Here is a 144,179-nt window from a genome sequence, read left to right on the forward strand (position 1 = left end):
CTACTGCAGAATATTATATATACAGCTCATCTACTGCAGAATATTATAATATACAGCTCATCTACTGCAGAATATTATAATATACAGCTCAATGCTACAGAATAATATAATATACAGCTCATCTACTGCAGAATATTATATATATAGCTCATCTTCTGCAGAATATTATATATACAGCTCATCTACTGCAGAACATTATAATATACAGCTCATCTACTGCAGAATATTATATATACAGCTCATCTACTGCAGAATATTATAATATACAGCTCATCTACTACAGAATATTATATATACAGCTCATCTACTGCAGAATATTATATATACAGCTCATCTACTGCAGAATATTATAATATACAGCTCATCTACTGCAGAATATTATAATATACAGCTCATCTACTGCAGAATATTATAATATACAGCTCATCTACTGCAGAATATTATATATACAGCTCATCTTCTGCAGAATATTATATATACAGCTCATCTTCTGCAGAATATTATATATACAGCTCATCTACTGCAGAATATTATAATATACAGCTCAATGCTACAGAATAATATAATATACAGCTCATCTACTGCAGAATATTATAATATACAGCTCATCTACTGCAGAATATTAAAATATACAGCTCATCTACCGCAGAATATTATAATATACAGCTCATCTGCAGAATATTATATATACAGCTCATCTACTGCAGAATATTATAATATACAGCTCATCTACTGCAGAATATTATAATATACAGCTCAATGCTACAGAATAATATAATATACAGCTCATCTACTGCAGAATATTATATATACAGCTCATCTACTGCAGAATAATATAATATACAGCTCATCTACTGCAAAATATTATAATATACAGCTCATCTACTGCAGAATATTATAATATACAGCTCATCTGCTGCAGAATATTATAATATACAGCTCATCAACTGCAGAATATTATATATACAGCTCATCTACTGCAGAATATTATAATATACAGCTCATCTACTGCAGAATATTATATATACAGCTCATCTACTGCAGAATATTATAATATACAGCTCATCTACTGCAGAATATTATAATATACAGCTCAATGCTACAGAATAATATAATATACAGCTCATCTACTGCAGAATATTATATATACAGCTCATCTACTGCAGAATATTATAATATACAGCTCATCTACTGCAGAATATTATAATATACAGCTCATCTACTGCAGAATATTATAATATACAGTTCATCAACTGCAGAATATTATATATACAGCTCATCTACTGCAGAATATTATAATATACAGCTCATCTACTGCAGAATATTATATATACAGCTCATCTACTGCAGAATATTATAATATACAGCTCATCTACTGCAGAATATTATAATATACAGCTCAATGCTACAGAATAATATAATATACAGCTCATCTACTGCAGAATATTATATATACAGCTCATCTACTGCAGAATATTATAATATACAGCTCATCTACTACAGAATATTATAATATACAGCTCATCTTCTGCAGAATATTATAATATACAGCTCATCTACTACAGAATATTATAATATACAGCTCATTTACTGCAGAATATTATATATACAGCTCATCTACTGCAGAATATTATAATATACAGCTCATCTACTGCAGAATATTATATATACAGCTTATCTACTGCAGAATATTATAATATACAGCTCATCTTCTGCAGAATATTATAATATACAGCTCATCTACTACAGAATATTATAATATACAGCTCATTTACTGCAGAATATTATATATACAGCTCATCTACTGCAGAATATTATAATATACAGCTCATCTACTACAGAATATTATAATATACAGCTCATCTACTGCAGAATATTATATATACAGCTCATCTACTGCAGAATATTATAATATACAGCTCATCTACTGCAGAATATTATATATACAGCTCATCTACTACAGAATAATATAATATACAGCTCATCTACTGCAGAATATTATAATATACAGCTCATCTACTACAGAATATTATAATATACAGCTCATCTACTGCAGAATATTATATATACAGCTCATCTACTGCAGAATATTATAATATACAGCTCATCTTCTGCAGAATATTATAATATACAGCTCATCTACTACAGAATATTATATATACAGCTCATCTACTGCAGAATATTATAATATACAGCTCATCTACTGCAGAATATTATATATACAGCTCATCTACTGCAGAATATTATAATATACAGCTCATCTACTGCAGAATATTATAATATACAGCTCATCTTCTGCAGAATATTATATATACAGCTCATCTTCTGCAGAATATTATATATACAGCTCATCTTCTGCACAATATTATAATATACAGCTCATCAACTGCAGAATATTATATATACAGCTCATCTACTGCAGAATATTATAATATACAGCTCATCTACTGCAGAATATTATATATACAGCTCATCTACTGCAGAATATTATAATATACAGCTCATCTACTGCAGAATATTATAATATACAGCTCAATGCTACAGAATAATATAATATACAGCTCATCTACTGCAGAATATTATATATACAGCTCATCTACTGCAGAATATTATAATATACAGCTCATCTACTGCAGAATATTATATATACAGCTCATCTACTGCAGAATATTATAATATACAGCTCATCAACTGCAGAATATTATATATACAGCTCATCTACTGCAGAATATTATAATATACAGCTCATCTACTGCAGAATATTATATATACAGCTCATCTACTGCAGAATATTATAATATACAGCTCATCTACTGCAGAATATTATAATATACAGCTCAATGCTACAGAATAATATAATATACAGCTCATCTACTGCAGAATATTATATATACAGCTCATCTACTGCAGAATATTATAATATACAGCTCATCTACTGCAGAATATTATAATATACAGCTCATCTACTGCAGAATATTATAATATACAGCTCATCAACTGCAGAATATTATATATACAGCTCATCTACTGCAGAATATTATAATATACAGCTCATCTACTGCAGAATATTATATATACAGCTCATCTACTGCAGAATATTATAATATACAGCTCATCTACTGCAGAATATTATATATACAGCTCATCTACTGCAGAATATTATAATATACAGCTCATCTACTGCAGAATATTATATATACAGCTCATCTACTGCAGAATATTATATATACAGCTCATCTACTGCAGAATATTATAATATACAGCTCATCTACTGCAGAATATTATATATACAGCTCATCTACTGCAGAATATTATAATATACAGCTCATCTACTGCAGAATATTATAATATACAGCTCATCTACTGCAGAATATTATAATATACAGCTCATCTACTGCAGAATATTATATATACAGCTCATCTTCTGCAGAATATTATATATACAGCTCATCTTCTGCAGAATATTATATATACAGCTCATCTACTGCAGAATATTATAATATACAGCTCAATGCTACAGAATAATGTAATATACAGCTCATCTACTGCAGAATATTATAATATACAGCTCATCTACTGCAGAATATTAAAATATATAGCTCATCTACCGCAGAATATTATAATATACAGCTCATCTGCAGAATATTATATATACAGCTCATCTACTGCAGAATATTATAATATACAGCTCATCTTCTGCAGAATATTATATATACAGCTCATCTACTGCAGAATATTATAATATACAGCTCATCTACTGCAGAATATTATAATATACAGCTCATCTGCTGCAGAATATTATAATATACAGCTCATCAACTGCAGAATATTATATATACAGCTCATCTACTGCAGAATATTATAATATACAGCTCATCTACTGCAGAATATTATATATACAGCTCATCTACTGCAGAATATTATAATATACAGCTCATCTACTGCAGAATATTATAATATACAGCTCAATGCTACAGAATAATATAATATACAGCTCATCTACTGCAGAATATTATATATACAGCTCATCTACTGCAGAATATTATAATATACAGCTCATCTACTGCAGAATATTATAATATACAGCTCATCTACTGCAGAATATTATAATATACAGCTCATCAACTGCAGAATATTATATATACAGCTCATCTACTGCAGAATATTATAATATACAGCTCATCTACTGCAGAATATTATATATACAGCTCATCTACTGCAGAATATTATAATATACAGCTCATCTACTGCAGAATATTATAATATACAGCTCAATGCTACAGAATAATATAATATACAGCTCATCTACTGCAGAATATTATATATATAGCTCATCTTCTGCAGAATATTATATATACAGCTCATCTACTGCAGAACATTATAATATACAGCTCATCTACTGCAGAATATTATATATACAGCTCATCTACTGCAGAATATTATAATATACAGCTCATCTACTGCAGAATATTATATATACAGCTCATCTACTGCAGAATATTATAATATACAGCTCATCTACTGCAGAATATTATAATATACAGCTCATCTACTGCAGAATATTATATATACAGCTCATCTTCTGCAGAATATTATATATACAGCTCATCTTCTGCAGAATATTATATATACAGCTCATCTACTGCAGAATATTATAATATACAGCTCAATGCTACAGAATAATATAATATACAGCTCATCTACTACAGAATATTATAATATACAGCTCATCTACTACAGAATAATATAATATACAGCTCATCTACTGCAGAATATTATAATATACAGCTCATCTACTGCAGAATATTATATATACAGCTCATCTACTGCAGAATATTATAATATACAGCTCAATGCTACAGAATAATATAATATACAGCTCATCTTCTGCAGAATATTATAATATACAGCTCATCTACTACAGAATAATATAATATACAGCTCATCTACTGCAGAATATTATAATATACAGCTCATCTACTGCAGAATATTATATATACAGCTCATCTACTGCAGAATATTATAATATACAGCTCAATGCTACAGAATAATATAATATACAGCTCATCTACTGCAGAATATTATAATATACAGCTCATCTACTGCAGAATATTATAATATACAGCTCATCTACTACAGAATAATATAATATACAGCTCATCTACTGCAGAATATTATAATATACAGCTCATCTACTACAGAATATTATATATACAGCTCATCTACTGCAGAATATTATAATATACAGCTCATCTACTACAGAATATTATAATATACAGCTCATCTACTGCAGAATATTATAATATACAGCTCATCTACTACAGAATATTATAATATACAGCTCATTTACTGCAGAATATTATAATATACAGCTCATCTACTACAGAATATTATAATATACAGCTCATCTGCTGCAGAATATTATATATACAGCTCATCTTCTGCAGAATATTATATATACAGCTCATCTTCTGCAGAATATTATAATATACAGCTCATCTACTACAGAATATTATAATATACAGCTCATCTACTGCAGAATATTATAATAAACATCTCATCTACTACAGAATAATATAATATACAGCTCATCTACTGCAGAATATTATAATATACAGCTCATCTACTACAGAATATTATATATACAGCTCATCTACTGCAGAATATTATAATATACAGCTCATCTACTACAGAATATTATAATATACAGCTCATCTTCTGCAGAATATTATAATATACAGCTCATCTACTACAGAATATTATAATATACAGCTCATTTACTGCAGAATATTATATATACAGCTCATCTACTGCAGAATATTATAATATACAGCTCATCTACTGCAGAATATTATATATACAGCTTATCTACTGCAGAATATTATAATATACAGCTCATCTTCTGCAGAATATTATAATATACAGCTCATCTACTACAGAATATTATAATATACAGCTCATTTACTGGAGAATATTATATATACAGCTCATCTACTGCAGAATATTATAATATACAGCTCATCTACTACAGAATATTATAATATACAGCTCATCTACTGCAGAATATTATATATACAGCTCATCTACTGCAGAATATTATAATATACAGCTCATCTACTGCAGAATATTATATATACAGCTCATCTACTACAGAATAATATAATATACAGCTCATCTACTGCAGAATATTATAATATACAGCTCATCTACTACAGAATATTATAATATACAGCTCATCTACTGCAGAATATTATATATACAGCTCATCTACTGCAGAATATTATAATATACAGCTCATCTTCTGCAGAATATTATAATATACAGCTCATCTACTACAGAATATTATATATACAGCTCATCTACTGCAGAATATTATAATATACAGCTCATCTACTGCAGAATATTATATATACAGCTCGTCTACTGCAGAATATTATAATATACAGCTCATCTACTGCAGAATATTATAATATACAGCTCATCTTCTGCAGAATATTATATATACAGCTCATCTTCTGCAGAATATTATATATACAGCTCATCTTCTGCAGAATATTATAATATACAGCTCATCTTCTGCAGATTATATATACAGCTCATCTACTGCAGAATATTATAATATACAGCTCATCTACTGCAGAATATTATAATATACAGCTCATCTACTGCAGAATATTATATATACAGCTCATCTGCTGCAGAATATTATATATACAGCTCATCTACTGCAGAATATTATAATATACAGCTCATCTACTGCAGAATATTATATATACAGCTCATCTACTGCAGAATATTATAATATACAGCTCATCTACTGCAGAATATTATAATATACAGCTCAATGCTACAGAATAATATAATATACAGCTCATCTACTGCAGAATATTATATATATAGCTCATCTTCTGCAGAATATTATATATACAGCTCATCTACTGCAGAACATTATAATATACAGCTCATCTACTGCAGAATATTATATATACAGCTCATCTACTGCAGAATATTATAATATACAGCTCATCTACTGCAGAATATTATATATACAGCTCATCTACTGCAGAATATTATAATATACAGCTCATCTACTGCAGAATATTATAATATACAGCTCATCTACTGCAGAATATTATATATACAGCTCATCTTCTGCAGAATATTATATATACAGCTCATCTTCTGCAGAATATTATATATACAGCTCATCTACTGCAGAATATTATAATATACAGCTCAATGCTACAGAATAATATAATATACAGCTCATCTACTGCAGAATATTATAATATACAGCTCATCTACTACAGAATAATATAATATACAGCTCATCTACTGCAGAATATTATAATATACAGCTCATATACTGCAGAATATTATATATACAGCTCATCTACTGCAGAATATTATAATATACAGCTCAATGCTACAGAATAATATAATATACAGCTCATCTTCTGCAGAATATTATAATATACAGCTCATCTACTACAGAATAATATAATATACAGCTCATCTACTGCAGAATATTATAATATACAGCTCATCTACTGCAGAATATTATATATACAGCTCATCTACTGCAGAATATTATAATATACAGCTCAATGCTACAGAATAATATAATATACAGCTCATCTACTGCAGAATATTATAATATACAGCTCATCTACTGCAGAATATTATAATATACAGCTCATCTACTACAGAATAATATAATATACAGCTCATCTACTGCAGAATATTATAATATACAGCTCACCTACTACAGAATATTATATATACAGCTCATCTACTGCAGAATATTATAATATACAGCTCATCTACTACAGAATATTATAATATACAGCTCATCTACTGCAGAATATTATAATATACAGCTCATCTACTACAGAATATTATAATATACAGCTCATTTACTGCAGAATATTATAATATATAGCTCATCTGCTGCAGAATATTATATATACAGCTCATCTTCTGCAGAATATTATATATACAGCTCATCTTCTGCAGAATATTATAATATACAGCTCATCTACTACAGAATATTATAATATACAGCTCATCTTCTGCAGAATATTATAATATACAGCTCATCTACTACAGAATAATATAATATACAGCTCATCTACTGCAGAATATTATAATATACAGCTCATCTACTGCAGAATATTATATATACAGCTCATCTACTGCAGAATATTATAATATACAGCTCAATGCTACAGAATAATATAATATACAGCTCATTTACTGCAGAATATTATAATATACAGCTCATCTACTGCAGAATATTATAATATACAGCTCATCTACTACAGAATAATATAATATACAGCTCATCTACTGCAGAATATTATAATATACAGCTCATCTACTACAGAATATTATATATACAGCTCATCTACTGCAGAATATTATAATATACAGCTCATCTACTACAGAATATTATAATATACAGCTCATCTACTGCAGAATATTATAATATACAGCTCATCTACTACAGAATATTATAATATACAGCTCATTTACTGCAGAATATTATAATATATAGCTCATCTGCTGCAGAATATTATATATACAGCTCATCTTCTGCAGAATATTATATATACAGCTCATCTTCTGCAGAATATTATAATATACAGCTCATCTACTACAGAATATTATAATATACAGCTCATCTACTGCAGAATATTATAATAAACATCTCATCTACTACAGAATAATATAATATACAGCTCATCTACTGCAAAATATTATAATATACAGCTCATCTACTACAGAATATTATATATACAGCTCATCTACTGCAGAATATTATAATATACAGCTCATCTACTACAGAATATTATAATATACAGCTCATCTTCTGCAGAATATTATAATATACAGCTCATCTACTACAGAATATTATAATATACAGCTCATTTACTGCAGAATATTATATATACAGCTCATCTACTGCAGAATATTATAATATACAGCTCATCTACTGCAGAATATTATATATACAGCTTATCTACTGCAGAATATTATAATATACAGCTCATCTTCTGCAGAATATTATAATATACAGCTCATCTACTACAGAATATTATAATATACAGCTCATTTACTGCAGAATATTATATATACAGCTCATCTACTGCAGAATATTATAATATACAGCTCATCTACTACAGAATATTATAATATACAGCTCATCTACTGCAGAATATTATATATACAGCTCATCTACTGCAGAATATTATAATATACAGCTCATCTACTGCAGAATATTATATATACAGCTCATCTACTACAGAATAATATAATATACAGCTCATCTACTGCAGAATATTATAATATACAGCTCATCTACTACAGAATATTATAATATACAGCTCATCTACTGCAGAATATTATATATACAGCTCATCTACTGCAGAATATTATAATATACAGCTCATCTTCTGCAGAATATTATAATATACAGCTCATCTACTACAGAATATTATATATACAGCTCATCTACTGCAGAATATTATAATATACAGCTCATCTACTGCAGAATATTATATATACAGCTCATCTACTGCAGAATATTATAATATACAGCTCATCTTCTGCAGAATATTATATATACAGCTCATCTTTTGCAGAATATTATATATACAGCTCATCTTCTGCAGAATATTATAATATACAGCTCATCTTCTGCAGATTATATATACAGCTCATCTACTGCAGAATATTATAATATACAGCTCATCTACTGCAGAATATTATATATACAGCTCATCTGCTGCAGAATATTATATATACAGCTCATCTACTGCAGAATATTATAATATACAGCTCATCTTCTGCAGAATATTATAATATACAGCTCATCTACTGCAGAATATTATAATATACAGCTCATCTACTACAGAATATTATAATATACAGCTCATCTACTGCAGAATATTATATATACAGCTCATCTGCTGCAGAATATTATAATATACAGCTCATCTACTACAGAATATTATATATACAGCTCATCTACTACAGAATATTATAATATACAGCTCATCTACTGCAGAATATTATATATACAGCTCATCTGCTGCAGAATATTATATATACAGCTCATCTACTGCAGAATATTATAATATACAGCTCATCTTCTGCAGAATATTATAATATACAGCTCATCTACTGCAGAATATTATAATATACAGCTCATCTACTGCAGAATATTATAATATACAGCTCATCTTCTGCAGAATATTATATATATAGCTCATCTACTGCAGAATATTATAATATACAGCTCACCTGCTGCAGAATATTATAATATACAGCTCATCTACTACAGAATATTATAATATACAGCTCACCTGCTGCAGAATATTATAATATACAGCTCATCTACTGCAGAATATTATATATACAGCTCATCTTCTGCAGAATATTATAATATACAGCTCATCTACTGCAGAATATTATATATACAGCTCATCTACTGCAGAATATTATAATATATAGCTCATCTACTGCAGAATATTATAATATACAGGTCACCTGCTGCAGAATATTATAATATACAGCTCATCTACTGAAGAATATTATAATATACAGGTCATCTACTGCAGAATATTATAATATACAGCTCATCTACTGCAGAATATTATAGATACAGCTCATCTACTGCAGAATATTATAATATACAGCTCATCTACTGCAGAATATTATATATACAGCTCACCTGCTGCAGAATATTATATATACAGCTCATCTACTGCAGAATATTATAATATACAGCTCATCTACTGCAGAATATTATAATATACAGCTCACCTGCTGCAGAGTATTATAATATACAGCTCATCTACTGCAGAATATTATATATACAGCTCATCTGCTGCAGAATATTATATATACAGCTCATCTACTGCAGAATATTATAATATAAAGCTCATCTTCTGCAGAATATTATAATATACAGCTCATCTACTGCAGAATATTATATATACAGCTCATCTACTGCAGAATATTATAATATACAGCTCACCTGCTGCAGAATATTATATATACAGCTCATCTACTGCAGAATATTATAATATACAGCTCATCTACTGCAGAATATTATAATATACAGCTCACCTGCTGCAGAATATTATAATATACAGCTCATCTACTGCAGAATATTATAATATACAGCTCATCTTCTGCAGAATATTATAATATACAGCTCATCTGCAGAATATTATAATATACAGCTCATCTTCTGCAGAATATTATAATATACAACTCATCTACTGCAGAATATTATAATATACAGCTCATCTTCTGCAGAATATTATATATACAGCTCATCTTCTGCAGAATATTATAATATACAGCTCATCTACTACAGAATATTATAATATACAGCTCATCTTCTGCAGAATATTATAATATACAGCTCATCTACTGCAGAATATTATAATATACAGCTCACCTGCTGCAGAATATTATAATATACAGCTCATCTACTGCAGAATATTATATATACAGCTCATCTACTGCAGAATATTATAATATACAACTCATCTGCAGAATATTATAATATACAGCTCATCTTCTGCAGAATATTATAATATACAACTCATCTACTGTAGAATATTATAATATACAGCTCATCTCCTGCAGAATATTATATATACAGCTCATCTTCTGCAGAATATTATAATATACAGCTCATCTACTACAGAATATTATAATATACAGCTCATCTTCTGCAGAATATTATAATATACAGCTCATCTACTGCAGAATATTATATATACAGCTCATCTTCTGCAGAATATTATATATACAGCTCATCTACTGCAGAATATTATAATATACAGCTCATCTACTGCAGAATATTATAATATACAGCTCATCTACTGCAGAATATTATAATATACAGCTCACCTGCTGCAGAATATTATATATACAGCTCATCTACTGCAGAATATTATAATATACAGCTCATCTTCTGCAGAATATTATATATACAGCTCATCTACTGCAGAATATTATAATATACAGCTCACCTGCTGCAGAATATTATAATATACAGCTCATCTACTACAGAATATTATAATATACAGCTCACCTGCTGCAGAATATTATAATATACAGCTCATCTACTGCAGAATATTATATATACAGCTCATCTTCTGCAGAATATTATATATACAGCTCATCTTCTGCAGAATATTATAATATACAGCTCATCTACTGCAGAATATTATATATACAGCTCATCTACTGCAGAATATTATAATATATAGCTCATCTACTGCAGAATATTATAATATACAGGTCACCTGCTGCAGAATATTATAATATACAGCTCATCTACTGCAGAATATTATAATATACAGGTCATCTACTGCAGAATATTATAATATACAGCTCATCTACTGCAGAATATTATAGATACAGCTCATCTACTGCAGAATATTATAATATACAGCTCATCTACTGCAGAATATTATATATACAGCTCACCTGCTGCAGAATATTATATATACAGCTCATCTACTGCAGAATATTATAATATACAGCTCATCTACTGCAGAATATTATAATATACAGCTCATCTACTGCAGAATATTATATATACAGCTCACCTGCTGCAGAATATTATAATATACAGCTCATCTACTGCAGAATATTATATATACAGCTCATCTGCTGCAGAATATTATATATACAGCTCATCTACTGCAGAATATTATAATATACAGCTCATCTTCTGCAGAATATTATAATATACAGCTCATCTACTGCAGAATATTATATATACAGCTCATCTACTGCAGAATATTATAATATACAGCTCATCTACTGCAGAATATTATATATACAGCTCATCTACTGCAGAATATTATATATACAGCTCATCTGCTGCAGAATATTATATATACAGCTCATCTACTGCAGAATATTATAATATACAGCTCATCTTCTGCAGAATATTATAATATACAGCTCATCTACTGCAGAATATTATATATACAGCTCATCTACTGCAGAATATTATAATATACAGCTCACCTGCTGCAGAATATTATATATACAGCTCATCTACTGCAGAATATTATAATATACAACTCATCTACTGCAGAATATTATAATATACAGCTCATCTTCTGCAGAATATTATAATATACAGCTCATCTACTGCAGAATATTATAATATACAGCTCATCTACTGCAGAATATTATAATATACAGCTCACCTGCTGCAGAATATTATAATATACAGCTCATCTACTGCAGAATATTATATATACAGCTCATCTGCTGCAGAATATTATAATATACAGCTCATCTACTGCAGAATATTATATATACAGCTCATCTACTGCAGAATATTATAATAAACAGCTCATCTACTGCAGAATATTATATATACAGCTCATCTGCTGCAGAATATTATATATACAGCTCACCTTCTGCAGAATATTATAATATACAGCTCATCTACTGCAGAATATTATAATATACAGGTCATCTACTGCAGAATATTATAATATACAGCTCATCTACTGCAGAATATTATATATACAGCTCATCTACTGCAGAATATTATAATATACAACTCATCTACTGCAGAATATTATATATACAGCTCATCTTCTGCAGAATATTATAATATATAGCTCAATACTACAGAATAATATAATATACAGCTCATCTTCTGCAGAATATTATATATACAGCTCATCTACTGCAGAATATTATATATACAGCTCATCTACCGCAAAATATTATAATATCCATCTCATCTACTGCAGAATATTATAATATACAGATCATCTTCTGCAGAATATTATATATACAACTCATCTACTGCAGAATATTATAATATACAACTCATCTACTGCAGAATATTATAATATACAGCTCATCTGCAGAATATTATAATATACAGCTCATCTGCTGCAGAATATTATAATATACAGCTCATCTACTGCAGAATATTATAATATACAGCTCATCTGCTGCAGAATATTATAATATACAGCTCATCTACTGCAGAATATTATAATATACAGCTCATCTGCAGAATATTATAATATACAGCTCATCTGCTGCAGAATATTATAATATACAGCTCATCTACTGCAGAATATTATAATATACAGCTCATCTGCAGAATATTATAATATACAGTTCATCTGCTGCAGAATATTATAATATACAGCTCATCTACTGCAGAATATTATAATATACAGCTCATCTGCTGCAGAATATTATAATATACAACTCATCTACTGCAGAATATTATAATATACAGCTCATCTGCAGAATATTATAATATACAGCTCATCTGCTGCAGAATATTATAATATACAGCTCATCTACTGCAGAATATTATAATATACAGCTCATCTGCTGCAGAATATTATAATATACAGCTCATCTACTGCAGAATATTATAATATACAACTCATCTACTGCAGAATATTATATATACAGCTCATCTTCTGCAGAATATTATAATATATAGCTCAATACTACAGAATAATATAATATACAGCTCATCTACTGCAGAATATTATAATATACAGCTCACCTGCTGCAGAATATTATAATATACAGCTTATCTACTGCAGAATATTATATATACAGCTCATCTACTGCAGAATATTATAATATACAGCTCACCTGCTGCAGAATATTATAATATACAGCTCATCTACTGCAGAATATTATATATACAGCTCATCTACTGCAGAATATTATAATATACAACTCATCTACTGCAGAATATTATATATACAGCTCATCTGCTGTAGAATATTATAATATACAACTCATCTACTGCAGAATATTATAATATACAGCTCATCTACTGCAGAATATTATAATATACAGCTCATCTACTGCAGAATATTATAATATACAGCTCATCTTCTGCAGAATATTATAATATATAGCTCAATACTACAGAATAATATAATATACAGCTCATCTACTGCAGAATATTATAATATACAGCTCATCTTCTGCAGAATATTATAATATACAGCTCATCTACTGCAGAATATTATATATACAGCTCATCTACTGCAAAATATTATATATACAGCTCATCTACTGCAGAATATTATAATATACAACTCATCTACTGCAGAATATTATAATATACATCTCATCTACTGCAGAATATTATAATATACAGCTCATCTACTGCAGAATATTATAATATCCATCTCATCTACTGCAGAATATTATATATACAGCTCATCTACTGCAGAATATTATAATATCCATCTCATCTACTGCAAAATATTATAATATACAGATCATCTTCTGCAGAATATTATATATACAGCTCATCTACTGCAGAATATTATAATATACAACTCATCTACTGCAGAATATTATAATATACAGCTCATCTACTGCAGAATATTATAATATACAGCTCATCTGCTGCAGAATATTATAATATACAGCTCATCTACTGCAGAATATTATATATACAGCTCATCTTCTGCAGAATATTATATATACAGCTCATCTACTGCAGAATATTATAATATACAGCTCATCTACTGCAGAATATTATAATATACAGCTCATCTACTGCAGAATATTATAATATACAGGTCATCTACTGCAGAATATTATAATATACAGCTCATCTACTGCAGAATATTATAATATACAACTCATCTACTGCAGAATATTATAATATCCATCTCATCTACTACACAATATTATAATATACAGCTCACCTGCTGCAGAATATTATATATACAGCTCACCTGCTGCAGAATATTATATATACAGCTCATCTACTGCAGAATATTATAATATACAGCTCACCTGCTGCAGAATATTATATATACAGCTCATCTGCTGCAGAATATTATATATACAGCTCATCTACTGCAGAATATTATAATATACAGCTCATCTACTGCAGAATATTATAATATACAGCTCATCTACTGAAGAATATTATATATACAGCTCATCTACTGCAGAATATTATTATATACAGCTCACCTGCTGCAGAATATTATAATATACAGCTCATCCACTGCAGAATATTATATATACAGCTCATCTACTGCAGAATATTATAAAATGCAGCTCATCTTCTGCAGAATATTATAATATACAACTCATCTTCTGCAGAATATTATAATATACAACTCATCTTCTGCAGAATATTATATATACAGCTCATCTACTACAGAATATTATAATATACAACTCATCTTCTGCAGAATATTATATATACAGCTCATCTACTGCAGAATATTATAATATACAGCTCATCTACTGAAGAATATTATATATACAGCTCATCTGCTGCAGAATATTATTATATACAGCTCACCTGCTGCAGAATATTATAATATACAGCTCATCTTCTGCAGAATATTATAAAATGCAGCTCATCTTCTGCAGAATATTATATATACAGCTCATCTACTGCAGAATATTATAATATACAACTCATCTACTGCAGAATATTATAATATACAGCTCATCTACTGCAGAATATTATATATACAGCTCATCTACTGCAGAATATTATAATATACAGTTCACCTGCTGCAGAATATTATATATACAGCTCACCTGCTGCAGAATATTATATATACAGCTCATCTACTGCAGAATATTATAATATACAGCTCATCTACTGCAGAATATTATAATATACAGCTCATCTTCTGCAGAATATTATATATACAGCTCATCTACTGCAGAATATTATAATATACAACTCATCTACTGCAGAATATTATAATATACAGCTCATCTACTGCAGAATATTATATTATACAGCTCATCTACTGCAGAATATTATATATACAGCTCATCTACAGCAGAATATTATAATATACAGCTCATCTACTGCAGAATATTATATATACAGTTCATCTACTGCAGAATATTATATATACAGCTCATCAGCTGCAGAATATTATAATATACAGCTCATCTACTGCAGGATATTATATATACAGCTCATCTGCTGCAGAATATTATAATATACAGCTCACCTGCTGCAGAATATTATATATACAGCTCATCTACTGCAGAATATTATAATATACAGCTCATCTGCTGCAGAATATTATAATATACAGCTCACCTGCTGCAGAATATTATAATATACAGCTTATCTGCTGCAGAATATTATAATATATAGCTCAATACTACAGAATATTATAATATACAGCTCATCTTCTGCAGAATATTATAATATACAGCTCATCTACTGCAGAATATTATAATATACAGCTCATCTACTGCAGAATATTATATATACAGCTCATCTGCTGCAGAATATTATAATGTACAGCTCATCTACTGCAGAATATTATAATATACAGCTCATCTACTGCAGAATATTATAATATACAGCTCATCTACTGCAGAATATTATATATACAGCTCATCTGCTGCAGAACATTATAATATACAGCTTATCTACTGCAGAATATTATATATACAGCTTATCTGCTGCAGAATATTATAATGTACAGCTCATCTACTGCAGAATATTATAATATACAGCTCATATTCTGCAGAATATTATAATATACAGCTCATCTACTGCAGAATATTATATATACAGCTCATCTGCTGCAGAACATTATAATATACAGCTCATCTACTGCAGAATATTATAATATACAGCTCATATTCTGCAGAATATTATAATATACAGCTCATCTACTGCAGAATATTATATATACAGCTCATCTGCTGCAGAACATTATAATATACAGCTCATCTACTGCAGAATATTATAATATACAGCTTATCTGCTGCAGAATATTATAATATACAGCTCATCTACTACAGAATATTATAATATACAGCTCATCTACTGCAGAATATTATAATATATAGCTCAATACTACAGAATATTATAATATACAGCTCATCTACTGCAGAATATTATAATATACAGCTCATCTACTACAGAATATTATAATATACAGCTCATCTACTGCAGAATATTATAATATACAGCTCATCTACTGCAGAATATTATATATACAGCTCATCTACTGCAGAATATTATATATACAGCTCATCTACTACAGAATATTATAATATACAGCTCATCTACTGCAGAATATTATAATATACAGCTCATCTACTGCAGAATATTATAATATACAACTCATCTACTGCAGAATATTATAATATACAGCTCATCTACTGCAAAATATTATAATATACAGCTCATCTACTGCAGAATATTATAATATACAGTTCAATACTACAGAATATTATAATATACAGCTCATCTTCTGCAGCTGTATATTATAATATTCTGTAGTAGATGAGCTGTATATTATAATATTCTGCAGTAGATGAGCTGTATATATAATATTCTGCAGTAGATGAGCTGTATATTATAATATTCTGCAGTAGATAAGCTGTATATATAATATTCTGTAGTAGATGAGCTGTATATTATAATATTCTGCAGCAGATGGGCTGTATATTATAATATTCTGCAGCAGGTGAGCTGTATATTATAATATTCTGCAGCAGGTGAGCTGTATATTATAATATTCTGTAGTAGATGAGCTGTATATTATAATATGCTGCAGTAGATAAGCTGTATATTATAATATTCTGCAGTAGATGAGCAGTATATTATAATATTCTGCAGAAGATGCGCTGTATATTATAATATTCTGCAGAAGATGAGCTGTACATTATAATATTCTGCAGCAGGTGAGCTGTATATTATAATATTCTGCAGTAATTGAGCTGTATATTATAATATTCTGCAGAAGATGAGCTGTATATTATAATATTCTGCAGAAGATGAGCTGTATATTATAATATTCTGCAGTAGATGAGCTGTATATTATAATATTCTGCAGAAGATGAGCTGTATATTATAATATTTTGCAGTAGATGAGCTGTACATTATAATATTCTGCAGCAGATGAGCTGTATATATAATATTCTGCAGTAGATGAGCTGTATATTATAATATTCTGCAGCAGGTGAGCTGTATATATAATATTCTGTAGTAGATGAGCTGTATATTATAATATTCTGCAGTAGATGAGCTGTATATTATAATATTCTGCAGTAGATGAGCTGTATATTATAATATTCTGCAGCAGGTGAGCTGTATATTACAATATTCTGCAGAAGATGAGCTGTATATATAATATTCTGCAGTAGATGAGCTGTATATTATAATATTCTGCAGAATATGAGCTGTATATTATAATATTCTGCAGTAGATGAGTTGTATATTATAATATTCTGTAGTAGATGAGCTGTATATATAATATTCTGCACGAGATGAGCTGTATATTATAATATTCTGCAGAAGATGAGCTGTATATTATAATATTCTGCAGTAGATGAGCTGTATATATAATATTCTGCAGTAGATGAGCTGTATATTATAATATTCTGCAGTAGATGAGTTGTATATTATAATATTCTGCAGTAGATGAGCTGTATATTATAATATTCTGCAGTAGATGAGTTGTATATATAATATTCTGCAGCAGGTGAGCTGTATATTATAATATTCTGCAGCAGGTGAGCTGTATATATAATATTCTGCAGTAGATGAGCTGTATATTATAATATTCTGCAGTAGATGAGCTGTATATATAATATTCTGCAGCAGGTGAGCTGTATATTATAATATTCTGCAGCAGGTGAGCTGTATATTATAATATTCTGTAGTAGATGAGCTGTATATTATAATATTCTGCAGCAGGTGAGCTGTTTATTATAATATTCTGCAGTAGATGAGATGGATATTATAATATTCTGCAGCAGGTGAGCTGTATATTATATTATTCTGCAGTAGATGAGATGTATATTATAATATTCTGCAGTAGATGAGCTGTATATATAATATTCTGCAGTAGATGAGCAGTATATTATAATATTCTGCGGTAGATGAGATGTATATTATAATATTCTTCAGTAGATGAGCTGTATTTTATAATATTCTGTAGTATTGAGCTATATATTATAATATTCAGCAGTAGATGAGCTGTATATTATAATATTCTGCAGTAGATGAGCTGTATATTATAATATTCTGCAGTAGATGAGCTGTATATATAATATTCTGCAGCAGGTGAGCTGTATATTATAACATTCTGCAGCAGGTGAGCTGTATATTATAATATTCTGTAGTAGATGAGCTGTATATTATAATATTCTGCAGCAGGTGAGCTGTTTATTATAATATTCTGCAGTAGATGAGATGGATATTATAATATTCTGCAGCAGGTGAGCTGTATATTATATTATTCTGCAGTAGATGAGCTGTATATTATAATATTCTGCAGTAGATGAGCTGTATATATAATATTCTGCAGTAGATGAGCAGTATATTATAATATTCTGCGGTAGATGAGATGTATATTATAATATTCTTCAGTAGATGAGCTGTATTTTATAATATTCTGTAGTATTGAGCTATATATTATAATATTCAGCAGTAGATGAGCTGTATATTATAATATTCTGCAGTAGATGAGCTGTATATTATAATATTCTGCAGTAGATGAGCTGTATATTATATTATTCTGCAGTAGATGAGCTGTATATTATAATATTCTGCAGTAGATGAGCTGTATATTATATTATTCTGCAGTAGATGAGCTGTATATTATAATATTCTGCAGTAGATGAGCAGTATATTATAATATTCTGCAGCAGGTGAGCTGTATATTATATTATTCTGCAGCAGATGAGCTGTATATATAATATTCTGCAGTAGATGAGCTGTATATTATAATATTCTGCAGTAGATGAGCTGTATATTATAATATTCTGCAGTAGATGAGCTGTATATTATAATATTCTGCAGTAGATGAGCTGTATATTATAATATTCTGCAGCAGATGAGCTGTATATTATAATATTCTGCAGCAGGTGAGCTGTATATTATAATATTCGCAGTAGATAAGCTGTATATATAATATTCTGCAGATGAGCTGTATATTATAATATTCTGCAGCAGATAAGCTTTATATTATAATCTGCAGTAGATGAGCTGTATATATAATATTCTGCAGTAGATGAGCTGTATATTATAATATTCTGCAGCAGGTGAGCTGTATATTATATTATTCTGCAGTAGATGAGCTGTATATTATAATATTCTGCAGCAGGTGAGCTGTATATAATAATATTCTGCAGTAGATGAGCTGTATATTATAATATTCTGCAGTAGATGAGCTGTATATTATAATATTCTGCAGTAGATGAGCTGTATATTATAATATTTTGCAGTAGATGAGCTGTATATTATAATATTCTGCAGAAGATGAGCTGTATATTATAATATTCTGCAGTAGATGAGCTGTATATTATAATATTCTGCAGTAGATGAGCTGTATATTATAATATTCTGCAGCAGGTGAGCTGTATATAATAATATTCTGCAGTAGATGAGCTGTATATTATAATATTCTGCAGTAAATGAGCTGTATATTATAATATTCTGCAGTAGATGAGCTGTATATATAATGTTCTGCAGTAGATGAGATGTATATTATAATATTCTGCAGTAGATGAGCTGTATATTATAATATTCTGTAGTAGATGAGCTGTATATTATAATATTCTGCAGTAGATGAGCTGTATATTATAATAATCTGCAGCAGGTGAGCTGTATATTATAATATTCTGCAGTAGATGAGCTGTATATTATAATAGTCTGCAGTAGATGAGCTGTATATTATAATATTCTGCAGTAGATGAGATGTATATTATAATATTCTGCAGAAGATGAGCTGTATATATAATATTCTGCAGCAGGTGAGCTGTATATTATATTATTCTGCAGTAGATGAGTTGTCTATTATAATATTCTGCAGTAGATGAGCTGTATATATAATATTCTGCAGAAGATGAGCTGTATATTATAATATTTTGCAGTAGATGAGCTGTATATTATAATATTCTGCAGAAGATGAGCTGTATATTATAATATTCTGCAGTAGATGAGCTGTATATTATAATATTCTGCAGTAGATGAGCTGTATATTATAATATTCTGCAGTAGATGAGCTGTATATTATAATATTCTGCAGCAGGTGAGCTGTATATTATATTATTCTGCAGTAGATGAGCTGTATATTATAATATTCTGCAGCAGGTGAGCTGTATATTATTATATTCTGTAGTAGATGAGCTGTATATTATAATATTCTGCAGCAGGTGAGCTGTATATTATAATATTCTGTAGAAGATGAGCTGTATATTATAATATTCTGCAGTAGATGAGCTGTATATTATAATATTCTGCAGAAGATGAGCTGTATATTATAATATTCTGCAGCAGATGAGCTGTATATTATAATATTCTGCAGCAGGTGAGCTGTATATTATAATATTCTGCAGTAGATGAGCTGTATATTATAATATTCTGCAGAAGATGAGCTGTATATTATAATATTCTGCAGTAGATGAGCTGTATATTATAATATTCTGCAGCAGATGAGCTGTATATTATAATATTCTGCAGCAGGTGAGCTGTATATTATAATATTCTGCAGTAGATGAGTTGTATATTATATTATTCTGCAGCAGGTGAGCTGTATATTATAATATTCTGCAGTAGATGAGCTGTATATTATAATATTCTGCAGAAGATGAGCTGTATATTATAATATTCTGTAGAAGATGAGCTGTATATTATAATATTCTGCAGTAGATGAGCTGTATATTATAATATTCTGCAGTAGATGAGCTGTATATTATAATATTCTGCAGCAGGTGAGCTGTATATTATATTATTCTGCAGTAGATGAGCTGTATATTATAATATTCTGCAGTAGATGAGCTGTATATTATATTATTCTGCAGTAGATGAGCTGTATATTATATTATTCTGCAGTAGATGAGCTGTATATATAATATTCTGCAGTAGATGAGCTGTATATTATAATATTCTGCAGCAGGTGAGCTGTATATTATAATATTCTGTAGTAGATGAGCTGTATATTATAATATTCTGCAGCAGGTGAGCTGTATATTATAATATTCTGCAGAAGATGAGCTGTATATTATAATATTCTGCAGTAGATGAGCTGTATATTATAATATTCTGCAGAAGATGAGCTGTATATTATAATATTCTGCAGCAGGTGAGCTGTATATTATAATATTCTGCAGTAGATGAGCTGTATATTATAATATTCTGCAGAAGATGAGCTGTATATTATAATATTCTGCAGTAGATGAGCTGTATATTATAATATTCTGCAGCAGATGAGCTGTATATTATAATATTCTGCAGCAGGTGAGCTGTATATTATAATATTCTGCAGTAGATGAGTTGTATATTATATTATTCTGCAGCAGGTGAGCTGTATATTATAATATTCTGCAGCAGATGAGCTGTATATTATAATATTCTGCAGTAGATGAGCTGTATATTATATTATTCTGTAGTAGATGAGCTGTATATATAATATTCTGCAGTAGATGAGCTGTATATTATAATATTCTGCAGCAGGTGAGCTGTATATTATAATATTCTGCAGTAGATGAGCTGTATATTATAATATTCTGCAGTAGATGAGCTGTATATATAATATTCTGCAGTAGATGAGCTGTATATTATAATATTTTGCAGTAGATGAGTTGTATATTATATTATTCTGCAGTAGATGAGATGTATATTATAATATTCTGCAGCAGGTGAGCTGTATATTATATTATTCTGCAGTAGATGAGCTGTACATATAATATTCTGCAGCAGGTGAGCTGTATATATAATATTCTGCAGAAGATGAGCTGTATATTATAATATTCTGCAGTAGATGAGCTGTATATTATAATATTCTACAGTAGATGAGCTGTATATATAATATTCTGTAGTAGATGAGCTGTATATTATAATATTCTGCAGTAGATGAGCTGTATCTATAATATTCTGCAGTAGATGAGCTGTATATTCTAATATTCTGCAGCAGGTGAGCTGTATATTATATTATTCTGCAGTAGATGAGCTGTATATTATAATATTCTGCAGTAGATGAGCTGTATATTATAATATTCTGCAGTAGATGAGCTGTATATATAATATTCTGCAGTAGATGAGCTGTATATTATAATATTCTGCAGTAGATGAGTTGTATATTATAATATTCTGCAGTAGATGAGCTGTATATATAATATTCTGCAGTAGATGAGCTGTATATATAATATTCTGCAGTAGATGAGCTGTATATTATAATATTCTGCAGTAGATGAGCTGTATATTATAATATTCTACAGTAGATGAGCTGTATATATAATATTCTGTAGTAGATGAGCTGTATATTATAATATTCTGCAGTAGATGAGCTGTATATATAATATTCTGCAGTAGATGAGCTGTATATTATAATATTCTGCAGTAGATGAGTTGTATATTATATTATTCTGCAGTAGATGAGCTGTATATATAATATTCTGCAGTAGATGAGTTGTATATTATAATATTCTGCAGTAGATGAGCTGTATATATAATATTCTGCAGTAGATGAGCTGTATATATAATATTCTGCAGTAGATGAGCTGTATATTATAATATTCTGCAGTAGATGAGCTGTATATTATAATATTCTACAGTAGATGAGCTGTATATATAATATTCTGTAGTAGATGAGCTGTATATTATAATATTCTGCAGTAGATGAGCTGTATATATAATATTCTGCAGTAGATGAGCTGTATATTATAATATTCTGCAGTAGATGAGTTGTATATTATATTATTCTGCAGTAGATGAGCTGTATATTACAATATTCTGCAGCAGGTGAGCTGTATATTATATTATTCTGCAGTAGATAAGCTGTATATTATAATATTCTGCAGAAGATGAGCTGTATATTATAATATTCTGCAGTAGATGAGCTGTATATATAATATTCTGCAGTAGATGAGCTGTATATTATAATATTCTGCAGCAGGTGAGCTGTATATTATATTATTCTGTAGTAGATGAGCTGTATATTATAATATTCTGCAGCAGATGAGCTGTATATTATAATATTCTGCAGTAGATGAGCTGTATATTATAATATTCTGCAGTAGATGAGCTGTATATTATAATATTCTGCAGTAGATGAGCTGTATATTATAATATTCTTCAGCAGGTGAGCTGTATATTATATTATTCTGCAGTAGATGAGCTGTATATTATAATATTCTTCAGCAGGTGAGCTGTATATTATATTATTCTGCAGAAGATGAGCTGTATATTATAATATTCTGCAGTAGATGAGCTGTATATTATAATATTTTGCAGCAGATGAGCTGTATATTATAATATTCTGCAGCAGGTGAGCTGTATATTATAATATTCTGCAGTAGATGAGTTGTATATTATATTATTCTGCAGCAGGTGAGCTGTATATTATAATATTCTGCAGCAGATGAGCTGTATATTATAATATTCTGCAGTAGATGAGCTGTATATTATATTATTCTGTAGTAGATGAGCTGTATATATAATATTCTGCAGTAGATGAGCTGTATATTATAATATTCTGCAGCAGGTGAGCTGTATATTATAATATTCTGCAGTAGATGAGCTGTATATTATAATATTCTGTAGTAGATGAGCTGTATATTATAATATTCTGCAGTAGATGAGCTGTATATATAATATTCTGCAGTAGATGAGCTGTATATTATAATATTCTGCAGTAGATGAGTTGTATATTATATTATTCTGCAGTAGATGAGCTGTATATATAATATTCTGCAGTAGATGAGTTGTATATTATAATATTCTGCAGTAGATGAGCTGTATATATAATATTCTGCAGTAGATGAGCTGTATATATAATATTCTGCAGTAGATGAGCTGTATATTATAATATTCTGCAGTAGATGAGCTGTATATTATAATATTCTACAGTAGATGAGCTGTATATATAATATTCTGTAGTAGATGAGCTGTATATTATAATATTCTGCAGTAGATGAGCTGTATATATAATATTCTGCAGTAGATGAGCTGTATATTATAATATTCTGCAGTAGATGAGTTGTATATTATATTATTCTGCAGTAGATGAGCTGTATATTACAATATTCTGCAGCAGGTGAGCTGTATATTATATTATTCTGCAGTAGATAAGCTGTATATTATAATATTCTGCAGAAGATGAGCTGTATATTATAATATTCTGCAGTAGATGAGCTGTATATATAATATTCTGCAGTAGATGAGCTGTATATTATAATATTCTGCAGCAGGTGAGCTGTATATTATATTATTCTGTAGTAGATGAGCTGTATATTATAACATTCTGCAGCAGATGAGCTGTATATTATAATATTCTGCAGTAGATGAGCTGTATATTATAATATTCTGCAGTAGATGAGCTGTATATTATAATATTCTGCAGTAGATGAGCTGTATATTATAATATTCTTCAGCAGGTGAGCTGTATATTATATTATTCTGCAGTAGATGAGCTGTATATTATAATATTCTTCAGCAGGTGAGCTGTATATTATATTATTCTGCAGAAGATGAGCTGTATATTATAATATTCTGCAGTAGATGAGCTGTATATTATAATATTCTGCAGCAGATGAGCTGTATATTATAATATTCTGCAGCAGGTGAGCTGTATATTATAATATTCTGCAGTAGATGAGTTGTATATTATATTATTCTGCAGCAGGTGAGCTGTATATTATAATATTCTGCAGCAGATGAGCTGTATATTATAATATTCTGCAGTAGATGAGCTGTATATTATATTATTCTGTAGTAGATGAGCTGTATATATAATATTCTGCAGTAGATGAGCTGTATATTATAATATTCTGCAGCAGGTGAGCTGTATATTATAATATTCTGCAGTAGATGAGCTGTATATTATAATATTCTGCAGTAGATGAGCTGTATATATAATATTCTGCAGTAGATGAGCTGTATATTATAATATTTTGCAGTAGATGAGTTGTATATTATATTATTCTGCAGTAGATGAGATGTATATTATAATATTCTGCAGCAGGTGAGCTGTATATTATATTATTCTGCAGTAGATGAGCTGTATATATAATATTCTGCAGCAGGTGAGCTGTATATATAATATTCTGCAGAAGATGAGCTGTATATTATAATATTCTGCAGTAGATGAGCTGTATATTATAATATTCTACAGTAGATGAGCTGTATATATAATATTCTGTAGTAGATGAGCTGTATATTATAATATTCTGCAGTAGATGAGCTGTATCTATAATATTCTGCAGTAGATGAGCTGTATATTCTAATATTCTGCAGCAGGTGAGCTGTATATTATATTATTCTGCAGTAGATGAGCTGTATATTATAATATTCTGCAGTAGATGAGCTGTATATTATAATATTCTGCAGTAGATGAGCTGTATATATAATATTCTGCAGTAGATGAGCTGTATATTATAATATTCTGCAGTAGATGAGTTGTATATTATAATATTCTGCAGTAGATGAGCTGTATATATAATATTCTGCAGTAGATGAGCTGTATATATAATATTCTGCAGTAGATGAGCTGTATATTATAATATTCTGCAGTAGATGAGCTGTATATTATAATATTCTACAGTAGATGAGCTGTATATATAATATTCTGTAGTAGATGAGCTGTATATTATAATATTCTGCAGTAGATGAGCTGTATATATAATATTCTGCAGTAGATGAGCTGTATATTATAATATTCTGCAGTAGATGAGTTGTATATTATATTATTCTGCAGTAGATGAGCTGTATATATAATATTCTGCAGTAGATGAGCTGTATATTATAATATTCTGCAGTAGATGAGCTGTATATTATAATATTCTACAGTAGATGAGCTGTATATATAATATTCTGTAGTAGATGAGCTGTATATTATAATATTCTGCAGTAGATGAGCTGTATATATAATATTCTGCAGTAGATGAGCTGTATATTATAATATTCTGCAGTAGATGAGTTGTATATTATATTATTCTGCAGTAGATGAGCTGTATATTACAATATTCTGCAGCAGGTGAGCTGTATATTATATTATTCTGCAGTAGATAAGCTGTATATTATAATATTCTGCAGAAGATGAGCTGTATATTATAATATTCTGCAGTAGATGAGCTGTATATATAATATTCTGCAGTAGATGAGCTGTATATTATAATATTCTGCAGCAGGTGAGCTGTATATTATATTATTCTGTAGTAGATGAGCTGTATATTATAATATTCTGCAGCAGATGAGCTGTATATTATAATATTCTGCAGTAGATGAGCTGTATATTATAATATTCTGCAGTAGATGAGCTGTATATTATAATATTCTGCAGTAGATGAGCTGTATATTATAATATTCTTCAGCAGGTGAGCTGTATATTATATTATTCTGCAGTAGATAAGCACGGGGTCAGTGGTTGCTCTTGTCTGCTGGCCCAGCTATCTTTAGACCAGGGCTCATATCATTGAATGCCCGATCTCCTTTACCGTGGGCAGAACACTAAGACAACACAGAGTGATGGTAAACAGTGTGGCAATTATTTATTGAACCACCAGCAATCAATAACATATAGAACAGTCCCAGCAAATCCATCAGATGGTACAAATTACAGAGTCTCACCCTTCCGCTGGCCCGCTTGGATTAGAGCCGTGAGATATGTGGCCAGGTGACCTGATTGTCCCAACCTGGATTTTTCAAATCGTCTCTGAATTTCATCAATGGTCAATGGAGCAGATCTGTATTTTTCCAGCCAGACTGTGGTCCCTTAGGCTAACATCATATAGAGTCTCCCCGAAAAGACGCAGATACTCCTTTTTTATAGTTCACATTTGTCCTTTCAAGCCATTATTCAGAATTTAAGGGTCAGGGATCATGATTAGTGTTGAGCGAGCATGCTCAACACTGCTCGGTACTTGCACGAGCATCTCACTACTCGGGATGTTCGGCGAGCACCGAGCATTTCCGGGTTACTCGGGCGGGAGCTCGGGTCTCCGCCCTGCATGTTTGGCGCTCTTTACAGAGCCAATGAACATGCAGGGATTGCCAGCCAGTCACTGTAATGCCGCAGCCTTGTTGGTTGTGGGCATTACAGTGATTGGCTGACCGCACAGCGTCACCTCGAGTATTTAAAACCGGGTGCCGCCATCTTGGACACAGTCACTCCGGATCAGACAGTGTAGGGAGAGTGCTGCTGAGCTAGGGAGAGATTTATACTGCGAAATAGGTAGTGTAGAGTCTCTAAAGCTTGCAAAATCAAACAGTCCTTCTGAGGACTAATATTCATCCCAGATATCAGGCAGGCAGGCAGGCTGTAAAGGAGACGTAGTGGTTATACCAACAAACACTGCATTACAGTCCTGTGTGCTGCTGTTGCTCAAATTGCTAGACTTAGCCCCAGGTCTCAGGGGCCAGGAAAAATTCTTTTTTTTTTATCTAAATCCTCTTTTTTTTTTTTTTTCCTCACTCAGACTGTACAAATACCCATCTTATTAACCTTTTGGTATTTTTTCCCCACAAAAAAAAAATTGAGTGTGTCTGTGAGTGTTCAGACACAAATATATCTGTTTAAAAGAGTCTGGTTTCGGCCAGATAGCTAGAACTGTGGTTTTGCAGTTCCACGGTTCAAATCTATGAATTATCTACTTTTTTGCCTTTTTTCCATAATAAAAAACAGTTTGAGTGTCTCGCTGACTGTTCAGGCACAAATATATCTGTTTAAAATATTCTGGTGAAGGCCAGATAACTAGAACTGTGGTTTTCCTCTTCCACGGTTCAAATCTGGGTGTAATCCACCTTTTTGCCTTTTTTACATAAAAAAAACAGTTTGAGTGTCTCGCTGACTGTTCAGACACAAATATATCTGTTTAAAAGATTCTGGTGTAGGCCAGAGAAATAGAACTGTGGTTTTCCTCTTCCATGGTTCAAATCTGGGTTTAATCCACCTTTTTGCCTTTTTTACATAAAAAAAAACAGTTTGTGTGTCTCGCTGACTGTTCAGACACAAATATATCTGTTTAAAAGATTCTGGTGTAGGCCAGAGAAATAGAACTGCGGTTTTCCTCTTCCACTGTTCTAATCTCCTTTTTATTACCCTTTTGCCATTGATAGTGCGAGCGTAAGCTAGTATACTTCATTTACAATGGGCAAGGCGCGTGGCAAAGGACGTCGAACTGGACGTTCTGGTGATGGTGCGTGCAGAGGACGGGGCCGTGGCCGCTTCCAGTTCTTGACCGAATTACTAGGGAAGCACACAACAAAAACACTTTTGCCAACTGATCAGTGTGAACAGATTATTAATTGGATAGCAGATAATACTTCCAGTCACCCTGGCACCACCATCTCCAGTCTGTCTTCCACACGATCAAGTCTTAGTAGCCGTGAGTCTCGACCGCATACTCCTCCTCACCCTGATGCTCCTTCCTCCCACCATGCCGAGTGTCCTCAGACAGCAACTAAATCCCACACTTGGACACTCTGAAGAGCTGTTCACTGGTCCATTTCCATATTTGGGCCCCTCGCCTGCTCCGCTTGAAGTGGTGAAAGAGGAGATCCCATGTAGCGATGGCCAAATATTTGAACAGCCACGGCCACAGGAAGGCGACGCTGGCAATTTGTCACAAGAGGTGGACGATGACGAAACACAATTGCCAGGAAGTGAGGAGGAGGACCGTGGTGCGGAAGTGGAAGAGGAGGAGGTGGTGGATGATCTAGTAACTGACCCAACGTGGCAGGAGGACACGCAGAGCGAGGCAAGCAGCACACAGGGGGAGGGAGACAGAGTACCCCAACAGGAAGGAAGAAGCAGTGTGGTGGCCGCAGACAGAAGGCGGGCAACCATTCCCTGTAACACCAACACGAGGGACGTTGCCAGTACAACCGGTAGGTCTTCCAGAGTCTGAAATTTTTTTAAGACTCTGTTAATAACCCCAAAAAGGCCATTTGTACCACCTGCCAGGCCAGCATCAGCAGGGGTGACAAAACTACCAGCCTGACCACCACCAGCATGATCAGGCACATGTCAGCAAAGCACCCGACTTTGTGGGGTGAATCCCAGGGTCCACGACCAGTGTCAGTGGGTATCGCCACTGCTTCTTCCTCTGTTGTGCGTGTAAGAGAACCCCCTGTTGTGCGTGCAAGGCAATCCCCTGTCCATACTGCATGCAAAGATGCCCCCTCTTCTTAGTCTTCACTTGTTATGGCAGTTTCTCAAGAAACAGCATCAACGTCCACGTCCCACCGCAGCGTTCAATTGTCCATATCCCAGACATTTGAACGAAAGCGCAAATTCGCAGCCAAACGCCCCACAGGCCACAGTCCTAAATTTGCACATTTCACGACTGCTTGCGTTGGAAATGCTGCCTTTTAGGCTGGTGGAGACGGAATCCTTCCGCAACCTTATGGCGGTGGCCGTCCCTCGGTACTCGGTCCCCAGCCGACACTATTTTGCCCGGTGTGCCATCCCCGCACTACACAAGCACGTAACCCAAAACATCTGCCGTGCCCTCAACAACACAGTTACTGGGAGAGTCCACCCGAGAACGGACACTTGGACAAGTGCTTGTGGCCAGGGACGGTACATCTCCCTGACGGAACAATGGGTAAACATAGTGGAAGCCATGACCCAGTCGAACCTTGGGACGGAACACATCCTCCCCACACCGAGGATTGCGGGCCCTATGTCTGTCAGAGTTGCCCTCACAGTGTACAGCTCCTGCGCATCATCCTCCTCCTCCTCCTCATGTTCAGCCTCCATCTCAGATATCACCACATCAGTTACAAGCTGGAAGCACTGCAGTACTGCCTCAGCCAAGCGGCAACAGGCTGTGCTGAAACTCATAAGCTTAGGTGATAAACCTCACACTGCTTGTGAGTTGTGGACAGCTGTGAAAGAGCAGGCAGATCTGTGGCTGAGATCGCTGAACCTACATCCAGGCATGGTCGTGTGTGACAATGGCTGTAACCTGGTGGCGGCTCTGAGGCGAGGCGAGATCACACACGTACCATGCCTGGCTCATGTGCTTAACCTCGTGGTTCAGCGATTTCTTAAATCATACCCCGAGTTGCCAGATCTGCTCGTCAAAGTACGCCACCTGTCAGCTCATTTTCGGAACTCGGCTACAGCTTCCGCCGCCCTTGCTGTGTTGCTGCAGCGTTTGCAGCTTCCGGCACACCGACTGGTGTGTGATGGAACATTGGAACTCTACCCTCCACATGTTGCAAAGGATTTGTGAGCAGAAGAGAGCAGTTGTGGAGTACCAGCTGCAACAAGGCCGTCGATATTCAGGTCAGACTCCACACATAAGACCTCAGGAGTGGACCTGGATGTCTGACATATGTACCATCCTGACAAACTTTGAGGAGTCCACCAAGATGGTGAGTGGCGATGACGCCATCATTAGCGTCAGCATCCCACTTGTCTGTATTTTGCAATTCTCTCTGCAGAGAATTAAAGAGGAGGCATTGCAGCCAGAGTATGATGAGATGGATCAAGAAGCCATAGCGGGCAATTACACACAGCCAAGCCTCATCTCATCCTAACGTGCATTGGGGACAATGAGAGAGAGGAGGAGGAAGAACAGGAGCTGGTATCATGCGCTGTAGACGGTAGTACCTGTACAACGGACATACCATCGGTTCAGCGTGGATAGCCTGAGGACAGGGGGGTGGGGGAGGAGGAGGAGGAGAGCATGGTCAGTCGTCATCTTGGTGAGGACACGGAAATCTTGCCCGTTACCAGTCTGGCACGCATGGCTGACTTTATGTTACGCTGCCTTAACCGTGACCCTCGCGTTGTCAAAATGTTGGGTGACTGTAATTACTGGTTGGTGACACTTTTAGACTCCCGCTACAAGGAGAACTTTCACTCTCTTATTCCTGAGGTGGAGAGGTCTACAAAAATGGGGCAGTACCAAAAGGTCCTTGCTGCAGAACTGTTAAAAAAATTCCAATCTGAACACGGTAGCGGCAGAGGTCACAATTTGTTGCCCAACCAAGGCGTACATGCGAAAGAGACGCAACTCCAATCCAGCAGAGGCAGGGGAACACTGTCAACGTTCTGGAACAGTTTTCTGAGACCTGCCCAGCTTACAGGCCCTGAGGCGCGGGGTACTCTCACAAGGAGTGGAAAGTTTCAAAAGATGGTGATGGAGTACCTTGCTGACCGTGCCAGCGTCCTCCGTGATTCCTCTGTGCCTTTTAATTATTGGGTATCCAAGCTGGACACTTGGAATGAACTCGCTCTGTATGCTTTGGAGGTCCTGGCCTGCCCTGCCGCTAGCGTGTTATCGGAGCGTGTTTTTAGTGCCGCTGGAGGAATTATAACTGATAAGCGCACTCGCCTGTCAACTGACAGTGCTGACAAGCTGACCCTTATCAAAATGAACAAGGGCTGGATTGGGCCAGACTTCTCATCACCACCAAATGACAGCAGAGTAACATAAAGTCAAAACCACTGTGTTATTTAGGGAGGTGTAATCCCATGCACGGCTTCACACCCACACATGGGTATACGCTTCCTCATTTCGGCTGTTTTTTGCTCTTCTCCTTATCCTCAGCCTCCACCACCACTATACCACCAGGGTGACCGTTGTCCGTGTTTCCAGCATTGCAAGTTCCTCCGTCCTAATTTTTGGCAGCTTTTGCTTGGAAGGCATAGGCAAAGACTATGGGAGACCCACTCCCCAATAATGGGAATAATGTTTTTAATATGCTGTACTGCATGGCTCTTGTAAGGGGCATTAAAATCGTCTTGTTAAGCTACTGTGACCTCCACGTCTCTTCCAAGGGTCATTGATATTGTCTTTTTATTCCACTGGGACCTCCACCACTCTTCCAAAGGGCATTGATAGTCTTTTTCTTCCACTGCGACCTCCACCACTCTTCCAAGGGGCATTGATATTGTCTTTTTATTCCACTGCGACCTCCACCACTCTTCCAAGGGGCATTTATATTGTCTTTTGATTCCACTGTAACCTCCACCACGCTTCCAAGGGGCATTGATATTGTCTTTTTATTCCACTGGGACCTCCACCACTCTTCCAAGGGGCATTGATATTGTCTTTTTATTCCACTGGGACCTCCACGTCTCTTCCAAGGGGCATTAAAACCGTCTTGTTAAACCACTCTGAACTCCACGTCTCTTCCAAGGGGCATTAAAACCGTCTTGTTAAGCTACTGTGACCTCCACGTCTCTTCCAAGGGGCATTAAAACCTTCTTGTTAAACCACTCTGAACTCCACAGCTCTTCCAAGGGGCATTGAAATATTGTTTTTAATTACCTCTAACCTCCACGACTCTTCCAACGGGCATTGCATTTCCTCCTAATTTTAGTCAGTTTTTGCTTTTCAATGCATAGGCGAACACTAAGGGAGACCCACTCCCCAATAATGGGTAGAAGGTTTTTAGTATGCTGTAATCCACGTCTGTTTCAAGGGGCATTGCAGTTCCTCATAATTTTTGGAAAGCCTTCCATTCACTGCTTAGGCTAACAGTGTACAGGAGACCCAGTTGCAATAAATGGAAAAAAAGGTTTAGTTAAGGCCCTCTGACCTCCATGTCACTTCCAAGGGGCATTGGAGTGCCTCAAAATTTTTGGTAGGCATTGCACTCACTGTATGCCCTACAACTGTGTAGCCAAACTGCTCCTTTTGGTACAGAAACATATCCTACAAGACATGTATGGTTGACTGGCCTGATATTGATGTGAATGGTCCCTGTTCCTCCTGCTCTTTCTCCTTTGCCACCACCTCATCCATCATTCATCACCTGAAGCTTTGTTTTAATGGGAGTCATAGAACTGGGATAGTAGCAGGAAAAAATCCAGCAATCCTCAGAGGAGGTAGGATATGCTTCCTGACGAAGCCATTTCCATGCGAAACGCGCGTCGAGGCTACTGCACATCCCCAGCATCTCGCTCTAAGCTGCCCCAGACTCTGCCAACATGACCCAAGGTAATGTTAATCTTTTGATGCCACTCTCCCTGCTCCGTTGATGTGGGTGTTGTTATAACATAACAATAGAAAGCAGTACTTAGTGTCCTGCAATTAACCCCTTCAACACCTGACATCCTATACAGGGGGAATCGTTATTTGCCATATCTTTCTTTACCATAGGGTCCCACTAATGCGGATTTCTCTGACTCTAAATCACCTGACCGAATCTGGACTAGGATTTTTACTTGACTATAATCTTGTACTACCTAGCTGGCAGCACAGACTTACATCTATTACATTTAATATTTTTGGTAGGCATTGCACTCACTGTATGCCCTACAACTGTGTAGCCAAACTGCTCCTTTTGGTACAGAAACATATCCTACAAGACATGTATGGTTGACTGGCCTGATATTGATGTGAATGGTCCCTGTTCCTCCTGCTCTTTCTCCTTTGCCACCACCTCATCCATCATTCATCACCTGAAGCTTTGTTTTAATGGGAGTCATAGAACTGGAATAGTAGCAGGAAAACATCCAGCAATCCTCGGAGGAGGTAGGATATGCGCCAAAACACTGACCACCTCAGGCCTATCCGCTACTACATACATGCGCTTCCATTCCAAGGAACAGAAAGCTAAGGAGATAGATGGCCTCATGATCATGAATAATTTACTCGTTGTGTAGGAGGCCGACCACTGCTGCTGTCTACCTTCTGAACTTTGTGTTGAAGCCTGATTTACCCAGGACCCGCAATCCTCTATGTCTAGAGGACATGTTGCATCCCAGTGTTCAACTGTGTCCCGGCTTCCACAATATTAACCCAGTGTGAAGGCATCAGTGAGATGGACCATCCCTGGCCACATTCACTTGTCCACGTGTTTGTGGTTAGGCTGTCCTTCCCACTAAATGCACTGGGGAGGGCTCAGGTAATGTTTTGGTATGCGTGCTTATGTATAAGGTGCACCGGGACAAATAGGGGCGGCTGGGGACCGAGTGTGGACACTCGGCCGCCGGGCGGCTGGGGACTGAGTATGGATACCAGGCCGCCGATGCAGCCATAACATGGTGGCCGGCGTCTGCCTCCACAAGCCTAAAAGGCCTCATTTCAAGTGCAAGCAAGCTAGCAGTATGGTATTGCAGCCTGGGGGTGGGTGGGTGGCAGGCTGCACACTTACGCTCACATTCCAAGAAAACAAAGCAGATGCTAACTTCTATCATCATCATGCTCCTCACCTTGGCACTCTCAACTCCCTTGATTGAGAAGCCAGGGCCCACCGGAGGAGTCTGGTTGTCTGGTGGGCTCGTCCAATGCTGCCCTAAAGCAGGCCAAGCTAAGAAAAGTGTGGGGAAGGTTCCCAGGACAAATAGTGGCGGCTGGGGACTGAGTATGGAGACCTCGCCACCGACGCAGCCATGAGGTAGTGGCCAGCTTCGGCCTTCTCCAAACTAAAAAGCCCCATTTCAAGTCCAAGCTAGCAGTATAGTATTGCAGCCTACAGGTGGGTGGGTGGTTGGCTGCATATTTGCGCTTGCATTGCAAGGAATGGGGGAGGTACAATTGAACACTGCCCTGGGACAAGGACTTGCACAGGGATAGTTGCAAGTCTGCATCTTCTGAAGCAGCAAGGATCACTTCCAATGGGCACACTTTTAGGAATTGACCTGGGTGTCAGAGATGCTTCCAGGGGTCTTCCCCATGCTGTTCCCATGTCTTTTCAGCACTGTATGCATGTGTCACACAGCACATGACCAGATAAGGTTGTAAAATGTTAAAATGACATTTCCTGGTGAATGCATTTGTCACGGTTGAAAGCAATACAAAAGTGCAAAAAGGCATAAAAAATGCTACTTGTGAACATAGCCCAAGGTGTGGAGGAGTGTTTTTGTTTTTGGTTATTTATTTTACCTTATATACAAGACTTTACCCTGGAAAGGATGTTCCTTAACATATTTCACAGGAAAACAGTTTCACTTTCGTTTTTGAACGTTTTATTGTGAGTCCAATGTGGTTGCTGTAGGAGAACTCTGCCCATAGAAGACGTTGTATCCAGTCATCCTGGTGAGCAGAAATAAAGGGGCAAGCATACTGTAGTTTTCAAGAGTTTTGTTAACTGGTTTCACTTGTCCATTGCTCTGTGGATGGCACGCGGTGGAGAAATCCAGCTGGACATTCAGCAGCTTGCAAAGATCTCTCCAAAATTTAGATGTAAACTGGACTCTGCGGTCAGAGACAATGTGGAGAGGGAAAGCATGAGGATGAAACTCATGCTGGAAGAACTATGTGGCAAGCTTGGGAGTCCAAGGTAGGCCGACCAAGGGGATAAAGTGACCCATCTTAGAGAACTGTTCCACCATGACCCAGATGGTGTTGTAACTAGAGATGAGCGTTGTTCTACTCGAACTGTTCGCCAATCTCAAATTCGAGCTGTTTTGGGCGGTGTTCGAGCCGTTCGGCGAACACGAACAATTTGAGAAAAATTCGGCTGCTCGAGGTTATGTTCGATAACTGTTCGTGCACCAAAATCATAACTGGATTTTTTCTCAGTAATGATGAAAATTAATGTTAATACGCAGTTTGAGTGTACAGCGGGGTGGGGGGAGGGGCAGGGGATGGATCTCTGCAGGAACAATGAAGATCTCCATTTTTTTTTCTCTTTCCCGCATTTGCAGTGGGGAGGTGCAATCTGTCAGCCTATCAGCAGCGCACACACGGAGCGAAGTGCTTTTTTTCACACAAGCAAGGGCATGTGTCATTGGCAGTGTATGTCACATGTCCTTGCCCTATAAGACCAAGCCATTTTCCCCGTCGCCACCATTTTCTCACTGCTGCAGCTGCGTGTTAGACGGCACCGCTGTTGCTGTGTGCGCTATACCTTGTTAATTTCAAGCCAATTTTCGCACAAATATACAGATAGCTTGGGAGTAGGGAATAGTTGTGATTGCAGTCCTTTTAAGGACTAGGTTACAGCATTTCCTACGACTTTTATCAGGGAGGTCTGTGCTCTTAAATAGATAGGTTGTGGGAGTAAAGACTAATTGTAATTGGGGTCCTTTTCAGGACTAGGTTACATGAGTTCCTATCAGTTTTTGCCAGGCAGGTCTGTGCCAGTGCTGTGCAAGTTTTTTTCACAGCATTTGGCTGAATCTAGCAAAGCTAATCCTTTTTGGCCTATTGCAGAGTGTGTTAGTCAGTGGAGTAGCCTATCTGTGTTGCAAGATATAACACCTGTGTATAGAATACCAATTTTTTTACTGCACCTAGTGAAGTAAAATCTTTTGGGCATAGCATCATTCCATTAGTCCATCTATACTGACCTCCATCAGGTTGCAAACTGAATATAATTTTTTTCTGCATCTAGCTCTGAAAAAATATTTGGGCTTCTAGCAGTGTGTGGGACTTGGTCTATTAGTCCATCTATACTGACCTCCATCAGGTTGCAAATTAAAAATATTTTTTTTCTTCATTTAGCTCTGAAAAAATATTTGGGCTTCTAGCAGTGTGTGGGACTTGTTCTATTAGTCCTTCTATACTGACCTCCAGCAGGTTGCAAATTGAATATAATTTTTTTCTGCATCTAGCTCTGAAAAAATAGTTGGGCTTCTAGCGGTGTGTGGGACTTGGTCTATTAGTCCATCTATACTGACCTCCATCAGGTTGCAAATTAAAAATAATTTTTTTCTGCATCTAGCTCTGAAAAAATATTTGGGCTTCTAGCAGTGTGTGGGACTTGGTCTATTAGTCCATCTATACTGACCTCCATCAGGTTGCAAATTAAAAATAATTTTTATCTGCATCTACAGTACCTCTGAAAAAATATTTGGGCTTCTAGCAGTGTGTGGGACTATTTGTATTAGTCCATCTATACTGACCTCCATCAGGTTGCAAATTCAAAATAATTTTTTTCTGCATCTAACCCAGCCAATAGTTTTGGCCTAATACCACAGTTTGGCCACTCAGCTCTGCTCGGTTACCATCCATTGTTTTTTTGTGCAAACAACTCCAGAGTTGTGAATTAGTTAACCACCAAAATGAGTGGAAAAAGGCCTGCTGCTGGTGGAAAGGGGAATAGGCGTGTTGGGAAGGGGAAAAAAGGTTGTGTCCGTGGGGTAGGTGTTAAAGCAACAGTAACATCTGCAGAAGAAAGACCATCTTCCAGCCAAACTAAAATGTCTACTTCTTTTAGCGGACAATGTGATAAGATCCCTTTCTTACGGCCACGCCAATCGCTACAAATTCCAGATGAGGCACAAAAACAGCAGGTGCTTCAACGGATATCAAGTGCTCCTTTAAGTGGGCTCTCCTCCACATCAACTTCAACATCACAAATACTCCAGTCCTCAAAGGTGTCACCCAAATCGCACTTGCTTCCTCACAGCTCCCAAATCTCCAGCTGCCCGTCTGAGTGTGAGGTAGAACAGATGGTTGAGTCTGCAGAGCTGTTTACTCATACTATAGCCTGGGAATCAGAGGTCGACTCCAGCGCTTCTGTGAATCCAGACGAGGAAATGATCTGCACTGATGCCCAGAATCTTTATGAGTCGGATCCAGGACCAGACGCAGAAGGTTCTGACCATAATGTAGACCCTCATTCCCAAACTGTAACTCCTGTTGGTGGAGACAATGAGGAAGATGATGATAAGACTCAAATACCTGATTGGAGCGACAACTTTAGTTTTTTGTCAGGGCAGGTTGGCTCTGAGGACGACGGGTGTGATAACGCACAGGGTGATGATGATGAGGTCGGAGATCCCACTTACTGTCAACCCACAGTCAGCCAAGAGATGAGGTCAGCAGAGGAGGTGGAGGAAGATGCTAGTGACGACGAGGTCAGGTTGCGCCTTCCTGGACAGAGACGTAGTACTGGAAGCACGTCAACAACTGCATCCTCAAACACAACTCTGCCTCTCACCACAAGTCGTGGTGGCTCTTCAGGTCGCATGGGTGCTAAGCCTTGCATAGCCTGGGCATTTTTTCAGATCGATAAAGATGACCCAACTCGTGTTATCTGTAACATTTGTCAGCAAAAGCTAAGTAGAGGCCAAAAAATACATAGTTTGAGTACTTCATGCATGAACCGGCACATGGACATGAAGCATAAGTTGCAGTGGGAAGCTCAGTGTGCTACAATGCGGCCTAGCCGGCCGGGCCAATCACCGTCTGCCATATCTTGTGCATCCGCGGCCTCTTCATCCTCTGTGACTGGGGGGACAGCAGTCACACCTGTTTTGGGGCGCAGACCTGCCACCTCTTTACCCGCAACAGCCAGCGTGATTGGCAGGTCATCATTTTCTTTGGAGGTGGTAACACCAGCTGGTGTTGAGCGCTGTCCGACATCGATAGCACCACCTTTGGATCAAGGCAACCTAACATGTCCGCCTGCATCTTCCTCACAGACCGGCAGTTTGCCGGGGACACCCTTATCAACCCCGTCTAAGCACAATAGCCAGCCCTCGGTCCCTCAGATGTGAACAAGTAAAAGACCATTTCCTCCTAGCCATGAGAAAGCTAAGAGGTTGAATTTCACCATCTGCAAGCTCTTGGCTACAGAAATGCTGCCTTTCCGCCTGGTGGACACAGAGGATTTTCGAGACCTTATGTCCGTCGCAGTGCCCCAGTACCAGATGCCCAGTCGGCACTACTTCTCAAAGAAAGGTGTGCCTGCGCTCCACCAGCATGTCGCACACAACATCACCGCTTCTTTGAGAAACTCTGTGTGTGACAGGGTGCATTTCACCACAGACACTTGGACGAGTAGGCATGGACAGGGGCGTTACATGTCGCTGACTGGGCACTGGGTAACTATGGTGACAGCAGGACAAGGGGCTGCTGTCCAAGTCTTGCCGTCCCCACGAGTTGTGCGTCAATCCTCTTTATGTCAAAGTTCCTCCACTGCTTCTGCCTCCTCAACCTCCTCTCGGTCTTCCACCTGCACCCAAAGCCTGTCTGGTCATGCCACAAGCTTTCTAACTGCGCAGAAGGGATCCTGCACACCTCCTTACTATGCTGGCAGTAGGGCTCAACGTCATCAGGCGGTTTTTACATTGAAATGTCTGGGAAATGTGAGTCACACAGCTGAGGAGTTGTGGTCAGCTCTGGAGAACCAATTTCATGAATGGTTGTCTCCACTGGACCTGAAACCAGGGAAGGCCGTGTGCGACAATGCTGCAAACCTGGGTGCGGCCCTTCGCCGGGGCAATGTCACACACGTGCCTTGTATGGCTCACGTGTTGAACCTGGTTGTCCAGCAATTTTTAGCCCACTATCCCAGACTAGATGGCCTTCTGCAGAGGGCACGGTCGCTGTGTGCTCACTTCCGCCGTTCGCATCCCGCAGCTCAGCGACTTACATCTCTACAGAAGTCGTTGGGCCTGCCACTTCACCGGCTAAAATGCGATGTGCCTACCCGGTGGAATTCAACTCTGCACATGTTGCAGCGACTGTGGCAGCACCGACAAGCCCTGGTGCAATACGTTCTGACGTATAGCCTGGGCCAACGAGATTCAGAGGTGGGGCAAATCACGCTGGAGGAGTGGTCTCAGATCAGGGACCTATGCACCCTTCTGCACAGTTTTGAAATGGCGACGAAGATGTTTAGTGCTGACGATGCCATTATCAGCATGACTATTCCGGTGATTTACATGCTGGAGCACATGTTAAACAGAATTCGGAGTCAGGTGGTGGCACAAGAGGAGGTGGAGGAAGTAGAGGAGGAGGAGTTGTATGCGGAAGGGCTAACATCTGCAAGGTCCAGACGGTCGGCAGCACCAAGGCGGCAGGCATGTGAGGGTGGGGGAGATGGTTTTACCAGGGCGCATGGTAGCAGCCAAACTAGTGAGGAAGGTGCAGGGGCCCAGGAAGAAGTGGAGGACGAACTGATGGAAGACTCATCAGATGAGGGAGACCTTGATCACATTTCTGTTGTGCGAGGTTGGGGGGAGAGGACAGAGGAAGGAAGCATGATTGTTACCTCGCCACCAACACAACAGGGACTTGGTGCTCCTGGATGCGCAACACACATGAGTGCCTTCTTGCTGCACTACCTGCAACATGACCCTCGAATTGTGAGAATTAGAAATAATCCTGACTACTGGGTTGCCACACTGTTAGATCCCCGGTACAAAAGTAAATTTGCAGAAATTATTCCTGCCATAGAAAGGGATGCACGCATGCAGGAGTATCAGCAGAGACTGTTGCAGAATCTTACATGTGCTTTTCCACAAAATACCAGTGGTGCACGTAGTGAATCTCACAGTTCCAACTTGCCAACCGTGGGACCGTCAAGTGTTCAGCACTCAAACCGTAACAGAACCACAGTATCTGCTGGTAACATCAATTTTGCGGAATCATTTCACCACTTTTTAGCCCATCCTTTGCAAGGCCACAGGAGACAAGAAGTCTGACACATAGTCAACGCCTAGAGACGATGGTACAGGAGTATCTCCAAGTAAACATTGAAGCCACGACTGTGTCACTGGACCCTTGCTCTTTTTGGGCTTCCAATCTGGATAAATGGACGGAGCTAGCCACTTACGCCTTGGAGATCTTGTCATGCCCCGCAGCCAGCGTTCTGTCTGAACGTGTGTTCAGCGCTGCTGGTGGTGTGCTGACAGATAAGCGCACGCGGCTCTCCACTGATAATGTAGACAGACTCACGTTCATAAAGATGAACAAATCATGGATCCGAAACGACTTTTCTACCCCTGTGTCATCCTGGGGAGAGTAAAAGCTTGATGATTGGTTAAAATCACCCTACCAAACGTTTTAAGCTTTCAAATTACTAATCATGTTTATCTGTATCTTGACTGGAAAATAATTTGGGCTTTGTAGCAGTGTGCAGCACTGATCCTATTAGGCCATCTATACTAAAGCTTCACCAGATTTAAAATTAAAAATAATTTTTAGCTGCATCTAGCCCGGAAAATAATTTTGGGGCTCCGAGATGCGCAAGGCACATAAGTGCCTTCTTGCTGCACTACCTGCAGCATGACCCTCATATTGTCAGAATTCGAAGTAATCATGACTACTGGGTTGCCACACTCTTAGATCCCCCAAACTTTTCGATCAACCTTTTCATTTTAATAAAGACCAAAAAAATGGTCATTTTTGAAATTATAAGCATTAGCAGGTTGTTAGAAACTGAAATCAAACAGTTTTCAACTCAAAACTTTATTCTAGGTGATGTTACATTTTCACATAGGACCCCTTGTTCGAAAGGAGCTTCTGAACTCTCTCGTCCATTGAATTTGTCAGGTTTTGGATGGTTTCTGCTTCAATTGTTTTGCATGAGGACAGAATACCCTCCCAGAGCTGTTGCTTAGATGTGAACTGCCTCCCGCCATCATAGACACTCCTTTTAATGATGCTCCAAAGGTTCTGAATGGGGTAGAGGTCAGGGGAGCATGGGGGTCACACCATAAGTTTGTCCCCTTTTATGCCCATATCAGCCAGAGATGCAGATGTTTTATGTGCAGCATGAGATGGTGCATTATCATGCAGAAAAATGATCTTGCTGTGAAATACACGGTTCTTCTTCTTGAACTATGGCAGGAAGTGCTGTTTGAGAAAATCCACATACATTATGGAGTTCATCTTTAGCGCCTTCAGGGATCCTAAAGGGGCCGACAATCTCTCTCCCCATGATTCCAGCCCAAAACATTACTCCACCTCCTCCTTGTTGGCGCTGTAGCCGTGTTTGCGTGGGGTGTCCATCAACCAGCCATCCTCCACTCCATCCATCTGGACCATCGAGCGCTGCACGGCACTCATCCGTGAACAAAACAGTTTTGAAATCAGTCTTCATGTAATGTTTGGCCCACTGGAGCCGTTTCTGCTTGTGTGAAGTGGATAGAGGAGGTCGACAGGATGGCGCATGCACAGCTGCAAACCTCTGAAGGACCCTGCATCTTGTTGTTCGGGGGACGTTGGAGGCACAAGCAGCTTCAAAAACTTGTCTGCTGCTATGACAAGGCTTTTTTGCCGCTGCTCTTTCAACCTGACGTAATTGCCTGTAAGAAAGAGTCCTCAATTTGCCCTTATCAGCACGCACACGTGTGTACTGTGAATCAGCTACATACTTCTTGATTGCCAAGACACTTCATCCTGATCATCGCACAATGTTGATTGTAGTCATGCCTTGACCTAAACACTCCACAATTTGTTGCTTCTCAGCAGCCGACACATCCTTTTTCTTTCCCATTTTGGCAGAAAATGTAGGCTGCTTAATAATGTGAGAGAGCCTTCTTAAGTAGTCTTGCCTTTCATTGGACACACCTGCCAAACTAATTAGCACAGGTGTCTGCAATTGCTTACAGTGATATAAAGAGCCCTGACACACATCACCATCAATGAGTTTAACTGACAAACAAACAAATTCTTCCCTTATCACTCCTAAACACTTTTTGCATAATAATTTGGAACGCGGTGTACATGTGCTTTTCCACAAAACACCAGTGGTTCACGTAGTGAATCTTACAGTTCTAACTTGCCAACCGTGGTCTGTATGGAGTTGTTCAATAAAGGGCCCAAAATTAAGATAACATAGATGGGAGAGGTCTCTATGAATAGGAATTCCTAAGTATTTGATACCCTGTGAGGGCCAGGCAAAGGGAAAGTTGGACTGGATGGAATCCTATATGGATTTAGGGAGGGAGACATCGAGGGCCTCAGACTTCGCTGCATTGATTTTAAAATTTTACCATGTAACAAAGTGATCTATTTCAGCCATAACAGCATGGATGGATATATGTGATTGAGTGATATATACTAGGACATCATCAGCAAATAGAGAGCACTTGTACTCGGTGCCTCCCACCTCAATCCACCTAATATTGGGGTTATGGCGAATTGATGAGAGCAGGTGCTCCGTCACTAGGATGTATAAGAGAGGGGACAGAGGACATCACTGCCTTGTCCCATTGGTGATTGTGAAAGGTGATGAAAATGTTCTGACGCACCCCCTGGGCCTTGGGACACCCGGAGCCGGACCCTTTTTGGTGGATGCTGGTGGTTGTAGTCTTCGTGGCGGCGACCCAGTTCCGTGGCTCAGGGCGGTCAAACCAGTGGCGGAACTATTTATGTGGTTTTCATGTTTAAATGTCCGACTACGCCACCCGTGGATTGCGGTCAGAGTGAACCGCCGCTACAGGGCAGACCACTGAGGCTGGTGTTGTGGGTGCAGCAGAGCGTAGCATAACTCCCCACGGGAGGAGTATAGCCTCAGGGCAGTGTATGCGGAGGATGGGGGTGATGGTGCAGGGCAGCAGCAGTAACGACACGGAGTCAGTGATGCAGTTCAGGGCCTTTACTCACAGTTCTTATTATCCAGACCACGTCTGCAGGTAACGGCTGCCCACGTCGTACTGTGCTCACCAGGTGAGGGGCTCAGACAACTCCCAGATAACTTTGGAGCACTTCACAGGACCCCCTTTGTGTGTCCTTTGTCTGGCCTTTCTTACCAACACTTCTGTCCGGCTGCCTCGGGCCTCGTCTTGGTAAACTTGGCGCCAGTTTCCCTGACCCTATGTGGTGCCTTCCTAGCGGGTGTAGCGAGGGGCTGCGCCACATAAAATGTCAGAGCCTCCGGTTTCTAGCTGAGGGTCGTTTCCTGCCTCCACTAGTTCGGGGACCGGTCTCCCCCTTTGGCCTGACCCCTCCACGCAGGTGGATTCGGGCGTGCGGTGGCGACTCGCCCGTCCGCACCCCTGGGATCCCTTCATTCCTCGTTCCTGGAGCCTTCTCCGCTCCTCTTCCTTCCTTCTCCCTCTTCCAGGCCTGGGCCTCTGTTACTAGGCCCGCCTCCGGAGCAGAGCTCATGCAGAGCCCCTGCTCCCTGCCACTTCTGCTCAGACTTCTCTGCACTGAACTAAGATGGTGCCCACCTTTTATACTCCCTTCTCAATGCACCCAGGAACTGCTTCCTCCCTGCTCCTGCACTACAGGGTTCCCCTTCCTCAGTGTTCCCTCCCCCCACTCCAGCCAGGGACAGGGACTGTCGTGCCCATCTCAGGGGCATATTGGTCGCCCTGCCCCACGGCAATGTGGTGTAATGCATGCAGGTGTCGGGTCCTGATCCACACTCCATCCTTACCTGAGAGTGAGATATCACACCTCTGGGTGAGGTGCAATACGTCTGTAGCAACCGAGCCCTCAGGGTGCTACAGTTCCATTTATCTTCAGCCTAGGTGACGTATTGCGATACAGGGCCGTGATTTTGGCTATAAAAGGGTCCCCTAGACCCCTACCCCAAGCTTTTTAAGAGAATCATATATGGCGTGCCAGGAGACTCTATGGAATGCTTTCTCAGCATCCAACGAGAGTATCTAATTACAAATTTTTAACTGCATCTAGCCCAGGAAATACTTTGTGCCTAGTAGCAGTGTCTGCTAGTGAGCGGATTATCCCGGCTGTTAAGCAAGCTGCACCACCTGTAGTTTAGACACTTAATTTTTTCAAAGGAAATGCTTCGGGACCATGGGATACTTAGTGAAGAGCATCAGGAGGCACCCCAAGGCATAGGGGCTGGGACTGGCAGTAGGATGCCTTGCGGTGGACAGCCGAGCTCGATCTTTATAAAAGCTTTTTAACTGCAGCAGCTTTAGTGGACGCTACTGGAGCTGGAATTACCGCGGCTGCTGGCATGAGATTTGCCCTCCAATAGATCCTTGTAAATGGATTTAAAGTGTATTCATTCAAATTAGAGAGACAATTTAAATTAAAAAGCTTAGAGCTGCCTCCACCACAGGGGGGCTCGCTCGACCCACCAGCGGACAGGCACCAGTATTGGGAGAGGGGGGCTGGCCGTCAGGGTTCACCGCGGCTCTGGCACAAACCCGGCGACACAGAGGTGGCACGGGCAGGAGCGGACTGGCCGTGTCGGCTTCTCACTTTTTGGATTTTAGAAGGGCATGACATGCCTATATCTGTGTCTCCCCCTCCTTTTACTCCTCCACCTCTTTTATTTTCGCATGACTATATGTACTTGTCACTTTTCCATGTGTTAGTTGTGTCTTCTGAGCAGTTTGTCAGCTTTTGGACACCTGGCTTGACGAGGAGTGCCCACCTGGCTTGACGAGGATTTAGCCGTTGGGTTGACTGCAGAAAGGTTAAGTTCTTATGATCAGTGTATATAATAACTGGAGAGCTGGTGCCTTCCAGTAGATGACGCCATCCTTCTAGCACCATCTTAATGGCCAGTAGTTCGCAATCCCTAATAGAGTAATTACGCTCAGTCGGTGAGAACAGTTTAGAAAAGAATCCACAGGAGACAGATTCCCAGAAGAAGTTTTTTGCAGAGGAACTTCCCCAGCATCGATAAAGGAGGCATACACTTCTAGTAGAAACTGTTTGTTAGGGTCAGGGTGATGCAGCACCGGAGTTCTCATAAAGGCCTCTTCTAAGTGCTGGATAGAAGACACGACAGACTCATTAATTGTTCTCCCATAGACGCTGCAGAACCTGACGTACGTGTCTTCTATGGGTGGATACAGTAGATAATGAGAGAATATCAGGATGTCGTCCAAATATACAACCATTTTAATATAAAGAAGGTCCCTGAAGATGTCATCTACTCGTTGCCTTTGCATATCTGGATCAAGTTATAATACACTATTAGATCCAATTTGATGAAAATCTTAGCCCCACGGATTCTGTCAAAAAGTTCTGAAATCAAGGGCAGAGGATAATTGTTTTTGATGGTGATTTTGTTAAGGCCCTGATAGTCAATGTAGGTAACCATCCTTCTTTGTCACGAAGAAGAAGCTGGCAGCAGCAGGAGAAGAGGACTTACGAAGAAATCCCTTGGCAAGGTTCTCTTGGATATATTCTGATATGGTCTGAGTCTCTGGTAGTGATAGAGGGTATACCCAGCCTCGGGGAGGAGAGGTGCCAGACTGAAGGTCTATGGGGCAATCGTAAGGTCTATGAGGTGGCAAGACCTCTGCCTTCAATGTCAAGCCTGCAAAGGCTTGACAATAGGTGGGCAGAGAAGAACAGTTCGTAGGCATGGAAGGCAGAGACTAGGTCAAGACCTTGGCGAGGCAAGCGGTAGCGCACGACAGTCCCCACTGAAGCACTTAACCGGAGGACAAATCGACAGCTGGCACGTGTGAACGCAACCATGGCAGACCCAGCAGGACAGAGTTCACAGATTTTGACAGCACGCAGAACAAAATCTTTTCAGAATGCAGAGCTCCAATCTGGAACCTGACGAGCTATCTCATGAATTGGATAGGCTCAGCCAAGAGTTGTTCATGTATGGAAGCACTAGCCATGGGTTGATCAAGTCGTTGTGTCGGAAGTTGAAGCTCAAAAGCCATGTCCTGACAGGATGAAGTTGGCAGCCGAACTGGAATCAATATGGGCGGTAGTGTAGAGAGACTTCTCACCACAGGCCACTGTGACTTCGGTCACTAGTTTATGAGAGCAATCTTTTTCACCTAGGGTCATCTCTTTCCGACCTACCCTAGGTGTTGCAGTTTCCCGGCTTCACTGGGCACAGGTGAACTTAATGCCCTTTGCCTCCAGAATACATGCATTGGTTCTTACTTATACCTTCGCTAACTCTCCTTTACAGAAAATATGACCTGCTTCACTAGCATTGGCTCAACAGCAGGAGGTGTAACTTGCGGCAGCAAGAGATACTGGAAGGCTGTTCCCAGCAAAATGAGATTGCCTTGTTGTTGGCTTCTGGGCATGCATGAATTGGCAAAATTATGCGCAAAGCATCTCCATTTTTTCTTATTATCTAGAGTAATTCAATTTAAATTTCTAATGTTTCATGTGTACATGCTATAGCACTACAGAATTCAACTTTATTTTTTTATTTGACGTGCCCCCCAGGGCAATGGGGTGCTCGGCAGCCGGGCCTTTAGATACTGGGGAATGAGATATATGTATGCCACAGTGGCTGCGGCCCGGTCCGTGGCCCAGGGCGGTCAACAAAAAGGGGATTATTTACAAGGGAGTTGTAGTTTGATCGTGACGCCACCTGTGGTTTCCGGTAATCGGTACCGGCGCTGCTGCAGACCTCTGGGGCAGTTGATAGGGCAGCTTGGTTGGAACGGCTCCCCACAGGTGGAGCCGGCTCCAGGGCAGTGTAGGATGGATGGGGATGCAGGTGAGCGGTGGCCAGGTTGGATCAGGGGGAATGACGGACACGCACACAGGGGTTCCCTTCAGTACCTTTACTGGTGTGGATAACTGGTACGGTCCAGGGAACTCGGTGGTAAGGGTGCACTTCTGGACTCTTCCCAGTGAGCGGGTATAAGGCCTCCTGGTCCGTTGCTTCCTCTTTCTAAGCTTCTGACCTGCCTGGAGCTAGGCCTGGCTTCTATGCTGTTTCTCTCTCTCTCTCTCTCTCACCTGCTGGCTTTGTAGAAGGACTTTCCTCTTGGCAACCACTCTCCCTGGATGCTGGGGCCTTCGTGGTTCCTAGTCCTGTCGATGGGTTTAGCTTCAGGTCGACCGGGGACTTGTAGTCCTCCTGGTATGCCGGTGATCCCTACTGGGTGTAGATGCCCCCGTTCTGGGGTGAGCCTATGATGCTCCTCTGCCCCCTTATCACTTCTCTCCTTCTCTCCTTGCCTCCGGCCACACTCGGGGCCCTCAACTCAGGCTTCAGCATGTGCTGCAGGCCTCAACTTGCCTCAGCACAGCAGCCAGCGTGCTGCTACTTCACTGAGCACACTCTTAACTGATCTAGCAGACTGATCTGACTACCTAACTCCACCCTCCAATATATATGTCACTGACAGACTCCGTCTGGTGGTATGAGGTGGAAGGGTGGAGGTGTTTGTGTGTAGCGAGGGTCTCTTGTGGAGAAGCCCATCCATGCACCCTTTTGAGTCCTGTGGTACCTGTGAACAGCAGGGCGCCACATTCCCCCCTAGTACAATTCAGTACTCCTGGACTCAAGCATTTTGTAAAAGGTTACAACAACAACAATTATAATAACAATAATAACATTTCCTTAAAACATATAATACACCCTTCTAAAGTCTCAGTGAGATCCATTACAGGTGTCCATCTCATTGGTGAAGGTGCAAATGGAGCAGTATGAGGGACCCGTCCGAAAACCCTCAACGTAGGCCCTCGTCTTGGCTGCAGGGCATAGGTGATCCAGGTGTTGGACCACGTCTTCGGCCACTCCAAACGGGTTTTTGTTCTGAGGTCATGTGTTGCATAAATAAAATCAATAAAGGGGGCACTTTAAGGAGTACAACTATTTACAAATAAAGTTTTTGGCTGCTCACAGTCCTCAGCCTACAAGTCTTTAAACCCTTACGGGTAACTAAACACACATATATATTTTCAGTTCACATAAATAATAACAGCAGGCAATACCCAACTGGATAACTATTTACACTGCAGCCATTTTTAACTTATTCCCTATACCTGGCAGGGATTTGGCCTTGTGTGCTGCGTGTAGACCTACGTAGCACTGGGGTGTTATTAGTGTCTGTGCGTGCACTATCCGCTAACCTATCAGATCTACGTGTGGGTAAATTATAGAACTGCCTCAATCTCTCTATGGGACTGGCAAGTACAGTGTTTACTGGGCCTTCTGGCTCTGCTTCAACTGGTGATCCTTCTTCTGGGGATTCTTCTTGTTCCTGAGCAGGCTCTTCCTGGGCGCTTACAGGTTCTACTTGCTGTGGAGGTTCTTCTGGTTGCTGATAGAAGTGCATCACTGGTATGATAACTGCTCCATCAAGTTGAGGCCAGTCTGCAGGGAAATCTCCTAGAACTGTATGAAGTACATCTTCTTTGGGTTCTTCCAGTACTATAAGAGGTACTTCCTTCTCCTGTGGCTTCAATAGACCTGGGCATAATTTCAAGTGGTCTCTTGAGACTGTTGCAGTTGTCTTACCTCCGTCTTTACTGATCAGGCAGGTTCTGCTGTTATCAAATCTAGAATTTAACACAGTGTAGGGTTCTCTTTCCCACTGGTCATCGAGCTTGTGACCTCTTCTTTTCCGCTTGAGCACGATTTCTCCAGGTGCCAAGGGTTCTGCTGCTGCATGCTTATTATACTAGCCTTCTTGCTTTTCCCTTACTCTGTTTAGACTGTCTTTGACACAGGCCTGTACTCTCCTGTACTGCTCTTGTCGAGTTGTGTCCCAGTCTTCAGTGGACACATCTGCATCAGGTTCTACCACTCCGAGGTCCAGGTCCAGGTCCATGGGCAACTTTCCGGGTCTTGCGCTCATGAGGTACGCTGGGGTACAATTAGTAGAACTCACAGGTATGTGATTGTACAGATCTACCAGGTCAGGTAGTTTGTCTGGCAACTGGTTCCTTTCTTCCAAGGATAAGGTTTTCAGCAGGTCTATGACGATGTTGTTCATTTTCTAGCACAAACCTTTGGTTTGAGGGTGATACGGTGTAGTCCGGATCTTCTTGCACCCATACAGATGACAGAATTCTTTAAACAGCTCGGCTTCAAAGGCAGGGCCTTGATCTGTCAGCACCTTGTCCGGGTATCCATGGGGCCTGCAGAAGTATGCTTGGAACGTTCTTGCTGCAGTTTCTGCTATCAGATCTTTGACAGGGGCTACCACCAGGAACCAGGAATAGTGATCCACCATGGTCAGGGCATAGGAATAGCCTGACCTGCTGGGTGACAACTTGACGTGATCCAGAGCGACAATCTCCAAGGGTCGAGTTGTTTTGATGGGCTGCAGGGGTGCTTTCTGGCTGCCGTAGTCCTTCCTTCTGAGGCTACAGGGCCCACAATTCCGGCACCACCTTTCTATGGAGCTCCGCATTCCAACCAAATAAAACCGGTCTTTCAGCAGGGTTTCCAGTTTCTTCCAGCCAAAGTGACCTGCTTGATTGTGGTAGGCCTCTAACACCATCTGGATGTCTGTCCTGGGTACTACAATCTGCCACACCATTTCATGGGTTCTGGGGTTGACATACCTTCTGCACAGCTTCTCTCTGTAGATGAACAGCCGGCTTCTCTCATTCCACAGTTGCTTAGCTTGTGGAGGAGCATCCTTCTCCAGGTGAGAACCTTCTTGGGTTATCAGTAGTGTTGAGCGAGCACTAAAATGCTCGGGTGCTCGAAGCTCGGGCCGAGCTCGCCGTGATACTCGGGTGCTCGACCCGAGCAACAAGCCCAATGTTAGTCTATGGGAGACTCGAGCATTTTTGCGGTGGCACCCCGGGCAGTCTTTTAAAAGCCTAACAAGTGCCCAAAACGATAGTGACAGTGCTCAAATGACATGGAGACAGCATGGGGATCGCCCCAGGAAGCATTTCTGACCCCTAGGTCACTGCTGTCAACAACGTGGTCAGAGGTATTAAGCCACTTTTACGGGCTCACAATAAAACGTTCAAAAACGAAAGTGAAACTTTTTTCCTGTGAAATATGTTAAGGAACATCCTTTCCAGGGAAAAGACTTGTGTATAAGTTAAAATAAATGACCAAAAACAAAAATACTCCTCCACACCTTCGGCTATGTTCACAAGTAGCATTTTTTATGCGTTTTTGCACTTTTGTATTGCTTTCAACTATGACAAATGCATTCACCGTGAAATGTCATTTTAACATTTTACAACCTTATCTGGCCATGTGCTGTGTGACACATGCATAAAGTGCTGAAAAGACAAGGGAACAGCATGGGGAAGACCCCTGGAAGCATCTCTGACTCCCAGGTCACTGTCTAAAAGTGTGCCCATCATAAGTGATCCTTACCGCATCAGAAGATGCAGACTTGCAACTATCCCCATGCAAGTTCTAGTCCCAGGGCAGTGTTCAATTGTACCTCCCCCATTTCTTGCAATAAAAGCTCAAGTATGCAGCCTGCCACCCACCCACCCCCAGGCTGCAATACCATACTGCTTGCTTGCTTGAACTTGAAATTGGGCCTTTTAGGCATGTGGAGGTGGAATCTGGCCACCACGTCATGGCTGTGTTGGCGGCCTGGAATCCATACTCAGTCCCGAGCCACCCGGCGGCCGGGTGTCCATACTCGGTCCCCAGCCGCCCCGCGGCCGGGTGTCCATAAACGGTCCCCAGCCGCCCCTATTTCTCCTTGGAACATCCCCCCACACACTTTTCTTAGCCCGGCCTGCTTTAGGCAGCATTGGACGAGCCCACCAGAGAACCAAACTACTCCCGTGGGCCCTGACTTCTCCATCGGTGGAGTTGAGAGTGCCAAGGTGAGGAGCATGATGATGATGACAGAAGTTAGCATCTGCTATGTTTTCTTTTAATGCAAGTTTAAGTGTGCAGCCTGCCACCCACCCACCCCCAGACTGCAATTCCATACTGCTAGCTTGCACTTGAAATGGGGCCTTTTAGTTTGGAGGAGGCCGAAGCTGGCCACTACCACATGGCTGCTTCGGCAGCGAGGTATCCATACTCAGTCCCCAGCCGCCCATATTTGTCCTGGTGTGCCTTTTACATAAGATTAAGCGCGTATACCAAAACATTACCTGTGCCCTCCCCAGTGCATTTAGTGGGAAGGAGAGCCTATTCCGCTGTAGTGTGTGCATGCCAAAACCCTGTTCATGGTACATGCGAAGATGCCTCCCACCTTGCACCTGTCATTGCAGACTTGCAACTATCCCCATTCAAGTCCTTGTCCCAGGGCAGTGTTCAATTGTACCTCTCCCATTCCTTGCAATGCAAGCGCAAGTATGCAGCCTGCCACCCACCCACCCCCAGGCTGCAATACCATACTGCTTGCTTGATTGCACTTTAAATTGGGCCTTTTAGGCATGTGGAGGCGGAATCTGGCCACCACGCCATGGCTGTGTCGACGGCCTGGTATCCATACTCAGTCCCCAGCCGCCTGGTGGCCGGGTGTCCCCGCTTGCTCCCCAGCCTCCAGGGGGTGGCCGGGTGTCCATACTCGGTCCCCAGCCACCCCTATTTGTCCCGGTAACCTTTCCCACACTTTTCTTAGCCTGGCCTGCTTTAGGGCAGCATTGGCCGAGCCCACCGGACTATCAGACTCCTCCGGTGGGCCCTGGCTTCTCCATCAGGGGAGTTGAGAGTGCCAAGGTGAGGAGCATGATGAGGATGATAGAAGTTAGCATCTGCTTTGTTTTGTTGTAATGCAAGCGCATGTATGTAGTAGCAGCTAGGCCTGAGGTGGTCAGCGTTTTGGCGCATATCCTACCTCCTCCGAGGATTGCTGGATGTTTTCCTGCTACTATCCAAGTTCTATGACTCCTGTTAAAACAAAGCTTCAGGTGATAAATGATGGATGAGGTAGTGGCAAAGGAGAAAGAGCAGGAGGAACAGGGACCATTCACATCAATATCAGGCCAGTCAACCAGATATGTCTTGTAGGATATGTTTCTGTAACAAAAGGAGCGGTTCGGCTACACAGTTATAGGGCATACAGTGAGTGCAATGCCTACCAAAAATTTCGAGCCACTCCAATGCCCCTTGGAAATGACATGGAGGTCAGAGGGCATTAACTAAACCTTTTTTTCCATTTATAGCAACTGGGTCTCCCGTGCACTGTTGGCCTAAGCAGTGAATGGAAGGCTTTCCAAAAATTATGAGGAACTGCAATGCCCCTTACAAGAGCCATGTTTGGCACCCCAGGGGTCTGGTCACCACAGTAATAGAGATATTACGTCGGAGAGCAAGTGGGAGGTTTCCTGGTCAGGATCCCTTAAACATGCAACATCCTGCTGCCCCAGTCCTGGGAGGGGAGAATTCTGCCCTTATAAACTGGATCTGGGGCGGGGTTGAGTGAGTCAGAGAACAGTCAGAGTCAGAGTGAGAGCAAGGGAAAGTAACAGCAAGGAGCTCTGTAGGAGCTAGGAGCTAAAGACCAGAGGCTGGAAGCTGAGCAGAGCTCGCCCTGGCAGAAGACAATAGGAACCGGACACAGGAGTCCGAAGCTGTGAGGACTTATATATCCAGCAGCAGAAACCAGCCGGCAGGGGATTTCAGGTCCTCTGGCCATAGAAGCCCGGTGGCTCAGTCACAAGCAAGGGACCAGCACCGCCGTCGTGGAGCAGAGGCTAACAGAAGGCCCCAAGTCACCAGCCATATGGGTGAGCACTACACGGTACACTCAGGGACGTGGGCTACTTCTACCCGCTTACAGCAAGGTAGCCAGGAAGAGTGCAGACAGACGGGGAGGCCTACAACTCCACCTGGCCAGGGGAACTCCTGCTTGCTCACAGACTGACCAGGCCTCTTATGTTAGCCAGTACTCCCGGGAGGGTCTACCTTATAATCATCAGTAAAGACCCTGAACTGCACTGCAAAGACTCTGAGTCGTTCCTGCTGCACTCGTGCACCAACACCCCCATCATCCACACTCACTGCCCTGAGGCTATACTCCTCCCGAGGGGAGTTATCCCATTCTATGCTGCGCACACAACACCAGCCTCAGCGGTCTGCCTCGCAGCGGTGGTACTCCCTGACCGCAATCCACGGGTGGCGCAGTCGGACAATTAACCTCAAAACTTAAGAAAGACTGCCACTGGTTTGACCAGCCTGAGCCACGGGACCGGGTCACTGCCACGGAGTCTACAGACCCCAGAGATCCGGCACCGGGTATCCCACACACGTGTACACACGGCCCAGGGGGCGCGTCACATGCAGTACAGCATATTACAAACATAAGTCCCATTATTGGGGAGTGGGTGTCCCATGGTATTTGCTTATGCTTTCCTAGCAAAAGCTGCCAAAAATTAGGACGGAGCAACTAGCAATGCCCCTTACAAGAGCCATGCAGTACAGCATATTACAAGCATAAGTCCCATTATTGGGGAGTGGGTGTCCCATAGTATTTGCTTATGCCTTGCAAGCAAAAGCTGCCAAAAATTAGGATGGAGCAACTTGCAATGCCCCTTACAAGAGCCATGCAGTACAGCATATTACAAACATAAGTCCCATTATTGGGGAGTGGGTATCCCATTGTATTTGCTTATGCTTTCCAAGCAAAAGCTGCCAAAAATTAGGACGGAGCAACTTGCAATGCCCCTTACAAGAGCCATGCAGTACAGCATATTACAAACATAAGTCCCATTATTGGGGAGTGGGTCTCCCATAGTATTTGCTTATGCCTTGCAAGCAAAAGCTGCGAAAAATTAGGATGGAGCAACTTGCAATGCCCCTAACAAGAGCCATGCAGTACAGCATATTACAAACATAAGTCCCATTATTGGGGAGTGGGTGTCCCATGGTATTTGCTTATGCTTTCCAAGCAAAAGCTGCCAAAAATTAGGACGGAGCAACTTGCAATGCCCCTTACAAGAGCCATGCAGTACAGCATATTACAAACATAAGTCACATTATTGGGGAGTGGGTGTCCCATAGTATTTGCTTATGCTTTCCCAGCAAAAGCTGCCAAAAATTAGGACGGAGCAACTTGCAATGCCCCTTACAAGAGCCATGCAGTACAGCATATTACAAACATAAGTCCCATTATTGGGAAGTGGGTGTCCCATGGTATTTGCTTATGCTTTCCAAGCAAAAGCTGCCAAAAATTAGGACGGAGCAACTTGCAATGCCCCTTACAAGAGCCATGTAGTACAGCATATTACAAACATAAGTCCCATTATTGGGGAGTGGGTGTCCCATAGTATTTGCTTATGCCTTGCAAGCAAAAGCTGCCAAAAATTAGGATGGAGCAACTTGCAATGCCCCTTACAAGAGCCATGCAGTACAGCATATTACAAACATAAGTCCCATTATTGGGGAGTGGGTATCCCATTGTATTTGCTTATGCTTTCCAAGCAAAAGCTGCCAAAAATTAGGACGGAGCAATTTGCAATGCCCCTTACAAGAGCCATGCAGTACAGCATATTACAAACATAAGTCCCATTATTGGGGAGTGGGTGTCCCATAGTATTTGCTTATGCCTTGCAAGCAAAAGCTGCGAAAAATTAGGACGGAGCAACTTGCAATGCCCCTAACAAGAGCCATGCAGTACAGCATATTACAAACATAAGCCCCATTATTGGGGAGTGGGTGTCCCATAGTATTTGCTTATGCTTTCCAAGCAAAAGCTGCCAAAAATTAAGACGGAGCAACTTGCAATGCCCCTTACAAGAGCCATGCAGTACAGCATATTACAAACATAAGTCCCATTATTGGGAAGTGGGTGTCCCATGGTATTTGCTTATGCTTTCCAAGCAAAAGCTGCCAAAAATTAGGACGGAGCAACTTGCAATGCCCCTTACAAGAGCCATGCAGTACAGCATATTACAAACATAAGTCTCATTATTGGGGAGTGGGTGTCCCATAGTATTTGCTTATGCCTTGCAAGCAAAAGCTGCCAAAAATTAGGACGGAGCAACTTGCAATGCCCCTTACAAGAGCCATGCAGTACAGCATATTACAAGCATAAGTCCCATTATTGGGGAGTGGGTGTCCCATAGTATTTGCTTATGCCTTGCAAGCAAAAGCTGCCAAAAATTAGGATGGAGCAACTTGCAATGCCCCTTACAAGAGCCATGCAGTACAGCATATTACAAACATAAGTCCCATTATTGGGGAGTGGGTATCCCATTGTATTTGCTTATGCTTTCCAAGCAAAAGCTGCCAAAAATTAGGACGGAGCAACTTGCAATGCCCCTTACAAGAGCCATGCAGTACAGCATATTACAAACATAAGTCCCATTATTGGGGAGTGGGTCTCCCATAGTATTTGCTTATGCCTTGCAAGCAAAAGCTGCGAAAAATTAGGATGGAGCAACTTGCAATGCCCCTAACAAGAGCCATGCAGTACAGCATATTACAAACATAAGTCCCATTATTGGGGAGTGGGTGTCCCATGGTATTTGCTTATGCTTTCCAAGCAAAAGCTGCCAAAAATTAGGACGGAGCAACTTGCAATGCCCCTTACAAGAGCCATGCAGTACAGCATATTACAAACATAAGTCACATTATTGGGGAGTGGGTGTCCCATAGTATTTGCTTATGCTTTCCCAGCAAAAGCTGCCAAAAATTAGGACGGAGCAACTTGCAATGCCCCTTACAAGAGCCATGCAGTACAGCATATTACAAACATAAGTCCCATTATTGGGAAGTGGGTGTCCCATGGTATTTGCTTATGCTTTCCAAGCAAAAGCTGCCAAAAATTAGGACGGAGCAACTTGCAATGCCCCTTACAAGAGCCATGTAGTACAGCATATTACAAACATAAGTCCCATTATTGGGGAGTGGGTGTCCCATAGTATTTGCTTATGCCTTGCAAGCAAAAGCTGCCAAAAATTAGGATGGAGCAACTTGCAATGCCCCTTACAAGAGCCATGCAGTACAGCATATTACAAACATAAGTCCCATTATTGGGGAGTGGGTATCCCATTGTATTTGCTTATGCTTTCCAAGCAAAAGCTGCCAAAAATTAGGACGGAGCAATTTGCAATGCCCCTTACAAGAGCCATGCAGTACAGCATATTACAAACATAAGTCCCATTATTGGGGAGTGGGTGTCCCATAGTATTTGCTTATGCCTTGCAAGCAAAAGCTGCGAAAAATTAGGACGGAGCAACTTGCAATGCCCCTAACAAGAGCCATGCAGTACAGCATATTACAAACATAAGCCCCATTATTGGGGAGTGGGTGTCCCATAGTATTTGCTTATGCTTTCCAAGCAAAAGCTGCCAAAAATTAAGACGGAGCAACTTGCAATGCCCCTTACAAGAGCCATGCAGTACAGCATATTACAAACATAAGTCCCATTATTGGGAAGTGGGTGTCCCATGGTATTTGCTTATGCTTTCCAAGCAAAAGCTGCCAAAAATTAGGACGGAGCAACTTGCAATGCCCCTTACAAGAGCCATGCAGTACAGCATATTACAAACATAAGTCTCATTATTGGGGAGTGGGTGTCCCATAGTATTTGCTTATGCCTTGCAAGCAAAAGCTGCCAAAAATTAGGACGGAGCAACTTGCAATGCCCCTTACAAGAGCCATGCAGTACAGCATATTACAAACATAAGTCCCATTATTGGGGAGTGGGTATCCCATTGTATTTGCTTATGCTTTCCAAGCAAAAGCTGCCAAAAATTAGGACGGAGCAACTTGCAATGCCCCTTACAAGAGCCATGCAGTACAGCATATTACAAACATAAGTCCCATTATTGGGGAGTGGGTGTCCCATAGTATTTGCTTATGCCTTGCAAGCAAAAGCTGCGAAAAATTAGGACGGAGCAACTTGCAATGCCCCTAACAAGAGCCATGCAGTACAGCATATTACAAACATAAGCCCCATTATTGGGGAGTGGGTGTCCCATGGTATTTGCTTATGCTTTCCAAGCAAAAGCTGCCAAAAATTAGGACGGAGCAACTTGCAATGCCCCTTACAAGAGCCATGCAGTACAGCATATTACAAACATAAGTCCCATTATTGGGGAGTGGGTGTCCCATAGTATTTGCTTATGCTTTCCCAGCAAAAGCTGCCAAAAATTAGGACGGAGCAACTTGCAATGCCCCTTACAAGAGCCATGCAGTACAGCATATTACAAACATAAGTCCCATTATTGGGGAGTGGGTGTCCCATGGTATTTGCTTATGCTTTCCAAGCAAAAGCTGCCAAAAATTAGGACGGAGCAACTTGCAATGCCCCTTACAAGAGCCATGCAGTACAGTATATTACAAACATAAGTCCCATTATTGGGGAGTGGGTGTCCCATAGTATTTGCTTATGCTTTCCAAGCAAAAGCTGCCAAAAATTAAGACGGAGCAACTTGCAATGCCCCTTACAAGAGCCATGCAGTACAGCATATTACAAACATAAGTCCCATTATTGGGGAGTGGGTGTCCCATGGTATTTGCTTATGCTTTCCAAGCAAAAGCTGCCAAAAATTAGGACGGAGAAACTTGCAATGCCCCTTACAAGAGCCATGCAGTACAGCATATTACAAACATAAGTCCCATTATTGGGGAGTGGGTGTCCCATAGTATTTGCTTATGCTTTCCCAGCAAAAGCTGCCAAAAATTAGGACGGAGCAACTTGCAATGCCCCTTACAAGAGCCATGCAGTACAGCATATTACAAACATAAGTCCCATTATTGGGGAGTGGGTGTCCCATGATATTTGCTTATGCTTTCCAAGCAAAAGCTGCGAAAAATTAGGACGGAGCAACTTGCAATGCCCCTTACAAGAGCCATGCAGTACAGCATATTACAAACATAAGTCCCATTATTGGGGAGTGGGTGTCCCATAGTATTTGCTTATGCCTTGCAAGCAAAAGCTGCCAAAAATTAGGACGGAGCAACTTGCAATGCCCCTTACAAGAGCCATGCAGTACAGCATATTACAAACATAAGTCTCATTATTGGGGAGTGGGTGTCCCATGGTATTTGCTTATGCTTTCCAAGCAAAAGCTGCCAAAAATTAGGACGGAGCAACTTGCAATGCCCCTTACAAGAGCCATGCAGTACAGCATATTACAAACATAAGTCCCATTATTGGGGAGTGGGTGTCCCATAGTATTTGCTTATGCCTTGCAAGCAAAATCTGCCAAAAATTAGGACGGAGCAACTTGCAATGCCCCTTACAAGAGCCATGCAGTACAGCATATTACAAACATAAGTCCCATTATTGGGGAGTGGGTGTCCCATAGTATTTGCTTATGCTTTCCAAGCAAAAGCTGCCAAAAATTAGGATGGAGCAACTTGCAATGCCCCTTACAAGAGCCATGCAGTACAGCATATTACAAACATAAGTCCCATTATTGGGGAGTGGGTGTCCCATAGTATTTGCTTATGCTTTCCAAGCAAAAGCTGCCAAAAATTAGGACGAAGCAACTTGCAATGCCCCTTACAAGAGCCATGCAGTACAGCATATTACAAACATAAGTCCCATTATTGGGGAGTGGGTGTCCCATAGTATTTGCTTATGCCTTGCAAGCAAAATCTGCCAAAAATTAGGACGGAGCAACTTGCAATGCCCCTTACAAGAGCCATGCAGTACAGCATATTACAAACATAAGTCCCATTATTGGGGAGTGGGTGTCCCATAGTATTTGCTTATGCTTTCCAAGCAAAAGCTGCCAAAAATTAGGATGGAGCAACTTGCAATGCCCCTTACAAGAGCCATGCAGTACAGCATATTACAAACATAAGTCCCATTATTGGGGAGTGGGTGTCCCATAGTATTTGCTTATGCTTTCCAAGCAAAAGCTGCCAAAAATTAGGACGAAGCAACTTGCAATGCCCCTTACAAGAGCCATGCAGTACAGCATATTACAAACATAAGTCCCATTATTGGGGAGTGGGTGTCCCATAGTATTTGCTTATGCTTTCCAAGCAAAAGCTGCCAAAAATTATGACGGAGCAACTTGCAATGCCCCTTACAAGAGCCATGCAGTACAGCATATTACAAACATAAGTCCCATTATTGGGGAGTGGGTGTCCCATAGTATTTGCTTATGCCTTGCAAGCAAAAGCTGCCAAAAATAAGGACGGAGGAACTTGCAATGCTGGCACCCTGGTGGTATAGTGGTGGTGGAGGCTGAGGATAAGGAGAAGAAGATAAAACAGCCGAAACGAGGAAGCGTATACCCATGTGTGGGTGTGAAGCGGTGCATGTGAATACACCTCCCGAAATAACACAGTGGATTTGACTTTATGTTACTCTGCTGTCATTTGGTGGTGATGAGAAGTCTGGCCCAATCCAGCCCTTGTTCATTTTGATAAGGGTCAGCTTGTCAGCATTGTCAGTTGACAGGCGAGTGCGCTTATCAGTTATAATTCCCCCAGCGGCACTAAAAACATGCTCCGATAACACGCTAGCGGCAGGGCAGGCCAGGACCTCCAAGGCGTACAGAGCGAGTTCATTCCAAGAGTCCAGCTTGGATACCCAATAATTAAAAGGCACAGAGGAATCACGGAGGACGCTGGTACGATCGGCAAGGTACTCCCTCACCATCTTTTGAAACTTTCCACTCCTTGTGAGAGTACCCCGCGCCTCAGGGCCTGTAAGCTGGGCGGGTGTCAGAAAACTGTCCCAGAACGTTGACAGTGTTCCCCTGCCTCTGCTGGATTGGAGTTGCATCTCTCTCGCCTGTACGCCTTGGTTGGGCAACGAACTGTGACCTCTGCCGCTAGCGTGTTCAGATGGGAATTTTTTTAAGAGTTCTGCAGCAAGGGCCTTCTGGTACTGCCCCATTTTTGTAGACCTCTCCACCTCAGGAATAAGAGAGTGAAAGTTCTCCTTGTAGCGGGGGTCTACAAGTGTCACCAACCAGTAATGACTGTCACCCAACATTTTGACAACGCGAGGGTCACGGTTAAGGCAGCGTAACATAAAGTCAGCCATGCGTGCCAGACTGGTAACGGGCAAGGTTTCCGTGTCCTCACCAAGATGACGACTGACCATGCTCTCCTCCTCCTCCTCCTCTTCCCCCCCCCCCGTCCTCAGGCCACCCACGCTGAACCGACGGTATGACACTTGTACAGGTACTACCGTCTACAACGCATGATAGCAGCTCCTGTTCTTCCTCCTCCTCCTCCTCCTCTCCCTCATTGTCCCCCAATGCACATTGGAATGAGATGAGGCTGGGCTGTGTGTAATCGCCCGCTACGGCTTCTTGATCCATCTCATCATACTCTGGCTGCAATGCCTCCTCTTTAATTCTCTGCAGAGAGCGTTGCAAAAGACAGACAAGTGGGATGCTGACACTAATGATGGCGTCATCGCCACTCACCATCTTGGTGGCCTCCTCAAAGTTTGTCAGGATGGTACAAATGTCAGACATCCAGGTCCACTCCTGAGGTCTTATGTGTGGAGTCTGACCTGAATATCGACGGCCTTGTTGCAGCTGGTACTCCACAACTACTCTCTTCTGCTCACAAATCCTTTGCAACATGTGGAGGGTAGAGTTCCAGCATGTGGGGACATCACACACCAGTCGGTGTGCCGGAAGCTGCAAACGCTGCTGCAACACAGCAAGGGCGGCGGAAGATGTAGCCGACTTGCGAAAATGAGCTGACAGGCGGCGTACTTTCACGAGCAGATCTGGCAACTCGGGGTACGATTTAAGAAACCGCTGAACCACGAGGTTAAGCACATGAGCCAGGCATGGTACGTGTGTGATCTCACCTCGCCTCAGAGCCGCCACCAGGTTAAGGCCATTGTCACACACGACCATGCCGGGATGTAGGTTCAGCGGTCTCAGCCACAGATCTGCCTGCTCTTTCACAGCTGTCCACAACTCACAAGCAGTGTGAGGTTTATCACCTAAGCTTATGAGTTTCAGCACAGCCTGTTGCCGCTTGGCGGAGGCAGTACTGCAATGCTTCCAGCTTGTAACTGATGTGGTGATATCTGAGATGGAGGCTGAACATGAGGAGGAGGAGGAGGATGCGCAGGAGCTGTACACTGTGGGGGCAACTCTGACTGACATAGGGCCCGCAATCCTCGGTGTGGGGAGGATGTGTTCCATCCCAAGGTCCGACTGGGTCCCGGCTTCCACTATGTTTACCCAGTGTGCTGTCAGAGAGATGTACCGTCCCTGGCCACAAGCACTTGTCCACGTGTCCGTTGTCAGGTGGACTCTCCCAGTAACTGCGTTGTTGAGGGCACGGCAGGTGCTTTGGGACACGTGCTTGTGTAGTGCGGGGATGGCACACCGGGCAAAATAGTGTCGGCTGGGGACCGAGTACCGAGGGACGGCCACCGCCATAAGGATTCCGTCTCCACCAGCCTAAAAGGCAGCATTTCCAATGCAAGCAGTCGTGAAATGTGCGAATTTAGGACTGTGGCCTGTGGGGCGTTAGCTGTGAATTTCCGCTTTCGTTCAAAGGTCTGGGATATGGACAATTGAACGCTGCGGTGGGACGTGGACGTGGACGTTGATGCTGTTTCTTGAGAAACTGCCATAACAAGTGAAGACTGAGAGGAGGGGGCATTTTTACATGCAGTATGGACAGGGGATTGCCTTGCACACACAACAGGGGGTTCTATTGCATGCACAACAGTGGAAGAAGCAGTGGTGACACCCGCTGACACTTGTCGTGGACCCTGGGTTTCGCCCCACAAAGTCGGGTGCTTTGCTGCCATGTGCCTGATCATGCTGGTGGTGGTCAGGCTGGTAGTTTTGTCACCCCTGCTGATGCTGGCATGGCAGGTGGAACATATGGCCTTTTTGGGGTTATCAGCAGAGTCTTTAAAAAAATTCCAGACTCTGGAAGACCTACCGCTTGTACTGGCAACGTCCCTCGTGTTGGTGTTACGGGGAACGGTTGCCTGCCTTCTGTCTGCGGCCACCACACTGCTTCTTCCTGCCTGTTGGGGTACTCTGCCTCCCTCCCCCTGTGTGCTGCTGGCCTCACTCTGCATGTCCTCCTTCCACGTTGGGTCAGTTACTAGATCATCCACCACCTCCTCCTCTTCCACTTGCGCACCACGATCCTCCTCCTCACTTCCTGGCAATTGTGTCTCGTCATCGTCCACCTCTTGTGACAGATTGCCAACGTCGACTTCCTGTGGCCGTGGCTGTTCAAATATTTGGGCATCGCAACATGGGATCTCCTCTGCCACCACTTCAAGCATATCAGGCGAGGGGCCCAAATATGGAAATGGACCAGTGAACAGCTCTTCAGAGTGTCCAAGTGTGGGATCACTTGCTGTCTGACGACACTCGGCATGGTGGGAGAAAGGAGCATCAGGGTGAGGAGGAGTATGCGGTCGAGACTCACGGCTACTAAGAGTTGACCGTGTGGAAGACAGACCGGAGGTGGTGGTGCCCAGGTAACTGGAAGTATTGTCTGCTATCCAATTAATAACCTGTTCACACTGATCAGTTCTCAATACTGGTGTTGTTCTGTGCTTCCCTAGTAATTCGGTCAAGAAGTGGGAGCAGCGAGAAGATGTGGCTGTTGGTTGTGGCACATTTTCACCTTGGCCACGGCGCCGTCCTCTGCACGAACCATCACAGAACGTCCACTTCCACGTCCCTTGCCACGCGCCTTGCCCATTATAAATGAAGTAAAATAGCCTACACTTGCACTATCAATGGAAAAAGGGTAATAAAGAGTAGATTAGAACCGTGGCAGAGGAAAACCACAGTTATTGTTTACTGGTGTATACCACACTTTTTTAAATAGAGATATTTGCGGCTGATCAGTGAGCGACACACTCAAACTGCTTTTTTTTTAGATACCAAAGGCCCAAAACTGGATAGTACAGCGATTTGACCCGTGGAACTGCGAAACCACACTGGGATGTCGGGCCTACACAAGACTATTTTCAACAGATATATTTTTGTGTCACAACAGTTAGGAGACACTACTGTTTTTCTTTACGGAAAAAACTACCAAAATATGAATAATAGAGATTTTTTTACCGTGGAACAGCAAAACCACAGTTATAATTTACTGGTGTATACCAGGCTTTTTAAAATATATATATATTTGCGGCTGAACAGTGAGCGACACACTCAAACTGTTTTATTTAGATACAAATGGCCCAAAAGTGGATAATACAGAGGTTTGTACCGTGGAACTGCAAAACCACACTTGTATTTCTTGGGCCTACACCAGACTATTTTCAACAGATATATTTGTGTCTGAAAAATCAGGGAGACACTATTATTATTTTTATACAGCAAAAAATGCCAAAAACAGGATAATAGAGATGTTTTACCGTGGAACATCAAAACCACAGTAATAATTTACTGGTGTATACCAGGCTTTTTAAAATATACATATATTTGCGGCTGAACAGTGAGCGACACACTCAAACAGTTTTTTTTAGATACAAATGGCCCAAAAGTGGATAATACAGAGGTTTGTACCGTGGAACTGCAAAACCACACTTGTATTTCTCGGGCCTACACCAGACTATTTTCAACAGATATATTTGTGTCTGAAAAATCAGGGAGACACTATTTATTTTTTTTTTACAACAAAAAATGCAAAAAGCAGGATAATAGAGATTTTTTACCATGGAACAGCAAAAGCACACTTCTGGCCTACACCAGACTATTTTCAACAGATATATTTGTGTCTGAAAAATCAGGGAGACACTATTATTATTTTTATACAGCAAAAAATGCCAAAAACAGGATAATAGAGATGTTTTACCGTGGAACATCAAAACCACAGTAATAATTTACTGGTGTATACCAGGCTTTTTAAAATATATATATATTTGCGGCTGAGCGACACACTCAAACTGTTTTTTTTAGATACAAATGACCCATAGAACTGCAAAACCACACTTCTGTTTCTCTGGCCTACACCAGACTATTTTCAACAGATATATTTGTGTCTGAAAAATCAGAGGCACACTTTTTTTTGGGGGGGGACGGGACACCAAAAGGTTAATAAGATGGGTATTTGTACATTGTGAAGGAGGAAAAAAAAAAAGAGGATTTTGATAAAAAAAAAAGGATTTTTCCTGGCCCCCGGGACCTGGAGCTAAGTCCAGCAATTTCAGCAACAGGAGCAGCACACAGGACTGTAATGCAGCGTTTGCTGGTATAACCACTGCGTCTCCTATACAGCCTGCCTGCCTGCCTGCCTGATATACCTGGGATGGATATTAGTCCTGAGAAGGACTGTTTGTTTGATCTGGCAGCCTTTACAGACCCTACACTATCTATTTTGCAGGATATATCTCTCCCTAAATCAGCAGCGCTGTCCCTACACTGTCTGATCCGGAGCGACTGTGTCCAAGATGGCGGCACCCGGTTTTAAATACTCGAGGTGACGCTGTGCGGCCAGCCAATCACTGTAATGCCCACAAACAACATGGCTGCGGCATTACAGTGACTGGCTGGCAATCCCTGCATGTTCATTGGCTCTGTAAAGAGCGCCAAACATGCAGGGCGGAGACCCGAGCTCCCGCCCGAGTAACCCGGAAATGCTCGGTGCTCGCCGAACATCCCGAATAGCGTGATGCTCGGGCGAGTACCGAGCAGTGTCGAGCATGTTCGCTCAACACTAGTCCTTACATTTCCAGGAGGGATTACAGAGGAAGTGCGTATAGTAAAGTTCTTACATTTCCATGAGGAATTAAAAAGGAAGCGCACAAAGTACAGTCGTTACATTTCCAGGAGTATTTACAGAGGAAGTGCAAAAAGTAAAGTTCTTACATTTCCAGGAGGGATTACAGAGGAAGGGCATAAAGTAAAGTTCTTACATTTCCAGGAGGGATTACAGAGGAAGTGCATAAACTAAAGCTCTTACATTTCCAGGAGGAATTACAGAGGAAATGCACAACGTTCTTACATTTCCAGGAGGGATTACAGAGGAAGTGCACAAAGTAGATTTCTTACATTTCCAGGAGGGATTACAGAGGAAGTGCATAAAGTAAAGTTCTTACATTTCCAGGAGGGATTACAGAGGAAGGGCATAAAGTAAAGTTCTTACATTTCCAGGAGGGATTACAGAGGAAGGGCATAAAGTAAAGTTCTTACATTTCCAGGAGGGATTACAGAGGAAGTGCACAAAGTAGATTTCTTACATTTCCAGGAGGGATTACAGTGTAAGTGCATAAAGTAAAGTTCTTACAATTCCAGGAGGGATTACAGAGGAAGTGCATAAAGTAAAGTTCTTACATTTCCAGGGGGGATTACAGAGGAAGTGCATAAAGTAAAGTTCTTACATTTCCAGGAGTAATTAAAGAGGAAGTGCACAAAGTAGAGTCCTTACATTTCCAGGAGGATTTACAGAGGAAGTGCACAAAGTAAAGTTCTTACATTTCCAGGAGGGATTACAGAGGAAGTGCATATAGTAAAGTTCTTACATTTCCATGAGGAATTAAAGAGGAAGTGCAGAAAGTAGAGTCCTTACATTTCCAGGAGGGATTACAGAGGAAGTGCACAAAGTAGAGTCCTTACATTTCCAGGAGGGATTACAGGGGAAGTGCACAAAGTAGAGATCTTACATTTCCAGGAGTATTTACAGAGGAAGTGCAAAAAGTAAAGTTCTTACATTTCCAGGAGGGATTACAGAGGAAATGCATAAAGTAAAGTTCTCACATTTCCATGAGGAATTAAAGAGGAAATGCACAAAGTAGAGTTCTTACATTTCCAGGAGGGATTACAGAGGAAGTGCATAAAGTAGAGTTCTTACATTTCCAGGAGGGATTACAGAGGAAGTGCAAAAAGTAAAGTTCTTACATTTCCAGGAGGGATTACAGAGGAAGTGCATAAAGTAAAGTTCTTACATTTCCAGGGGGAATTAAAGAGGAAGTGCAGAAAGTGGAGTCCTTACATTTCCAGGAGGGATTACAGGGGATGTGCACAAAGTAGAGTTCTTACATTTCCAGGAGGATTTACAGAGGAAGTGCAAAAAGTAAAATTCTTACATTTCCAGGAGGGATTACAGAGGAAGTGCATAAAGTAAAATTCTTACATTTCCAGGAGGGATTACAGAGGAAGTGCATAAAGTAAAGTTCTTACATTTCCAGGAGGGATTACAGGGGATATGCACAAAGTAGAGTTCTTACTTTTCCAGGAGGATTTACAGAGGAAGTGCATAAAGTAAAATTCTTACATTTCCAGGAGGGATTACAGGGGATGTGCACAAAGTAGACTTCTTACATTTCCAGGAGGGATTACAGAGGAAGTGCATAAAGTAAAGTTCTTACATTTCCAGGAGGGATTACAGAGGAAGTGCATAAAGTAAAGTTCTTACATTTCCAGGACAGATTACAGAGGAAGTGCATAAAGTAAAGTTCTTACATTTCCAGGAGGGATTACAGAGGAAATGCATAAAGTAAAGTTCTTACATTTCCAGGAGGGATTACAGGGGATGTGCACAAAGTAGAGTTCTTAAATTTCAGGAGGGATTACAGAGGAAGTGCATAAAGTAAAGTTCTTACATTTCCAGGAGGGATTACAGAGGAAGTGCATAAAGTAAAATTCTTACATTTCCAGGAGGGATTACAGAGGAAGTGCATAAAGTAAAGTTCTTACATTTCCAGGAGGGATTACAGAGGAAGTGCATAAATTAAAGTTCTTACATTTCCAGGAGTAATTAAAGAGGAAGTGCACAAAGTAGAGTCCTTACATTTCCAGGAGGATTTACAGAGGAAGTGCACAAAGTAGAGTCCTTACATTTCCAGGAGGGATTACAGGGGAAGTGCAGAAAGTAAAGTTCTTACATTTCCAGGAGGAATTACAGAGGAAATGCACAATGTTCTTACATTTCCAGGAGGGATTACAGAGGAAGAGCACAAGGTAGATTTCTTACATTTCCAGGAGAGATTACAGAGGAAGTGCATAAAGTAAAATTCTTACATTTCCAGGAGAGATTACAGAGGAAGTGCATAAAGTAAAGTTCTTACATTTCCAGGAGGGATTACAGGGGATATGCACAAAGTAGAGTTCTTACTTTTCCAGGAGGACTTACAGAGGAAGTGCATAAAGTAAAATTCTTACATTTCCAGGAGGGATTACAGGGGATGTGCACAAAGTAGAGTTCTTACATTTCCAGGAGGGATTACAGAGGAAGTGCATAAAGTAAAGTTCTTACATTTCCAGGAGGGATTACAGAGGAAGTGCATAAAGTAAAGTTCTTACATTTCCAGGACGGATTACAGAGGAAGTGCATAAAGTAAAGTTCTTACATTTCCAGGAGGGATTACAGAGGAAATGCATAAAGTAAAGTTCTTACATTTCCAGGAGGGATTACAGGGGATGTGCACAAAGTAGAGTTCTTAAATTTCAGGAGGGATTACAGAGGAAGTGCATAAAGTAAATTTCTTACATTTCCAGGAGGGATTACAGAGGAAGTGCACAAAGTAGAGTCCTTACATTTCCAGGAGGGATTACAGGGGAAGTGCAGAAAGTAAAGTTCTTACATTTCCAGGAGGAATTACAGAGGAAATGCACAATGTTCTTACATTTCCAGGAGGGATTACAGAGGAAGAGCACAAAGTAGATTTCTTACATTTCCAGGAGAGATTACAGAGGAAGTGCATAAAGTAAAGGTCTTACATTTCCAGGAGGGATTACAGAGGAAGTGCATAAAGTAAAGTTCTTACATTTCCAGGAGAGATTACAGAGGAAGTGCATAAAGTAGAGTTCTTACATTTCCAGGAGGGATTACAGAGGAAGTGCAAAAAGTAAAGTTCTTACATTTCCAGGAGGGATTACAGAGGAAGTGCATAAAGTAAAGTTCTTACATTTCCAGGGGGAATTAACGAGGAAGTGCAGAAAGTGGAGTCCTTACATTTCCAGGAGGGATTACAGGGGATGTGCACAAAGTAGAGTTCTTACATTTCCAGGAGGATTTACAGAGGAAGTGCAAAAAGTAAAATTCTTACATTTCCAGGAGGGATTAAAGAGGAAGTGCACAAAGTAGATTTCTTACATTTCCAGGAGGGATTACAGTGGAAGTGCATAAAGTAAAGTTCTTACATTTCCAGGAGGGATTACAGAGGAAGTGCATAAAGTAAAGTTCTTACATTTCCAGGAGGGATTATAGAAGAAGTGCATAAAGTAAAGTTCTTACATTTCCAGGAGTAATTAAAGAGGAAGTGCACAAAGTAGAGTCCTTACATTTCCAGGAGGATTTACAGAGGAATTGCACAAAGTAAAGTTCTTACATTTCCAGGAGGGACTACAGAGGAAGTGCACAAAGTAGAGTCCTTACATTTCCAGGAGGGATTACAGGGGAAGTGCAGAAAGTAAAGTTCTTACATTTCCAGGAGGAATTACAGATGAAATGCACAACGTTCTTACATTTCCAGGAGGGATTACAGAGGAAGTGCACGAAGTAGATTTCTTACATTTCCAGGAGGGATTACAGAGGAAGTGTATAATGTAAAGTTCTTACATTTCCAGGAGGGATTACAGAGGAAGTGCATAAAGTAAAGTTCTTACATTTCCAGGAGGGATTACAGAGGAAGTGCATAAAGCAAAGTTCTTACTTTTCCAGGAGGGATTACAGAGGAAGTGCATAAAGTAAAGTTCTTACATTTCCAGGAGGAATTACAGAGGAAGTCCATAAAGTAAAGTTCTCACATTTCCAGGAGGGATTACAGGGGAAGTGCAGAAAGTAAAGTTCTTACATTTCCAGGAGGAATTACAGAGGAAATGCACAACGTTCTTACATTTCCAGGAGGGATTACAGAGGAAGTGCACAAAGTAGATTTCTTACGTTTCCAGGAGGGATTACAGAGGAAGTGCATAAAGTAAAGTTCTTACATTTCCAGGAGGGATTACAGAGGAAGTGCATAAAGTAAAGTTCATACATTTCCAGGAGGGATTACAGAGGAAGTGCATAAAGCAAAGTTCTTACATTTCCAGGAGGGATTACAGAGGAAGTGCATAAAGTAAAGTTCTTACATTTCCAGGAGGAATTACAGAGGAAGTCCATAAAGTAAAGTTCTTACATTTCCAGGAGGAATTACAGAGGAAATGCACAACGTTCTTACATTTCCAGGAGGGATTACAGAGGAAGTGCACAAAGTAGATTTCTTACATTTCCAGGAGGGATTACAGAGGAAGTGCATAAAGTAAAGTTCTTACATTTCCAGGAGGGATTACAGAGGAAGGGCATAAAGTAAAGTTCTTACATTTCCAGGAGGGATTACAGAGGAAGGGCATAAAGTAAAGTTCTTACATTTCCAGGAGGGATTACAGAGGAAGTGCACAAAGTAGATTTCTTACATTTCCAGGAGGGATTACAGTGTAAGTGCATAAAGTAAAGTTCTTACAATTCCAGGAGGGATTACAGAGGAAGTGCATAAAGTAAAGTTCTTACATTTCCAGGGGGGATTACAGAGGAAGTGCATAAAGTAAAGTTCTTACATTTCCAGGAGTAATTAAAGAGGAAGTGCACAAAGTAGAGTCCTTACATTTCCAGGAGGATTTACAGAGGAAGTGCACAAAGTAAAGTTCTTACATTTCCAGGAGGGATTACAGAGGAAGTGCATATAGTAAAGTTCTTACATTTCCATGAGGAATTAAAGAGGAAGTGCAGAAAGTAGAGTCCTTACATTTCCAGGAGGGATTACAGAGGAAGTGCACAAAGTAGAGTCCTTACATTTCCAGGAGGGATTACAGGGGATGTGCACAAAGTAGAGATCTTACATTTCCAGGAGTATTTACAGAGGAAGTGCAAAAAGTAAAGTTCTTACATTTCCAGGAGGGATTACAGAGGAAATGCATAAAGTAAAGTTCTCACATTTCCATGAGGAATTAAAGAGGAAATGCACAAAGTAGAGTTCTTACATTTCCAGGAGGGATTACAGAGGAAGTGCATAAAGTAGAGTTCTTACATTTCCAGGAGGGATTACAGAGGAAGTGCAAAAAGTAAAGCTCTTACATTTCCAGGAGGGATTACAGAGGAAGTGCATAAAGTAAAGTTCTTACATTTCCAGGGGGAATTAAAGAGGAAGTGCAGAAAGTGGAGTCCTTACATTTCCAGGAGGGATTACAGGGGATGTGCACAAAGTAGAGTTCTTACATTTCCAGGAGGATTTACAGAGGAAGTGCAAAAAGTAAAATTCTTACATTTCCAGGAGGGATTACAGAGGAAGTGCATAAAGTAAAATTCTTACATTTCCAGGAGGGATTACAGAGGAAGTGCATAAAGTAAAGTTCTTACATTTCCAGGAGGGATTACAGGGGATATGCACAAAGTAGAGTTCTTACTTTTCCAGGAGGATTTACAGAGGAAGTGCATAAAGTAAAATTCTTACATTTCCAGGAGGGATTACAGGGGATGTGCACAAAGTAGACTTCTTACATTTCCAGGAGGGATTACAGAGGAAGTGCATAAAGTAAAGTTCTTACATTTCCAGGAGGGATTACAGAGGAAGTGCATAAAGTAAAGTTCTTACATTTCCAGGACAGATTACAGAGGAAGTGCATAAAGTAAAGTTCTTACATTTCCAGGAGGGATTACAGAGGAAATGCATAAAGTAAAGTTCTTACATTTCCAGGAGGGATTACAGGGGATGTGCACAAAGTAGAGTTCTTAAATTTCAGGAGGGATTACAGAGGAAGTGCATAAAGTAAAGTTCTTACATTTCCAGGAGGGATTACAGAGGAAGTGCATAAAGTAAAATTCTTACATTTCCAGGAGGGATTACAGAGGAAGTGCATAAAGTAAAGTTCTTACATTTCCAGGAGGGATTACAGAGGAAGTGCATAAATTAAAGTTCTTACATTTCCAGGAGTAATTAAAGAGGAAGTGCACAAAGTAGAGTCCTTACATTTCCAGGAGGATTTACAGAGGAAGTGCACAAAGTAGAGTCCTTACATTTCCAGGAGGGATTACAGGGGAAGTGCAGAAAGTAAAGTTCTTACATTTCCAGGAGGAATTACAGATGAAATGCACAACGTTCTTACATTTCCAGGAGGGATTACAGAGGAAGTGCACGAAGTAGATTTCTTACATTTCCAGGAGGGATTACAGAGGAAGTGCATAATGTAAAGTTCTTACATTTACAGGAGGGATTAAAGAGGAAGTGCATAAAGTAAAGTTCTTACATTTCCAGGAGGGATTACAGAGGAAGTGCATAAAGCAAAGTTCTTACTTTTCCAGGAGGGATTACAGAGGAAGTGCATAAAGTAAAGTTCTTACATTTCCAGGAGGAATTACAGAGGAAGTCCATAAAGTAAAGTTCTCACATTTCCAGGAGGGATTACAGGGGAAGTGCAGAAAGTAAAGTTCTTACATTTCCAGGAGGAATTACAGAGGAAATGCACAACGTTCTTACATTTCCAGGAGGGATTACAGAGGAAGTGCACAAAGTAGATTTCTTACGTTTCCAGGAGGGATTACAGAGGAAGTGCATAAAGTAAAGTTCTTACATTTCCAGGAGGGATTACAGAGGAAGTGCATAAAGTAAAGTTCTTACATTTCCAGGAGGAATTACAGAGGAAGTCCATAAAGTAAAGTTCTTACATTTCCAGGAGGAATTACAGAGGAAGTGCAAAAAGTAAAGTTCTTACATTTCCAGGAGGGATTACAGAGGAAGTCCATAAAGTAAAGTTCTTACATTTCCAGGAGGAATTACAGAGGAAATGCACAACGTTCTTACATTTCCAGGAGGGATTACAGAGGAAGTGCACAAAGTAGATTTCTTACATTTCCAAGAGGGATTACGGAGGAAGTGAAGTAAAGTTCTTGCATTTCCAGGAGGGATTACAGAGGAAGTGCATAAAGTTCTTACATTTCCAGGAGGGATTACAGAGGAAGTGCATAAAGTAAAGTTCTTACATTTCCAGGAGGGATTACAGAGGAAGTGCATAAAGTAAAGTTCTTACATTTCCAGGAGGGATTACAGAGGAAGTGCATAAAGTAAAGTTCTTACATTTCCAGGAGTAATAAAAGAGGAAGTGCACAAAGTAGAGTCCTTACATTTCCAGGAGGATTTACAGAGGAAGTGCACAAAGTAAAGTTCTTACATTACCAGGAGGGACTACAGAGGAAGTGCACAAAGTAGAGTCCTTACATTTCCAGGAGGGATTACAGGGGAAGTGCAGAAAGTAAAGTTCTTACATTTCCAGGAGGAATTACAGAGGAAATGCACAATGTTCTTACATTTCCAGGAGGGATTACAGAGGAAGAGCACAAAGTAGATTTCTTACATTTCCAGGAGAGATTACAGAGGAAGTGCATAATGTAAAATTCTTACATTTCCAGGAGAGATTACAGAGGAAGTGCATAAAGTAAAGTTCTTACATTTCCAGGAGGGATTACAGGGGATATGCACAAAGTAGAGTTCTTACTTTTCCAGGAGGACTTACAGAGGAAGTGCATAAAGTAAAATTCTTACATTTCCAGGAGGGATTACAGGGGATGTGCACAAAGTAGAGTTCTTACATTTCCAGGAGGGATTACAGAGGAAGTGCATAAAGTAAAGTTCTTACATTTCCAGGAGGGATTACAGAGGAAGTGCATAAAGTAAAGTTCTTACATTTCCAGGACGGATTACAGAGGAAGTGCATAAAGTAAAGTTCTTACATTTCCAGGAGGGATTACAGAGGAAATGCATAAAGTAAAGTTCTTACATTTCCAGGAGGGATTACAGGGGATGTGCACAAAGTAGAGTTCTTAAATTTCAGGAGGGATTACAGAGGAAGTGCATAAAGTAAAGTTCTTACATTTCCAGGAGGGATTACAGAGGAAGTGCACAAAGTAGAGTCCTTACATTTCCAGGAGGGATTACAGGGGAAGTGCAGAAAGTAAAGTTCTTACATTTCCAGGAGGAATTACAGAGGAAATGCACAATGTTCTTACATTTCCAGGAGGGATTACAGAGGAAGAGCACAAAGTAGATTTCTTACATTTCCAGGAGAGATTACAGAGGAAGTGCATGAAGTAAAGGTCTTACATTTCCAGGAGGGATTACAGAGGAAGTGCATAAAGTAAAGTTCTCACATTTCCATGAGGAATTAAAGAGGAAATGCACAAAGTAGAGTTCTTACATTTCCAGGAGGGATTACAGAGGAAGTGCATAAAGTAGAGTTCTTACATTTCCAGGAGGGATTACAGAGGAAGTGCAAAAAGTAAAGTTCTTACATTTCCAGGAGGGATTACAGAGGAAGTGCATAAAGTAAAGTTCTTACATTTCCAGGGGGAATTAAAGAGGAAGTGCAGAAAGTGGAGTCCTTACATTTCCAGGAGGGATTACAGGGGATGTGCACAAAGTAGAGTTCTTACATTTCCAGGAGGATTTACAGAGGAAGTGCAAAAAGTAAAATTCTTACATTTCCAGGAGGGATTACAGAGGAAGTGCATAAAGTAAAATTCTTACATTTCCAGGAGGGATTACAGAGGAAGTGCATAAAGTAAAGTTCTTACATTTCCAGGAGGGATTACAGGGGATATGCACAAAGTAGAGTTCTTACTTTTCCAGGAGGATTTACAGAGGAAGTGCATAAAGTAAAATTCTTACATTTCCAGGAGGGATTACAGGGGATGTGCACAAAGTAGACTTCTTACATTTCCAGGAGGGATTACAGAGGAAGTGCATAAAGTAAAGTTCTTACATTTCCAGGAGGGATTACAGAGGAAGTGCATAAAGTAAAGTTCTTACATTTCCAGGACAGATTACAGAGGAAGTGCATAAAGTAAAGTTCTTACATTTCCAGGAGGGATTACAGAGGAAATGCATAAAGTAAAGTTCTTACATTTCCAGGAGGGATTACAGGGGATGTGCACAAAGTAGAGTTCTTAAATTTCAGGAGGGATTACAGAGGAAGCGCATAAAGTAAAGTTCTTACATTTCCAGGAGGGATTACAGAGGAAGTGCATAAAGTAAAATTCTTACATTTCCAGGAGGGATTACAGAGGAAGTGCATAAAGTAAAGTTCTTACATTTCCAGGAGGGATTACAGAGGAAGTGCATAAATTAAAGTTCTTACATTTCCAGGAGTAATTAAAGAGGAAGTGCACAAAGTAGAGTCCTTACATTTCCAGGAGGATTTACAGAGGAAGTGCACAAAGTAGAGTCCTTACATTTCCAGGAGGGATTACAGGGGAAGTGCAGAAAGTAAAGTTCTTACATTTCCAGGAGGAATTACAGATGAAATGCACAACGTTCTTACATTTCCAGGAGGGATTACAGAGGAAGTGCACGAAGTAGATTTCTTACATTTCCAGGAGGGATTACAGAGGAAGTGCATAATGTAAAGTTCTTACATTTACAGGAGGGATTACAGAGGAAGTGCATAAAGTAAAGTTCTTACATTTCCAGGAGGGATTACAGAGGAAGTGCATAAAGCAAAGTTCTTACTTTTCCAGGAGGGATTACAGAGGAAGTGCATAAAGTAAAGTTCTTACATTTCCAGGAGGAATTACAGAGGAAGTCCATAAAGTAAAGTTCTCACATTTCCAGGAGGGATTACAGGGGAAGTGCAGAAAGTAAAGTTCTTACATTTCCAGGAGGAATTACAGAGGAAATGCACAACGTTCTTACATTTCCAGGAGGGATTACAGAGGAAGTGCACAAAGTAGAATTCTTACGTTTCCAGGAGGGATTACAGAGGAAGTGCATAAAGTAAAGTTCTTACATTTCCAGGAGGGATTACAGAGGAAGTGCATAAAGTAAAGTTTATACATTTCCAGGAGGGATTACAGAGGAAGTGCATAAAGCAAAGTTCTTACATTTCCAGGAGGGATTACAGAGGAAGTGCATAAAGTAAAGTTCTTACATTTCCAGGAGGAATTACAGAGGAAGTCCATAAAGTAAAGTTCTTACATTTCCAGGAGGAATTACAGAGGAAGTGCAAAAAGTAAAGTTCTTACATTTCAAGGAGGGATTACAGAGGAAGTCCATAAAGTAAAGTTCTTACATTTCCAGGAGGAATTACAGAGGAAATGCACAACGTTCTTACATTTCCAGGAGGGATTACAGAGGAAGTGCACAAAGTAGATTTCTTACATTTCCAGGAGGGATTACGGAGGAAGTGAAGTAAAGTTCTTGCATTTCCAGGAGGGATTACAGAGGAAGTGCATAAAGTTCTTACATTTCCAGGAGGGATTACAGAGGAAGTGCATAAAGTAAAGTTCTTACATTTCCAGGAGGGATTACAGAGGAAGTGCATAAAGTAAAGTTCTTACATTTCCAGGAGGGATTACAGAGGAAATGCATAAAGTAAAGTTCTTACATTTCCAGGAGTAATAAAAGAGGAAGTGCACAAAGTAGAGTCCTTACATTTCCAGGAGGATTTACAGAGGAAGTGCACAAAGTAAAGTTCTTACATTACCAGGAGGGACTACAGAGGAAGTGCACAAAGTAGAGTCCTTACATTTCCAGGAGGGATTACAGGGGAAGTGCAGAAAGTAAAGTTCTTACATTTCCAGGAGGAATTACAGAGGAAATGCACAATGTTCTTACATTTCCAGGAGGGATTACAGAGGAAGAGCACAAAGTAGATTTCTTACATTTCCAGGAGAGATTACAGAGGAAGTGCATAATGTAAAATTCTTACATTTCCAGGAGAGATTACAGAGGAAGTGCATAAAGTAAAGTTCTTACATTTCCAGGAGGGATTACAGGGGATATGCACAAAGTAGAGTTCTTACTTTTCCAGGAGGACTTACAGAGGAAGTGCATAAAGTAAAATTCTTACATTTCCAGGAGGGATTACAGGGGATGTGCACAAAGTAGAGTTCTTACATTTCCAGGAGGGATTACAGAGGAAGTGCATAAAGTAAAGTTCTTACATTTCCAGGAGGGATTACAGAGGAAGTGCATAAAGTAAAGTTCTTACATTTCCAGGACGGATTACAGAGGAAGTGCATAAAGTAAAGTTCTTACATTTCCAGGAGGGATTACAGAGGAAATGCATAAAGTAAAGTTCTTACATTTCCAGGAGGGATTACAGGGGATGTGCACAAAGTAGAGTTCTTAAATTTCAGGAGGGATTACAGAGGAAGTGCATAAAGTAAAGTTCTTACATTTCCAGGAGGGATTACAGAGGAAGTGCACAAAGTAGAGTCCTTACATTTCCAGGAGGGATTACAGGGGAAGTGCAGAAAGTAAAGTTCTTACATTTCCAGGAGGAATTACAGAGGAAATGCACAATGTTCTTACATTTCCAGGAGGGATTACAGAGGAAGAGCACAAAGTAGATTTCTTACATTTCCAGGAGAGATTACAGAGGAAGTGCATAAAGTAAAGGTCTTACATTTCCAGGAGGGATTACAGAGGAAGTGCATAAAGTAAAGTTCTTACATTTCCAGGAGAGATTACAGAGGAAGTGCATAAAGTAGAGTTCTTACATTTCCAGGAGGGATTACAGAGGAAGTGCAAAAAGTAAAGTTCTTACATTTCCAGGAGGGATTACAGAGGAAGTGCATAAAGTAAAGTTCTTACATTTCCAGGGGGAATTAACGAGGAAGTGCAGAAAGTGGAGTCCTTACATTTCCAGGAGGGATTACAGGGGATGTGCACAAAGTAGAGTTCTTACATTTCCAGGAGGATTTACAGAGGAAGTGCAAAAAGTAAAATTCTTACATTTCCAGGAGGGATTAAAGAGGAAGTGCACAAAGTAGATTTCTTACATTTCCAGGAGGGATTACAGTGGAAGTGCATAAAGTAAAGTTCTTACATTTCCAGGAGGGATTACAGAGGAAGTGCATAAAGTAAAGTTCTTACATTTCCAGGAGGGATTATAGAGGAAGTGCATAAAGTAAAGTTCTTACATTTCCAGGAGTAATTAAAGAGGAAGTGCACAAAGTAGAGTCCTTACATTTCCAGGAGGATTTACAGAGGAAGTGCACAAAGTAAAGTTCTTACATTTCCAGGAGGGACTACAGAGGAAGTGCACAAAGTAGAGTCCTTACATTTCCAGGAGGGATTACAGGGGAAGTGCAGAAAGTAAAGTTCTTACATTTCCAGGAGGAATTACAGATGAAATGCACAACGTTCTTACATTTCCAGGAGGGATTACAGAGGAAGTGCACGAAGTAGATTTCTTACATTTCCAGGAGGGATTACAGAGGAAGTGCATAATGTAAAGTTCTTACATTTACAGGAGGGATTACAGAGGAAGTGCATAAAGTAAAGTTCTTACATTTCCAGGAGGGATTACAGAGGAAGTGCATAAAGCAAAGTTCTTACTTTTCCAGGAGGGATTACAGAGGAAGTGCATAAAGTAAAGTTCTTACATTTCCAGGAGGAATTACAGAGGAAGTCCATAAAGTAAAGTTCTCACATTTCCAGGAGGGATTACAGGGGAAGTGCAGAAAGTAAAGTTCTTACATTTCCAGGAGGAATTACAGAGGAAATGTACAACGTTCTTACATTTCCAGGAGGGATTACAGAGGAAGTGCACAAAGTAGATTTCTTACGTTTCCAGGAGGGATTACAGAGGAAGTGCATAAAGTAAAGTTCTTACATTTCCAGGAGGGATTACAGAGGAAGTGCATAAAGTAAAGTTCATACATTTCCAGGAGGGATTACAGAGGAAGTGCATAAAGCAAAGTTCTTACATTTCCAGGAGGGATTACAGAGGAAGTGCATAAAGTAAAGTTCTTACATTTCCAGGAGGAATTACAGAGGAAGTCCATAAAGTAAAGTTCTTACATTTCCAGGAGGAATTACAGAGGAAGTGCAAAAAGTAAAGTTCTTACATTTCCAGGAGGGATTACAGAGGAAGTCCATAAAGTAAAGTTCTTACATTTCCAGGAGGAATTACAGAGGAAATGCACAACGTTCTTACATTTCCAGGAGGGATTACAGAGGAAGTGCACAAAGTAGATTTCTTACATTTCCAGGAGGGATTACGGAGGAAGTGAAGTAAAGTTCTTGCATTTCCAGGAGGGATTACAGAGGAAGTGCATAAAGTTCTTACATTTCCAGGAGGGATTACAGAGGAAGTGCATAAAGTAAAGTTCTTACATTTCCAGGAGGGATTACAGAGGAAGTGCATAAAGTAAAGTTCTTACATTTCCAGGAGGGATTACAGAGGAAGTGCATAAAGTAAAGTTCTTACATTTCCAGGAGTAATAAAAGAGGAAGTGCACAAAGTAGAGTCCTTACATTTCCAGGAGGATTTACAGAGGAAGTGCACAAAGTAAAGTTCTTACATTACCAGGAGGGACTACAGAGGAAGTGCACAAAGTAGAGTCCTTACATTTCCAGGAGGGATTACAGGGGAAGTGCAGAAAGTAAAGTTCTTACATTTCCAGGAGGGACTACAGAGGAAGTGCACAAAGTAGAGTCCTTACATTTCCAGGAGGGATTACAGGGGAAGTGCAGAAAGTAAAGTTCTTACATTTCCAGGAGGAATTACAGAGGAAATGCACAACGTTCTTACATTTCCAGGAGGGATTACAGAGGAAGTGCACAAAGTAGATTTCTTACATTTCCAGGAGGGATTACAGAGGAAGTGCATAAAGTAAAGTTCTTACATTTCCAGGAGGGATTACAGAGGAAGTGCATAAAGTAAAGTTCTTACATTTCCAGGAGGGATTACAGAGGAAGTGCATAAAGCAAAGTTCTTACTTTTCCAGGAGGGATTACAGAGGAAGTGCATAAAGTAAAGTTCTTACATTTCCAGGAGGAATTACAGAGGAAGTCCATAAAGTAAAGTTCTTACATTTCCAGGAGGGATTACAGGGGAAGTGCAGAAAGTAAAGTTCTTACATTTCCAGGAGGAATTACAGAGGAAATGCACAACGTTCTTACATTTCCAGGAGGGATTACAGAGGAAGTGCACAAAGTAGATTTCTTACATTTCCAGGAGGGATTACAGAGGAAGTGCATAAAGTAAAGTTCTTACATTTCCAGGAGGGATTACAGAGGAAGGGCATAAAGTAAAGTTCTTACATTTCCAGGAGGGATTACAGAGGAAGTGCACAAAGTAGATTTCTTACATTTCCAGGAGGGATTACAGTGTAAGTGCATAAAGTAAAGTTCTTACAATTCCAGGAGGGATTACAGAGGAAGTGCATAAAGTAAAGTTCTTACATTTCCAGGGGGGATTACAGAGGAAGTGCATAAAGTAAAGTTCTTACATTTCCAGGAGTAATTAAAGAGGAAGTGCACAAAGTAGAGTCCTTACATTTCCAGGAGGATTTACAGAGGAAGTGCACAAAGTAAAGTTCTTACATTTCCAGGAGGGATTACAGAGGAAGTGCATATAGTAAAGTTCTTACATTTCCATGAGGAATTAAAGAGGAAGTGCAGAAAGTAGAGTCCTTACATTTCCAGGAGGGATTACAGAGGAAGTGCACAAAGTAGAGTCCTTACATTTCCAGGAGGGATTACAGGGGATGTGCACAAAGTAGAGATCTTACATTTCCAGGAGTATTTACAGAGGTAGTGCAAAAAGTAAAGTTCTTACATTTCCAGGAGGGATTACAGAGGAAATGCATAAAGTAAAGTTCTCACATTTCCATGAGGAATTAAAGAGGAAATGCACAAAGTAGAGTTCTTACATTTCCAGGAGGGATTACAGAGGAAGTGCATAAAGTAGAGTTCTTACATTTCCAGGAGGGATTACAGAGGAAGTGCAAAAAGTAAAGTTCTTACATTTCCAGGAGGGATTACAGAGGAAGTGCATGAAGTAAAGTTCTTACATTTCCAGGGGGAATTAAAGAGGAAGTGCAGAAAGTGGAGTCCTTACATTTCCAGGAGGGATTACAGGGGATGTGCACAAAGTAGAGTTCTTACATTTCCAGGAGGATTTACAGAGGAAGTGCAAAAAGTAAAATTCTTACATTTCCAGGAGGGATTACAGAGGAAGTGCATAAAGTAAAATTCTTACATTTCCAGGAGGGATTACAGAGGAAGTGCATAAAGTAAAGTTCTTACATTTCCAGGAGGGATTACAGGGGATATGCACAAAGTAGAGTTCTTACTTTTCCAGGAGGATTTACAGAGGAAGTGCATAAAGTAAAATTCTTACATTTCCAGGAGGGATTACAGGGGAAGTGCATATAGTAAAGTTCTTACATTTCCATGAGGAATTAAAGAGGAAGTGCAGAAAGTAGAGTCCTTACATTTCCAGGAGGGATTACAGAGGAAGTGCACAAAGTAGAGTCCTTACATTTCCAGGAGGGATTACAGGGGATGTGCACAAAGTAGAGATCTTACATTTCCAGGAGTATTTACAGAGGTAGTGCAAAAAGTAAAGTTCTTACATTTCCAGGAGGGATTACGGAGGAAATGCATAAAGTAAAGTTCTCACATTTCCATGAGGAATTAAACAGGAAATGCACAAAGTAGAGTTCTTACATTTCCAGGAGGGATTACAGAGGAAGTGCATAAAGTAAAGTTCTTACATTTCCAGGAGGGATTACAGAGGAAGTGCATAAAGTAAAGTTCTTACATTTCCAGGAGGGATTACAGAGGAAGTGCATAAAGTAAAGTTGTTACATTTCCAGGAGTAATAAAAGAGGAAGTGCACAAAGTAGAGTCCTTACATTTCCAGGAGGATTTACAGAGGAAGTGCACAAAGTAAAGTTCTTACATTACCAGGAGGGACTACAGAGGAAGTGCACAAAGTAGAGTCCTTACATTTCCAGGAGGGATTACAGGGGAAGTGCAGAAAGTAAAGTTCTTACATTTCCAGGAGGGACTACAGAGGAAGTGCACAAAGTAGAGTCCTTACATTTCCAGGAGGGATTACAGGAGAAGTGCAGAAAGTAAAGTTCTTACATTTCCAGGAGGAATTACAGAGGAAATGCACAACGTTCTTACATTTCCAGGAGGGATTACAGAGGAAGTGCACAAAGTAGATTTCTTACATTTCCAGGAGGGATTACAGAGGAAGTGCATAAAGTAAAGTTCTTACATTTCCAGGAGGGATTACAGAGGAAGTGCATAAAGTAAAGTTCTTACATTTCCAGGAGGGATTACAGAGGAAGTGCATAAAGCAAAGTTCTTACTTTTCCAGGAGGGATTACAGAGGAAGTGCATAAAGTAAAGTTCTTACATTTCCAGGAGGAATTACAGAGGAAGTCCATAAAGTAAAGTTCTTACATTTCCAGGAGGGATTACAGGGGAAGTGCAGAAAGTAAAGTTCTTACATTTCCAGGAGGAATTACAGAGGAAATGCACAACGTTCTTACATTTCCAGGAGGGATTACAGAGGAAGTGCACAAAGTAGATTTCTTACATTTCCAGGAGGGATTACAGAGGAAGTGCATAAAGTAAAGTTCTTACATTTCCAGGAGGGATTACAGAGGAAGGGCATAAAGTAAAGTTCTTACATTTCCAGGAGGGATTACAGAGGAAGTGCACAAAGTAGATTTCTTACATTTCCAGGAGGGATTACAGTGTAAGTGCATAAAGTAAAGTTCTTACAATTCCAGGAGGGATTACAGAGGAAGTGCATAAAGTAAAGTTCTTACATTTCCAGGGGGGATTACAGAGGAAGTGCATAAAGTAAAGTTCTTACATTTCCAGGAGTAATTAAAGAGGAAGTGCACAAAGTAGAGTCCTTACATTTCCAGGAGGATTTACAGAGGAAGTGCACAAAGTAAAGTTCTTACATTTCCAGGAGGGATTACAGAGGAAGTGCATATAGTAAAGTTCTTACATTTCCATGAGGAATTAAAGAGGAAGTGCAGAAAGTAGAGTCCTTACATTTCCAGGAGGGATTACAGAGGAAGTGCACAAAGTAGAGTCCTTACATTTCCAGGAGGGATTACAGGGGATGTACACAAAGTAGAGATCTTACATTTCCAGGAGTATTTACAGAGGTAGTGCAAAAAGTAAAGTTCTTACATTTCCAGGAGGGATTACAGAGGAAATGCATAAAGTAAAGTTCTCACATTTCCATGAGGAATTAAAGAGGAAATGCACAAAGTAGAGTTCTTACATTTCCAGGAGGGATTACAGAGGAAGTGCATAAAGTAGAGTTCTTACATTTCCAGGAGGGATTACAGAGGAAGTGCAAAAAGTAAAGTTCTTACATTTCCAGGAGGGATTACAGAGGAAGTGCATAAAGTAAAGTTCTTACATTTCCAGGGGGAATTAAAGAGGAAGTGCAGAAAGTGGAGTCCTTACATTTCCAGGAGGGATTACAGGGGATGTGCACAAAGTAGAGTTCTTACATTTCCAGGAGGATTTACAGAGGAAGTGCAAAAAGTAAAATTCTTACATTTCCAGGAGGGATTACAGAGGAAGTGCATAAAGTAAAATTCTTACATTTCCAGGAGGGATTACAGAGGAAGTGCATAAAGTAAAGTTCTTACATTTCCAGGAGGGATTACAGGGGATATGCACAAAGTAGAGTTCTTACTTTTCCAGGAGGATTTACAGAGGAAGTGCATAAAGTAAAATTCTTACATTTCCAGGAGGGATTACAGGGGAAGTGCATATAGTAAAGTTCTTACATTTCCATGAGGAATTAAAGAGGAAGTGCAGAAAGTAGAGTCCTTACATTTCCAGGAGGGATTACAGAGGAAGTGCACAAAGTAGAGTCCTTACATTTCCAGGAGGGATTACAGGGGATGTGCACAAAGTAGAGATCTTACATTTCCAGGAGTATTTACAGAGGTAGTGCAAAAAGTAAAGTTCTTACATTTCCAGGAGGGATTACAGAGGAAATACATAAAGTAAAGTTCTCACATTTCCATGAGGAATTAAAGAGGAAATGCACAAAGTAGAGTTCTTACATTTCCAGGAGGGATTACAGAGGAAGTGCATAAAGTAGAGTTCTTACATTTCCAGGAGGGATTACAGAGGAAGTGCAAAAAGTAAAGTTCTTACATTTCCAGGAGGGATTACAGGGGATGTGCACAAAGTAGACTTCTTACATTTCCAGGAGGGATTACAGAGGAAGTGCATAAAGTAAAGTTCTTACATTTCCAGGAGGGATTACAGAGGAAGTGCATAAAGTAAAGTTCTTACATTTCCAGGACAGATTACAGAGGAAGTGCATAAAGTAAAGTTCTTACATTTCCAGGAGGGATTACAGAGGAAATGCATAAAGTAAAGTTCTTACATTTCCAGGAGGGATTACAGGGGATGTGCACAAAGTAGAGTTCTTAAATTTCAGGAGGGATTACAGAGGAAGTGCATAAAGTAAAGTTCTTACATTTCCAGGAGGGATTACAGAGGAAGTGCATAAAGTAAAATTCTTACATTTCCAGGAGGGATTACAGAGGAAGTGCATAAAGTAAAGTTCTTACATTTCCAGGAGGGATTACAGAGGAAGTGCATAAATTAAAGTTCTTACATTTCCAGGAGTAATTAAAGAGGAAGTGCACAAAGTAGAGTCCTTACATTTCCAGGAGGATTTACAGAGGAAGTGCACAACGTAGAGTCCTTACATTTCCAGGAGGGATTACAGGGGAAGTGCAGAAAGTAAAGTTCTTACATTTCCAGGAGGAATTACAGAGGAAATGCACAATGTTCTTACATTTCCAGGAGGGATTACAGAGGAAGAGCACAAAGTAGATTTCTTACATTTCCAGGAGAGATTACAGAGGAAGTGCATAATGTAAAATTCTTACATTTCCAGGAGAGATTACAGAGGAAGTGCATAAAGTAAAGTTCTTACATTTCCAGGAGGGATTACAGGGGATGTGCACAAAGTAGAGTTCTTACATTTCCAGGAGGGATTACAGAGGAAGTGCATAAAGTAAAGTTCTTACATTTCCAGGAGGGATTACAGAGGAAGTGCATAAAGTAAAGTTCTTACATTTCCAGGACGGATTACAGAGGAAGTGCATAAAGTAAAGTTCTTCCATTTCCAGGAGGGATTACAGGGGATGTGCACAAAGTAGAGTTCTTAAATTTCAGGAGGGATTACAGAGGAAGTGCATAAAGTAAAGTTCTTACATTTCCAGGAGGGATTACAGAGGAAGTGCACAAAGTAGAGTCCTTACATTTCCAGGAGGGATTACAGGGGAAGTGCAGAAAGTAAAGTTCTTACATTTCCAGGAGGAATTACAGAGGAAATGCACAATGTTCTTACATTTCCAGGAGGGATTACAGAGGAAGAGCACAAAGTAGATTTCTTACATTTCCAGGAGAGATTACAGAGGAAGTGCATAAAGCAAAGGTCTTACATTTCCAGGAGGGATTACAGAGGAAGTGCATAAAGTAAAGTTCTTACATTTCCAGGAGAGATTACAGAGGAAGTGCATAAAGTAGAGTTCTTACATTTCCAGGAGGGATTACAGAGGAAGTGCAAAAAGTAAAGTTCTTACATTTCCAGGAGGGATTACAGAGGAAGTGCATAAAGTAAAGTTCTTACATTTCCAGGGGGAATTAACGAGGAAGTGCAGAAAGTGGAGTCCTTACATTTCCAGGAGGGATTACAGGAGATGTGCACAAAGTAGAGTTCTTACATTTCCAGGAGGATTTACAGAGGAAGTGCAAAAAGTAAAATTCTTACATTTCCAGGAGGGATTAAAGAGGAAGTGCACAAAGTAGATTTCTTACATTTCCAGGAGGGATTACAGTGGAAGTGCATAAAGTAAAGTTCTTACATTTCCAGGAGGGATTACAGAGGAAGTGCATAAAGTAAAGTTCTTACATTTCCAGGAGGGATTATAGAGGAAGTGCATAAAGTAAAGTTCTTACATTTCCAGGAGTAATTAAAGAGGAAGTGCACAAAGTAGAGTCCTTACATTTCCAGGAGGATTTACAGAGGAAGTGCACAAAGTAAAGTTCTTACATTTCCAGGAGGGACTACAGAGGAAGTGCACAAAGTAGAGTCCTTACATTTCCAGGAGGGATTACAGGGGAAGTGCAGAAAGTAAAGTTCTTACATTTCCAGGAGGAATTACAGATGAAATGCACAACGTTCTTACATTTCCAGGAGGGATTACAGAGGAAGTGCACGAAGTAGATTTCTTACATTTCCAGGAGGGATTACAGAGGAAGTGCATAATGTAAAGTTCTTACATTTACAGGAGGGATTACAGAGGAAGTGCATAAAGTAAAGTTCTTACATTTCCAGGAGGGATTACAGAGGAAGTGCATAAAGCAAAGTTCTTACTTTTCCAGGAGGGATTACAGAGGAAGTGCATAAAGTAAAGTTCTTACATTTCCAGGAGGAATTACAGAGGAAGTCCATAAAGTAAAATTCTCACATTTCCAGGAGGGATTACAGGGGAAGTGCAGAAAGTAAAGTTCTTACATTTCCAGGAGGAATTACAGAGGAAATGCACAACGTTCTTACATTTCCAGGAGGGATTACAGAGGAAGTGCACAAAGTAGATTTCTTACGTTTCCAGGAGGGATTACAGAGGAAGTGCATAAAGTAAAGTTCTTACATTTCCAGGAGGGATTACAGAGGAAGTGCATAAAGTAAAGTTCATACATTTCCAGGAGGGATTACAGAGGAAGTGCATAAAGCAAAGTTCTTACATTTCCAGGAGGGATTACAGAGGAAGTGCATAAAGTAAAGTTCTTACATTTCCAGGAGGAATTACAGAGGAAGTCCATAAAGTAAAGTTCTTACATTTCCAGGAGGAATTACAGAGGAAGTGCAAAAAGTAAAGTTCTTACATTTCCAGGAGGGATTACAGAGGAAGTCCATAAAGTAAAGTTCTTACATTTCCAGGAGGAATTACAGAGGAAATGCACAACGTTCTTACATTTCCAGGAGGGATTACAGAGGAAGTGCACAAAGTAGATTTCTTACATTTCCAGGAGGGATTACGGAGGAAGTGAAGTAAAGTTCTTGCATTTCCAGGAGGGATTACAGAGGAAGTGCATAAATTTCTTACATTTCCAGGAGGGATTACAGAGGAAGTGCATAAAGTAAAGTTCTTACATTTCCAGGAGGGATTACAGAGGAAGTGCATAAAGTAAAGTTCTTACATTTCCAGGAGGGATTACAGAGGAAGTGCATAAAGTAAAGTTCTTACATTTCCAGGAGTAATAAAAGAGGAAGTGCACAAAGTAGAGTCCTTACATTTCCAGGAGGATTTACAGAGGAAGTGCACAAAGTAAAGTTCTTATATTACCAGGAGGGACTACAGAGGAAGTGCACAAAGTAGAGTCCTTACATTTCCAGGAGGGATTACAGGGGAAGTGCAGAAAGTAAAGTTCTTACATTTCCAGGAGGGACTACAGAGGAAGTGCACAAAGTAGAGTCCTTACATTTCCAGGAGGGATTACAGGGGAAGTGCAGAAAGTAAAGTTCTTACATTTCCAGGAGGAATTACAGAGGAAATGCACAACGTTCTTACATTTCCAGGAGGGATTACAGAGGAAGTGCACAAAGTAGATTTCTTACATTTCCAGGAGGGATTACAGAGGAAGTGCATAAAGTAAAGTTCTTACATTTCCAGGAGGGATTACAGAGGAAGTGCATAAAGTAAAGTTCTTACATTTCCAGGAGGGATTACAGAGGAAGTGCATAAAGCAAAGTTCTTACTTTTCCAGGAGGGATTACAGAGGAAGTGCATAAAGTAAAGTTCTTACATTTCCAGGAGGAATTACAGAGGAAGTCCATAAAGTAAAGTTCTTACATTTCCAGGAGGGATTACAGGGGAAGTGCAGAAAGTAAAGTTCTTACATTTCCAGGAGGAATTACAGAGGAAATGCACAACGTTCTTACATTTCCAGGAGGGATTACAGAGGAAGTGCACAAAGTAGATTTCTTACATTTCCAGGAGGGATTACAGAGGAAGTGCATAAAGTAAAGTTCTTACATTTCCAGGAGGGATTACAGAGGAAGGGCATAAAGTAAAGTTCTTACATTTCCAGGAGGGATTACAGAGGAAGTGCACAAAGTAGATTTCTTACATTTCCAGGAGGGATTACAGTGTAAGTGCATAAAGTAAAGTTCTTACAATTCCAGGAGGGATTACAGAGGAAGTGCATAAAGTAAAGTTCTTACATTTCCAGGGGGGATTACAGAGGAAGTGCATAAAGTAAAGTTCTTACATTTCCAGGAGTAATTAAAGAGGAAGTGCACAAAGTAGAGTCCTTACATTTCCAGGAGGATTTACAGAGGAAGTGCACAAAGTAAAGTTCTTACATTTCCAGGAGGGATTACAGAGGAAGTGCATATAGTAAAGTTCTTACATTTCCATGAGGAATTAAAGAGGAAGTGCAGAAAGTAGAGTCCTTACATTTCCAGGAGGGATTACAGAGGAAGTGCACAAAGTAGAGTCCTTACATTTCCAGGAGGGATTACAGGGGATGTGCACAAAGTAGAGATCTTACATTTCCAGGAGTATTTACAGAGGTAGTGCAAAAAGTAAAGTTCTTACATTTCCAGGAGGGATTACAGAGGAAATGCATAAAGTAAAGTTCTCACATTTCCATGAGGAATTAAAGAGGAAATGCACAAAGTAGAGTTCTTACATTTCCAGGAGGGATTACAGAGGAAGTGCATAAAGTAGAGTTCTTACATTTCCAGGAGGGATTACAGAGGAAGTGCAAAAAGTAAAGTTCTTACATTTCCAGGAGGGATTACAGAGGAAGTGCATAAAGTAAAGTTCTTACATTTCCAGGGGGAATTAAAGAGGAAGTGCAGAAAGTGGAGTCCTTACATTTCCAGGAGGGATTACAGGGGATGTGCACAAAGTAGAGTTCTTACATTTCCAGGAGGATTTACAGAGGAAGTGCAAAAAGTAAAATTCTTACATTTCCAGGAGGGATTACAGAGGAAGTGCATAAAGTAAAATTCTTACATTTCCAGGAGGGATTACAGAGGAAGTGCATAAAGTAAAGTTCTTACATTTCCAGGAGGGATTACAGGGGATATGCACAAAGTAGAGTTCTTACTTTTCCAGGAGGATTTACAGAGGAAGTGCATAAAGTAAAATTCTTACATTTCCAGGAGGGATTACAGGGGAAGTGCATATAGTAAAGTTCTTACATTTCCATGAGGAATTAAAGAGGAAGTGCAGAAAGTAGAGTCCTTACATTTCCAGGAGGGATTACAGAGGAAGTGCACAAAGTAGAGTCCTTACATTTCCAGGAGGGATTACAGGGGATGTGCACAAAGTAGAGATCTTACATTTCCAGGAGTATTTACAGAGGTAGTGGAAAAAGTAAAGTTCTTACATTTCCAGGAGGGATTACAGAGGAAATGCATAAAGTAAAGTTCTCACATTTCCATGAGGAATTAAACAGGAAATGCACAAAGTAGAGTTCTTACATTTCCAGGAGGGATTACAGAGGAAGTGCATAAAGTAAAGTTCTTACATTTCCAGGAGGGATTACAGAGGAAGTGCATAAAGTAAAGTTCTTACATTTCCAGGAGGGATTACAGAGGAAGTGCATAAAGTAAAGTTGTTACATTTCCAGGAGTAATAAAAGAGGAAGTGCACAAAGTAGAGTCCTTACATTTCCAGGAGGATTTACAGAGGAAGTGCACAAAGTAAAGTTCTTACATTACCAGGAGGGACTACAGAGGAAGTGCACAAAGTAGAGTCCTTACATTTCCAGGAGGGATTACATGGGAAGTGCAGAAAGTAAAGTTCTTACATTTCCAGGAGGGATTACAGAGGAAGTGCATAAAGTAAAGTTCTTACATTTCCAGGAGGGATTACAGAGGAAGTGCATAAAGCAAAGTTCTTACTTTTCCAGGAGGGATTACAGAGGAAGTGCATAAAGTAAAGTTCTTACATTTCCAGGAGGAATTACAGAGGAAGTCCATAAAGTAAAGTTCTTACATTTCCAGGAGGGATTACAGGGGAAGTGCAGAAAGTAAAGTTCTTACATTTCCAGGAGGAATTACAGAGGAAATGCACAACGTTCTTACATTTCCAGGAGGGATTACAGAGGAAGTGCACAAAGTAGATTTCTTACATTTCCAGGAGGGATTACAGAGGAAGTGCATAAAGTAAAGTTCTTACATTTCCAGGAGGGATTACAGAGGAAGGGCATAAAGTAAAGTTCTTACATTTCCAGGAGGGATTACAGAGGAAGTGCACAAAGTAGATTTCTTACATTTCCAGGAGGGATTACAGTGTAAGTGCATAAAGTAAAGTTCTTATAATTCCAGGAGGGATTACAGAGGAAGTGCATAAAGTAAAGTTCTTACATTTCCAGGGGGGATTACAGAGGAAGTGCATAAAGTAAAGTTCTTACATTTCCAGGAGTAATTAAAGAGGAAGTGCACAAAGTAGAGTCCTTACATTTCCAGGAGGATTTACAGAGGAAGTGCACAAAGTAAAGTTCTTACATTTCCAGGAGGGATTACAGAGGAAGTGCATATAGTAAAGTTCTTACATTTCCATGAGGAATTAAAGAGGAAGTGCAGAAAGTAGAGTCCTTACATTTCCAGGAGGGATTACAGAGGAAGTGCACAAAGTAGAGTCCTTACATTTCCAGGAGGGATTACAGGGGATGTGCACAAAGTAGAGATCTTACATTTCCAGGAGTATTTACAGAGGTAGTGCAAAAAGTAAAGTTCTTACATTTCCAGGAGGGATTACAGAGGAAATGCATAAAGTAAAGTTCTCACATTTCCATGAGGAATTAAAGAGGAAATGCACAAAGTAGAGTTCTTACATTTCCAGGAGGGATTACAGAGGAAGTGCATAAAGTAGAGTTCTTACATTTCCAGGAGGGATTACAGAGGAAGTGCAAAAAGTAAAGTTCTTACATTTCCAGGAGGGATTACAGAGGAAGTGCATAAAGTAAAGTTCTTACATTTCCAGGGGGAATTAAAGAGGAAGTGCAGAAAGTGGAGTCCTTACATTTCCAGGAGGGATTACAGGGGATGTGCACAAAGTAGAGTTCTTACATTTCCAGGAGGATTTACAGAGGAAGTGCAAAAAGTAAAATTCTTACATTTCCAGGAGGGATTACAGAGGAAGTGCATAAAGTAAAATTCTTACATTTCCAGGAGGGATTACAGAGGAAGTGCATAAAGTAAAGTTCTTACATTTCCAGGAGGGATTACAGGGGATATGCACAAAGTAGAGTTCTTACTTTTCCAGGAGGATTTACAGAGGAAGTGCATAAAGTAAAATTCTTACATTTCCAGGAGGGATTACAGGGGAAGTGCATATAGTAAAGTTCTTACATTTCCATGAGGAATTAAAGAGGAAGTGCAGAAAGTAGAGTCCTTACATTTCCAGGAGGGATTACAGAGGAAGTGCACAAAGTAGAGTCCTTACATTTCCAGGAGGGATTACAGGGGATGTGCACAAAGTAGAGATCTTACATTTCCAGGAGTATTTACAGAGGTAGTGCAAAAAGTAAAGTTCTTACATTTCCAGGAGGGATTACAGAGGAAATGCATAAAGTAAAGTTCTCACATTTCCATGAGGAATTAAAGAGGAAATGCATAAAGTAGAGTTCTTACATTTCCAGGAGGGATTACAGAGGAAGTGCATAAAGTAGAGTTCTTACATTTCCAGGAGGGATTACAGAGGAAGTGCAAAAAGTAAAGTTCTTACATTTCCAGGAGGGATTACAGAGGAAGTGCATAAAGTAAAGTTCTTACATTTCCAGGGGGAATTAAAGAGGAAGTGCAGAAAGTGGAGTCCTTACATTTCCAGGAGGGATTACAGGGGATGTGCACAAAGTAGAGTTCTTACATTTCCAGGAGGATTTACAGAGGAAGTGCAAAAAGTAAAATTCTTACATTTCCAGGAGGGATTACAGAGGAAGTGCATAAAGTAAAATTCTTACATTTCCAGGAGGGATTACAGAGGAAGTGCATAAAGTAAAGTTCTTACATTTCCAGGAGGGATTACAAGGGATATGCACAAAGTAGAGTTCTTACTTTTCCAGGAGGATTTACAGAGGAAGTGCATAAAGTAAAATTCTTACATTTCCAGGAGGGATTACAGGGGATGTGCACAAAGTAGAGTTCTTACATTTCCAGGAGGGATTACAGAGGAAGTGCATAAAGTAAAGTTCTTACATTTCCAGGAGGGATTACAGAGGAAGTGCATAAAGTAAAGTTCTTACATTTCCAGGACGGATTACAGAGGAAGTGCATAAAGTAAAGTTCTTACATTTCCAGGAGGGATTACAGAGGAAATGCATAAAGTAAAGTTCTTACATTTCCAGGAGGGATTACAGGGGATGTGCACAAAGTAGAGTTCTTAAATTTCAGGAGGGATTACAGAGGAAGTGCATAAAGTAAAGTTCTTACATTTCCAGGAGGGATTACAGAGGAAGTGCATAAAGTAAAGTTCTTACATTTCCAGGAGGGATTACAGAGGAAATGCATAAAGTAAAGTTCTTACATTTCCAGGAGGGATTACAGGGGATGTGCACAAAGTAGAGTTCTTAAATTTCAGGAGGGATTACAGAGGAAGTGCATAAAGTAAAGTTCTTACATTTCCAGGAGGGATTACAGAGGAAGTGCATAAAGTAAAATTCTTACATTTCCAGGAGGGATTACAGGGGAAGTGCAGAAAGTAGAGTTCTTACATTTCCAGGAGGGATTACAGAGGAAGTGCATAAATTAAAGTTCTTACATTTCCAGGAGTAATTAAAGAGGAAGTGCACAAAGTAGAGTCCTTACATTTCCAGGAGGATTTACAGAGGAAGTGCACAAAGTAAAGTTTTTACATTTCCAGGAGGGATTACAGAGGAAGTGCACAAAGTAGAGTCCTTACATTTCCAGGAGGGATTACAGGGGAAGTGCAGAAAGTAAAGTTCTTACATTTCCAGGAGGAATTACAGAGGAAATGCACAAAGTAGATTTCTTACATTTCCAGGAGAGATTACAGAGGAAGTGCTTAAAGTAAAGTTCTTACATTTCCAGGAGAGATTACAGAGGAAGTGCATAAAGTAGAGTTCTTACATTTCCAGGAGGGATTACAGAGGAAGTGCAAAAAGTAAAGTTCTTACATTTCCAGGAGGGATTACAGAGGAAGTGAATAAAGGAAAGTTCTTACATTTCCAGGGGGAATTAACGAGGAAGTGCAGAAAGTGGAGTCCTTACATTTCCAGGAGGGATTACAGGGGATGTGCACAAAGTAGAGTTCTTACATTTCCAGGAGGATTTACAGAGGAAGTGCAAAAAGTAAAATTCTTACATTTCCAGGAGGGATTACAGAGGAAGTGCATAAAGTAAAGTTCTTACATTTCCAGGAGGGATTACAGAGGAAGTGCACAAAGTAGATTTCTTACATTTCCAGGAGGGATTACAGTGGAAGTGCATAAAGTAAAGTTCTTACATTTCCAGGAGGGATTACAGAGGAAGTGCATATAGTAAAGTTCTTACATTTCCAGGAGGGATTATAGAGGAAGTGCATAAAGTAAAGTTCTTACATTTCCAGGAGTAATTAAAGAGGAAGTGCACAAAGTAGAGTCCTTACATTTCCAGGAGGATTTACAGAGGAAGTGCACAAAGTAAAGTTCTTACATTTCCAGGAGGGACTACAGAGGAAGTGCACAAAGTAGAGTCCTTACATTTCCAGGAGGGATTACAGGGGAAGTGCAGAAAGTAAAGTTCTTACATTTCCAGGAGGAATGACAGATGAAATGCACAACGTTCTTACATTTCCAGGAGGGATTACAGAGGAAGTGCACAAAGTAGATTTCTTACATTTCCAGGAAGGATTACAGAGGAAGTGCATAAAGTAAAGTTCTTACATTTCCAGGAGGGATTACAGAGGAAGTGCATAAAGTAAAGTTCTTACATTTCCAGGAGGGATTACAGAGGAAGTGCATAAAGCAAAGTTCTTACTTTTCCAGGAGGGATTACAGAGGAAGTGCATAAAGTAAAGTTCTTACATTTCCAGGAGGAATTACAGAGGAAATGCATATAGTAAAGTTCTTACATTTCCAGGAGGGATTACAGGGGATGTGCACAAAGTAGAGTTCTTAAATTTCAGGAGGGATTACAGAGGAAGTGCATAAAGTAAAGTTCTTACATTTCCAGGAGGGATTACAGAGGAAGTGCATAAAGTAAAGTTCTTACATTTCCAGGAGGGATTACAGAGGAAATGCATAAAGTAAAGTTCTTACATTTCCAGGAGGGATTACAGGGGATGTGCACAAAGTAGAGTTCTTAAATTTCAGGAGGGATTACAGAGGAAGTGCATAAAGTAAAGTTCTTACATTTCCAGGAGGGATTACAGAGGAAGTGCATGAAGTAAAATTCTTACATTTCCAGGAGGGTTTACAGGGGAAGTGCAGAAAGTAGAGTTCTTACATTTCCAGGAGGGATTACAGAGGAAGTGAATCAATTAAAGTTCTTACATTTCCAGGAGTAATTAAAGAGGAAGTGCACAAAGTAGAGTCCTTACATTTCCAGGAGGATTTACAGAGGAAGTGCACAAAGTAAAGTTCTTACATTTCCAGGAGGGATTACAGAGGAAATGCATAAAGTAAAGTTCTTACATTTCCAGGAGGAATTACAGAGGAAATGCACAATGTTCTTACATTTCCAGGAGAGATTACAGAGGAAGTGCATAAAGTAAAGGTCTTACATTTCCAGGAGGGATTACAGAGGAAGTGCATAAAGTAAAGTTCTTACATTTCCAGGAGAGATTACAGAGGAAGTGCATAAAGTAGAGTTCTTACATTTCCAGGAGGGATTACAGAGGAAGTGCAAAAAGTAAAGTTCTTACATTTCCAGGAGGGATTACAGAGGAAGTGCATAAAGTAAAGTTCTTACATTTCCAGGGGGAATTAACGAGGAAGTGCAGAAAGTGGAGTCCTTACATTTCCAGGAGGGATTACAGGGGATGTGCACAAAGTAGAGTTCTTACATTTCCAGGAGGATTTACAGAGGAAGTGCAAAAAGTAAAATTCTTACATTTCCAGGAGGGATTACAGAGGAAGTGCATAAAGTAAAGTTCTTACATTTCCAGGAGGGATTACAGAGGAAGTGCACAAAGTAGATTTCTTACATTTCCAGGAGGGATTACAGTGGAAGTGCATAAAGTAAAGTTCTTACATTTCCAGGAGGGATTACAGAGGAAGTGCATATAGTAAAGTTCTTACATTTCCAGGAGGGATTATAGAGGAAGTGCATAAAGTAAAGTTCTTACATTTCCAGGAGTAATTAAAGAGGAAGTGCACAAAGTAGAGTCCTTACATTTCCAGGAGGATTTACAGAGGAAGTGCACAAAGTAAAGTTCTTACATTTCCAGGAGGGACTACAGAGGAAGTGCACAAAGTAGAGTCCTTACATTTCCAGGAGGGATTACAGGGGAAGTGCAGAAAGTAAAGTTCTTACATTTCCAGGAGGAATTACAGATGAAATGCACAACGTTCTTACATTTCCAGGAGGGATTACAGAGGAAGTGCACAAAGTAGATTTCTTACATTTCCAGGAGGGATTACAGAGGAAGTGCATAAGGCAAAGTTCTTACATTTCCAGGAGGGATTACAGAGGAAGTGCATAAAGTAAAGTTCTTACATTTCCAGGAGGGATTACAGAGGAAGTGCATAAAGCAAAGTTCTTACTTTTCCAGGAGGGATTACAGAGGAAGTGCATAAAGTAAAGTTCTTACATTTCCAGGAGGAATTACAGAGGAAGTCCATAAAGTAAAGTTCTTACATTTCCAGGAGGGATTACAGGGGAAGTGCAGAAAGTAAAGTTCTTACATTTCCAGGAGGAATTACAGAGGAAATGCACAACGTTCTTACATTTCCAGGAGGGATTACAGAGGAAGTGCACAAAGTAGATTTCTTACGTTTCCAGGAGGGATTACAGAGGAAGTGCATAAAGTAAAGTTCTTACATTTCCAGGAGGGATTACAGAGGAAGTGCATAAAGTAAAGTTCATACATTTCCAGGAGGGATTACAGAGGAAGTGCATAAAGCAAAGTTCTTACATTTCCAGGAGGGATTACAGAGGAAGTGCATAAAGTAAAGTTCTTACATTTCCAGGAGGAATTACAGAGGAAGTCCATAAAGTAAAGTTCTTACATTTCCAGGAGGAATTACAGAGGAAGTGCAAAAAATAAAGTTCTTACATTTCCAGGAGGGATTACAGAGGAAGTCCATGAAGTAAAGTTCTTACATTTCCAGGAGGATTTACAGAGGAAGTGCACAAAGTAAAGTTCTTACATTTCCAGGAGGGACTACAGAGGAAGTGCACAAAGTAGAGTCCTTACATTTCCAGGAGGGATTACAGGGGAAGTGCAGAAAGTAAAGTTCTTACATTTCCAGGAGGAATTACAGATGAAATGCACAACGTTCTTACATTTCCAGGAGGGATTACAGAGGAAGTGCACAAAGTAGATTTCTTACATTTCCAGGAGGGATTACAGAGGAAGTGCATAAAGCAAAGTTCTTACATTTCCAGGAGGGATTACAGAGGAAGTGCATAAAGTAAAGTTCTTACATTTCCAGGAGGGATTACAGAGGAAGTGCATAAAGCAAAGTTCTTACTTTTCCAGGAGGGATTACAGAGGAAGTGCATAAAGTAAAGTTCTTACATTTCCAGGAGGAATTACAGAGGAAGTCCATAAAGTAAAGTTCTTACATTTCCAGGAGGGATTACAGGGGAAGTGCAGAAAGTAAAGTTCTTACATTTCCAGGAGGAATTACAGAGGAAATGCACAACGTTCTTACATTTCCAGGAGGGATTACAGAGGAAGTGCACAAAGTAGATTTCTTACGTTTCCAGGAGGGATTACAGAGGAAGTGCATAAAGTAAAGTTCTTACATTTCCAGGAGGGATTACAGAGGAAGTGCATAAAGTAAAGTTCATACATTTCCAGGAGGGATTACAGAGGAAGTGCATAAAGCAAAGTTCTTACATTTCCAGGAGGGATTACAGAGGAAGTGCATAAAGTAAAGTTCTTACATTTCCAGGAGGAATTACAGAGGAAGTCCATAAAGTAAAGTTCTTACATTTCCAGGAGGAATTACAGAGGAAGTGCAAAAAGTAAAGTTCTTACATTTCCAGGAGGGATTACAGAGGAAGTCCATGAAGTAAAGTTCTTACATTTCCAGGAGGAATTACAGAGGAAATGCACAACGTTCTTACATTTCCAGGAGGGATTACAGAGGAAGTGCACAAAGTAGATTTCTTACATTTCCAGGAGGGATTACGGAGGAAGTGAAGTAAACTTCTTGCATTTCCAGGAGGGATTACAGAGGAAGTGCATAAAGTTCTTACATTTCCAGGAGGGATTACAGAGGAAGTGCATAAAGTAAAGTTCTTACATTTCCAGGAGGGATTACAGAGGAAGTGCATAAAGTAAAGTTCTTACATTTCCAGGAGGGATTACAGAGGAAGTGCATAAAGTAAAGTTCTTACATTTCCAGGAGTAATAAAAGAGGAAGTGCACAAAGTAGAGTCCTTACATTTCCAGGAGGATTTACAGAGGAAGTGCACAAAGTAAAGTTCTTACATTTCCAGGAGGGACTACAGAGGAAGTGCACGAAGTAGAGTCCTTACATTTCCAGGAGGGATTACAGGGGAAGTGCAGAAAATAAAGTTCTTACATTTCCAGGAGGGACTACAGAGGAAGTGCACAATGTTCTTACATTTCCAGGAGGGATTACAGAGGAAGTGCACAAAGTAGATTTCTTACATTTCCAGGAGGGATTACAGAGGAAGTGCACAAAGTAAAGTTCTTACATTTCCAGGAGGGATTACAGGGGAAGTGCAGAAAGTAAAGTTCTTACATTTCCAGGAGGAATTACAGAGGAAATGCACAACGTTCTTACATTTCCAGGAGGGATTACAGAGGAAGTGCACAAAGTAGATTTCTTACATTTCCAGGAGGGATTACAGAGGAAGTGCATAAAGTAAAGTTCTTACATTTCCAGGAGGGATTACAGAGGAAGTGCATAAAGTAAAGTTCTTACATTTCCAGGAGGAATTACAGAGGAAGTCCATAAAGTAAAGTTCTTACATTTCCAGGAGGGATTACAGGGGAAGTGCAGAAAGTAAAGTTCTTACATTTCCAGGAGGAATTACAGAGGAAATGCACAACGTTCTTACATTTCCAGGAGGGATTACAGAGGAAGTGCACAAAGTAGATTTCTTACGTTTCCAGGAGGCAGTATAGGTACCGTCCCAATTTAGGGTCACCTTGCCGCTGGTGGGACGGCTTGTATACTTTTTTTGATCAAAAATAGTTCACTAAGTACCCTATATTTATTATGCAACTTTGCTTTACATTTATATATAATTATGGTAGGGTATGAGATATATTTTTGTCTTGCTTCTTTTTTGCTAGGAAGTGCATAAAGTAAAGTTCTTACATTTCCAGGAGGGATTACAGAGGAAGTGCATAAAGTAAAGTTCATACATTTCCAGGAGGGATTACAGAGGAAGTGCATGAAGCAAAGTTCTTACATTTCCAGGAGGGATTACAGAGGAAGTGCATGAAGTATAGTTCTTACATTTCCAGGAGGAATTACAGAGGAAGTCCATAAAGTAAAGTTCTTACATTTCCAGGAGGGATTACAGAGGAAGTCCATAAAGTAAAGTTCTTACATTTCCAGGAGGAATTACAGAGGAAATGCACAACGTTCTTACATTTCCAGGAGGGACTACAGAGGAAGTGCACAAAGTAGATTTCTTACATTTCCAGGAGGGATTACGGAGGAAGTGAAGTAAAGTTCTTGCATTTCCAGGAGGGATTACAGAGGAAGTGCATAAAGTTCTTACATTTCCAGGAGGGATTACATAGGAAGTGCATAAAGTAAAGTTCTTACATTTCCAGGAGGGATTACAGAGGAAGTGCATAAAGTAAAGTTCTTACATTTCCAGGAGGGATTACAGAGGAAGTGCATAAAGTAAAGTTCTTACATTTTCAGGAGTAATAAAAGAGGAAGTGCACAAAGTAGAGTCCTTACATTTCCAGGAGGATTTACAGAGGAAGTGCACAAAGTAAAGTTCTTACATTTCCAGGAGGGATTACTGAGGATGTACACAAAGTAGAGTCCTTACATTTCCAGGAGGGATTACAGGGGAAGTGCAGAAAGTAAAGTTCTTACATTTCCAGGAGGGATTACAGAGGAAGTGCACAAAGTAGATTTCTTACATTTCCAGGAGGGATTACGGAGGAAGTGAAGTAAAGTTCTTTCATTTCCAGGAGGGATTACAGAGGAAGTGCATAAAGTAAAGTTCTTACATTTCCAGGAGGGATTACAGAGGAAGTGCATAAAGTAAAGTTCTTACATTTCCAGGAGGGATTACAGAGGAAGTGCATAAAGTAAAGTTCTTACATTTCCAGGAGTAATAAAAGAGAAAGTGCACAAAGTAGAGTCCTTACATTTCCAGGAGGATTTACAGAGGAAGTGCACAAAGTAAAGTTCTTACATTTCCAGGAGGGATTACAGAGGAAGTGCACAAAGTAGAGTCCTTACATTTCCAGGAGGGATTACAGGGGAAGTGCAGAAAGTAAAGTTCTTACATTTCCAGGAGGAATTACAGAGGAAATGCACAACGTTCTTACATTTCCAGGAGGGATTACAGAGGAAGTGCACAAAGTAGATTTCTTACATTTCCAGGAGGGATTACAGAGGAAGTGCATAAAGTAAAGTTCTTACATTTCCAGGAGGGATTACAGAGGAAGTGCATAAAGTAAAGTTCTTACATTTCCAGGAGGGATTACAGAGGAAGTGCATAAAGCAAAGTTCTTACTTTTCCAGGAGGGATTATAGAGGAAGTGCATAAAGTAAAGTTCTTACATTTCCAGGAGGAATTACAGAGGAAGTCCATAAAGTAAAGTTCTTACATTTCCAGGAGGGATTACAGGGGAAGTGCAGAAAGTAAAGTTCTTACATTTCCAGGAGGAATTACAGAGGAAATGCACAACGTTCTTACATTTCCAGGAGGGATTACAGAGGAAGTGCACAAAGTAGATTTCTTACATTTCCAGGAGGGATTACAGAGGAAGTGCATAAAGTAAAGTTCTTACATTTCCAGGAGGGATTACAGAGGAAGTGCATAAAGTAAAGTTCATACATTTCCAGGTGGGATTACAGAAGAAGTCCACAAAGCAAAGTTCTTACATTTCCAGGAGGGATTACAGAGGAAGTGCATAAAGTAAAGTTCTTACATTTCCAGGAGGAATTACAGAGGAAGTCCATAAAGTAAAGTTCTTACATTTCCAGGAGGAATTACAGAAGAAGTGCAAAAAGTAAAGTTCTTACATTTCCAGGAGGGATTACAGAGCAAGTCCATAAAGTAAAGTTCTTACATTTCCAGGAGGAATTACAGAGTAAATGCACAACGTTCTTACATTTCCAGGAGGGATTACAGAGGAAGTGCACAAAGTAGATTTCTTACATTTCCAGGAGGGATTACGGAGGAAGTGAAGTAAAGTTCTTGCATTTCCAGGAGGAATTACAGAGGAAGTGCATAAAGTAAAGTTCTTACATTTCCAGGAGGGATTACAGAGGAAGTGCATAAAGTAAAGTTCTTACATTTCCAGGAGTAATAAAAGAGGAAGTGCACAAAGTAGAGTCCTTACATTTCCAGGAGGATTTACAGAGGACGTGCACAAAGTAGAGTCCTTACATTTCCAGGAGGATTTACAGAGGAAGTGCACAAAGTAAAGTTCTTACATTTCCAGGAGGGATTACAGAGGAAGTGCACAAAGTAGAGTCCTTACATTTCCAGGAGGGATTACAGGGGAAGTGCAGAAAGTAAAGTTCTTACATTTCCAGGAGGAATTACAGAGGAAATGCACAACGTTCTTACATTTCCAGGAGGGATTACAGGGGAAGTGCAGAAAGTAAAGTTCTTACATTTCCAGGAGGAATTACAGAGGAAATGCACAACGTTCTTACATTTCCAGGAGGGATTACAGAGGAAGTGCACAAAGTAGATTTCTTACATTTCCAGGAGGGATTACAGAGGAAGTGCATAAAGTAAAGTTCTTACATTTCCAGGAGGGATTACAGAGGAAGTGCATAAAGTAAAGTTCTTACATTTCCAGGAGTAATAAAAGAGGAAGTGCACAAAGTAGAGTCCTTACATTTCCAGGAGGATTTACAGAGGAAGTGCACAAAGTAAAGTTCTTACATTTCCAGGAGGGATTACAGAGGAAGTGCACAAAGTAGAGTCCTTACATTTCCAGGAGGGATTACAGGGGAAGTGCAGAAAGTAAAGTTCTTACATTTCCAGGAGGAATTACAGAGGAAATGCACAACGTTCTTACATTTCCAGGAGGGATTACAGAGGAAGTGCACAAAGTAGATTTCTTACATTTCCAGGAGGGATTACAGAGGAAGTGCATAAAGTAAAGTTCTTACATTTCCAGGAGGGATTACAGAGGAAGTGCATAAAGTAAAGTTCTTACATTTCCAGGAGGGATTACAGAGGAAGTGCATAAAGCAAAGTTCTTACTTTTCCAGGAGGGATTATAGAGGAAGTGCATAAAGTAAAGTTCTTACATTTCCAGGAGGAATTACAGAGGAAGTCCATAAAGTAAAGTTCTTACATTTCCAGGAGGGATTACAGGGGAAGTGCAGAAAGTAAAGTTCTTACATTTCCAGGAGGAATTACAGAGGAAATGCACAACGTTCTTACATTTCCAGGAGGGATTACAGAGGAAGTGCACAAAGTAGATTTCTTACATTTCCAGGAGGGATTACAGAGGAAGTGCATAAAGTAAAGTTCTTACATTTCCAGGAGGGATTACAGAGGAAGTGCATAAAGTAAAGTTCATACATTTCCAGGAGGGATTACAGAAGAAGTCCACAAAGCAAAGTTCTTACATTTCCAGGAGGGATTACAGAGGAAGTGCATAAAGTAAAGTTCTTACATTTCCAGGAGGAATTACAGAGGAAGTCCATAAAGTAAAGTTCTTACATTTCCAGGAGGAATTACAGAAGAAGTGCAAAAAGTAAAGTTCTTACATTTCCAGGAGGGATTACAGAGCAAGTCCATAAAGTAAAGTTCTTACATTTCCAGGAGGAATTACAGAGTAAATGCACAACGTTCTTACATTTCCAGGAGGGATTACAGAGGAAGTGCACAAAGTAGATTTCTTACATTTCCAGGAGGGATTACGGAGGAAGTGAAGTAAAGTTCTTGCATTTCCAGGAGGAATTACAGAGGAAGTGCATAAAGTAAAGTTCTTACATTTCCAGGAGGGATTACAGAGGAAGTGCATAAAGTAAAGTTCTTACATTTCCAGGAGTAATAAAAGAGGAAGTGCACAAAGTAGAGTCCTTACATTTCCAGGAGGATTTACAGAGGACGTGCACAAAGTAGAGTCCTTACATTTCCAGGAGGATTTACAGAGGAAGTGCACAAAGTAAAGTTCTTACATTTCCAGGAGGGATTACAGAGGAAGTGCACAAAGTAGAGTCCTTACATTTCCAGGAGGGATTACAGGGGAAGTGCAGAAAGTAAAGTTCTTACATTTCCAGGAGGAATTACAGAGGAAATGCACAACGTTCTTACATTTCCAGGAGGGATTACAGGGGAAGTGCAGAAAGTAAAGTTCTTACATTTCCAGGAGGAATTACAGAGGAAATGCACAACGTTCTTACATTTCCAGGAGGGATTACAGAGGAAGTGCACAAAGTAGATTTCTTACATTTCCAGGAGGGATTACAGAGGAAGTGCATAAAGTAAAGTTCTTACATTTCCAGGAGGGATTACAGAGGAAGTGCATAAAGTAAAGTTCTTACATTTCCAGGAGTAATAAAAGAGGAAGTGCACAAAGTAGAGTCCTTACATTTCCAGGAGGATTTACAGAGGAAGTGCACAAAGTAAAGTTCTTACATTTCCAGGAGGGATTACAGAGGAAGTGCACAAAGTAGAGTCCTTACATTTCCAGGAGGGATTACAGGGGAAGTGCAGAAAGTAAAGTTCTTACATTTCCAGGAGGAATTACAGAGGAAATGCACAACGTTCTTACATTTCCAGGAGGGATTACAGAGGAAGTGCACAAAGTAGATTTCTTACATTTCCAGGAGGGATTACAGAGGAAGTGCATAAAGTAAAGTTCTTACATTTCCAGGAGGGATTACAGAGGAAGTGCATAAAGTAAAGTTCTTACATTTCCAGGAGGGATTACAGAGGAAGTGCATAAAGCAAAGTTCTTACTTTTCCAGGAGGGATTATAGAGGAAGTGCATAAAGTAAAGTTCTTACATTTCCAGGAGGAATTACAGAGGAAGTCCATAAAGTAAAGTTCTTACATTTCCAGGAGGGATTACAGGGGAAGTGCAGAAAGTAAAGTTCTTACATTTCCAGGAGGAATTACAGAGGAAATGCACAACGTTCTTACATTTCCAGGAGGGATTACAGAGGAAGTGCACAAAGTAGATTTCTTACGTTTCCAGGAGGGATTACAGAGGAAGTGCATAAAGTAAAGTTCTTACATTTCCAGGAGGGATTACAGAGGAAGTGCATAAAGTAAAGTTCATACATTTCCAGGAGGGATTACAGAAGAAGTCCATAAAGCAAAGTTCTTACATTTCCAGGAGGGATTACAGAGGAAGTGCATAAAGTAAAGTTCTTACATTTCCAGGAGGAATTACAGAGGAAGTCCATAAAGTAAAGTTCTTACATTTCCAGGAGGAATTACAGAAGAAGTGCAAAAAGTAAAGTTCTTACATTTCCAGGAGGGATTACAGAGCAAGTCCATAAAGTAAAGTTCTTACATTTCCAGGAGGAATTACAGAGTAAATGCACAACGTTCTTACATTTCCAGGAGGGATTACAGAGGAAGTGCACAAAGTAGATTTCTTACATTTCCAGGAGGGATTACGGAGGAAGTGAAGTAAAGTTCTTGCATTTCCAGGAGGAATTACAGAGGAAGTGCATAAAGTAAAGTTCTTACATTTCCAGGAGGGATTACAGAGGAAGTGCATAAAGTAAAGTTCTTACATTTCCAGGAGTAATAAAAGAGGAAGTGCACAAAGTAGAGTCCTTACATTTCCAGGAGGATTTACAGAGGAGGTGCACAAAGTAGAGTCCTTACATTTCCAGGAGGATTTACAGAGGAAGTGCACAAAGTAAAGTTCTTACATTTCCAGGAGGGATTACAGAGGAAGTGCACAAAGTAGAGTCCTTACATTTCCAGGAGGGATTACAGGGGAAGTGCAGAAAGTAAAGTTCTTACATTTCCAGGAGGAATTACAGAGGAAATGCACAACGTTCTTACATTTCCAGGAGGGATTACAGGGGAAGTGCAGAAAGTAAAGTTCTTACATTTCCAGGAGGAATTACAGAGGAAATGCACAACGTTCTTACATTTCCAGGAGGGATTACAGAGGAAGTGCACAAAGTAGATTCCTTACATTTCCAGGAGGGATTACAGAGGAAGTGCATAAAGTAAAGTTCTTACATTTCCAGGAGGGATTACAGAGGAAGTGCATAAAGTAAAGTTCTTACATTTCCAGGAGGGATTACAGAGGAAGTGCATAAAGCAAAGTTCTTACTTTTCCAGGAGGGATTATAGAGGAAGTGCATAAAGTAAAGTTCTTACATTTCCAGGAGGGATTACAGAGGAAGTGCATAAAGTAAAGTTCTTACATTTCCAGGAGGGATTACAGAGGAAGTGCATAAAGTAAAGTTCATACATTTCCAGGAGGGATTACAGAAGAAGTCCATAAAGCAAAGTTCTTACATTTCCAGGAGGGATTACAGAGGAAGTGCATAAAGTAAAGTTCTTACATTTCCAGGAGGAATTACAGAGGAAGTCCATAAAGTAAAGTTCTTACATTTCCAGGAGGAATTACAGAGGAAGTGCAAAAAGTAAAGTTCTTACATTTCCAGGAGGGATTACAGAGGAAGTGCACAAAGTAGAGTCCTTACATTTCCAGGAGGGATTACAGGGGAAGTGCAGAAAGTAGAGTTCTTACATTTCCAGGAGGAATTACAGAGGAAATGCACAACGTTCTTACATTTCCAGGAGGGATTACAGAGGAAGTGCACAAAGTAGATTTCTTACATTTCCAGGAGGGATTACAGAGGAAGTGCATAAAGTAAAGTTCTTACATTTCCAGGAGGGATTACAGAGGAAGTGCATAAAGTAAAGTTCTTACATTTCCAGGAGGGATTACAGAGGAAGTGCATAAAGCAAAGTTCTTAATTTTCCAGGAGGGATTATAGAGGAAGTGCATAAAGTAAAGTTCTTACATTTGCAGGAGGAATTACAGAGGAAGTCCATAAAGTAAAGTTCTTACATTTCCAGGAGGGATTACAGGGGAAGTGCAGAAAGTAAAGTTCTTACATTTCCAGGAGGAATTACAGAGGAAATGCACAACGTTCTTACATTTCCAGGAGGGATTACAGAGGAAGTGCACAAAGTAGATTTCTTACGTTTCCAGGAGGGATTACAGAGGAAGTGCATAAAGTAAAGTTCTTACATTTCCAGGAGGGATTACAGAGGAAGTGCATAAAGTAAACTTCATACATTTCCAGGAGGGATTACAGAAGAAGTCCATAAAGCAAAGTTCTTACATTTCCAGGAGGAATTACAGAGGAAGTCCATAAAGTAAAGTTCTTACATTTCCAGGAGGGATTACAGAGGAAGTGCACAAAGTAGAGTCCTTACATTTCCAGGAGTAATAAAAGAGGAAGTGCACAAAGTAGAGTCCTTACATTTCCAGGAGGAATTACAGAAGAAGTGCAAAAAGTAAAGTTCTTACATTTCCAGGAGGGATTACAGAGCAAGTCCATAAAGTAAAATTCTTACATTTCCAGGAGGAATTACAGAGTAAATGCACAACGTTCTTACATTTCCAGGAGGGATTACAGAGGAAGTGCACAAAGTAGATTTCTTACATTTCCAGGAGGGATTACGGAGGAAGTGAAGTAAAGTTCTTGCATTTCCAGGAGGGATTACAGAGGAAGTGCATAAAGTAAAGTTCTTACATTTCCAGGAGGGATTACAGAGGAAGTGCATAATGTAAAGTTCTTACATTTCCAGGAGGGATTACAGAGTAAATGCACAACGTTCTTACATTTCCAGGAGGGATTACAGAGGAAGTGCACAAAGTAGATTTCTTACATTTCCAGGAGGGATTACGGAGGAAGTGACGTAAAGTTCTTGCATTTCCAGGAGGGATTACAGAGGAAGTGCATAAAGTAAAGTTCTTACATTTCCAGGAGGGATTACAGAGGAAGTGCATAAAGTAAAGTTCTTACATTTCCAGGAGGGATTACAGAGGAAGTGCATAAAGTAAAGTTCTTACATTTCCAGGAGTAATAAAAGAGGAAGTGCACAAAGTAGAGTCCTTACATTTCCAGGAGGATTTACAGAGGAAGTGCACAAAGTAAAGTTCTTACATTTCCAGGAGGGATTACAGGGGAAGTGCAGAAAGTAAAGTTCTTACATTTCCAGGAGGAATTACAGAGGAAATGCACAACGTTCTTACATTTCCAGGAGGGATTACAGGGGAAGTGCAGAAAGTAAAGTTCTTACATTTCCAGGAGGAATTACAGAGGAAATGCACAACGTTCTTACATTTCCAGGAGGGATTACAGAGGAAGTGCACAAAGTAGATTTCTTACATTTCCAGGAGGGATTACAGAGGAAGTGCATAAAGTAAAGTTCTTACATTTCCAGGAGGGATTACAGAGGAAGTGCATAAAGTAAAGTTCTTACATTTCCAGGAGGGATTACAGAGGAAGTGCATAAAGCAAAGTTCTTACTTTTCCAGGAGGGATTATAGAGGAAGTGCATAAAGTAAAGTTCTTACATTTCCAGGAGGGATTACAGAGGAAGTGCATAAAGTAAAGTTCTTACATTTCCAGGAGGGATTACAGAGGAAGTGCATAAAGTAAAGTTCATACATTTCCAGGAGGGATTACAGAAGAAGTCCATAAAGCAAAGTTCTTACATTTCCAGGAGGGATTACAGAGGAAGTGCATAAAGTAAAGTTCTTACATTTCCAGGAGGAATTACAGAGGAAGTCCATAAAGTAAAGTTCTTACATTTCCAGGAGGAATTACAGAGGAAGTGCAAAAAGTAAAGTTCTTACATTTCCAGGAGGGATTACAGAGGAAGTCCATAAAGTAAAGTTCTTACATTTTCAGGAGCAATTACAGAGTAAATGCACAACGTTCTTACATTTCCAGGAGGGATTACAGAGGAAGTGCACAAAGTAGATTTCTTACATTTCGAGGAGGGATTACGGAGCAAGTGAAGTAAAGTTCTTGCATTTCCAGGAGGGATTACAGAGGAAGTGCATAAAGTAAAGTTCTTACATTTCCAGGAGGGATTACAGAGGAAGTGCATAAAGTAAAGTTCTTACATTTCCAGGAGGGATTACAGAGGAAGTGCATAAAGTAAAGTTCTTACATTTCCAGGAGTAATAAAAGAGGAAGTGCACAAAGTAGAGTCCTTACATTTCCAGGAGGATTTACAGAGGAAGTGCACAAAGTAAAGTTCTTACATTTCCAGGAGGGATTACAGAGGAAGTGCACAAAGTAGAGTCCTTACATTTCCAGGAGGGATTACAGGGGAAGTGCAGAAAGTAAAGTTCTTACATTTCCAGAAGGAATTACAGAGGAAATGCACAACGTTCTTACATTTCCAGGAGGGATTACAGAGGAAGTGCACAAAGTAGATTTCTTACATTTCCAGGAGGGATTACAGAGGGAGTGCATAAAGTAAAGTTCTTACATTTCCAGGAGGGATTACAGAGGAAGTGCATAAAGTAAAGTTCTTACATTTCCAGGAGGGATTACAGAGGAAGTGCATAAAGCAAAGTTCTTACTTTTCCAGGAGGGATTATAGAGGAAGTGCATAAAGTTCTTACATTTCCAGGAGGAATTACAGAGGAAGTCCATAAAGTAAAGTTCTTACATTTCCAGGAGGGATTACAGAGGAATTGCACAACGTTCTTACATTTCCATGAGGGATTACAGAGGAAGTGCACAAAGTAGATTTCTTACATTTCCAGGAGGGATTACAGAGGAAGTGCATAAAGTAAAGTTCTTACATTTCCAGGAGGGATTACAGAGGAAGTGCATAAAGTAAAGTTCATACATTTCCAGGAGGGATTACAGAAGAAGTCCATAAAGTAAAGTTCTTACATTTCCAGAAGGAATTACAGAGGAAATGCACAACGTTCTTACATTTCCAGGAGGGATTACAGAGGAAGTGCACAAAGTAGATTTCTTACATTTCCAGGAGGGATTACAGAGGAAGTGCATAAAGTAAAGTTCTTACATTTCCAGGAGGGATTAAAGAGGAAGTGCATAAAGTAAAGTTCTTACATTTCCAGGAGGGATTACAGAGGATGTGCATAAAGTAAAGTTCTTACATTTCCAGGAGGAATTACAGAGGAAGTCCATAAAGTAAAGTTCTTACATTTCCAGGAGGAATTACAGAGGAAATGCACAACGTTCTTACATTTCCAGGAGGGATTACAGAGGAAGTGCACAAAGTAGATTTCTTACATTTCCAGGAGGGATTACAGAGGAAGTGCATAAAGTTCTTACATTTCCAGGAGGAATTACAGAGGAAGTCCATAAAGTAAAGTTCTTACATTTCCAGAAGGAATTACAGAGGAAATGCACAACGTTCTTACATTTCCAGGAGGGATTACAGAGGAAGTGCACAAAGTAGATTTCTTACATTTCCAGGAGGGATTACAGAGGAAGTGCATAAAGTAAAGTTCTTACATTTCCAGGAGGGATTACAGAGGAAGTGCATAAAGTAAAGTTCTTACATTTCCAGGAGTAATTACAGAGGAAGTCCATAAAGTAAAGTTCTTACATTTCCAGGAGGAATTACAGAGGAAGTGCAATAAAGTAAAGTTCTTACATTTCCAGGAGGGATTACAGAGGAAGTCCATAAAGTAAAGTTCTTACATTTCCAGGAGGAATTACAGAGGAAATGCACAACGTTCTTACATTTCCAGGAGGGATTACAGAGGAAGTGCACAAAGTAGATTTCTTACATTTCCAGGAGAGATTACGGAGGAAGTGAAGTAAAGTTCTTGCATTTCCAGGAGGGATTACAGAGGAAGTGCATAAAGTAAAGTTCTTACATTTCCAGGAGGGATTACAGAGGAAGTGCATAAAGTAAAGTTCTTACATTTCCAGGAGGGATTACAGAGGAAGTGCATAAAGTAAAGTTCTTACATTTTCAGGAGGGATTACAGAGGAAGTGCATAAAGTAAAGTTCTTACATTTCCAGGAGTAATTAAAGAAGAAGTGCACAAAGTAAAGTCCTTACATTTCCAGGAGGATTTACAGAGGAAGTGCACAAAGTAAAGTTCTTACATTTCCAGGAGGGATTACAGAGGAAATGCACAAAGTAGAGTCCTTACATTTCCAGGAGGGATTACAGGGGAAGTGCAGAAAGTAAAGTTCTTACATTTCCAGGAGGAATTACAGAGGAAATGCACAACGTTCTTACATTTCCAGGATGGATTACAGAGGAAGTGCACAAAGTAGATTTCTTACATTTCCAGGAGGGATTACAGAGGAAGTGCATAAAGTAAAGTTCTTACATTTCCAGGAGGGATTACAGAGGAAGTGCATAAAGTAAAGTTCTTACATTTCCAGGAGGGATTACAGAGGATGTGCATAAAGCAAAGTTCTTACATTTCCAGGAGGGATTACAGAGGAAGTGCATAAAGTAAAGTTCTTACATTTCCAGGAGGAATTACAGAGGAAGTCCATAAAGTAAAGTTCTTACATTTCCAGGAGGAATTACAGAGGAAGTGCAAAAAGTAAAGTTCTTACATTTCCAGGAGGGATTACAGAGGAAGTCCATAAAGTAAAGTTCTTACATTTCCCGGAGGAATTACAGAGGAAATGCACAACGTTCTTACATTTCCAGGAGGAATTACAGAGGAAGTGCACAAAGTAGATTTCTTACATTTCCAGGAGGGTTTACGGAGGAAGTGAAGTAAAGTTCTTGCATTTCCAGGAGGGATTACAGAGGAAGTGCATAAAGTAAAGTTCTTACATTTCCAGGAGGGATTACAGAGGAAGTGCATAAAGCAAAGTTCTTACTTTTCCAGGAGGGATTATAGAGGAAGTGCATAAAGTAAAGTTCTTACATTTCCAGGAGGAATTACAGAGGAAGTCCATAAAGTAAAGTTCTTACATTTCCAGGAGGGATTACAGGGGAAGTGCAGAAAGTAAAGTTCTTACATTTCCAGGAGGAATTACAGAGGAAATGCACAACGTTCTTACATTTCCAGGAGGGATTACAGAGGAAGTGCACAAAGTAGATTTCTTACATTTCCAGGAGGGATTACAGAGGAAGTGCATAAAGTAAAGTTCTTACATTTCCAGGAGGGATTACAGAGGAAGTGCATAAAGTAAAGTTCATACATTTCCAGGAGGGATTACAGAAGAAGTCCACAAAGCAAAGTTCTTACATTTCCAGGAGGGATTACAGAGGAAGTGCATAAAGTAAAGTTCTTACATTTCCAGGAGGAATTACAGAGGAAGTCCATAAAGTAAAGTTCTTACATTTCCAGGAGGAATTACAGAAGAAGTGCAAAAAGTAAAGTTCTTACATTTCCAGGAGGGATTACAGAGCAAGTCCATAAAGTAAAGTTCTTACATTTCCAGGAGGAATTACAGAGTAAATGCACAACGTTCTTACATTTCCAGGAGGGATTACAGAGGAAGTGCACAAAGTAGATTTCTTACATTTCCAGGAGGGATTACGGAGGAAGTGAAGTAAAGTTCTTGCATTTCCAGGAGGAATTACAGAGGAAGTGCATAAAGTAAAGTTCTTACATTTCCAGGAGGGATTACAGAGGAAGTGCATAAAGTAAAGTTCTTACATTTCCAGGAGTAATAAAAGAGGAAGTGCACAAAGTAGAGTCCTTACATTTCCAGGAGGATTTACAGAGGACGTGCACAAAGTAGAGTCCTTACATTTCCAGGAGGATTTACAGAGGAAGTGCACAAAGTAAAGTTCTTACATTTCCAGGAGGGATTACAGAGGAAGTGCACAAAGTAGAGTCCTTACATTTCCAGGAGGGATTACAGGGGAAGTGCAGAAAGTAAAGTTCTTACATTTCCAGGAGGAATTACAGAGGAAATGCACAACGTTCTTACATTTCCAGGAGGGATTACAGGGGAAGTGCAGAAAGTAAAGTTCTTACATTTCCAGGAGGAATTACAGAGGAAATGCACAACGTTCTTACATTTCCAGGAGGGATTACAGAGGAAGTGCACAAAGTAGATTTCTTACATTTCCAGGAGGGATTACAGAGGAAGTGCATAAAGTAAAGTTCTTACATTTCCAGGAGGGATTACAGAGGAAGTGCATAAAGTAAAGTTCTTACATTTCCAGGAGTAATAAAAGAGGAAGTGCACAAAGTAGAGTCCTTACATTTCCAGGAGGATTTACAGAGGAAGTGCACAAAGTAAAGTTCTTACATTTCCAGGAGGGATTACAGAGGAAGTGCACAAAGTAGAGTCCTTACATTTCCAGGAGGGATTACAGGGGAAGTGCAGAAAGTAAAGTTCTTACATTTCCAGGAGGAATTACAGAGGAAATGCACAACGTTCTTACATTTCCAGGAGGGATTACAGAGGAAGTGCACAAAGTAGATTTCTTACATTTCCAGGAGGGATTACAGAGGAAGTGCATAAAGTAAAGTTCTTACATTTCCAGGAGGGATTACAGAGGAAGTGCATAAAGTAAAGTTCTTACATTTCCAGGAGGGATTACAGAGGAAGTGCATAAAGCAAAGTTCTTACTTTTCCAGGAGGGATTATAGAGGAAGTGCATAAAGTAAAGTTCTTACATTTCCAGGAGGAATTACAGAGGAAGTCCATAAAGTAAAGTTCTTACATTTCCAGGAGGGATTACAGGGGAAGTGCAGAAAGTAAAGTTCTTACATTTCCAGGAGGAATTACAGAGGAAATGCACAACGTTCTTACATTTCCAGGAGGGATTACAGAGGAAGTGCACAAAGTAGATTTCTTACGTTTCCAGGAGGGATTACAGAGGAAGTGCATAAAGTAAAGTTCTTACATTTCCAGGAGGGATTACAGAGGAAGTGCATAAAGTAAAGTTCATACATTTCCAGGAGGGATTACAGAAGAAGTCCATAAAGCAAAGTTCTTACATTTCCAGGAGGGATTACAGAGGAAGTGCATAAAGTAAAGTTCTTACATTTCCAGGAGGAATTACAGAGGAAGTCCATAAAGTAAAGTTCTTACATTTCCAGGAGGAATTACAGAAGAAGTGCAAAAAGTAAAGTTCTTACATTTCCAGGAGGGATTACAGAGCAAGTCCATAAAGTAAAGTTCTTACATTTCCAGGAGGAATTACAGAGTAAATGCACAACGTTCTTACATTTCCAGGAGGGATTACAGAGGAAGTGCACAAAGTAGATTTCTTACATTTCCAGGAGGGATTACGGAGGAAGTGAAGTAAAGTTCTTGCATTTCCAGGAGGAATTACAGAGGAAGTGCATAAAGTAAAGTTCTTACATTTCCAGGAGGGATTACAGAGGAAGTGCATAAAGTAAAGTTCTTACATTTCCAGGAGTAATAAAAGAGGAAGTGCACAAAGTAGAGTCCTTACATTTCCAGGAGGATTTACAGAGGAAGTGCACAAAGTAGAGTCCTTACATTTCCAGGAGGATTTACAGAGGAAGTGCACAAAGTAAAGTTCTTACATTTCCAGGAGGGATTACAGAGGAAGTGCACAAAGTAGAGTCCTTACATTTCCAGGAGGGATTACAGGGGAAGTGCAGAAAGTAAAGTTCTTACATTTCCAGGAGGAATTACAGAGGAAATGCACAACGTTCTTACATTTCCAGGAGGGATTACAGGGGAAGTGCAGAAAGTAAAGTTCTTACATTTCCAGGAGGAATTACAGAGGAAATGCACAACGTTCTTACATTTCCAGGAGGGATTACAGAGGAAGTGCACAAAGTAGATTCCTTACATTTCCAGGAGGGATTACAGAGGAAGTGCATAAAGTAAAGTTCTTACATTTCCAGGAGGGATTACAGAGGAAGTGCATAAAGTAAAGTTCTTACATTTCCAGGAGGGATTACAGAGGAAGTGCATAAAGCAAAGTTCTTACTTTTCCAGGAGGGATTATAGAGGAAGTGCATAAAGTAAAGTTCTTACATTTCCAGGAGGGATTACAGAGGAAGTGCATAAAGTAAAGTTCTTACATTTCCAGGAGGGATTACAGAGGAAGTGCATAAAGTAAAGTTCATACATTTCCAGGAGGGATTACAGAAGAAGTCCATAAAGCAAAGTTCTTACATTTCCAGGAGGGATTACAGAGGAAGTGCATAAAGTAAAGTTCTTACATTTCCAGGAGGAATTACAGAGGAAGTCCATAAAGTAAAGTTCTTACATTTCCAGGAGGAATTACAGAGGAAGTGCAAAAAGTAAAGTTCTTACATTTCCAGGAGGGATTACAGAGGAAGTGCACAAAGTAGAGTCCTTACATTTCCAGGAGGGATTACAGGGGAAGTGCAGAAAGTAGAGTTCTTACATTTCCAGGAGGAATTACAGAGGAAATGCACAACGTTCTTACATTTCCAGGAGGGATTACAGAGGAAGTGCACAAAGTAGATTTCTTACATTTCCAGGAGGGATTACAGAGGAAGTGCATAAAGTAAAGTTCTTACATTTCCAGGAGGGATTACAGAGGAAGTGCATAAAGTAAAGTTCTTACATTTCCAGGAGGGATTACAGAGGAAGTGCATAAAGCAAAGTTCTTAATTTTCCAGGAGGGATTATAGAGGAAGTGCATAAAGTAAAGTTCTTACATTTGCAGGAGGAATTACAGAGGAAGTCCATAAAGTAAAGTTCTTACATTTCCAGGAGGGATTACAGGGGAAGTGCAGAAAGTAAAGTTCTTACATTTCCAGGAGGAATTACAGAGGAAATGCACAACGTTCTTACATTTCCAGGAGGGATTACAGAGGAAGTGCACAAAGTAGATTTCTTACGTTTCCAGGAGGGATTACAGAGGAAGTGCATAAAGTAAAGTTCTTACATTTCCAGGAGGGATTACAGAGGAAGTGCATAAAGTAAACTTCATACATTTCCAGGAGGGATTACAGAAGAAGTCCATAAAGCAAAGTTCTTACATTTCCAGGAGGAATTACAGAGGAAGTCCATAAAGTAAAGTTCTTACATTTCCAGGAGGGATTACAGAGGAAGTGCACAAAGTAGAGTCCTTACATTTCCAGGAGTAATAAAAGAGGAAGTGCACAAAGTAGAGTCCTTACATTTCCAGGAGGAATTACAGAAGAAGTGCAAAAAGTAAAGTTCTTACATTTCCAGGAGGGATTACAGAGCAAGTCCATAAAGTAAAGTTCTTACATTTCCAGGAGGAATTACAGAGTAAATGCACAACGTTCTTACATTTCCAGGAGGGATTACAGAGGAAGTGCACAAAGTAGATTTCTTACATTTCCAGGAGGGATTACGGAGGAAGTGAAGTAAAGTTCTTGCATTTCCAGGAGGGATTACAGAGGAAGTGCATAAAGTAAAGTTCTTACATTTCCAGGAGGGATTACAGAGGAAGTGCATAATGTAAAGTTCTTACATTTCCAGGAGGGATTACAGAGTAAATGCACAACGTTCTTATATTTCCAGGAGGGATTACAGAGGAAGTGCACAAAGTAGATTTCTTACATTTCCAGGAGGGATTACGGAGGAAGTGACGTAAAGTTCTTGCATTTCCAGGAGGGATTACAGAGGAAGTGCATAAAGTAAAGTTCTTACATTTCCAGGAGGGATTACAGAGGAAGTGCATAAAGTAAAGTTCTTACATTTCCAGGAGGGATTACAGAGGAAGTGCATAAAGTAAAGTTCTTACATTTCCAGGAGTAATAAAAGAGGAAGTGCACAAAGTAGAGTCCTTACATTTCCAGGAGGATTTACAGAGGAAGTGCACAAAGTAAAGTTCTTACATTTCCAGGAGGGATTACAGGGGAAGTGCAGAAAGTAAAGTTCTTACATTTCCAGGAGGAATTACAGAGGAAATGCACAACGTTCTTACATTTCCAGGAGGGATTACAGGGGAAGTGCAGAAAGTAAAGTTCTTACATTTCCAGGAGGAATTACAGAGGAAATGCACAACGTTCTTACATTTCCAGGAGGGATTACAGAGGAAGTGCACAAAGTAGATTTCTTACATTTCCAGGAGGGATTACAGAGGAAGTGCATAAAGTAAAGTTCTTACATTTCCAGGAGGGATTACAGAGGAAGTGCATAAAGTAAAGTTCTTACATTTCCAGGAGGGATTACAGAGGAAGTGCATAAAGCAAAGTTCTTACTTTTCCAGGAGGGATTATAGAGGAAGTGCATAAAGTAAAGTTCTTACATTTCCAGGAGGGATTACAGAGGAAGTGCATAAAGTAAAGTTCTTACATTTCCAGGAGGGATTACAGAGGAAGTGCATAAAGTAAAGTTCATACATTTCCAGGAGGGATTACAGAAGAAGTCCATAAAGCAAAGTTCTTACATTTCCAGGAGGGATTACAGAGGAAGTGCATAAAGTAAAGTTCTTACATTTCCAGGAGGAATTACAGAGGAAGTCCATAAAGTAAAGTTCTTACATTTCCAGGAGGAATTACAGAGGAAGTGCAAAAAGTAAAGTTCTTACATTTCCAGGAGGGATTACAGAGGAAGTCCATAAAGTAAAGTTCTTACATTTTCAGGAGCATTTACAGAGTAAATGCACAACGTTCTTACATTTCCAGGAGGGATTACAGAGGAAGTGCACAAAGTAGATTTCTTACATTTCCAGGAGGGATTACGGAGCAAGTGAAGTAAAGTTCTTGCATTTCCAGGAGGGATTACAGAGGAAGTGCATAAAGTAAAGTTCTTACATTTCCAGGAGGGATTACAGAGGAAGTGCATAAAGTAAAGTTCTTACATTTCCAGGAGGGATTACAGAGGAAGTGCATAAAGTAAAGTTCTTACATTTCCAGGAGTAATAAAAGAGGAAGTGCACAAAGTAGAGTCCTTACATTTCCAGGAGGATTTACAGAGGAAGTGCACAAAGTAAAGTTCTTACATTTCCAGGAGGGATTACAGAGGAAGTGCACAAAGTAGAGTCCTTACATTTCCAGGAGGGATTACAGGGGAAGTGCAGAAAGTAAAGTTCTTACATTTCCAGAAGGAATTACAGAGGAAATGCACAACGTTCTTACATTTCCAGGAGGGATTACAGAGGAAGTGCACAAAGTAGATTTCTTACATTTCCAGGAGGGATTACAGAGGGAGTGCATAAAGTAAAGTTCTTACATTTCCAGGAGGGATTACAGAGGAAGTGCATAAAGTAAAGTTCTTACATTTCCAGGAGGGATTACAGAGGAAGTGCATAAAGCAAAGTTCTTACTTTTCCAGGAGGGATTATAGAGGAAGTGCATAAAGTTCTTACATTTCCAGGAGGAATTACAGAGGAAGTCCATAAAGTAAAGTTCTTACATTTCCAGGAGGGATTACAGAGGAATTGCACAACGTTCTTACATTTCCATGAGGGATTACAGAGGAAGTGCACAAAGTAGATTTCTTACATTTCCAGGAGGGATTACAGAGGAAGTGCATAAAGTAAAGTTCTTACATTTCCAGGAGGGATTACAGAGGAAGTGCATAAAGTAAAGTTCATACATTTCCAGGAGGGATTACAGAAGAAGTCCATAAAGTAAAGTTCTTACATTTCCAGAAGGAATTACAGAGGAAATGCACAACGTTCTTACATTTCCAGGAGGGATTACAGAGGAAGTGCACAAAGTAGATTTCTTACATTTCCAGGAGGGATTACAGAGGAAGTGCATAAAGTAAAGTTCTTACATTTCCAGGAGGGATTACAGAGGAAGCGCATAAAGTAAAGTTCTTACATTTCCAGGAGGGATTACAGAGGATGTGCATAAAGTAAAGTTCTTACATTTCCAGGAGGAATTACAGAGGAAGTCCATAAAGTAAAGTTCTTACATTTCCAGGAGGAATTACAAAGGAAATGCACAACGTTCTTACATTTCCAGGAGGGATTACAGAGGAAGTGCACAAAGTAGATTTCTTACATTTCCAGGAGGGATTACAGAGGAAGTGCATAAAGTTCTTACATTTCCAGGAGGAATTACAGAGGAAGTCCATAAAGTAAAGTTCTTACATTTCCAGAAGGAATTACAGAGGAAATGCACAACGTTCTTACATTTCCAGGAGGGATTACAGAGGAAGTGCACAAAGTAGATTTCTTACATTTCCAGGAGGGATTACAGAGGAAGTGCATAAAGTAAAGTTCTTACATTTCCAGGAGGGATTACAGAGGAAGTGCATAAAGTAAAGTTCTTACATTTCCAGGAGGAATTACAGAGGAAGTCCATAAAGTAAAGTTCTTACATTTCCAGGAGGAATTACAGAGGAAGTGCAATAAAGTAAAGTTCTTACATTTCCAGGAGGGATTACAGAGGAAGTCCATAAAGTAAAGTTCTTACATTTCCAGGAGGAATTACAGAGGAAATGCACAACGTTCTTACATTTCCAGGAGGGATTACAGAGGAAGTGCACAAAGTAGATTTCTTACATTTCCAGGAGAGATTACGGAGGAAGTGAAGTAAAGTTCTTGCATTTCCAGGAGGGATTACAGAGGAAGTGCATAAAGTAAAGTTCTTACATTTCCAGGAGGGATTACAGAGGAAGTGCATAAAGTAAAGTTCTTACATTTCCAGGAGGGATTACAGAGGAAGTGCATAAAGTAAAGTTCTTACATTTTCAGGAGGGATTACAGAGGAAGTGCATAAAGTAAAGTTCTTACATTTCCAGGAGTAATTAAAGAAGAAGTGCACAAAGTAAAGTCCTTACATTTCCAGGAGGATTTACAGAGGAAGTGCACAAAGTAAAGTTCTTACATTTCCAGGAGGGATTACAGAGGAAATGCACAAAGTAGAGTCCTTACATTTCCAGGAGGGATTACAGGGGAAGTGCAGAAAGTAAAGTTCTTACATTTCCAGGAGGAATTACAGAGGAAATGCACAACGTTCTTACATTTCCAGGATGGATTACAGAGGAAGTGCACAAAGTAGATTTCTTACATTTCCAGGAGGGATTACAGAGGAAGTGCATAAAGTAAAGTTCTTACATTTCCAGGAGGGATTACAGAGGAAGTGCATAAAGTAAAGTTCTTACATTTCCAGGAGGGATTACAGAGGATGTGCATAAAGCAAAGTTCTTACATTTCCAGGAGGGATTACAGAGGAAGTGCATAAAGTAAAGTTCTTACATTTCCAGGAGGAATTACAGAGGAAGTCCATAAAGTAAAGTTCTTACATTTCCAGGAGGAATTACAGAGGAAGTGCAAAAAGTAAAGTTCTTACATTTCCAGGAGGGATTACAGAGGAAGTCCATAAAGTAAAGTTCTTACATTTCCCGGAGGAATTACAGAGGAAATGCACAACGTTCTTACATTTCCAGGAGGAATTACAGAGGAAGTGCACAAAGTAGATTTCTTACATTTCCAGGAGGGTTTACGGAGGAAGTGAAGTAAAGTTCTTGCATTTCCAGGAGGGATTACAGAGGAAGTGCATAAAGTAAAGTTCTTACATTTCCAGGAGGGATTACAGAGGAAGTGCATAAAGTAAAGTTCTTACATTTCCAGGAGGGATTACAGAGGAAGTGCATAAAGTAAAGTTCTTACATTTCCAGGAGGGATTACAGAGGAAGTACATAAAGTAAAGTTCTTACATTTCCAGGAGTAATTAAAGGGGAAGTGCACAAAGTAGAGTCCTTACATTTCCAGGAGGATTTACAGAGGAAGTGCATAAAGTAAAGTTCTTACATTTCCAGGAGGGATTACAGAGGAAGTGCATAAAGTAAAGTTCTTACATTTCCAGGAGTATTTACAGAGGAAGTGCATATAGTAAAGTTCTTACATTTCCATGAGGAATTAAAGAGGAAGTGCACAAAGTAGAGTCCTTACATTTCCAGGAGTATTTACAGAGGAAGTGCAAAAAGTAAAGTTCTTACATTTCCAGGAGGGATTACAGAGGAAGTGCATAAAGCAAAATTCTTACTTTTCCAGGAGGGATTATAGAGGAAGTGAAAAAAGTAAAGTTCTTACATTTCCAGGAGGAATTACAGAGGAAGTCCATAAAGTAAAGTTCTTACATTTCCAGGAGGGATTACAGGGGAAGTGCAGAAAGTAAAGTTCTTACATTTCCAGGAGGAATTACAGAGGAAATGCACAACGTTCTTACATTTCCATGAGGGATTACAGAGGAAGTGCACAAAGTAGATTTCTTACGTTTCCAGGAGAGATTACAGAGGAAGTTCATAAAGTAAAGTTCTTACATTTCCAGGAGGGATTACAGAGGAAGTGCATAAAGTAAAGTTCATACATTTCCAGGAGGGATTACAGAAGAAGTCCATAAAGCAAAGTTCTTACATTTCCAGGAGGGATTACAGAGGAAGTGCATAAAGTAAAGTTCTTACATTTCCAGGAGGAATTACAGAGGAAGTCCATAAAGTAAAGTTCTTACATTTCCAGGAGGAATTACAGAGGAAGTGCAAAAAGTAAAGTTCTTACATTTCCAGGAGGAATTACAGAGGAATTGCACAACGTTCTTACATGTCCAGGAGGGATTACAGAGGAAGTGCACAAAGTAGATTTCTTACATTTCCAGGAGGGATTACGGAGGAAGTGAAGTAAAGTTCTTGCATTTCCAGGAGGGATTACAGAGGAAGTGCATAAAGTAAAGTTCTTACATTTCCAGGAGGGATTACAGAGGAAGTGCATAAAGTAAAGTTCTTACATTTCCAGGAGGGATTACAGAGGAAGTGCTTAAAGTAAAGTTCTTACATTTCCAGGAGGGATTACAGAGGAAGTGCATAAAGTAAAGTTCTTACATTTCCAGGAGTAATAAAAGAGGAAGTGCACAAAGTAGAGTCCTTACATTTCCAGGAGGATTTACAGAGGAAGTGCACAAAGTAAATTTCTTACATTTCCAGGAGGGATTACAGAGGAAGTGCACAAAGTAGAATCCTTACATTTCCAGGAGGGATTACAGGGGAAGTGCAGAAAGTAAAGTTCTTACATTTCCAGGAGGAATTTCAGAGGAAATGCACAACGTTCTTACATTTCCAGGAGGGATTACAGAGGAAGTGCACAAAGTAGATTTCTTACATTTCCAGGAGGGATTACAGAGGAAGTGCATAAAGTAAAGTTCTTACATTTCCAGGAGGGATTACAGAGGAAGTGCATAAAGTAAAGTTATAACATTTCCAGGAGGGATTACAGAGGAAGTGCATAAAGTAAAGTTCTTACATTTCCAGGAGGAATTACAGAGGAAGTCCATGAAGTAAAGTTCTTACATTTCCAGGAGGGATTACAGGGGAAGTGCAGAAAGTAAAGTTCTTCCATTTCCAGGAGGAATTACAGAGGAAATGCACAACGTTCTTACATTTCCAGGAGGGATTACAGAGGAAGTGCACAAAGTAGATTTCTTACGTTTCCAGGAGGGATTACAGAGGAAGTGCGTAAAGTAAAGTTCTTACATTTCCAGGAGGGATTACAGAGGAAGTGCATAAAGTAAAGTTCATACATTTCCAGGAGGGATTACAGAAGAAGTCCATAAAGCAAAGTTTTTACATTTCCAGGAGGGATTACAGAGGAAGTGCATAAAGTAAAGTTCTTACATTTCCAGGAGGAATTACAGAGGAAGTCCATAAAGTAAAGTTCTTACATTTCCAGGAGGAATTACAGAGGGAGTGCAAAAAGTAAAGTTCTTACATTTCCAGGAGGGATTACAGAGGAAGTCCATAAAGTAAAGTTCTTACATTTCCAGGAGGAATTACAGAGGAAATGCACAACGTTCTTACATTTCCAGGAGGGATTAAAGAGGAAGTGCACAAAGTAGATTTCTTACATTTCCAGGAGGGATTACGGAGGAAGTGAAGTAAAGTTCTTGCATTTCCAGGAGGGATTAAAGAGGAAGTGCATAAAGTAAAGTTCTTACATTTCCAGGAGGGATTACAGAGGAAGTGCATAAAGTAAAGTTCTTACATTTCCAGGAGGGATTACAGAGGAAGTGCATAAAGTAAAGTTCATACATTTCCAGGAGGGATTACAGAGGAAGTGCATAAAGTAAAGTTCTTACATTTCCAGGAGTAATTAAAGAAGAAGTGCACAAAGTAGAGTCCTTACATTTCCAGGAGGATTTACAGAGGAAGTGCACAAAGTAAAATTCTTACATTTCCAGGAGGGATTACAGAGGAAATGCACAAAGTAGAGTCCTTACATTTCCAGGAGGGATTACAGCGAAAGTGCAGAAAGTAAAGTTCTTACATTTCCAGGAGGAATTACAGAGGAAATGCACAACGTTCTTACATTTCCAGGAGGGATTACAGAGGAAGTGCACAAAGTAGATTTCTTACATTTCCAGGAGGGATTACAGAGGAAGTGCATAAAGTAAAGTTCTTACATTTCCAGGAGGGATTACAGAGGAAGTGCATAAAGTAAAGTTCTTACATTTCCAGGAGGGATTACAGAGGAAGTGCATAAAGCAAAGTTCTTACATTTCCAGGAGGGATTACAGAGGAAGTGCATAAAGTAAAGTTCTTACATTTCCAGGAGGAATTACAGAGGAAGTCCATAAAGTAAAGTTCTTACATTTCCAGGAGGAATTACAGAGGAAGTGCAAAAAGTAAAGTTCTTACATTTCCAGGAGGGATTACAGAGGAAGTCCATAAAGTAAAGTTCTTACATTTCCAGGAGGAATTACAGAGGAAATGCACAACGTTCTTACATTTCCAGGAGGAATTACAGAGGAAGTGCACAAAGTAGATTTCTTACATTTCCAGGAGGGTTTACGGAGGAAGTGAAGTAAAGTTCTTGCATTTCCAGGAGGGATTACAGAGGAAGTGCACAAAGTAAAGTTCTTACATTTCCAGGAGGGATTACAAGGGAAGTGCATAAAGTAAAGTTCTTACATTTCCAGGAGGGATTACAGAGGAAGTGCATAAAGTAAAGTTCTTACATTTCCAGGAGGGATTACAGAGGAAGTGCATAAAGTAAAGTTCTTACATTTCCAGGAGTAATTAAAGGGGAAGTGCACAAAGTAGAGTCCTTACATTTCCAGGAGGATTTACAGAGGAAGTGCACAATGTAAAGTTCTTACATTTCCAGGAGGGATTACAGAGGAAGTGCATGAAGTAAAGTTCTTACATTTCCAGGAGTATTTACAGAGGAAGTGCATATAGTAAAGTTCTTACATTTCCATGAGGAATTAAAGAGGAAGTGCAGAAAGTAGAGTCCTTACATTTCCAGGAGGGATTACAGAGGAAGTGCGTATAGTAAAGTTCTTACATTTCCATGAGGAATTAAAGAGGAAGTGCACAAAGTAGAGTCCTTACATTTCCAGGAGTATTTACAGAGGAAGTGCAAAAAGTAAAGTTCTTACATTTCCAGGAGGGATTACAGAGGAAGTGCATAATGGAAAATTCTTACATTTCCAGGAGGAATTACAGAGGAAATGCACAACGTTCTTACATTTCCAGGAGGGATTACAGAGAAAGTGCACAAAGTAGATTTCTTACATTTCCAGGAGGGATTACAGAGGAAGTGCATAAAGTAAAGTTCTTACATTTCCAGGAGGGATTACAGAGGAAGTGCATAAAGTAAAGTTCTTACATTTCCAGGAGGGATTACAGAGGAAGTGCACAAAGTAGATTTCTTACATTTCCAGGAGGGATTACAGTGGAAGTGCATAAAATAAAGTTCTTACATTTCCAGGAGGGATTACAGAGGAAGTGCATAAAGTAAAGTTCTTACATTTCCAGGAGGGATTACAGAGGAAGTGCGTAAAGTAAAGTTCTTACATTTCCAGGAGTAATTAAAGAGGAAGTGCACAAAGTAGAGTCCTTACATTTCCAGGAGGATTTACAGAGGAAGTGCACAAAGTAAAGTTCTTACCTTTCCAGGAGGGATTACAGAGGAAGTGCGTAAAGTAAAGTTCTTACATTTCCAGGAGTAATTAAAAAGGAAGTGCAGAAAGTAGAGTCCTTACATTTCCAGGAGGGATTACAGAGGAAGTGCACAAAGTAGAGTTCTTACATTTCCAGGAGGGATTACAGGGGATGTGCACAAAGTAGAGTTCTTACATTTGCAGGAGTATTTACAGTGGAAGTGCAAAAAGTAAAGTTCTTACATTTCCAGGAGGGATTACAGAGGAAGTGCATAAAGTAAAGTTCTTACATTTCCAGGGGGAATTGAAGAGGAAGTGCAGAAAGTAGAGTCCTTACATTTCCAGGAGGTATTACAGGGGATGTGCACAAAGTAGAGTTCTTACATTTCCAGGAGGATTAACAGAGGAAGTGCAAAAAGTAAAGTTCTTACATTTCCAGGAGGAATTACAGAGGAAGTCCATAAAGTAAAGTTCTTACATTTCCAGGAGGAATTACAGAGGAAGTGCAAAAAGTAAAGTTCTTACATTTCCAGGAGGGATTACAGAGGAAGTCCATAAAGTAAAGTTCTTACATTTCCAGGAGGAATTACAGAGGAAATGCACAACGTTCTTAAATTTCCAGGAGGGATTACAGAGGAAGCGCACAAAGTAGATTTCTTACATTTCCAGGAGGGATTACGGAGGAAGTGAATTAAAGTTCTTGCATTTCCAGGAGGGATTACAGAGGAAGTGCATAAAGTAAAGTTCTTACATTTCCAGGAGGGATTACAGAGGAAGTGCGTAAAGGAAAGTTCTTACATTTCCAGGTGGGATTACAGAGGAAGTGCATAAAGTAAAGTTCTTACATTTCCAGGAGGGATTACAGAGGAAGTGCATAAAGTAAAGTTCTTACATTTCCAGAAGTAATTAAAGAGGAAGTGCAAAAAGTAGAGTCCTTACATTTCCAGGAGGATTTACAGAGGAAGTGCACAAAGTAAAGTTCTTACATTTCCAGGAGGGATTACAGAGGAAGTGCACAAAGTAGAGTCCTTACATTTCCAGGAGGGATTACAGGGGAAGTGCAGAAAGTAAAGTTCTTACATTTCCAGGAGGAATTACAGAGGAAATGCACAACGTTCTTACATTTCCAGGAGGGATTACAGAGGAAGTGCACGAAGTAGAATTCTTACATTTCCAGGAGGGATTACAGAGGAAGTGCACAAAGTAGATTTATTACATTTCCAGGAGGGATTACAGAGGAAGTGCATAAAGTAAAGTTCTTACATTTCCAGGAGGGATTACAGAGGAAGTGCATAAAGTAAAGTTCTTACATTTCCAGGAGGAATTACAGAGGAAGTCCATAAAGTAAAGTTCTTACATTTCCAGGAGGGATTACAGGCGAAGTGCAGAAAGTAACGTTCTTACATTTCCAGGAGGAATTACAGAGGAAATGCACAACGTTCTTACATTTCCAGGAGGGATTACAGAGGAAGTGCACAAAGTAGATTTCTTACGTTTCCAGGAGGGATTACAGAGGAAGTGCATAAAGTAAAGTTCTTGCATTTCCAGGAGAGATTACAGAGGAAGTGCATAAAGTAAAGTTCATACATTTCCAGGAGGGATTACAGAGGAAGTGCATAAAGTAAAGTTCTTACATTTCCAGGAGGGATTACAGAGGAAGTGCATAAAGTAAAGTTCATACATTTCCAGGAGGTATTACAGAAGAAGTCCATAAAGCAAAGTTCTTACATTTCCAGGAGGGATTACAGAGGAAGTGCATATAGTAAAGTTCTTACATTTCCAGGAGGGATTACAGAGGAAGTCCATAAAGTAAAGTTCTTACATTTCCAGGAGGAATTACAGAGGAAATGCACAACGTTCTTACATTTCCAGGAGGGATTACAGAGGAAGTGCACAAAGTAGATTTCTTACATTTCCAGGAGGGATTACGGAGGAAGTGAAGTAAAGTTCTTGCATTTCCAGGAGGGATTACAGAGGAAGTGCATAAAGTAAAGTTCTTACATTTCCAGGAGGGATTAGAGAGGAAGTGCATAAAGTAAAGTTCTTACATTTCCAGGAGGGATTACAGAGGAAGTGCATAAAGTAAAGTTCATACATTTCCAGGAGGGATTACAGAGGAAGTGCATAAAGTAAAGTTCTTACATTTCCAGGAGTAATTAAAGAAGAAGTGCACAAAGTAGAGTCCTTACATTTCCAGGAGGATTTACAGAGGAAGTGCACAAAGTAAAATCCTTACATTTCCAGGAGGGATTACAGAGGAAATGCACAAAGTAGAGTCCTTACATTTCCAGGAGGGATTACAGCGGAAGTGCAGAAAGTAAAGTTCTTACATTTCCAGGAGGAATTACAGAGGAAATGCACAACGTTCTTACATTTCCAGGAGGAATTACAGATGAAGTGCACAAAGTAGATTTCTTACATTTCCAGGAGGGTTTACGGAGGAAGTGAAGTAAAGTTCTTGCATTTCCAGGAGGGATTACAGAGGAAGTGCACAAAGTAAAGTTCTTACATTTCCAGGAGGGATTACAGAGGAAGTGCATAAAGTTCTTACATTTCCAGGAGGAATTACAGAGGAAGTGCATAAAGTAAAGTTCTTACATTTCCAGGAGGGATTACAGAGGAAGTGCATAAAGTAAAGTTCTTACATTTCCAGGAGTATTTACAGAGGAAGTGCATATAGTAAAGTTCTTACATTTCCATGAGGAATTAAAGAGGAAGTGCAGAAAGTAGAGTCCTTACATTTCCAGGAGGGATTACAGAGGAAGTGCGTATAGTAAAGTTCTTACATTTCCATGAGGAATTAAAGAGGAAGTGCACAAAGTAGAGTCCTTACATTTCCAGGAGTATTTACAGAGGAAGTGCAAAAAGTAAAGTTCTTACATTTCCAGGAGGGATTACAGAGGAAGTGCAGAAAGAAAAGTTCTTACATTTCCAGGAGGATTTACAGAGGAAGTGCATAAAGTAAAGTTCTTACATTTCCAGGAGGGATTACAGAGGAAGTGCATAATGTAAAATTCTTACATTTCCAGGAGGAATTATAGAGGAAATGCACAACGTTCTTACATTTTCAGGAGGGATTACAGAGAAAGTGCACAAAGTAGATTTCTTACATTTCCAGGAGGGATTACAGAGGAAGTGCATAAAGTAAAGTTCTTACATTTCCAGGAGGGATTACAGAGGAAGTGCATAAAGTAAAGTTCTTACATTTCCAGGAGGGATTACAGAGGAAGTGCACAAAGTAGATTTCTTACATTTCCAGGAGGGATTACAGTGGAAGTGCATAAAGTAAAGTTCTTACATTTCCAGGAGTAATTAAAGAGGAAGTGCACAAAGTAGAGTCCTTACATTTCCAGGAGGATTTACAGAGGAAGTGCACAAAGTAAAGTTCTTACATTTCCAGGAGGGATTACAGAGGAAGTGCATATAGTAAAGTTCTTACATTTCCATGAGGAATTAAAAAGGAAGTGCAGAAAGTAGAGTCCTTACATTTCCAGGAGGGATTACAGAGGAAGTGTACAAAGTAGAGTTCTTACATTTCCAGGAGGGATTACAGGGGATGTGCACAAAGTAGAGTTCTTACATTTGCAGGAGTATTTACAGTGGAAGTGCAAAAAGTAAAGTTCTTACATTTCCAGCAGGGATTACAGAGGAAGTGCATAAAGTAAAGTTCTTACATTTCCAGGGGGAATTAAAGAGGAAGTGCAGAAAGTAGAGTCCTTACATTTCCAGGAGGTATTACAGGGGATGTGCACAAAGTAGAGTTCTTACATTTCCAGGAGGATTAACAGAGGAAGTGCAAAAAGTAAAGTTCTTACATTTCCAGGAGGAATTACAGAGGAAGTCCATAAAGTAAAGTTCTTACATTTCCAGGAGGAATTACAGAGGAAGTGCAAAAAGTAAAGTTCTTACATTTCCAGGAGGGATTACAGAGGAAGTCCATAAAGTAAAGTTCTTACATTTCCAGGAGGAATTACAGAGGAAATGCACAACGTTCTTAAATTTCCAGGAGGGATTACAAAGGAAGCGCACAAAGTAGATTTCTTACATTTCCAGGAGGGATTACGGAGGAAGTGAATTAAAGTTCTTGCATTTCCAGGAGGGATTACAGAGGAAGTGCATAAAGTAAAGTTCTTACATTTCCAGGAGGGATTACAGAGGAAGTGCGTAAAGTAAAGTTCTTACATTTCCAGGTGGGATTACAGAGGAAGTGCATAAAGTAAAGTTCTTACATTTCCAGGAGGGATTACAGAGGAAGTGCATAAAGTAAAGTTCTTACATTTCCAGGAGTAATTAAAGAGGAAGTGCAAAAAGTAGAGTCCTTACATTTCCAGGAGGATTTACAGAGGAAGTGCACAAAGTAAAGTTCTTACATTTCCAGGAGGGATTACAGAGGAAGTGCACAAAGTAGAGTCCTTACATTTCCAGGAGGGATTACAGGGGAAGTGCAGAAAGTAAAGTTCTTACATTTCCAGGAGGAATTACAGAGGAAATCCACAACGTTCTTACATTTCCAGGAGGGATTACAGAGGAAGTGCACAAAGTAGATTTCTTACCTTTCCAGGAGGGATTACAGAGGAAGTACATAAAGTAAAGTTCTTACATTTCCAGGAGGGATTACAGAGGAAGTACATAAAGTAAAGTTCTTACATTTCCAGGAGGGATTACAGAGGAAGTGCATAAAGTAAAGTTCTTACATTTCCAGGAGGGATTACAGGCGAAGTGCAGAAAGTAACGTTCTTACATTTCCAGGAGGAATTACAGAGGAAATGCACAACGTTCTTACATTTCCAGGAGGGATTACAGAGGAAGTGCACAAAGTAGATTTCTTACGTTTCCAGGAGGGATTACAGAGGAAGTGCATAAAGTAAAGTTCTTACATTTCCAGGAGAGATTACAGAGGAAGTGCATAAAGTAAAGTTCATACATTTCCAGGAGGGATTACAGAGGAAGTGCATAAAGCAAAGTTCTTACATTTCCAGGAGGGATTACAGAGGAAGTGCAAAAAGTAAAGTTCTTACATTTCCAGGAGGAATTACAGAGGAAGTCCATAAAGTAAAGTTCTTACATTTCCAGGAGGAATTACAGAAGAAGTGCAAAAAGTAAAGTTCTTACATTTCCAGGAGGGATTACAGAGGAAGTCCATAAAGTAAAGTTCTTACATTTCCAGGAGGAATTACAGAGGAAATGCACAACGTTCTTACATTTCCAGGAGGAATTACAGAGGAAGTGCACAAAGTAGATTTCTTACATTTCCAGGAGGGATTACGGAGGAAGTGAAGTAAAGTTCTTGCATTTCCAGGAGGGATTACAGAGGAAGTGCATAAAGTAAAGTTCTTACATTTCCAGGAGGGATTACAGAGGAAGTGCATAAAGTAAAGTTCTTACATTTCCAGGAGGGATTACAGAGGAAGTGCATAAAGTAAAGTTCTTACATTTCCAGGAGGGATTACAGAGGAAGTGCATAAAGTAAAGTTCTTACATTTCCAGGAGTAATTAAAGGGGAAGTGCACAAAGTAGAGTCCTTACATTTCCAGGAGGATTTACAGAGGAAGTGCACAAAGTAAAGTTCTTACATTTCCAGGAGGGATTACAGAGGAAGTGCATAAAGTAAAGTTCTTACATTTCCAGGAGGATTTACAGAGGAAGTGCATATAGTAAAGTTCTTACATTTCCATGAGGAATTAAAGAGGAAGTGCAGAAAGTAGAGTCCTTACATTTCCAGGAGGGATTACAGAGGAAGTGCGTATAGTAAAGTTCTTACATTTCCATGAGGAATTAAAGAGGAAGTGCACAAAGTAGAGTCCTTAAATTTCCAGGAGTATTTACAGAGGAAGTGCAAAAAGTAAAGTTCTTACATTTCCAGGAGGGATTACAGAGGAAGTGCATAAAGTAAAGTTCTTACATTTCCAGGAGGGATTACAGAGGAAGTGCATAATGTAAAATTCTTACATTTCCAGGAGGAATTACAGAGGAAATGCATAAAGTAAAGTTCTTACATTTCCAGGAGGGATTACAGAGAAAGTGCACAAAGTAGATTTCTTACATTTCCAGGAGGGATTACAGAGGAAGTGCATAAAGTAAAGTTCTTACATTTCCAGGAGGGATTACAGAGGAAGTGCATACAGTAAAGTTCTTACATTTCCAGGAGGGATTACAGAGGAAGTGCACAAAGTAGATTTCTTACATTTCCAGGAGGGATTACAGTGGAAGTGCATAAAGTAAAGTTCTTACATTTCCAGGAGGGATTACAGAGGAAGTGCATAAAGTAAAGTTCTTACATTTCCAGGAGGGATTACAGAGGAAGTGCGTAAAGTAAAGTTCTTACATTTCCAGGAGTAATTAAAGAGGAAGTGCACAAAGTAGAGTCCTTACATTTCCAGGAGGATTTACAGAGGAAGTGCACAAAGTAAAGTTCTTACATTTCCAGGAGGGATTACAGAGGAAGTGCATATAGTAAAGTTCTTACATTTCCGTGAGGAATTAAAAAGGAAGTGCAGAAAGTAGAGTCCTTACATTTCCAGGAGGGATTACAGAGGAAGTGTACAAAGTAGAGTTCTTACATTTCCAGGAGGGATTACAGGGGATGTGCACAAAGTAGAGTTCTTACATTTGCAGGAGTATTTACAGCGGAAGTGCAAAAAGTAAAGTTCTTACATTTCCAGGAGGGATTACAGAGGAAGTGCATAAAGTAAAGTTCTTACATTTCCAGGGGGAATTAAAGAGGAAGTACAGAAAGTAGAGTCCTTACATTTCCAGGAGGTATTACAGGGGATGTGCCCAAAGTAGAGTTCTTACATTTCCAGGAGGATTAACAGAGGAAGTGCAAAAAGTAAAGTTCTTACATTTCCAGGAAGAATTACAGAGGAAGTCCATAAAGTAAAGTTCTTACATTTCCAGGAGGAATTACAGAGGAAGTGCAAAAAGTAAAGTTCTTACCTTTCCAGGAGGGATTACAGAGGAAGTCCATAAAGTAAAGTTCTTACATTTCCAGGAGGAATTACAGAGGAAATGCACAACGTTCTTAAATTTCCAGGAGGGATTACAGAGGAAGCGCACAAAGTAGATTTCTTACATTTCCAGGAGGGATTACGGAGGAAGTGAATTAAAGTTCTTGCATTTCCAGGAGGGATTACAGAGGAAGTGCATAAAGTAAAGTTCTTACATTTCCAGGAGGGATTACAGAGGAAGTGCGTAAAGTTCTTACATTTCCAGGTGGGATTACAGAGGAAGTGCATAAAGTAAAGTTCTTACATTTCCAGGAGGGATTACAGAGGAAGTGCATAAAGTAAAGTTCTTACATTTCCATGAGTAATTAAAGAGGAAGTGCAAAAAGTAGAGTCCTTACATTTCCAGGAGGATTTACAGAGGAAGTGCACAAAGTAAAGTTCTTACATTTCCAGGAGGGATTACAGAGGAAGTGCACAAAGTAGAATCCTTACATTTCCAGGAGGGATTACAGGGGAAGTGCAGAAAGTAAAGTTCTTACATTTCCAGGAGGAATTACAGAGGAAATGCACAACGTTCTTACATTTCCAGGAGGGATTACAGAGGAAGTGCACAAAGTAGAATTCTTACATGTCCAGGAGGGATTACAGAGGAAGTGCACAAAGTAGATTTCTTACATTTCCAGGAGGGATTACAGAGGAAGTGCATAAAGTAAAGTTCTTACATTTCCAGGAGGAATTACAGAGGAAGTCCATAAAGTAAAGTTCTTACATTTCCAGGAGGGATTACAGGCAAAGTGCAGAAAGTAACGTTCTTACATTTCCAGGAGGAATTACAGAGGAAATGCACAACGTTCTTACATTTCCAGGAGGGATTACAGAGGAAGTGCACAAAGTAGATTTCTTACGTTTCCAGGAGGGATTACAGAGGAAGTGCATAAAGTAAAGTTCTTACATTTCCAGGAGAGATTACAGAGGAAGTGCATAAAGTAAAGTTCATACATTTCCAGGAGGGATTACAGAGGAAGTGCATAAAGCAAAGTTCTTACATTTCCAGGAGGGATTACAGAGGAAGTGCATAAAGTAAAGTTCTTACATTTTCAGGAGGAATTACAGAGGAAGTCCATAAAGTAAAGTTCTTACATTTCCAGGAGGAATTACAGAAGAAGTGCAAAAAGTAAAGTTCTTACATTTCCAGGAGGGATTACAGAGGAAGTCCATAAAGTAAAGTTCTTACATTTCCAGGAGGAATTACAGAGGAAGTGCACAAAGTAGATTTCTTACATTTCCAGGAGGGATTACGGAGGAAGTGAAGTAAAGTTCTTGCATTTCCAGGAGGGATTACAGAGGAAGTGCATAAAGTAAAGTTCTTACATTTCCAGGAGGGATTACAGAGGAAGTGCATAAAGTAAAGTTCTTACATTTCCAGGAGGGATTACAGAGGAAGTGCATAAAGTAAAGTTCTTACATTTCCAGGAGGGATTACAGAGGAAGTGCATAAAGTAAAGTTCTTACATTTCCAGGAGCATTTACAGAGGAAGTGCATATAGTAAAGTTCTTACATTTCCATGAGGAATTAAAGAGGAAGTGCAGAAAGTAGAGTACTTACATTTCCAGGAGGGATTACAGAGGAAGTGCGTATAGTAAAGTTCTTACATTTCCATGAGGAATTAAAGAGGAAGTGCACAAAGTAGAGTCCTTACATTTCCAGGAGTATTTACAGAGGAATTGCAAAAAGTAAAGTTCTTACATTTCCAGGAGGGATTACAGAGGAAGTGCATAAAGTAAAGTTCTTACATTTCCAGGAGGGATTACAGAGGAAGTGCATAATGTAAAGTTCTTACATTTCCAGGAGGAATTACAGAGGAAATGCACAACGTTCTTACATTTCCAGGAGGGATTACAGAGGAAGTGCACAAAGTAGATTTCTTACATTTCCAGGAGGGATTACATAGGAAGTGCATAAAGTAAAGTTCTTAAATTTCCAGGAGGGATTACAGAGGAAGTGCATAAAGTAAAGTTCTTACATTTCCAGGAGGGATTACAGAGGAAGTGCAGAAAGTAACGTTCTTACATTTCCAGGAGGAATTACAGAGGAAATGCACAACGTTCTTACATTTCCAGGAGGGATTACAGAGGACGTGCACAAAGTAGATTTCTTACGTTTCCAGGAGGGATTACAGAGGAAGTGCATAAAGTAAAGTTCTTACATTTCCAGGAGAGATTACAGAGGAAGTGCATAAAGCAAAGTTCTTACATTTAAAGGAGGGATTACAGAGGAAGTGCATAAAGTAAAGTTCTTACATTTCCAGGAGGAATTACAGAGGAAGTCCATAAAGTAAAGTTCTTACATTTCCAGGAGGAATTACAGAAGAAGTGCAAAAAGTAAAGTTCTTACATTTCCAGGAGGGATTACAGAGGAAGTCCATAAAGTAAAGTTCTTACATTTCCAGGAGGAATTACAGAGGAAATGCACAACGTTCCTACATTTCCAGGAGGAATTACAGAGGAAGTGCACAAAGTAGATTTCTTACATTTCCAGGAGGGATTACAGAGGAAGTGCATAAAGTAAAGTTCTTACATTTCCAGGAGGGATTACAGAGGAAGTTCATAAAGTAAAGTTCTTACATTTCCAGGAGGGATTACAGAGGAAGTGAATAAAGTAAAGTTCTTACATTTCCAGGAGGGATTACAGAGGAAGTGCATAAAGTAAAGTTCTTACATTTCCAGGAGTAATTAAAGGGGAAGTGCACAAAGTAGAGTCCTTACATTTCCAGGAGGATTTACAGAGGAAGTGCACAAAGTAAAGTTCTTACATTTCCAGGAGGGATTACAGAGGAAGTGCATAAAGTAAAGTTCTTACATTTCCAGGAGGATTTACAGAGGAAGTGCATATAGTTAAGTTCTTACATTTCCATGAGGAATTAAAGAGGAAGTGCAGAAAGTAGAGTCCTTACATTTCCAGGAGGGATTACAGAGGAAGTGCGTATAGTAAAGTTCTTACATTTCCATGAGGAATTAAAGAGGAAGTGCACAAAGTAGAGTCCTTACATTTCCAGGAGTATTTACAGAGGAATTGCAAAAAGTAAAGTTCTTACATTTCCAGGAGGGATTACAGAGGAAGTGCATAAAGTAAAGTTCTTACATTTCCAGGAGGGATTACAGAGGAAGTGCATAATGTAAAGTTCTTACATTTCCAGGAGGAATTACAGAGGAAATGCACAACGTTCTTACATTTCCAGGAGGGATTACAGAGGAAGCGCACAAAGTAGATTTCTTACATTTCCAGGAGGGATTACATAGGAAGTGCATAAAGTAAAGTTCTTACATTTCCAGGAGGGATTACAGAGGAAGTGCATAAAGTAAAGTTCTTATATTTCCAGGAGGGATTACAGAGGAAGTGTACAAAGTAAATTTCTTACATTTCCAGGAGGGATTACAGTGGAAGTGCAGAAAGTAGAGTCCTTACATTTCCAGGAGGGATTACAGAGGAAGTGCGTATAGTAAAGTTCTTACATTTCCATGAGGAATTAAAGAGGAAGTGCATAAAGTAAAGTTCTTACATTTCCAGGAGGGATTACAGAGGAAGTGCGTAAAGTAAAGTTCTTACATTTCCAGGAGTAATGAAAGAGGAAGTGCACACAGTAGAGTCCTTACATTTCCAGGAGGATTTACAGAGGAAGTGCACAATGTAAAATTCTTACATTTCCAGGAGGGATTACAGAGGAAGTGCATATAGTAAAGTTCTTACATTTCCATGAGGAATTAAAAAGGAAGTGCAGAAAGTAGAGTCCTTACATTTCCAGGAGGGATTACAGAGGAAGTGCACAAAGTAGAGTTCTTACATTTCCAGGAGGGATTACAGAGGAAGTGCACAAAGTAGATTTCTTACGTTTCCAGGAGGGATTACAGAGAAAGTGCATAAAGTAAAGTTCTTACATTTCCAGGAGGAATTACAGAGGAAGTCAATAAAGTAAAGTTCTTACATTTCCAGGAGGGATTACAGGCGAAGTGCAGAAAGTAACGTTCTTACATTTCCAGGAGGAATTACAGAGGAAATGCACAACGTTCTTACATTTCCAGAAGGGATTACAGAGGAAGTGCACAAAGTAGATTTCTTACGTTTCCAGGAGGGATTACAGAGGAAGTGCATAAAGTAAAGTTCTTACATTTCCAGGAGAGATTACAGAGGAAGTGCATAAGGTAAAGTTCATACATTTCCAGGAGGGATTACAGAGGAAGTGCATAAAGCAAAGTTCTTACATTTAAAGGAGGGATTACAGAGGAAGTGCATAAAGTAAAGTTCTTACATTTCCAGGAGGAATTACAGAGGAAGTCCATAAAGTAAAGTTCTTACATTTCCAGGAGGAATTACAGAAGAAGTGCAAAAAGTAAAGTTCTTACATTTCCAGGAGGGATTACAGAGGAAGTCCATGAAGCAAAGTTCTTACATTTCCAGGAGGAATTACAGAGGAAATGCACAACGTTCCTACATTTCCAGGAGGAATTACAGAGGAAGTGCACAAAGTAGATTTCTTACATTTCCAGGAGGGATTACAGAGGAAGTGCATAAAGTAAAGTTCTTACATTTCCAGGAGGGATTACAGAGGAAGTTCATAAAGTAAAGTTCTTACATTTCCAGGAGGGATTACAGAGGAAGTGAATAAAGTAAAGTTCTTACATTTCCAGGAGGGATTACAGAGGAAGTGCATAAAGTAAAGTTCTTACATTTCCAGGAGTAATTAAAGGGGAAGTGCACAAAGTAGAGTCCTTACATTTCCAGGAGGATTTACAGAGGAAGTGCACAAAGTAAAGTTCTTACATTTCCAGGAGGGATTACAGAGGAAGTGCATAAAGTAAAGTTCTTACATTTCCAGGAGGATTTACAGAGGAAGTGCATATAGTTAAGTTCTTACATTTCCATGAGGAATTAAAGAGGAAGTGCAGAAAGTAGAGTCCTTACATTTCCAGGAGGGATTACAGAGGAAGTGCGTATAGTAAAGTTCTTACATTTCCATGAGGAATTAAAGAGGAAGTGCACAAAGTAGAGTCCTTACATTTCCAGGAGTATTTACAGAGGAATTGCAAAAAGTAAAGTTCTTACATTTCCAGGAGGGATTACAGAGGAAGTGCATAAAGTAAAGTTCTTACATTTCCAGGAGGGATTACAGAGGAAGTGCATAATGTAAAGTTCTTACATTTCCAGGAGGAATTACAGAGGAAATGCACAACGTTCTTACATATCCAGGAGGGATTACAGAGGAAGTGCACAAAGTAGATTTCTTACATTTCCAGGAGGGATTACATAGGAAGTGCATAAAGTAAAGTTCATACATTTCCAGGAGGGATTACAGAGGAAGTGCATAAAGTAAAGTTCTTACATTTCCAGGAGGGATTACAGAGGAAGTGCATAAAGTAAAGTTCATACATTTCCAGGAGGGATTACAGAAGAAGTCCATAAAGCAAAGTTCTTACATTTCCAGGAGGGATTACAGAGGAAGTGCATATAGTAAAGTTCTTACATTTCCAGGAGGGATTACAGAGGAAGTCCATAAAGTAAAGTTCTTACATTTCCAGGAGGAATTACAGAGGAAATGCACAACGTTCTTACATTTCCAGGAGGGATTACAGAGGAAGTGCACAAAGTAGATTTCTTACATTTCCAGGAGGGATTACGGAGGAAGTGAAGTAAAGTTCTTGCATTTCCAGGAGGGATTACAGAGGAAGTGCATAAAGTAAAGTTCTTACATTTCCAGGAGGGATTAGAGAGGAAGTGCATAAAGTAAAGTTCTTACATTTCCAGGAGGGATTACAGAGGAAGTGCATAAAATAAAGTTCATACATTTCCAGGAGGGATTACAGAGGAAGTGCATAAAGTAAAGTTCTTACATTTCCAGGAGTAATTAAAGAAGAAGTGCACAAAGTAGAGTCCTTACATTTCCAGGAGGATTTACAGAGGAAGTGCACAAAGTAAAATCCTTACATTTCCAGGAGGGATTACAGAGGAAATGCACAAAGTAGAGTCCTTACATTTCCAGGAGGGATTACAGCGGAAGTGCAGAAAGTAAAGTTCTTACATTTCCAGGAGGAATTACAGAGGAAATGCACAACGTTCTTACATTTCCAGGAGGAATTACAGATGAAGTGCACAAAGTAGATTTCTTACATTTCCAGGAGGGTTTACGGAGGAAGTGAAGTAAAGTTCTTGCATTTCCAGGAGGGATTACAGAGGAAGTGCACAAAGTAAAGTTCTTACATTTCCAGGAGGGATTACAGAGGAAGTGCATAAAGTTCTTACATTTCCAGGAGGAATTACAGAGGAAGTGCATAAAGTAAAGTTCTTACATTTCCAGGAGGGATTACAGAGGAAGTGCATAAAGTAAAGTTCTTACATTTCCAGGAGTATTTACAGAGGAAGTGCATATAGTAAAGTTCTTACATTTCCATGAGGAATTAAAGAGGAAGTGCAGAAAGTAGAGTCCTTACATTTCCAGGAGGGATTACAGAGGAAGTGCGTATAGTAAAGTTCTTACATTTCCATGAGGAATTAAAGAGGAAGTGCACAAAGTAGAGTCCTTACATTTCCAGGAGTATTTACAGAGGAAGTGCAAAAAGTAAAGTTCTTACATTTCCAGGAGGGATTACAGAGGAAGTGCAGAAAGAAAAGTTCTTACATTTCCAGGAGGATTTACAGAGGAAGTGCATAAAGTAAAGTTCTTACATTTCCAGGAGGGATTACAGAGGAAGTGCATAATGTAAAATTCTTACATTTCCAGGAGGAATTATAGAGGAAATGCACAACGTTCTTACATTTTCAGGAGGGATTACAGAGAAAGTGCACAAAGTAGATTTCTTACATTTCCAGGAGGGATTACAGAGGAAGTGCATAAAGTAAAGTTCTTACATTTCCAGGAGGGATTACAGAGGAAGTGCATAAAGTAAAGTTCTTACATTTCCAGGAGGGATTACAGAGGAAGTGCACAAAGTAGATTTCTTACATTTCCAGGAGGGATTACAGTGGAAGTGCATAAAGTAAAGTTCTTACATTTCCAGGAGTAATTAAAGAGGAAGTGCACAAAGTAGAGTCCTTACATTTCCAGGAGGATTTACAGAGGAAGTGCACAAAGTAAAGTTCTTACATTTCCAGGAGGGATTACAGAGGAAGTGCATATAGTAAAGTTCTTACATTTCCATGAGGAATTAAAAAGGAAGTGCAGAAAGTAGAGTCCTTACATTTCCAGGAGGGATTACAGAGGAAGTGTACAAAGTAGAGTTCTTACATTTCCAGGAGGGATTACAGGGGATGTGCACAAAGTAGAGTTCTTACATTTGCAGGAGTATTTACAGTGGAAGTGCAAAAAGTAAAGTTCTTACATTTCCAGCAGGGATTACAGAGGAAGTGCATAAAGTAAAGTTCTTACATTTCCAGGGGGAATTAAAGAGGAAGTGCAGAAAGTAGAGTCCTTACATTTCCAGGAGGTATTACAGGGGATGTGCACAAAGTAGAGTTCTTACATTTCCAGGAGGATTAACAGAGGAAGTGCAAAAAGTAAAGTTCTTACATTTCCAGGAGGAATTACAGAGGAAGTCCATAAAGTAAAGTTCTTACATTTCCAGGAGGAATTACAGAGGAAATGCACAACGTTCTTAAATTTCCAGGAGGGATTACAAAGGAAGCGCACAAAGTAGATTTCTTACATTTCCAGGAGGGATTACGGAGGAAGTGAATTAAAGTTCTTGCATTTCCAGGAGGGATTACAGAGGAAGTGCATAAAGTAAAGTTCTTACATTTCCAGGAGGGATTACAGAGGAAGTGCGTAAAGTAAAGTTCTTACATTTCCAGGTGGGATTACAGAGGAAGTGCATAAAGTAAAGTTCTTACATTTCCAGGAGGGATTACAGAGGAAGTGCATAAAGTAAAGTTCTTACATTTCCAGGAGTAATTAAAGAGGAAGTGCAAAAAGTAGAGTCCTTACATTTCCAGGAGGATTTACAGAGGAAGTGCACAAAGTAAAGTTCTTACATTTCCAGGAGGGATTACAGAGGAAGTGCACAAAGTAGAGTCCTTACATTTCCAGGAGGGATTACAGGGGAAGTGCAGAAAGTAAAGTTCTTACATTTCCAGGAGGAATTACAGAGGAAATCCACAACGTTCTTACATTTCCAGGAGGGATTACAGAGGAAGTGCACAAAGTAGATTTCTTACCTTTCCAGGAGGGATTACAGAGGAAGTACATAAAGTAAAGTTCTTACATTTCCAGGAGGGATTACAGAGGAAGTACATAAAGTAAAGTTCTTACATTTCCAGGAGGGATTACAGAGGAAGTGCATAAAGTAAAGTTCTTACATTTCCAGGAGGGATTACAGGCGAAGTGCAGAAAGTAACGTTCTTACATTTCCAGGAGGAATTACAGAGGAAATGCACAACGTTCTTACATTTCCAGGAGGGATTACAGAGGAAGTGCACAAAGTAGATTTCTTACGTTTCCAGGAGGGATTACAGAGGAAGTGCATAAAGTAAAGTTCTTACATTTCCAGGAGAGATTACAGAGGAAGTGCATAAAGTAAAGTTCATACATTTCCAGGAGGGATTACAGAGGAAGTGCATAAAGCAAAGTTCTTACATTTCCAGGAGGGATTACAGAGGAAGTGCAAAAAGTAAAGTTCTTACATTTCCAGGAGGAATTACAGAGGAAGTCCATAAAGTAAAGTTCTTACATTTCCAGGAGGAATTACAGAAGAAGTGCAAAAAGTAAAGTTCTTACATTTCCAGGAGGGATTACAGAGGAAGTCCATAAAGTAAAGTTCTTACATTTCCAGGAGGAATTACAGAGGAAATGCACAACGTTCTTACATTTCCAGGAGGAATTACAGAGGAAGTGCACAAAGTAGATTTCTTACATTTCCAGGAGGGATTACGGAGGAAGTGAAGTAAAGTTCTTGCATTTCCAGGAGGGATTACAGAGGAAGTGCATAAAGTAAAGTTCTTACATTTCCAGGAGGGATTACAGAGGAAGTGCATAAAGTAAAGTTCTTACATTTCCAGGAGGGATTACAGAGGAAGTGCATAAAGTAAAGTTCTTACATTTCCAGGAGGGATTACAGAGGAAGTGCATAAAGTAAAGTTCTTACATTTCCAGGAGTAATTAAAGGGGAAGTGCACAAAGTAGAGTCCTTACATTTCCAGGAGGATTTACAGAGGAAGTGCACAAAGTAAAGTTCTTACATTTCCAGGAGGGATTACAGAGGAAGTGCATAAAGTAAAGTTCTTACATTTCCAGGAGGATTTACAGAGGAAGTGCATATAGTAAAGTTCTTACATTTCCATGAGGAATTAAAGAGGAAGTGCAGAAAGTAGAGTCCTTACATTTCCAGGAGGGATTACAGAGGAAGTGCGTATAGTAAAGTTCTTACATTTCCATGAGGAATTAAAGAGGAAGTGCACAAAGTAGAGTCCTTAAATTTCCAGGAGTATTTACAGAGGAAGTGCAAAAAGTAAAGTTCTTACATTTCCAGGAGGGATTACAGAGGAAGTGCATAAAGTAAAGTTCTTACATTTCCAGGAGGGATTACAGAGGAAGTGCATAATGTAAAATTCTTACATTTCCAGGAGGAATTACAGAGGAAATGCATAAAGTAAAGTTCTTACATTTCCAGGAGGGATTACAGAGAAAGTGCACAAAGTAGATTTCTTACATTTCCAGGAGGGATTACAGAGGAAGTGCATAAAGTAAAGTTCTTACATTTCCAGGAGGGATTACAGAGGAAGTGCATACAGTAAAGTTCTTACATTTCCAGGAGGGATTACAGAGGAAGTGCACAAAGTAGATTTCTTACATTTCCAGGAGGGATTACAGTGGAAGTGCATAAAGTAAAGTTCTTACATTTCCAGGAGGGATTACAGAGGAAGTGCATAAAGTAAAGTTCTTACATTTCCAGGAGGGATTACAGAGGAAGTGCGTAAAGTAAAGTTCTTACATTTCCAGGAGTAATTAAAGAGGAAGTGCACAAAGTAGAGTCCTTACATTTCCAGGAGGATTTACAGAGGAAGTGCACAAAGTAAAGTTCTTACATTTCCAGGAGGGATTACAGAGGAAGTGCATATAGTAAAGTTCTTACATTTCCATGAGGAATTAAAAAGGAAGTGCAGAAAGTAGAGTCCTTACATTTCCAGGAGGGATTACAGAGGAAGTGTACAAAGTAGAGTTCTTACATTTCCAGGAGGGATTACAGGGGATGTGCACAAAGTAGAGTTCTTACATTTGCAGGAGTATTTACAGCGGAAGTGCAAAAAGTAAAGTTCTTACATTTCCAGGAGGGATTACAGAGGAAGTGCATAAAGTAAAGTTCTTACATTTCCAGGGGGAATTAAAGAGGAAGTACAGAAAGTAGAGTCCTTACATTTCCAGGAGGTATTACAGGGGATGTGCACAAAGTAGAGTTCTTACATTTCCAGGAGGATTAACAGAGGAAGTGCAAAAAGTAAAGTTCTTACATTTCCAGGAAGAATTACAGAGGAAGTCCACAAAGTAAAGTTCTTACATTTCCAGGAGGAATTACAGAGGAAGTGCAAAAAGTAAAGTTCTTACCTTTCCAGGAGGGATTACAGAGGAAGTCCATAAAGTAAAGTTCTTACATTTCCAGGAGGAATTACAGAGGAAATGCACAACGTTCTTAAATTTCCAGGAGGGATTACAGAGGAAGCGCACAAAGTAGATTTCTTACATTTCCAGGAGGGATTACGGAGGAAGTGAATTAAAGTTCTTGCATTTCCAGGAGGGATTACAGAGGAAGTGCATAAAGTAAAGTTCTTACATTTCCAGGAGGGATTACAGAGGAAGTGCGTAAAGTTCTTACATTTCCAGGTGGGATTACAGAGGAAGTGCATAAAGTAAAGTTCTTACATTTCCAGGAGGGATTACAGAGGAAGTGCATAAAGTAAAGTTCTTACATTTCCATGAGTAATTAAAGAGGAAGTGCAAAAAGTAGAGTCCTTACATTTCCAGGAGGATTTACAGAGGAAGTGCACAAAGTAAAGTTCTTACATTTCCAGGAGGGATTACAGAGGAAGTGCACAAAGTAGAATCCTTACATTTCCAGGAGGGATTACAGGGGAAGTGCAGAAAGTAAAGTTCTTACATTTCCAGGAGGAATTACAGAGGAAATGCACAACGTTCTTACATTTCCAGGAGGGATTACAGAGGAAGTGCACAAAGTAGAATTCTTACATTTCCAGGAGGGATTACAGAGGAAGTGCACAAAGTAGATTTCTTACATTTCCAGGAGGGATTACAGAGGAAGTGCATAAAGTAAAGTTCTTACATTTCCAGGAGGAATTACAGAGGAAGTCCATAAAGTAAAGTTCTTACATTTCCAGGAGGGATTACAGGCGAAGTGCAGAAAGTAACGTTCTTACATTTCCAGGAGGAATTACAGAGGAAATGCACAACGTTCTTACATTTCCAGGAGGGATTACAGAGGAAGTGCACAAAGTAGATTTCTTACGTTTCCAGGAGGGATTACAGAGGAAGTGCATAAAGTAAAGTTCTTACATTTCCAGGAGAGATTACAGAGGAAGTGCATAAAGTAAAGTTCATACATTTCCAGGAGGGATTACAGAGGAAGTGCATAAAGCAAAGTTCTTACATTTCCAGGAGGGATTACAGAGGAAGTGCATAAAGTAAAGTTCTTACATTTTCAGGAGGAATTACAGAGGAAGTCCATAAAGTAAAGTTCTTACATTTCCAGGAGGAATTACAGAAGAAGTGCAAAAAGTAAAGTTCTTACATTTCCAGGAGGGATTACAGAGGAAGTCCATAAAGTAAAGTTCTTACATTTCCAGGAGGAATTACAGAGGAAGTGCACAAAGTAGATTTCTTACATTTCCAGGAGGGATTACGGAGGAAGTGAAGTAAAGTTCTTGCATTTCCAGGAGGGATTACAGAGGAAGTGCATAAAGTAAAGTTCTTACATTTCCAGGAGGGATTACAGAGGAAGTGCATAAAGTAAAGTTCTTACATTTCCAGGAGGGATTACAGAGGAAGTGCATAAAGTAAAGTTCTTACATTTCCAGGAGGGATTACAGAGGAAGTGCATAAAGTAAAGTTCTTACATTTCCAGGAGCATTTACAGAGGAAGTGCATATAGTAAAGTTCTTACATTTCCATGAGGAATTAAAGAGGAAGTGCAGAAAGTAGAGTACTTACATTTCCAGGAGGGATTACAGAGGAAGTGCGTATAGTAAAGTTCTTACATTTCCATGAGGAATTAAAGAGGAAGTGCACAAAGTAGAGTCCTTACATTTCCAGGAGTATTTACAGAGGAATTGCAAAAAGTAAAGTTCTTACATTTCCAGGAGGGATTACAGAGGAAGTGCATAAAGTAAAGTTCTTACATTTCCAGGAGGGATTACAGAGGAAGTGCATAATGTAAAGTTCTTACATTTCCAGGAGGAATTACAGAGGAAATGCACAACGTTCTTACATTTCCAGGAGGGATTACAGAGGAAGTGCACAAAGTAGATTTCTTACATTTCCAGGAGGGATTACATAGGAAGTGCATAAAGTAAAGTTCTTAAATTTCCAGGAGGGATTACAGAGGAAGTGCATAAAGTAAAGTTCTTACATTTCCAGGAGGGATTACAGAGGAAGTGTACAAAGTAGATTTCTTACATTTCCAGGAGGGATTACAGTGGAAGTGCATAAAGTAAAGTTCTTACATTTCCAGGAGGGATTACAGAGGAAGTGCATAAAGTAAAGTTCTTACATTTCCAGGAGGAATTACAGAGGAAGTCCATAAAGTAAAGTTCTTACATTTCCAGGACTAATTACAGAAGAAGTGCAAAAAGTAAAGTTCTTACATTTCCAGGAGGGATTACAGAGGAAGTCCATAAAGTAAAGTTCTTACATTTCCAGGAGGAATTACAGAGGAAATGCACAACGTTCTTACATTTCCAGGAGGAATTACAGAGGAAGTGCACAAAGTAGATTTCTTACATTTCCAGGAGGGATTACGGAGGAAGTGAAGTAAAGTTCTTGCATTTCCAGGAGGGATTACAGAGGAAGTGCATAAAGTAAAGTTCTTACATTTCCAGGAGGAATTACAGAGGAAGTCAATAAAGTAAAGTTCTTACATTTCCAGGAGGGATTACAGGCGAAGTGCAGAAAGTAACGTTCTTACATTTCCAGGAGGAATTACAGAGGAAATGCACAACGTTCTTACATTTCCAGGAGGGATTACAGAGGACGTGCACAAAGTAGATTTCTTACGTTTCCAGGAGGGATTACAGAGGAAGTGCATAAAGTAAAGTTCTT

The sequence above is a fragment of the Phyllobates terribilis genome, unplaced genomic scaffold (genome assembly GCF_046119375.1).
Source record: "Phyllobates terribilis strain yellow unplaced genomic scaffold, ASM4611937v1 Scaffold_63__1_contigs__length_7903474, whole genome shotgun sequence".
Classification (NCBI taxonomy): Eukaryota; Metazoa; Chordata; class Amphibia; order Anura; family Dendrobatidae; genus Phyllobates; species Phyllobates terribilis.